The sequence below is a fragment of the Abramis brama genome (assembly GCF_963993115.1).
Source record: "Abramis brama genome assembly, chromosome: 23".
Classification (NCBI taxonomy): domain Eukaryota; kingdom Metazoa; phylum Chordata; class Actinopteri; order Cypriniformes; family Leuciscidae; genus Abramis; species Abramis brama.
The window spans coordinates 10252219-10377807 of NC_139985.1; the positions used below are offsets into that span (position 1 = coordinate 10252219).

The following is a 125589-nucleotide window of genomic DNA, read 5'->3' on the forward strand; positions in this document are numbered from 1 at the left end:
ACAAGCAAATATTTCATGAGTAATTTAATATCTGGAACATGAACACTTCCCCCCTATCATGGGTTGCGGGAGGACAGACAGCCAGCGATCTGGGAGAGAGAGTCAGGCGGAGGGAACACGACGGAGACTGAGAGGAGGGGACAAGAACTGTGTGCATGAACGTTTCTAAGGGCCAGTTAAGGGTTGAGAATACCCGCCATACTATGCTACCCTCCTGCTCTGGGTCATTGCCTGGACTCAATCTGTCTTGGCCTAATGCGCCTTGAACGGCGTGCCTGCTTACGGTGGGGCCAACGGCAGACTCACGCAACCTATCAGCGGGAGTTTTGCCTTGTCATCCTGCAGGGTCCTCCCTCTGTAACTTCAGAGACCGATGATGTGTAATGAGTAGCCATTAAAATAAAACCACGGATCTAGTATCTTGCCCTTTGGATTCACGGACTCATTGTCTACTCTACCTTGAATGTACGGCTGAATCGAATGAATTGCACGGTAAACATGGCATGCTATCGTCCATGGGTAAACTAGAGACAGCTAAATATTGTCTAAGGGTATATTTTTGTTGAAGCTGGGTCACTAAAGTGACAAGCAGCTCCACAACAGCCACAGGGTGTGTCTTAATCAGCTTCCTAGTTCAGTAATGATTACACTTCATAAGACAACCATATTGTAGGGCTGTCCTATAGAAAAGTCCTCCCAAAAAAAGGAAATGTACGTAATTGGAATCTTATTTTTCTGTCTTTAATTGACTTTCATCCCTTACATGCATAAAAGGGAAAAAATTAAGTTTATTTTTTTTTTTTTGTTAAAAAAAGGTATAGGGTAAACATCTCATGTGCTTAAAAAAAAGAAAAAAAAAAAAAGAAAAAAAAAGGCATTTAGACATTAAATATAATTGTAAAAAATTAACTACAGAACAACAGAAATAAGTTTACAAGAGTTCAGCTCAGTATAAGTTTTACTTATTTAAAGAAATTTAAAGTTTAAAAGTGTATGTAAATACCTTTACAATTTTGCCTAAATTCTATGAAAAATTATAATATATAAATGCTTTTTATTCATTACAGAAAATGTTAAGTATATTAAAATGTTTTCACAAAAAGAAGAAGAAGAAATGTTTCTTGAGCAGCAAATCAGCATATTAGAATGATTTCTGAAGGATCATGTGACACTGAAGACTGGAGTATTGATGTTTATAATTCAGCTTTGCCATCACTAAATGACATTTAAAATATATTAAAATAGAAAACTACTTTAATATGTTGTGGTATTACGGTTTTATTATATTAATCAAATAAATGCAACATTGGAGAGCATTTGAGACATCTTAAAAATAACTTACCGAACTTTTGAACGGTAGTGTCTTGCTTAAAAGTGCATTTCTCATAACTCAGTTACACAATGACTGAAATCAACCTAAATATATAAGGTTACACCGACAAACAATACTGACAACTGCAGGTTCCCACTATTCACATTGTACTTTATAATTGTGTCACAGGTAATTGAGTCAAGTTTAGTGAATCAAGGCCATTGCTAATGTCCAAATTCATGTACAATACATACCGATTCACATCATCATGAACTAGGGAGCAGAATGACACAACAACAACAGTTTCCCCAAGCATAATGCATCAGTATATCATTAGGAGGAAACCAAGGACAACATGCAAATTAGCAACACTTGCTGAAGGTCAACCACAGGAGTGATCTAAATTCAAAGCATGTCTACACATCACTACATTATCTGTAATTATTCTCAGTGCGGCCAGTGAATACATGACTTTGAGGATGGCATTATTTATCGTTCTCCTTGTCTAATTTTCAAATTGGAGTCAAGAGTTCTCAAACGGGCAAAAATCCCTTGTGATGGTGTTAAATAAGTGAATTATTGATTCACACAAACCTTTCTTCTATTTTTTAATCTATCTGTCTATCTATCTATCTATCTAGGTGAAGCTAGTTCAAGATATGCGTGTAAGGGCAACTCTGACATGCAAAATCTGTTATGGAAGCTTATGAATATTTGAGAAATTCCTGGGAAAACACTGGCACCATAACTCTGTGAAATGATGTTAGTGCTTGTAAGCACACAGAGCATGTATTAAGGGAGACTTAAAACTATAAGGCATCGCACAGCAAGAACATGAATTATGTGGGGATAAGTGCCATTTTTAACATATAATAGCTTTTGATGACCAGTTTTAGCACCTAATACATAAAACACCTCTAAAACCAATGTCCAAAGACAAAATTATATAGCCTATATGAATATAGCTGTGAATGCACATATGATATATAAGAATGTGAATAAAACTGACTGTTATACAGAATAATATATAGCTGTGAATATCTTGTCACAACTATATATATATATATATATATATATATATATATATATATATATATATATAAAATGTATTTCTAGACACTTGTGCTAGATTGATTGAAAAGTGCTATACAAATACAAACGCATAAAATTGTACTTCTATTGTACTAATAAGAAGTCATATTATATAGCACTGTATCTAAATTTGGTATAACACAAATAGGAAGATACTGGATTTTTTTTTTAGTTGAAGTGGAGGCTAAAATGATATAGTCAACATCCTAATTTATGGCATAGTAAGGATCTGAAACCAACATTCAAAACCCCTGCTACAAAAATCACACAAAATAATATATTTCTAAATACATATCTTCTGCTGAAGCCATTTTTAACAAGGTATGTGAACCTTGTCTTAACATTGTTGTTCAGTCTGTTGCCTCTATTGCCCAGCGGACAAATGCACAGGTCATCAGATAACAGCATAACAGCACAACATTTCTCTTGGACGCGCAATTGGTCAATGCCCCGCTCCTGGAAGCAGCTGTTGCCCTTTTTATTCTGAGCACTGATCAAAGCCCATCCTTAAACCTCAGCCTTAATCATTAATAGTTCCTGCCAAACTAATCACAGGTCAGAACAAATGGGACACACCCACAACTAGTTGCTCTTTGAGGTGGTGGTGAGTGTTTTGCATGTCTACAGATAATAATAATAAACCAATTAATATTAAAATATTGTTATTACTACTAATAGTAGTATTTTTTTATTTATTCCTGGACAACGATACAATATGAAACTACTAAATAAAGAATATATTGGATAAAAAAAAAAAAAAATACCGGTACATTACAAAATATACAAAAATGCTTTGTGGGGGGTTTTAACAGGGGTCCTTCATTAAAAACAAAAAAACAACAAAAAAAAAGTTATAACTACGATAGTAAGAGCTGGCATTTCAAAGAGTTTTATAAATAAGAAACAGAGATGAACCAGTTCACCCCGACCATGTTTTGAATCACACTCACTTAGTTTTGAAAAGCTCTCAGAACAGCCTGCTGTAATTTCCTTTTGAATCTGTATTGAAATTCTTAATGTCTATTATTTTCTGTCTAGTTCGATTAGGTATGCTGGCCATTCCTAAAAAAAAAAAAGGCTTCGCCATATGGGTTTAATCAACATGTGTGCTTGAACGTGTGCATTGATGCAAATGTCCTTGGAAAAAAAAAGATGAGTGCAAGAGTGCACAAGTGCATTAGGGAATATCCACACGCTTCCTCGACAATGTGCATGCTTGCACGCCTGTACGTGAGTGCATGTATGTAAACTAATGTTTGCTCTAGGCTGCAATGTTCTCTGCGAAAGAGGAGGCTGCTCTGATGATGCCCTCCCGCTGGCCCAATGCCAGACTGGATAACGGGCGCGAATCAGAGGTGACTGACTGGTGAGAGCTGGCCTTATGAACTCTGGGATATTAGTTAGCCCCTGTTGATTCTCTTACCCCCTCTAGCTGCTCTGCCCAGTTACACTGTGTGAAAAGAGCAAGCAGAGAGCGCTGCCACGCCAGTGGTGCGGCCCACATTACGTAAAATAAAACAGCTTTTCCATGCCACTGACTCTTCATTTCATGCGAGTGTCATTTTAAACATTTTGTCAAAGGTACTATTCATTCCTTAGGTGTCATTTGTTTTTTTCCAAGTCAGAAAAGAAGTTGTGCACTTTGGGCTTAAGATTTGTGTGTTCAAGAAGTCATTCCTACTGTGCAATACATTTTTATGACTCAAATATGTATCATACACAATTTAAAAATGGAGTTACATTATTTACATTATATAATTAGTTTTATCACAATTATGTGAATTTTAAAAAAAAATATACTACTTAAAATAATCTCCAACCAGGTATTTCAAACAAATATCCTAAAATTACATGCATAGCTCTGATAATTGTGACTGTCATATATTTCAAAATTAAATATATGTTTCATTGCATAAATAATCAGGTTATAATTAAATACATTAAGTGCCAAAGCTTTCCTGGAAGACTTTTCATAAAAAAACAATTCCTTAAATTAATAAGCACTAATTAATATTTTAAAAAGTAAAACAGTAAATTAAAGTTTTTAATGATGATGATGTTGATTATGATTATAGCATTAGCAATGTCTCATGCAAAAGAGTAAATTATACAAAAACATTAAAATATTATATTGTTAATGTGCTAATGCCTGAGACACTGTAAATGCTAGTAGTTTTATTACTTTACATTTTATATAATCGTAATAGTAACACTTTACAATAAGGCCTTATTTGTTAACATTAGTTAATGCATTATAAATACATTTCACAGCATGTATTAACCTTTTTTTAATGTTACTTAATTTTAATATTCATGTTAGTTCACAGTGCATTAACTAATGTTAACATAAAACTTTTGATTTTAAAAGTGTATAAGATTAATAAATGCCGTAGAAATATTGTTCATTGTTAGTTAATGTTAATGTAGTTAACCAATGGTAACAAATGAAACCTTATTGTAAAGTGTAACCAATAATTATTATTATTATTTGTATCATTATTGTTGTTGATTATGTTAAAAATAAATTACCAGAATTAAAAATGTCTTTAGCAAATTTAAATTTAAAAGAAAACCAATAAAAAAATGCCAATGTAATGTCAGTAGTTTAATTACTTTATAATAATAGTAATTATAATAACAATCTCTACCTAAACACCATCATATTCATTCTCACATGATTGCTGTAAATGAGAATAATGCTCACGACATTCCCAAAGTGTAAATTGTCAGTAATAGTCTTGCTTTGTTTCAGTGCGCTACACAGTGTATGAAAGGGCTTGATACACTCTGGGTCAAATCAGTAAATGAATCTGCACAACCATCAGCAGCGAAATAGGCATGAAGCCTGAAGAGGCACTCACAACAGATGGAATTTCCACCCCTCTGCATGCCATACAAATAGTATGATGGACGTTACACAAAAACAGACACACAGGGCTCTCACACACACGCACACACATTAAGAGGAGGCTTGGTGGCCGTCATCTCTGACCTAGACGTATCGGGTCATGCTGTTTTGTGGGTTCCAACAGGGCACGTCGTGTCAAAATGCCACACTCTTGACGGAGGGCTGAAAACGGGTTGGAGGTTGAGGCGACCGGATGAAAACAAGAGGCGCATGCAATCAGCGTGAGGAACACTCAAAAGCAAAGGTGGTCTGTTCTGTTTGCCCCAAGAACGAAAAGCGAGAGGCAGAGGCCCTCTCGTTATTTTAGAATCTGTGGCAGCAGACACTGCGGGCGACAAACACGGCATTCACAATAACCTACTGAGGCATGAGGCGGGAGGCCAACGTGGGTGAAAACATTGTGCACTATTGAAAGACAAGTGGCAATGGTGTTTTGAGTGTTTTTTTCTGCTTCAGTAGTTCTAAAAAGATTACGCTGAATGTTTAGGCATTCTCACACAACACTAAAACACTCACACGAAACTACACGTCTCAATGATTAAACAATTCTGAAGTGATGCAATACACATAGTTTCACAAAATGTAAATGTTTTATTCACTCACCTTAGCTCTACGGTTACATCTTGATTATAAATATTTGATTAGTGACGGAAAATTTAGATGACAGCTGTGGCCAAGCCCTGGTGCATAAATGCCAAATAAAACATTTGGAACATGACTGTAAGGAAATGCAAAGCAGCCAGCTCTGTTTTCATCCAAAAGACAAGTTCTTCTGGACTCAAGGGGAAAATGTCAGGCATGCATTTGTTGACTGGAGAAGTGACATTGGTGAAAAACCACAAGGCGCTCGTTTGAGAAGAGGCTGACTCTGCATGCATTCTCTGGTGGATAGGTCACCCTCAGGGATGTTCAAACGGCACATCGACCCAGACTGCTCTCCAAAAACGCTTGAAAATAAATACTGTGAGACATTCTGCTATAACCCAAATGGCTGGGAATCTTTACAGACAGAATGCTTATTACTTGAAATGACAAAACACATTTATTTTTGTTCAACTCATTGTGATTATGTGCTCTGCATTCCATAACATACTTCCCTCAGATAAATTGATGTTCATTTCATACTTCATATACTGATACGGTACAATATATTCTGTTTAGATTCTATTCATCATGATATCGTGAGAATCTTGAAATATTTTGCATAGCTTTTGTAATTATAATATGGCATCATTGAGTCACATGTTTTTATTGCAACAAAATGGTTTTGGCCAATTGCCTAAATCAAACATGCTATGTTGGATTAATGTCTAGACTTTCCCTGATCAATTAAAAGCAGCTGTATATAAGGAGATGAAAGCAAATAAATAAGGAAAACATGAAGTCATCGGTCAATCTTTTCTGCTTTGTTGTCACCCTAAAAAAAACTAGATTTATGAAACATGCATGATACCTTTGTCTCCTTTCTATTTCCTCCCAGCTCTGTGGAGTGCTGTTCTTTTAGGGTTCCAATAGGCTTGTCTTGGCCTCCTTTCTTTAAGCCTGTTTTGGAGAAAAGCCGGTTTAAACACTCATTGCAAATATTCTCACATTCATTGAACTTTTAGACGTCTAATAATCTTTGCCTAAGACCAGGGGTGTCCAATCCTGTTCCTGGAAGGCCACTGTCCTGCAAAGTTTAACTACACACCTGAACCAGCTAATGAAGATCTTACTAGGCATACTAGAGACTTCCAGGCAAGTGTGTTGATGCAAGTTGGAGCTGAACTCTGCAGGACAGTGGCCCTCCAGAACCGAGTTTGGACACCCCTGGCCTAGACTCATATTTTTAAATAACCTTGACATGAGGTTTTTTGCTTGCAATTTTATGTGGCATTCATATTATTCTGTTTCTTTGCCCACCTTAAGTAGGGATACTCCCAAACACAAGTTAATTTTCTCAAGTTAAAAGATCATACGGAACCACAATTTCACACAGGTGAAGTCCAATTAAGTAAAGCAATTTTGTGAAGATTTAAAAAGGTGGGTTACATTAGAGGTAATTTGGGTGTGTCAAATCAAGTTCAAAAGAGCTATGATGAGAACTATAATTTGGTGTAATATTGAAGGGTGATACAGAATGTTCCCTCTAAGGGGCACCACATAACCAGCTTTTCCATGGCATTTAGATCCTACTTTGTATTACAATGTATATTTTGAACGCCATCTGCTGGTGGTACATCACATCGTTTTGCAAAAAGCCACACACGTACAGCTACTTAGATAATATATGCCCTAGACCAGTGGTTTTCATTCTGTTTCTGGTTTCAGATAAATGCTCGATCTTGTTTATCCCTGTAACGTTATCTCAATATATTCTCCTTGGTAACTTGAATATAGCTTAAGTTAACAATTATTTCTATAGTCTGCCCTTGATTCATTTGTAAGGAATGTAACTATGATATCTGACCATTGAAATGTTATCTTGTATGTTATCTTAAACGCTATCTTGGAACGCAGTAAGTGCACCTGTTCAAATGGAAATATATAATTTTTACATTTATTTCGAGTTTACTACGACAAAATGCCTGTTTTTAAGAGAGAGGTCACAGGAATTGTGCGACAGGTAGGACTTATTTTAGGCGCCAACAGATTACAGTCTAAAACTCGGAAAGCGTTTCACACTGTATTTGTTTGGTTGAACATTTGACATAATAAGACTGGCTAACTGAACTTGAAGTGCCTCTATTATGGTGTTTTTAATATTAACTTACCTGTCGTGCAGTGTAGCTGTCTGTGAATGTAACGTTAATCGGTAAAGTCGAAACTGCACGATAAATAAAGTTATTGAGATAACGTTAGTTCACCCAAAAATGTAAATTCTGACATTACTCACCCTCGTGACCGTTCCAAACCCATTTCGGAAAAAATATGACGATTTTTTTATGAAATCTGAGAGCTTTCGTTCCCTCCATTGACAGCTATGCAACTTAAACTTTGACGCTTCGAAAAGTTCATAATGAGATCAAATCAAATCAAGTATATTTGTATAGCGCTTTTCACAATACAGATTGTATCAAAGCAGCTTCACAGTATTAAATTAAAATAAAATAATACAACAAGGTTTGTTTCTAGTGGAATTTATTGATTGATAGAATAAAATTAAATATCCCCAAAATATCCACAACTGAGCAAGCCAAAGGCAACAGTGGCAAGGAACCGAAAAAACTCCATCAAGTGACCTAATGGTGTCCTAAAACTCCATCAGGTGACCTAATGGAGAAAAAAAAAACCTTGGGAGAACCCAGGCTCAGTCGGGGGCCAGATCTCCTCTGGCATTTATGAACTAGAGGCCGGATTGTAGTTTGAACTGTAAGATTAACAATATTATATGAATGCCTTGCCGAAAAGATGCGTCTTTAATCTAGTTTTAAACTGGGAGAGCGAGTCCGAGCAACGAACAGTATCAGGAAGACTATTTCAGAGTTTCGGAGCCAAATGTGAAAATGCTCTCCCTCCTTTGGTTGATCTGGATATCCTAGGTATGACCAAAAGCCTCGAATTTATTGATCTTAAAGAGCGCGATGGATTATAGGGCGATAGAAGATCCGTTAAATAGACTGGAGCTAAGCCGTTTAGGGCTTTGTAAGTCAGTAGCAATACCTTATAATTAATACGGAACTTTATAGGTAGCCAATGCAGTGATGATAAAATCGGTGTTATATGATCATATTTTCTTGATCTAAGAACTCTAGCAGCTGCATTTTGGACTAACTGTAGCTTGTTTATTGAGGATGCAGGACAACCAGCTAATAAAGCATTACAGTAATCTAGTCTCGAGGTCATGAATGCATGTACTAACTTTTCTGCATCAGAAACTGATAGCATATTACGTAGCTTAGCAATGTTTCTAAGGTGGAAAAAGGCTGTTTTTGTAACATACGAAATATGATTTTCAAAAGACAGGTTACAATCGAGTATAACACCCAGGTCTTTTACTGTAGAGGATAAAGTAACAGGACATCCAACGATGTCAAAGTTGTATTGTGAGAGGTTCTGTGGGCGGTTTTTTGAACCGATAAGTATTACCTCTGTCTTGTCTGGATTTAATAAAAGAAAATTACGCGTCATCCAATCTTTTATATCTTTAACACACTCTGTCAATTTGGATAATTTAGCGTTTTCATCCGGCCGTGATGAAATATATATTTGAGTGTCATCAGCATAACAATGGAAACTAATTCCATGTTTCCTTATAATAAGTGGCATCATATATATTGAGAATAATAGAGGGCCTAACACAGATCCCTGCGGCACTCCACAGTTTACTGGAGTTATGATCGATTTTTCTCCATTTAAATAGACAAAATGGTAGCGGTCAGATAAGTATGATCTGAACCAACTTAATGCTTGTCCTTGAACACCAGTATAATTTTGTAGTCGATCTAAGAGTATTGTGTGATCTATAGTATCGAACGCAGCACTTAGATCAAGTAAAACTAGTATTGAGATACAGCCTTGGTCAGAAGCTAAAAGTAAATCATTTGTGATTTTAACGAGCGCAGTTTCTGTGCTATGATGCGGTCTGAATCCTGACTGAAACTTTTCATAGATGTCATTTTCTTGCAAGAAAGAGCCCAGTTGAGTGGACACAACTTTTTCTAGTATTTTAGACATAAATGGAAGATTTGAAATGGGTCTATAATTTGCTAGATTATTATGATCTAATTGTGGTTTCTTAATGAGAGGTTTTATAACTGCCAGTTTAAATGTTCTTGGAACATGACCTAAAGATAAAGATGAGTTAATAATATTGAGGAGAGGCTCTTCCACTACAGGTAACACTTCTTTCAGTAGTTTAGTTGGTATAGGATCTAATAAACATGTTGTTGTTTTAGATGAAGTGATAAGTTTATTTAACTCTTTTTGTTCTATAGTTGTAAAGCACTGTAATTGTTCTTGCGGGGTGATAATTGAGGCTGAATTATAAGGCGCGATTGAGGATTGAACGTTTACAATTGTGGTTCTGATGTTTTCTATTTTCTCAGTGAAGAAGTTAATGAAATCATTACTACTAAACTGTAACGGGATATTTTGTTCTGGTGACGTCTGTTTATTTGTTAGTCTAGCCACGGTGTTAAATAAAAACCTAGGATTGTTTTGGTTATTTTCTATTAGTTTGCGGAGGTGCTCAGCCCTGGCCGCTTTTAGGGCCTTTTTATAACGTGACATACTGTCTTTCCACGCGATTCTAAAGACCTCTAAATTAGTTTGTTTCCATTTACGCTCTAAATTACGGGTTTCTCTCTTTAGAACATGCGTAGTATTATTGTACCATGGTGCTTTAATTTTCTCTCTGACCTTTTTTAATTTAATGGGTGCAACAACATCCAATGTTCTAGAGAGAATGGTGCTCATAGTGCTAGTTAGTTCTTCTAGTTCATCTGTTTGTTTGGGTTCAGGCAGCAGCTGAGACAGATTAGATAAGCAATTTGAGAAATTATCTATGGTGGATGGAAGGATTGTTCTGCCTGGTCGATAACGCGGCGCAGCATGACATATTACAGCAGTACGTAATATGCAAGTTACCAAGTAATGGTCAGTGACATCATCACTTTGTGGAATGATATCTATATCGGTTGGATCGGTTCCATATGATATAATTAAATCGAGTGTGTGATTAAGACGATGAGTTGGTCCGATGACGTTTTGCTTGACCCCAAAGGAATTTAATAAATCTATAAACGCAGCCCCTAACGCATCATTTGAATTATCTACGTGTATGTTAAAATCTCCAACAATTAATGCTTTATCTACATTGACCAATAGATCTGAGAGAAAATCTGCAAACTCTTTTAGGAAATCAGCGTAAGGCCCAGGCGGTCTATATACGGTAGCCAAGGCTAGAGATAATATGGATTTTTTTCTAACATCTAAGAGCGTAACATTTAGTACAAGTACTTCAAACGAAATAAACTTATAACCCGTTTTCTGAGTAACATTGAGAATATCTCTATAGATTGTTGCAACACCGCCGCCACGACCAATCAGACGGGGTTCATGCTTATAGGAGTATCCAGATGGAGTAGACTCATTTAGACCGAAATAATCATTTGGTTTAAGCCAGGTTTCAGTAAGGCAAAGTACATCGAAGCTATTATCTGTGACTATTTCATTTACAATAACTGCCTTAGGTGTGAGTGATCTAATGTTTAGAAGACCTAGCTTTAAAAATTGTTTTTGTTTACTAATAGCAACATTTTCTGTTTTAATAACAATTAGATTTTTCCTAGATCCTGCAGTAGAATTATTATTTGATCTCACTAAACGAGGAATAGACACAGTTTCTATGCAATGTTCTACACTAGTATTTATATCATTTAAATTGGTGCAGGAGAGACTATGATTTGGACTTTTGGTTACTAGTCATTTAATGGTATTTAACATTTTGGAGATGTTATCCTACAGAAGATCCACTCCGAATCTGCTTGGGTGTAAGCCATCGGCACGGAAAAGCCTAGGACGCTCCCAAAACAGATTCCAATTATTTAAAAAGAGCAGTTTCTGCTCATTGCACCATGACATTAACCATTCATTTAGCGCGAATAGTCTACTAAACTTTTCATGTCCTAGTCGGTACGTGGGAAGCGGTCCTGACACTATGATCGTTGTTTCAGGCGATGTGCTGCGTACCGTATCGATCAGATTCCTGAAGTCTTTCTTCAGAACCTCCGTCTGGCGCAGGTTCTTCACTCCCGCGTGCAAGACCACAGTTCCGACGCGCTCGTCATCGTTCAGAATCTCGGGAACGCGAGCAGCAATTTCAGAAACACGAGCACCAGGAAAGCAGTGACTGTGCACCTTACTTTTACCTAACGTAGCGTGTACGTGCCGAACGATGGAATCGCCGATGATCACAGCATCGCGTTCGGTTTCGCGAAGAGGGGAGAAGCGGTTTTGTGTGGATAACTCGAAAACCGGGAGGGGCGGAGAGAGTCTTCTTGGTCTAGACCTGACTCGCGTCTTCCGCTGCGGAACCATCCAGGCTTCGTGGTGGCGTGTTGGAGCCGGAGTGATGGCTGATCGCGACCTCGGCGCTCGGGACCGATGCTGAGTAACGCACGGAGTAGACGAGGTCGGAGTCAGCGGGTTAGTAACGTTAATCACTGATTTGTGTGCATCGGCGCGTGATGTTTCAAGAGCTAACCGCCGGTCTATCAGCTCGGCCTGTCTCACTAAAAGGTCGTGGATCTGTTTCTCAACAGCTTCCAGCTCATACTGCAACGCGTGCAGCTCAAATGATCTTCACCTGCACCAAGAGGTAGACTACTTACATCTGATATATTCGCCATGTTTGTTTGCAAGTGAGTGTGGAGAAGACGCGTTCAGCCGTGATCCACGGACGTAACCTATAAGAGTATCCGGCGTTGGATCATTAGGGACTTTAAGCAACAGCCTCTGGTGGAACGGCAACGGCATTCTGGCGTTGTATTGCGCATGCGCGAATTTAACTGCTACTTTGCGACGTTCTACTGTAACGTCTGCTACGGGAGAACAGCTGATTTGCCGGAGTCGCTACAACGTGAGATTAAATCTAGTTTTTTAGACTTATTTACATCATACAATAGTAAAAACTCCTCTACTGACAAAAGATTGTCATTTAATGCCAAAAGCAATCCTCAAATGACATTTTTTTTGTATCTCAATAAATGAATTAATGCCGCCTCGCGCTGTCCTGTGTACGGTTGCTTAGTGATTTTTACGTTCTTGGCTACGGCGGTGTGACAGCATACTTCCGGTCGCCGTAGCCGTTCCATTCGCAGCTGTTGCTTAAAGTCCCTAATAGGCTTGAGACGCGTCTGCTCAACAGTCCGCGTTGTAACTATGAGGTTTGAGCAGTAGTGCTTCTCAGTGAGGAAAAGTAGAAAATGTTCGTTGTAAGTGAGTTTAAAGGGAAAAATCAAGAATTATAAATCGAATCGATAGAGCTCCAAAGACAACAACGCGTTCAGACGCGACGCATGCGCATTCGAATCGAGATCAAACTAATCTTTTATGAATTGAGCGTTTTAGTCCAAAATTTCTGAAGAGACTCGATCACTTTATGTTGAACAGCTGAATTTAGGCTTTTATTCACATATAAACATTGATTAGCGAACATAAATAGAAGCTCAACTGAACTGTTTGACGCGCGAGAACAAACCTCTCGCGGTGCGAAACTCAAACGTGATGCGTAACACAAGAATGAACCTCATTTGTTCTTGCACGTCAAATTAACTTGGGCTTCCTTTTAACACAACTGATGTGTAAGTTGATGAATGTTTATATGTGAATAAAAGCCTAAATTTAATCTGTTCATATAAAGCCATATCTATGATATAAAACGATCGAGTCTCTTCGGAAAGTTTTGGACTAAACCGTCTATTCAATATGGATTAGTTTTGTGATCTCTTTATGAAATTTTGAGGCGTCAAAAGTGTCAGTTACGTAGCTGTCAATGGAGGAACAGAAATCTCTCAGATTTAATCAAAAAGATCTTCATTTGTGTTCCGAAGATGAACGGAAGTCATGGATTTGGAATGACATGAGGGTGAGTAGCCTAAATAATGAAAGAATTTTCATTTTTGTGTGAACAATCCCCTCATTGTCTCCCAAAAGAAAGAATAGACTTTGAATCGCCTAAACGAGTTGCTAGAAATTCCAGACTCACTTCCATGACCAGCATAGGTAAAACATAGCATAATGCCCACCTATGGTCTTCATTGGCTGCCCGTTAACCTTCTTGACCCATACTTAAAGGGATAGTTCACCCAAAAATGAAAATTCTATCATTGTTTAGGCTACTCACCCTCAAGTTGTTCCAAACCTGTATGAGTTTCTTTGTTCTGCTGAACACAAAGGAAGATATTTGGAAGAATGTTTGTAACCAAACAGATCTCGGTCCCCATTGACTACCATAGTATATTTTTTTCCTACTATGGAAGTCAATGGGGACCGAGATCTGTTGATTACAAACATTCTTCCAAATATCTTCCTTTGTGTTCAGCAGAACAAAGAAACTCATACAGGTTTGGAACAACTTGAGGGTAAGTAAATGATGACAGAATTTTCATTTTTGGGTGAACTATCCCTTTAAACACTGAATTTGGTTTGTGTTGTGTACATGCCGATAAGACGCTGTTTTCTGCTCTGTAAAAGCAAATTCTCTTTATAAACACTTCCAAAGGATATGGATATGTGGTTAAAATTACCACAGATAGACAACAGCTGTACAAACTTTTGACGTTTGCTTTTCAAATCTCTGTGAGGTCTAAATGGGATTAAAACGAGTATCCATTAAGATGGGACAGTACCCACATTATTTGGACCAACTTGCTTCTTAGAATCGCATAAATATGATTAATTATTGATGTATACATTTTTGTGTGTGTGTTTTATATTGTGTAGGTCTCCAGCTAACAGCTAATCATCTGTGGGCACACTATTATTACCTAAAATGGTGTCCATTTATGCAGATTGTCTGTTGTTCTTATTACTTTGAGTAATGAAAAAGGATGGAGCAAGATTTGTTTTACAAACTTTTAATGTTACATCAGTCATTCATGTAAGTGCTCGGCTAACATATACGCTGTTATTGATACAGTAATGATACAGTTCCCACATGTGCACCACAATAAATTAGAAATAAACAGCTTTTGTGAGGAAGTAGCTTCATTTAATTAATCGACTGCCTGTTTGCTAATCTTCAACATGTTTTATACTAGACAATACTTTGGGAACTAGGCCTATATGTTTAAAATATATATATTTTTTAAGATAAGGCAGCGTGGGGAATGTCACGACAGGTTGAACTTGGACTCATTTACAGCATTACCACCAGCAAATGTAGTAGGCTAGTATTTAATAATAGGCGTTGTGTAATATTTAGTAATATTGTATATCGTCTAAAGAAAATAAACAATATCAATGTTTTCTTTCTTTGGCTTTCAGGTTTTACCAATTATAATAAGACTTGAATGGCTATGACTGTCAGTGTAATGAACCCGTAGCTGGAGGTGGATTAGAATCCATGTTGCAGAGGTTCTTTGTTGTAATCTGTTAGCTTTGTAATCAAAGTCCAGGCAAGGTTCAAAACATAGCAAGACAGGCAGAGAGCAAACAAAATTCAAACAATAGACAAAAAGGGTCAAAACAATAGCAACAGACAATGGCAAGAGAAATCGGTTGGTAAGGCACATAAACTGGCAATACTTCGCAATGTGTTCAGTGAAGCACATGGCTTATAAATCTACACAGGAAGTGCCACTAAAACTCAGGTGACGGCTCCCTCTGGTGGAGGAATGAATGTTCAGTGTTCATGGGCTGAGGTGATGCTGATATAATGCAATGAATTAAGTGAATAAAGAGAAAATTAATAATTTAATTATAGATAGTGTGTTATAAAGAACTTAATATACTTAATATTCAACAATATTATTGATCTGCCTGCAATGACTCCATTATATGAGAACTGAACTGAGCTGGACAATGACATCACTGTTTTCTCCAGAGCTACTATATGTATAAATGAACTAAATGAATAACTTTTTACCAACAAAAATGAACCATCACTGAACTTACTTAAGCTGGACTATGACGCTATTTTTCTGCGTCTGCTGTACAGCAGAAACAAGTAAAAAGCGCTATATAAATAAAGGTTACTTGACTTGACATGTTGTTTAATGAAAAAAATGTATAAAATAATGATGTGTTCTCTCTATGGCTTCTAGGTTTCAACAAATGAATAAGACTTGAATTGTAACGATTTAATACTGTATGCCTAATAATGATAACCCTATTTAATGAATAAAGGTTTTAATAAATAAATGTATTCTTTCTATGGCTTCCAGATTTCAACAATCAAACTACAATTAGATTTTTAGTGACTACTATCACTGCTATGTATGCCCAATAAAGCTGTTTAATGAACAGATTCAAATCTAATCTTAATGTGGTTTTATGAGCACTGTAGTGACCAGTAATCTGCTGCTAACAGAGCAATTCACGCTCTTTTTACCACTTAGTAAAGCAAATTCCACAAACATTGCAGTCCTACTGTATGTTTACTAGCGATATAACACCAAATATAGAACATTATTCACAAGACGAATGCGCTAATCTACAAGAAACTGTAACGTAAACTGTTACTGACTGTCATAATACTCTGAACGCTGGCCACTGACGTCACTGCCATTATATGATAGGATGAGGTGCCTTACTTGATCCAAGTTAGCCGTTACGCTTTTTCCAATGGTAAGAGATACAGACCCTCTCATCTCCCTATAATAAGACAATCTCTGACTGAATCTTCGGACGAGTTGTTTTAGGATCATTGAAAAATGAGGTGATGTTCAATGTATATTATGAGAAAATGACTTTTCAGGGGCCTGTTTCAGAAAGGAGGTTAAGTGAAAACTCTGAGTATGTTAACCCTGAAATGAGGGAAACTCTGGGTTTTCTGTTTCAGAATGGGAGGTATGTTAAACCTGAGAAAGCAGAGTAAGTCAAGCCCGTTTCTGAAAGAGAGGTAACTTATACTCAGAGTCAGTTATCATGGTAACTTACTCTGTGAACCTAACCTGGTCGGGAGCAGGTTTTCTTCGGTAAACCCAGATTTTCTTTCGGTCTCCTCCCCTTTTTTAAAGAGGAAGCGGTGTTTAAACACCTCATTCATTCTTTCAGTATATTTTTATTAATAAAATTAATCTTTTATTAATAAATAAAATATTGCTATTTTTACTGCAGTTTTTGCTGTGGCAGCAGAAACTCTTTATCCCCATCGTCCTGTGAAGATGAGCATTTGGTCAAGTACACTTTATAACACTATTTGTCATAATTTCTGGTGTATTGAGTAGGCTACTTACAACTGCCTGGGGTTCTGTTGGGACAGGAGGCTCCAAAAGACAGATATTACCATCAGAATCTGTTGGGACTTTTAAAGTAAAATAAATGGAAATATCAAAATAGCCTATATAAAAAATAACATATATGTAAACCTCTTACATTGGCCCTTGGATCTTCGGGAGTGACTGGCTCTGATGAAGTCCCTCCAGGAATTCCCTCAGCCAAAAATACTGCTGCACTGCTAGACACTGGATGCTATTTAGTAATTTAATATGTCAAATGTTTGTAAAGTCAGGTAGCCTATACACCCATTATATGCTCAAGCCTTACTTGATTGAATTATGTTTTTATATTTAATTTTCAGCTGCTGCCATGTTCTTTTAATAACTGCAGGATTGCCCCTACATGAAAATTAAAATTAGGTTGAATAACATACTGTTCTTCCAGTTTCACCTCTGATATTATAACAGTTGGGTAAGTTACTCTAAAATAGTTAATTACTAACTGACATCTTCAACAGTGTAATTAGATTAATGTAATAATGACTATCTTTAGAAAGTATTGGTCTACTTATTAATAAATCCCATATCAACCTCAACCACTTGAACAATACAAGGAGAGACAAGAAACTGCACTTTTAATGCTTTCAAAATAAACAATATACAATTGCATGAATTATTCTTGAATTGAACAAAGTGTGTAGAGGGAGAAGGTTACATTAAAAATATACCTTTTAAAAATGTATGTTAAATATACAGAATTGTTCTATAGTCTAATGCAATTACATCAGATTTTACTTTAAATTACAGAAGAATTAAGAGTAATCCCTTTAATTAAATTACAGTATTAATGTTCTAATACTGTAAAATTACAGTATGTTCGTACTGGTGAGAAATATGAAGACCTCTTTTTGTCTGGCGCTGTTGCCATGGTGACTCATAATATCTGCGCTCCATTGATAATGGCTTTTTATAGTTGTGGTGCACGCGCTTAACTCAGAGTAGGTCAACTCAGAGTTGATTGAACCTCCTTTCTGAAACAGGCCCCAGAACGCCCACTGGTATACACACACTTAACTCAGAGTAGGTCAACTCAGAGTTGATTGAACCTCCTTTCTGAAACAGGCCCCAGAACGCCCACTGGTATACACACACACACACACACACACACACACACACACACAAACACAGAGGCCGGTATCTTTGTGGGGACTCTCCATAGTCATAATGATTTACTGTACAAACTGTATGTTCTATCCCCCTACACTAACCCTACCCCTAAACCCATCACAGAAAACGTTCTGCATTTTTACATTCTCAAAAAAACATAATTTAGTATGTTTATTAATCCATTTTCCTTGTGGGTGGTCCCCATAATGTGAGCTCAGGTTTTACTATCCTTGTGGGGACATTTGGTCCTCACAATGTAGGTTAAAGAAGTAGGCTACACACACACACATTTAAAAGGCCTATGTGCAATAAAAAGTGTAGCCTACTGCATTCAACAGTTTATTTCATTCGCATATTTTATGTTTATTTCATTTGTGATATGCAGAATTGTCTGCCATTTATGCCAAACCATATTTTTAAAAAAATCTGCTAGAAAAGACTTTTGATGCCTGTTGAAATCTGTCAGTTCACTTTCATGACTTTATTACAGGCTAATCAGTTCACAGTATGCTAAGCTAGCAGGCTTTTGGTGAAACTGTTGGTGGGCTTGCTAGCCAACTTAAAAAAAGTCATTTTTTCCCAAATCATTTGTATAGCGCTTTTAACAATCTATGTAATTTCAACGCAGCTTTACAGAAAATCATGCATTAATGTTTTAAGCCTTAAAGCTTCCAGTGAGTAAGCAAAGGTGTCACAGTTTTGTTTTTGGGTTTGTTCATGTCATGTGATCCCTTGTAAGTTATGTGATCCTGCCATGTGTTCCCTTGTCTGATGTCATGTTGTCATTGGTTCATTGTTTCATTGTTCACAGGTGTCCCTTGTCTAGTCATTAGTCTTTTGTGTATTTAAGCCCTCATGTTTGTCATGTGTCTTTGTCAAGTGTTTCCTGTAAACCACTGTTGTGAGTCATGTTCATGTTCATGTTCATGTTCATGTTCATGTTCATGTTCATGTTCATGTTCATGTTCATGTTCATGTTCATGTTCATGTTCATGTTCATGTTCATGTTCCGCCATGTTTTTGTTTCATATTTGGTTTTGTTTATAATAAACTGCACTTGGGTTCTCATTTGCACTTGCCTCCAGTGGCTCTGTTACAGAAGGGTGACTGATGGCAAAGAAAAAAAAGAAAAAGAAAAACTCAATAAGATGTCAAGGACGTAGTGGAGAGGGAAAAAAAGCTATTGTAAGGGAACCATTTTGATAAAAATCAGTCATTGAAAGGGCTGTAGGTGGCCAGTGGGTGTGCTGTCTGAGGCTAATATAGCCCATCATTTTTGTATAAATTTGAGGCTGTAAATTGTGCATCAGTGACATGACAACTTTATGCAACCCTTATAGCCTATACTAAAAAAAATTTCAACATTCACTTGCAGGGACGTGCACAGACATTTTGAGGGGCAGGGGCTCAAGTGAAATAAAGGGCACTTCTCATAATTATTTTATTTTTATTTTTTTTAAAACAAAAAAGTATATATATTAACGCAACTCTGACTTCCTTTTTAAAAAAATAATTAAAAAAGTTAATTAATTTTATCTTCCTCAAACTCACGCAATTGTTTCATTTTCAAAAGATGTCTACAAAATAATCAGTTCACACAGAAACCATGGTCTCATAGTATTCACTAGGTTTATAGAGCAGCAAAGGAAACCATTCCACAATGTGCATGTTTTGAAAACATTTTCTATGCTACTAGTTTCAAGTATATATTTAGAATAACCTAAATAACTGCATCAAGCAGAGGGGCGTGTTTTACTAATAATTTGTTTATTTTTGCACAAGGCACTACATCATTTTAATTATTTTGGTGTTATCAGAATACATAACACTTTAAAATCAACACAAATATTCACTCTAAACTATTTTGTTACAGATAGCAAAATCTGCTAATTTATTAATTACTCATAAATAAAAAGTTAATTTATAAATATTGCTATTTTTAATGTTTAATGTTAACTTATTTCTACTCAGTTTTATTTATTAATGTACCAGATGCAGTTACTCAGATTTACTACATTTTTTAGAGTGTATCCTCCATCTGTTTGCATCTGTAGATTTCTTCTAAATTCACCAATTTAGATTTCTAAATTTCAGGGGAAAGGACTCTTGATGTAAGTCATTAACTGACGTTCTGTATGCAAATTAGGCGTCAACTAGTTAAAATGTGCACATTTGCATCTAATTGACAGGGCAAAATAGGATAAACAAAATAACTAATGTAACTAAAATAACCTGGTGGTGATATGCTTATTTTATTACTAACTTATTTTATTACATGGCTTGGTTGAATTACAATGTAGAATGCGGTTATTTCTTGATAACAGACCGCTGTGCGGAGTATAACAGACCGTTGCCATGAAAAACAGCGTTGCTATGGACTCACAGGATTCTAACCGTAGAGACGGAGCGTACTATTTTCTTTAGCGGTACAAGCAATACAATCGGGTTTAAATCAATAAACTCCCTTTTAATTTAATATTTTGTGTCAAATTAATTATTTATTTGGTAGGTAGCCGTGTAATAAGAGGGATAATGGGAGAGAGAGGGAGCGCTTCAGAACTCCTGACCTGATATTTGGATATACTATTCTTCAATAAATATATTTGTTTGACAGGGAAGCTGTGCGCAAACAGGAATATATATTATTAAAAAAAAAATTATAAAAAAAAAAAAAACACCCCAGAAAAAGGGCACTTTCTCTCCAGGAATAAAAAGGGCAGGTGCTCAAGCCCCCTTTGATGTCTATGTGTGCACGTGCCTGTTCACTTGAGATAACCTGATTATTCTGGCCAACTGCATCATGTGTGAACACCTTTATGTATTTCACCCCATTAAGATTCATTGCACATCCAGAGAGTATTCATTTTATGCCTTTATATTTCACAGGAGGTTTAAATATTGCATTTTTGTTCTCATTTAAGAAGGTCCTTTTGTTCAGTTTCTTTTCTTTTTTCCTCATTGCTGCTCTAATTCTGACACCACCCTGTTGCCTCTTTAATTCCAGCCTTTTCATCTCTTGAGCTTTTTAGAATCCAGAATCCAAAGAGACTGCATCTCCTAATTACTTATTAATGAAACAACATGATCTGGTTTGAAAAGTTCTTCTCTCACATATAGACATGTAAAAAATAAAAAACCTAAAGAAAAAAAAAATAACTGCCACAACCATACATGATTGTGTCATCTGCTTTTAACAAAACCAGACCATTTGTCCAGCTTATCTTTTAGTTAAATACAAATGGCTATAGCAGGCTGCAAATTATGCATTTGCATATCATAGATTACATCTATATCAATACTTTGGAACAAAGAGCCCAGCTGACCATCTTTGTGTAATTGTGTTCAAATATTGATTGCCATTTTCACACGAGCATGCAGAATTCATTATAATTTGTTTTCGTCTCTGTCCAGCAGTAAAATGAGCCGGGAGAGGAAAATAAAGCCCAGAGTGAATGGCAGACGGTCAAATCATTTACTAGGACTATATTTTCAGGAATGCTTCTCTGGCAAGACGATTAAATCAATGAGGACAATGATAGGAATGCATAAACCCATCCACGTGACTTGGGCATGTTGTCATGATGAGGGATACAGGAGAACTATGTGGCACCCCTTGGATAATGTGCAAGGTTAGTGTCTTGGTAGCTTTTGCAATACCACAGTGTAGAAATTAATTTCCCATCTTGTATCTCACATTGCTTTTGAATCAATTTATGCATCAGAGCCTCTGTTTAAGCGATCTTTCTGTCTATAACAGCCGGTCAGAGGTGGACAGTAACAAAGTACATTTACTTGAGTACTATACTTAAGTACACTTTTTGAGTATCTGTACTTTACTTGAGTATTATTTTTTCTGGAAACTTTTTACTTTAAATTCACTACATTTGAAAGACAAATGTCATACTTTTTACTCCACTACATTTCTGTCAAGGTCCTTGTCCTTTTTCTTGTTGTTACTATTTTCTGTTTGCTAATTTAAAAAAGCATTTCCTTTCATTCAGTCTGCTCAAACTGAGAAGAAGAACATTAGACAGTCAACAGAAGATTACATTAATTCTCCAGATTGTGTGTACATGTTAGGCTGCTGCATTTTATATAAATCAAGGGTTTCATATCTCTAGCTGCAGAGAGCTTTTTGCTCACTTGCCAAAGGAAACATACTTGGTAAAGTGGTTTCAGACTGAATGAGTTTGAGTTTTGTGCTGTCACCTGCTTTCAGCTTTGCCGTAACCAGTCAAATTGCACACATGGGTCTGAATCATAGGTCTGAATAATATTAGTTCATCTCCAGATGTAGAACCCTTGTGGGCTATAATGAGCATGACTCACTATGACCACAAACAGGTACATTAATCAAAACTTGACTGTGGATGTCTATACACACATCAGATCTTGTACTGTCTCAAAGATTGCCACCCATATGGGTTCTGAAACATTCACTGCTGAATAGTTGAACATGTTACCCTCTGTAAAAAATTATATGATCAAAAAGTTATGACTACCTATGTTTTTACATTGCTTTAACTCATCAAAATAAGTTAAGCAATTTTCAACTTTTTTTTCTAAGTTATACAAGATTCAACTCATTTTTAAGTCAATTTAATGTAACTGAAGTCGAAATTACTTAAACATCCAAGTTGATTGTACTTGAAAAAATTTAGGGCAGCAACTTTTTTTTTTTTATCCCACAATAGTTTCATTTTGCTTTCCTTTATCAAAGTATACTGCACAGAAACATTTTCTTTTGTGTTCTGCAGAAGGAAGAAAGTAGGTTTGAAACGACATGGTGAGTAAATGATGACAGAACTGTTCCTTTCATGAACAGTATAACCAATTGTAATTCTTCATGTTTCAATCACAAATCACATCTTGAAGGTTTTGCGGTTGTGAGGCTCAATGTATCTATTTCTCCAACAACTATGGTGAATCCCTTTAAGAAAAAAAAATATATATATATATATTTTTTTTATTACAACTGAAATCTCTATCTAATGGAAACCAAAGTCAAGTGAATGAATTATTCAACATTTTTGAGAACCTTTAATGTTGTTAATATAGTGTGATTGCCTTAGATACGAATAGATTGTATATTGGTTTGATATTTTGTCATGCAATGCATTTAATACACTTTTAATTTGGCTTAAATGTCCAAATACTAATTAAGCAACATTGCCTGCTAGGCCATCTATAGTGACATGGTTTGCTGTGTAAAACTACAGCTCAATATTTGTGCTGCCTGTTCTCCAATGTTGGCAGATGTTGTAGATGGCAGATAATCCAGAATCTTGGGTCTGGTGCAAGCTGGATTTATTCATGACCATGATACCAACATCTGTCGTGACTTCACAGTAAGCTTGCTGAACACGAGAGAGCGTTGAGTGTGAATACTCCTTCATCATCAAAGAATAAGAGAGTTCCTAAACCTCAATTAGGGGTAAGTTCATGTTCAAATAAATGTGTTTATTGCATTTTGGTTTATGCAGCTACAATAGAAGAAAATGTAAGGACGTCAGTTGTGCTATACAGAATTATGCTAATGCAATGGACATAACTACCATTTTCAATAGCAGTTCCTTTTCAGAGTGGAAAAAAAATGACAGATGTTGATGCTGAGTGTGACCAAAATATTTTCTTTATAAAATAAGGGCAGATCATGCTTATTTTAACGTGTATTCAGAGATTTTTACATGTAATAGTGAATATAGCTTTAAAGTATTTTTTTGCTTACGCTTTACTTATTTCTCAGTTTAAAATTGTAAATGACAGAACAAAACGTGATACAGATAGAAGTGGACCAGATAGACATAACTGAAGCCAGTAGGAAAAAGCAAATCATATTTAATCTCACTAATACCCTGGGTTTATGTAAAATGCTTGCTACCTGGATGAATTTTGCTTTGAAAATGGTTTATTTGCATTCACTTTAGCATATCTTCATCTCTTCTACAAAGTACGTTATAAAGTATAAAGCATACTTCATCTGGCACACTATGTATTTTTTATATAAAGTACGTTATATTGGTGGGGGGTGGGGTTGTATTCATATTTCACATGCGTAGGCTTTCACTTTCACTAGTGCTCAATTGATCAATCACAGTGAGATTTGAAGCATGCCTTTCTCCAGGTGCAAACACTATATTGCAGATGATCTTTTACTTGCCAAAATGAGCAGTTCAACAGAGCATACTGCATACTTTATATCCCACAATGCAATGCACTTAACATTTCTAAACCATTGTGGTAATAAAGTAATAATATCAACCAATTTTTAACCTCTTCCTTGACTTATTTAATAAATCCAAGAAATATATTTTAATGCAAAATTGGGATTAAAAATGTAAAATAACCAATGCTAATTCGAAGATGATACGTGGAAGACACCTTTTAAATAAAACACAACAGAGCATATGAGCGGAGTGGAGCGGTGAGAATCTCAGCTCATCGCTCACGGAACTTTTCACCCCTCCGCTCCCCCGCTCAAAGCTACATCAGGCCGCTCCGCTCATTTTCGCTCAGCGCTCAACGCAGTTTGCTTCGCGCTCCACTCAAATCGCCCCCCGCTCACTCCAAAAAAGGAAAAAAAATCTACATGTATATCACTTGTAGCGGTCCCCAACCTTTTTTGCGCCACGGACCGGTTTAATATCAGACAATATTTTCACGCAATATTTTTATTTATTAAATCCAGACAATTGGTTGATGAAACATTGATTAAAATTAAGATACAATTAATACAAAACGAAATTAAATTTAAAGACAGGCTTTGTGCTTTCTGTTTGAGGTCTCAGTGAAAGTTTTAAAGCAGTCTTTTAGTGTCGATTTCAGAGCGCTCACGTCCGTAACGGAGAACTGTCCCGTCCATAACATTGTTTTTTGTGTGAAATAAATTTCTAAAGGCTAGGCCTATATATGTTTTTTCTTCTTCATGGCGCATTTTTTGACTGATGCGACTTATAGCCTACTCCGGAGTGACTACACTTGTATGACTTCTCAATTGAGAACTCCATAATTGAGCCGAGTTTTGCCTGAAAATAGTCTACTGTTTATTACTGTGCAAGACAAATGGATTCAGGGTCAGGCTTGACTGAACATGCTTCAGACTCGTGGTGTGAGCGGAGCGAAATTGGAGCGGGAAATGCGACGCTCCGTCCTTTTGAAATTGGCGCTCTGCGCTCTGTCCAAGATCCGCCCGCTCGCTCCCGCTCCACTCCGCTCACATACTCTGAAACACATACACACACACACACACACACAAACACATACTGTATATATACTTATGCTACAGGAACCAGTTTTTGTATTTAAGCAATCAAGAAAAACGTCTTACGTATTTAACCCTCGTTCCCTGAAGGAGGGAATGGAGACGTAGTCGGCATGTCGACTTATTGGGATCACGCTTAGGGAGCCTGTCATCTTCAAGTATTGATAAAACGAACCAATGCACATTGCCGTGCGAGATTTGCATCTCGCGCTCCGCCCCATAAAACAATTGTGGTATTGCGGTCAGAGCCTCGGTATAAACAATGAAGTGGATGCACGCACCACTTGTTTTTCGCTGAGGAGCCGAGTGGAGCCTGGAGTCAGCGGTGGTCCAGCAATAGTGGCGATGGGACTACGTCTCCCTCAGGGAACAAGGGTTACATTATGTAACTGAGACATTCCCTTTCAGTCGCTCACGTTCAATGTAGTCGACGTGTCGACTGATTGGGATCCCTGTTAAAACGCCACTAGTGCTGCCACCTTCCAGTGCCTAGACAAAAGCCTTCTGATCCCCCCGCGGAGATGGGACAGGGCTTAAGCCAGGGAAGTCACTGCTGTTCCACTGGATAACACTGGGAAAGTGTGCCCTTTCGTTGGAAAGGAATACGCTGCGGAAGCCACATCCTGCTCGTAGGTAGGTAACATGTGGAGGATACACATATGAACTGGCCGTTACTGGGCAGTACAACATATGGAATGTCACTGAGGTGGCTCCATCCTATAACAAGTGAGACTCACTGGACAGTGACGACACAGGCTCACCGCAGGGAGCCGTACCGTGGAAGAATACACATATGGGATCGCCGTAGGGATCACAACATATGGATCCAACCTAACACAGGTTCCACCAGTGCATATGAGTGTTAGACCTGGCATCGGACGTACCACCACGTCCATTGCCGAAGGGTGTGGAGGAACTCAACAGGGTTCGGCTAAAGAGGAACTCTACTAGAGAAAGAATAGCGCACGGATCCGGTCCATAGGAGGGGAATGGTGCAGCAAGCCGACACTTCAAACCGGGCTTACAGTGTAGACTGGCTTCTATGCGAAGAGAGCAACCAGCTCGACACGTAGGCTATAGAATCTAGCGAACGTGTTAGGTGTCGCCCAGCCCGCAGCTCTACAAACATCTGTCAGGGTGGCACCCTGTGCCAACGCCCAGGAAGCAGCTACACTCCAAGTGGAGTGAGCTCGCAACCCAGGAGGGCAAGGTGCACCTTGGGATTCATACGCCAAGATGATGGCATCCACTATCCAGTGGGCCAACCTCTGCTTGGAGACAGCTTTTCCCTTCTGCTGGCCTCCGTAACAGATGAAGAGCTGGTCTGAGGCCCTGAGGCTTTGCGTTCTGTCCACATATAACCGCAAGGAGCGGACGGGACAGAGAAAAGCCAAGGCTGGGTCTGCCTCCTCCGGGGCATGATTCGTCGACCGAAAATGCGTGCAGGTCCCCTACCCTCTTGATGGAGGCCAAAGCAAGCAGGAGAACTGTTTTTAAAGACAGGACTTTTAACTCAGCTGCCTGCAGTGGCTCAAAGGGAGGTCTCTGCAGTGCGGTCAGCACCAGAGATAAGTCCTAAGAGGCTATAAAGGGGGCACAAGGCGGATTCAGTCTCCTCGCTCCCCTCAGGAACCTGACGATCAGATCGTACTTTCCCACGGATCTCCCATCCACTGCATCGTGATGTGCAGCAATAGAGGCAACATACACTTTGAGGGTGGAGGGAGACAGCCCTCGCTCCAACCCATCCTGCAGGAAAGAAAGTACGGAGCCGATCGAACACCTTCGTGGGTCTTCTCTGTGAGAAGAGCACCACTTAATGAACAGGTTCCACTTCAGGGCGCAAGCATGCCTCATAGAGGGTACTCTCGCAGAAGTGATGGTGTCTACGACTGATTGTCCCGTCAAGGGACCAGACATAGATTTTCCAGAGGTCTGGACGCGGGTGCCATACGATGCCCCGCCCCTGAGAGAGTCCAGGATGAAGCGGATGAGCATCTTCGTGGATGAAGGCGAGCATCCAGCATCTCCACAAAATCTGCTTCAGCGTGCTGTTAGCCCAAACACGTGATGCAACTGTTGTGACCGTCAGAGGGGGACAGGGAACGACAGCATCCAGAAATGCACAAGTGGAATGACATCTTGAAAAAGACACAGCACCCGTTTTGCTCTCAGGAAATGAAAACTCTCACCAGTTCCGGAGCACACAGGGGAATGATCGCTGCAACATTGACAGGGATGGTGCAGCCTGTACCAGTGAAGCACTCACTTTCTTCGCCCTCAACCGGGCGTCAGACAAACAAACACAAAAAGGAATTGTTAGAACAGCAGCTCAGAAGGCTTGCGACCACCGCTGCACTCGCGCTGTAGAACCACCAGCACCGGGAGAGACTTCCAGAAGAAGCACCGACACACTCGCTCGTTGAATGAATCAACACTCTTCAGAGACACCGTCATGAAGACCGATAGGCTCCGAAGCGAAAGACAAGTGCTGCGTGCATCCGCTTCCGTGTTTATACCACGGTTTATAACATTGCATCTCGCTCACCAATGTGCATTGGCTTGTTTTATCAATACTCGAAGATGACAGGCTCCATAAGCGTGATCCCAATCAGTCGACATATCGACTACGTCGACTACGGGAACTGTTTATAATGATCTTAAATTTAGACCTCGTCACCTTGTGACAACCATGTTATAGTAGCTTTGTTTCATATTGAATTCACAGTAATTGACAGAAATTTCCATGCGTCGTGAGCCATACAGACAGATAATGAGCTCTTAGGGACTAAAATAGCACTGGTCCATTTACTATGCTGCAATTCATGAAATCGTGTCATAATTTCAGTGTCACTTGCATTGGGTTTTAATTGGAAATGGACATGCGATGAAGCAAATCATTTTTTAATTGCTGTGTGTCTATTTAATTGCTGTGTGAATATTACCTTTACCACTAAATGTTAAGTAATACTTCAGTGCATGTTGTGTTGCGTGATTCAGCTTGTGAACAATAGTGATTCACTGAAAAATGTCCTTTTTATGTGCTAGACCAAATTATATCCTCTCAGGACAATGACTCAACTGCAGAACAACAGGTTTTGTTCAGATATCACCCTGAATTTATATGAATGTGAGAAAAGAACAGGTCTTTGGTGGGCATGTTGAGCCCTCTGGACCCTGTGTGTGAGACGTATTCTGAATTTTAAAAGCAGACGTTCACATATAACTCTTAAGAGGTGAAGGCTCATAAAATATGTGCTATTACTCCCTGACTTCAATAGGCTGAGTATATAGTCTAGTCTACTATCGGTCAGAGCCCAAAGCAATGTCCCCTATCCTTGAGGGCTAAAATGAATATCTGACTGTTTGGGTTCAAAAAGGGTCACATACAGACAAGATGATATTCTGTGTCTTTCTTGTGCTGAGTTAAATACAGCAGAAGATCTGTTAGAGAATCATTTATTTACAGGTGGCAGCTGCGGATAATTGAAAGAATTGTGAAAAAATGGCAAGCTTTCAGCTGAATAACACCTAGACAAGAGTGAGTAGCACATGCAAACTATTGGAAAGTGCAGAATGTAAATGTGTCTTACCCATCCTTTGTGGACACTAAACTAAACATAATTATTTATTTTATTTATTTTATTTTTTGAGAAATTGCCCATTTGACAAAGGTAGAAATGTTTTTTTGTTGTTGTTGTTGTTGTTTGTTTTTTGTAAATATCAGTTCTATATTCACATTTCAGTTTGACTACATGATATTTTACAAACTTTGTTTGTTGGTTGATTGTTATTTATTTACATGTACTTTGCCTACATGTTTCTATAGGTTAGTTAAACACATGACTTTGATTTGCCTGATAAAAGTTTTTATAATATCAATGTTTATTTTTCACTTTATGCCCCCCCAAAAATATTGAAATGATTTTTAATTTTTAATTAACAATATGCTCATCATAGAAGAGATGTATTCATGTCATTGTATGCAACTGTGTTTTTATGTATTTTCGAATAAATTAATAGATAGGACAATAAAATTAGCATCAAATCATTGGTCTATACAGAAAACCTCCTGCTTTTTCTCCCACCCTAATCTGAAATGAGATCTATGCCTCTTTTTGCAAGTAATTTGACCGAACCAGTTAATTGTCTTGTATTTTACGCTTTGGTAGAGTAAAAATGGGAGAGACGGGGAGCAAGGTGGTCCTGAGGGAGACATCTGTGGATGGAGTCTTGCCCCAGGTAATTTCCATAAAGACTTCAGTTTCACAGCCCAAGCATATTTTACACTGCAGAGAAATTGTGCATGGCCGAATACAAACACAAATCATTCTCTAAAAAGTAAACAGCAAAGACTAAACAATTAGATTATGGCTTCTCTTGTTGAGTGACAAGCTATGTACTAATCCTTTGATGCATCAATGTTGAGTTCATGACCATCTGTGCTTATATTTTCATGTGAATATGCGTATGAGGCTCACAGTGTGTTTCACTGTCATCCCATTAGCAATCCCTTTTGACTCAAACTCATTAGATGTGATGCTGCAGTGGTTAGATCAAGTTGCATAGTCTCTCTCATTATTCCTCAGAATATGAATGTTCATGCTTTACATTATTACATGATGTGCCAGAACTAATTTTTTTTTAGCCTTAACTGGAATACTGAGAGATTTACATGGTAAACATCATGGGACCAGCCTCTTTATACTGTCTACTGCATTTTTTTCAGCACATTTAAGCACATTGTTCAGGTGCTGTTTTCTCTGTAATTTCACTAATTAAAGAATGAGGTCCTAATCCTATGAGGTTTTATTTATTTTTATTTATTTTATGATAATAAACAAATCTCATTTTATTTATTGAGAAATTGCCCAATGGAAAGTTTAAAAAAAAAAAAAAACTATTGTAACTTTGGATAAAATAATTGTATTTATTCATTTATTTATTTTTTTATTATTATTATTTTTATTTTATTTTTATTTTTTATAAGAGACATTTCTCATAGGATTTTTTTTTTTTTTTTTTTTATGAAAGCGTTTAATCTATTTAATTTTTTTTTTTTTTAATCTAATTTTATTGTTTAGAGAAATTGCCCATTTGGCAAAGGTAGTATTTTTTTTTTTGTAAATGTCAGTGCTATACTCAAACTCCAGTAATCTCACATCTGAGGATTTATTAGTGATGATGGTTTATTTCATTCTGCTGGCAAACCCTGCTGCTCCTGTTAATCCCAATGTTTAGCTCCAGGTCAGATGGTCCAATCACGGACTGCTGTTAGAGTCACATGTCAGGGTCTTTAGATGAGTGGAGTACAGTAGTGTAGATTTAGCACCTGCTAATGGCCTGATAAGATTGGTGTTAGAGAATATCTGCCAAAAGATGAGTCTAGTGAGAGTCTACATGAGTCTGCCAAAAAATCTATGAGTCTAGTGCTATGTACATTATATGTGACCAAAATTTTGTACATTCAAAAAACAGTACATACGTATATCCTTGTGTCCCTTATATAACATATCATGCGGCCCCCTTGGGCATGTCTTCTTGTCGACATTCACTTTATTGGATTAAATGCTCTTGCAAGATGAGGTCTGACATCTCTTGTCATCTGTAGTCTTGAGACATGGAAAAATTCTCTTTAGATTTGAAGTTTGATTCTCCCTACGTAGGAAGTCTGGTAGTTTGGAGCAGGGAACATCACACAAGCACTGAAAGCGGGAAACAGCAGCCAAGTGAACTGATCTGCTGGGATTAAGATAAAGAACCGCCCTGGTCTGATGGGGTTTAGAGGGGTAAATCTTGGGATTATGATGTCAGGTCAGGCGCTGTGGTGGAAGAGGAAATTTAATTGTCAAAGGGAATCAGACGGCCAGGATTATGCCACAGTCAGTGTGGAGATGGCAGGAGTCAGGTCTGTGTTTACCCAGTGCTACCTCAGTTGTAATTGCCATGGAATGGGGTTTTCCCCTTTAGAAGAGACGGAATTCCATACAAAATCTTCACACTTTCGGATTGGGACGAGTAGTTGAAACAGAACTGTATATATAGGCACAAAAGAACAAATGGAGCTTTACGTGTGGTGAGTGTTCTTATATTGTTTATTCTTGTTGTAAAGAGCATTTGTCAGCAACTACTTTCATGTTTTACATCATAATTTGTTCTCCTTGGCTAAGTCTCCCAATTTTATTATGATTGTTCGGATTTTTTTTTATCTTGCAGTCATAAATTATAATATTTTGATTGACTCACAGCATGAAGAATGGAGCCGCCTCAGAGGCACACTTTGCTTTATTTTCTCATTTATTGTGGAATTTTGATTGATACATGTTTCAAAGCTTTGTGAAGCATTTTAAAATGACTGTTTTCTATTTGAATATATTTAAAATATAATTCATTACTATGATGGCAAAGCTGAATTTTCAGCAGCCATTACTTCAGTCTTCAGAGTCACGTTATTATTGGTGCTCAATTATTAATAATGGGGGGGTTTGCTGCTAAATATTTTTGTGGAAACTGATTCATTTTTTCCGGGTTCTTTGATGAATGGAAAGTTCAAAAGAACCGCATTTATTTTATTTTTGTTTTCTTAAATTTTTAAAGCCAGACCCAGCAATTGCCATTGACGGTTTAACCAAAACCAGCAAAATGAAGGTGAAATGGACTCAACTGGGCCTGGTCTTTTTCTTGCTGCTGTCCATCATCATGACTGCTTGCTTCATTTGGCAGTACCAGCTGCCCAAGTTAGTGGCAGGTGAGTGAGTTGTCCACAGGTCATGTGCAATACTTCTTCTGTATGAAAGCCTTGAGTCACACTTTTAAACTTTTAAAATGCAAAGAAATCTCTTTCACATTTTTTATAAATACTTACTTCTAAATATTGACCATATTCTACATCCCTTAATGCTACCCATTACCTAAACTTAACAACTACCTTAATAAGCAGTAATTAGGAGTTTATAGAGTCAAAAGTTGTAGTTAATAGTAAGTTAATAGTTTGAACTGGACCCTAATCTAAAGTGTGACCACAATATGTCTGGTTTAGTGTCAGATATGTTGTCTTAGAGGTTACTCGAGGTGTGATTAGAAGGTCCTATTATAAGCTGTCTCTGTGAGTGGAGATTGATTTAGAACTCTAAAGATGGAAGACTGTCTTTTTTTCAGGTGAAGGTGCAGTAGAGCTGCATATTTAAAGCAGTTTTGTGCTTCTTAATCTACAGACCATGCACTGTCCATTAATGAGGCGGATTCAGTAAACCACACCCCAGTTTAACCAGGCTATGACCCGAATATGAAATAATGATTGGCCAAACATTCACGCATTTAAGGGTTAAGTTCACTCACTCACATTTCTTTAACCCATATGATGGCTTGAATTTTATCCTCAAAAAATGTAATTTGCAATTTATTTCACGTGTGTTTAAATGGTCAACCCAGTTTATTTACATCATGCATAATCAAATCCTGTATATAAATAATTTCAAACCACTTAAACATATATTTAGCACAGAACAATAACAAAATATGTTAATGCCATTAATTGTCTCTGTTAGCGTTCATTCTGTTTTGGAAATTAAAGTGGGGCTTATTATTCGTAAGTGTGTTCAAAAATAATCAGTAAAGGTTTTAATTCACTGTTCGGGCACATGATTATAATCTGTTTTGATTCTGTTTAATCGGGAAATGAATGTGCCATGTTCAAAAAATGAAAAGTTTTCCTTTGCCCTGTTCATTTTACATGTTCCCTGTTTCATGTGTCTAGTTTTGTCGTCCCTTTATAGTCCAATTGCTTCATTGGTTCTGAAAATACAACATAAAACTCCAAACAAACAGAGAACATGTAGTTCACTTTCTCTCGTTTTATATATATGTATTCTGTGTGCTTATTCTTAAGATGGAAATGCCGGGGAAAGATCCAAATCTATGAGAATGTGCCCTCGGTTCCCGGAGCCCACACTTCTGGAACACCCCATCCCCAGTTTGAAGGAGGCGCTTGAGAAAGTAAGCATGTGAAGATCGAACACTAAACACTTCACTGCTCAAAAATCATATCTTAATCATTATTTTTGTCCTTTTGTGCGATGATTTTATTATTCTAAAAGTCAGTCATTTGCAGTTTATTTCACATGTGTTTGAAATGGTCAACCCAGTTTATTTACTGTACATCAAGCATAATCCAATCTTGTATATCAAACTATATTAAGGCAAGGCAAGTTTATTTATATAGCACATTTCATACACAATGGCAATTCAAAGTGCTTTACATAGAAGAAATTAAAATAATAAAAAGAAATTAAAATAATTAAAACCGTTTAGAAAAATAAAATAAAATACAGTACAGTACAAGCACAAAACAATAACAAAATGTATTTTTATTTTATTGAATGATTTTGTCCTTTGCATTAAGACACATGCCTGGTCTACTTTCTTTTTATTCCAAAATCAAGTCCACTTATATTTATTAGAAGATTGAATCGCAAAAATAGTGACTGTTCCGCACAGGCTTCCAGAAGACGTTCCCCGTCTGCCATTGGTCAGTCAAACAGAAAGTCCCACTCCAGTCTCACATCATTGGTTGAGCTGAATCCGTTGTGTCCAGCTGGTCAGCATGATAACAGAGCATTGTTTTAATATCCACAGTGATATTTCAGGGAAATCAACGTATGAATGTCTTACTTGTACTTGTCACCACCATGAGGATATGTACCATTCAAAAGTTTGAGGTCATGAAGATTGTTTTTGAAAGAAATTAATACTTTTATGCAGCAAGGGTGCATTTAATTGATCAAATGTAACAGTAAAGCTATTTATAATGTTACAAAATATTACTATTTCAAACAAACTGTGTTCTTCTGAACTTTCAATTCATTAAAGAATCTTTAAAAAATGCATCAGTTTTCAGAATGATATTAAGAAGCACAACTGTTTTTAACATTGATAATAATAAGAAATGTTTCTTGAGCACCAACTCGGCATATTAGAATGATTTCTGAAGGATCATGTGACACTGACTACTGGAGTAATGATGTTGAAAATACAGCTTTAACATCACAGGAATCAATTACATTTGAGAAAATATTAAAAAAAGAAAACAGTTATTTTAAATTAGAATAATATTTTACAATATTACTATGCATTTTGATCAAATAAATGCAGCCTTGGTGAGCATAAGATATTTTTTTGAACAGTTGTGTATTCCAACAGATCATTGCTACCGTATAAATTAATTTAATAATGTATTGTCATTCGTCTAGGTTGACGCACTGCTGCGCAATAACATCAACCCCGTCAGTCTGCCCTCACTGTCAGCTATTGTTACTTACAATGACACAGTGCTGTGGACGGGGAACTTCGGCAAGAGAAATGGTAGTGATCCTAACTCTGCACCACCAAATGAATACACCATTTACAGGTACATCATATGTCATTATATAATATATTTTATAAAATATATGAGTTAAATATTTTAAAAATACATGTTCATATTTATTTTATACATTGTTTGGACTTGCATTCAAAATACTTGCTTATACTGGATGACAGGAGATATGATCAACTTTCCTCTGCATAGCACACAGATCGCCCTCATATGAAGGAGTCTGGCATGGAGAGGGGTGACATTATCACCAAATGCCAACTAAGTGTCTGTGTGCTCAAATCCCACTCTCAAGGGTCCTTCAGTCAGACCCATATAGTTGCAATTATTCAAGCATCATCACATAAGAGCTATGTTATTATTTTTCATTGATGAAGCACACATTTCCACATTGAGGCCAACTGTGTGCCTAGATTGATTTAATCAGTCCAAATCCACTTCTAATTTTGCTAATTTCTAATTCTAATTTGCTCACTTCTAATTTGTGATTGGAGCTGTCATTTCAAGCAATACAGCTTAATTGTGTTGCATTTTCAATGTGGACAAAATCAAGCTTGTTTATGTTGAAAGCCATGAACTTAATGTTTTTGTAAAAACAATAACAATATAACAACTATATAACAATAATACATATACTATATTATAATACATATAATAATACATAATTATACTACATATACAATATACTATATAATAATACATATACTATACTAAAAAAGTACAGACTTGCATAGGTATAAAGCAGTAAAAATATAAATATAAGACAAAGAAAAAATAATTTTCAAATTTTCTATCATTACTACAAGTACATCAAAACACAAAATCAATTAATTTGTGTATGTGTGTGTGTGTGTATATATATATGTACTTGTACACTATGTATGTCTGTACTTTTTTCTGAACGCTCCTTTCACCAAGATAAATTCCTCGTATGCAAACATAATTGCCATTAAAGCACATTCTGATTCTGATTATGAAACAGAACCAAATGAATGCCAGCACTATACTTTTTCCTTTTTTCAGAATAAAGCAAGGAATGTAAAATTTAAAAGGAATGAATTCTTTGTGCTCAGTTATCTAAATACATCCATTATAAATGATTCATGGGTTATTTATGATCTGCATGCCTATTTCCAGAATTATGTTTTTGTTTCAAACTTACTGAGGACTGGGTGTGTTTTGCTAATTAATATCATTCTATTGTGCGTTATATATTCAAAAGGATCTTACATACTCTATGGATCATAATAATAGACCTTTTGTTTCTATCTAAACTATAGACCACCAAGTCCACATTTAGGCAGTTTATGAACAAAGGCAAAGGCAAATATCTATATTTGCTGTCACATCATTTCTTTTTTTGTTTATAAAACCTATCCATGGACTAATAATGCTGTGCTGTTTAGGCCAGATTATTTCTAAAGGTTCTGAGGGTTGGCAGTTGCATGATATGGTCTTGAATACAGATTCAGATCTTGAAAATATATAGGCATTTCCTCTATTTCTTTAAGAAGTAGTCATTTCTACGTCCTGTTAATGCTACTAAGCTGTTTCTCTCCAGTTCTAGCTGTGTAAATATCATCTTGTACATAACTCAGCTACTCTTTTCAAAGCTCAAACTCTTGTAATGGATTGTAGACTGGTTTTATGACGTTTTTCAGTGTCAAGGGTGTTCACAAATGCTATATAATCCATCTTTGAGTTGCGAAGTGTTTTGGTCTGTTTTACTCGCATGGATGAGAATATAGGATTTATGAGGGCATAGTTCAAAAGGCTGAAATTGAGCTCATAAAATACTCAAGGTCAGTCTCAGTGTCGTTCTGACGCACTCTGGGTTGGCCAGTCAATCAGCGGCACACAATGCAAACAACTAAACAAGTCAGGAGTGTAAAGTGCCAGCAAGCCATAATATGACCGCAAAATCATTTGGAATTATGACATTTTTATTGAAATATACACAAAAAAATAAAACCTCAGTATGTCAGAACAGTATGTTACTTGACTGATGGCTAGAAATACAGTCAAGGGTTTTTTTTTTAATGCCATGCTTCGATGTTCAAAGTAGCATTATACTTCACTTGATGTCTGACCATTTGATTGTATTTTCATGATTAATAATTAAATTTCATTGCTGAAATTCCAGCACCAATGCAAAGGCTGATGTTATTTTCTCATAGCTTGACTATTTCCATAAATAATAAAAATCTTATTTTGAGCACATTTGAATAAAGAATCTGCTGTGTTATCGCCCCTTCTGTAGGATTGCCAGTGTATCCAAGATCTTTCCCACCCTGATGCTGTATCGATTGTGGGAAGATGGCAAGGTGGGCTCCCTGGATGACCCCCTGGAGAAGTATGTGGACAACTTCACCATTAAAAACCCCCTGGGCAAAAGCAGAGATTCTGAGCTGAAATACGTCACTGACGGGCTGATCTTCCTTGACAGTGGTGAGGTTCAAATCAGATCGTCCTCGGTAACATTAAGGAGAATGGCCAGCCAGCTTTCTGGTGAGTTTCCAGCTTCCAGTTTTGTGCCAAGAAGCAATTCCATGGTTGCACAATCACTGAGATGTGAAAAAAAACACAAGTGTCTGTTTATGGCATTTTAATACCTGTAGCAGCAGGTCAAAATTAATGTTTCTTTGAACTCAGCGTTGGGCCCGCTGTTTGGCCTTAATTGCTGGAGGTGAACATGGACAATTTAGTGGAACAAACTCAAGAGCTCAGAATTGAAAACAAAACTCATCTTTTCCATTTTCACAGCAATCTACCTGTCTACCAATCTACTTGATGTGTGTGATTACTGTTCTCACTATAAATACACAGGCTGGTAAAGATGAAAAGCTGATATTAATTTCAAATCTTTTCAGTATATTTAAATATGACACACAAATACACAACAGAAATAAATGCAGGCAATTAAAAAGGTAATATCAGACATTTTAATGATCAACTAAAAAGGTCAACTAAACATTTTTTTGGGCCAAAGATTTTGTTTTACTAAGATTTTGTTTTACTTTTTACAAAAAAAAAAAAAACTTTTTCCCCCAGTATGTGTTTGGTATACTTCATTTTTGACGTGAACACTTTTGTTAATCCTGGGACAATATTCACATCCAAAAACATAGTCTGACTCCTATGCCTAAATTTAACCCTACCCATAACTTATCCCTAAAATCAAAGGGAAACGATAGGTGTTGTTGTAAGACTAAACTCTAAACATTAAAAAAACATTAACTCTTAACCAATCCCTCAAATCTGATTGGTTGATTGGAAGATTGTTCCAGGATTAACAAGGATGTTGATCCGTAAAGAACATGTTCTACTTCACCAGCTGAACATATAACCTTTCTATGTATACTCAAATTGATAGTGTGCATGAACTCAAGCGATCGACACATGCGCACTAGAAAGTTTCAATTTTATCCAGTGGCTGCACTGTTTCTCTCCAAAAGTTGACTGATAAATATATGTCACGTAAAAAACGAAGATGAAAATGGAAGAGGCCAGCTGATCCTGTGCCTTAAAGACTCAAATGTAAAGCCTTCTTCGCCCCCTTCCTCGCAAGCTGCTGCTTTTGAGTCTAATACAGGTTTTTTTTGCAGGTCTACCCCGAAGACTCCGTGGAACTAACTTGCTGTGGAAAGGGAAGACAAAGGCTGCAATCAACCTCTTGCAAGATGATGTGCTCGTCGCAGATCCAGGGACAAAGTAAGTTCCGCCACATTAATCTGTCTTATTTATGTAACCGTATTTGTTCCTATCAGCTACTTTTAACACACCTCATTTTGTGTACCTCTCAATAGCTTTTGTGTGTGTGTGTGAGAGTGTGTGGAAAGGTTATGGACCATGATAATAACTTTTCTGTTGTCTCCTAATAACTTGCCTTTGAAGTAAAAATAACATAAAAGACATCACATAGTTACTCTTCTCTTCTGTTTTCTCTGTTAGATGTCACTACAGCAATTTGGCCTTCTCTTTGCTCGCCCATGTCCTGTCTGAGAGAGTTGTGGGTATCAATTACCAGCGATGGGTCACAGATAACATTCTGGGCAGGTTGGGAATGGAGGACACAGGGTTTGACATCAACCCTGCTATCCAAAGTCAAATGGCTGTCGGTGTGTACACCAGTGGCCAAATGGCGCCTCTTTATGACTTGGGGTGGTACCGCCCCTCAGGCCAGATGTATTCGACAGCTGCTGATATGGCTAAGTTATCCATGATGTTGCTGGGAGCCTATCACCGCAAGCTATTGGAGCCTGACACCTTAAAAATTATGCTAACCCCTCTGTTCCGCTGCGACAAAGACTACTTTGCCAATCGCACCGGAACGCCGTGGGAAGTGAATGAACAGATGGGATATGAGGTGCTACGCAAGGATGGTGATCTGGACGGCTATTCTGCTACATTCTCTCTGGTTCCTCGGCTCAAGCTAGGCTTGGTGGTGCTAATGGCGGGCACACGACCGCAGAACCAGGATGTAGTGTCAAAGGCATACTCTTATATAATTCCCGCCATGCAAAGGGCCTTTAGGGAGGCCAAGCGGTTTCTTATTCCTCCCCCCAATCCTGCTCCCTATGTGGGCTTTTACACTTACGGCAACATCACGTTTTACGAGATTAAAGCGGGGCCAGATGGTGTCTTGATCATGCAGCAGTTTGGACCTCAAATTGAGGATCTCATCCCTGAGCGGTACCGGACCATAAAATTGAATTACTTAGTGGACCGAGTCTTTAGAGTTGTGTTCGAGAAAGAATATCCCTGTGTACTGCTTGTCAACACCGCATCTGTGTCCCTCGAAGCCCAAGATGGACAGCTTTTTAACTTTTATGTCTTTGACAAGAAGGGTGTGTCTCCTGGATTTGACGCTCCAGGGCTCAACACATACAATGTAATTCGAATATCTCGCAGACCCACGTTCTCCAACTAAGGATGAAATGGTTTCCGAAAAACTGTGATCTGAGACATTGGGGCTTTATATATGAGCGATTGGGTCAAATTACCACTGTCATTGTTTTTCCTGTATAGCTTGTTTAACCTATGAGGAAATTTCAGTATAACCTATTTTTGCACATGCGTTCATGTCCTTGTATATAAAGATGTCCTTATATTTTCATGTTCTTCCTTATTATATAACTTGTAATTTTACAGTTCCTGTCAAAAGTTTGTAATCATTACAATTTATGTTTTTGAAATACGTTTAATCGAGGTTGTATTTATTTAATCAAAAATACAGTCAAAGCAGTAATATTGTAAAATATGAATACAAATTTAAAGAACTGTTTACTATGTGAATCTATTTTAAAATGTAATTTATTCCTGTGATGGCAAAGCTGAGTTTTTGAAACTCATTTCAAGACCTTGACAGGTACTGTATATAAAAACCCTTTGTACAGTTAACTTTGTACATAAATTATTAATGCTATTTTCTGGATCTAACATTATGAATCATTTTCAAGCAAAATAACATTATACAAACAATGAGCTCTTATTGAGACTTAACTAAATTGGTCTCACTAAATCAGTCACATCTTAATTTTCTATGCCATTGCAACTAAATATGCAGAAATAAATTCAGTTTTGAATGCTTAAATAGTCTTTTATGCAAAATAAGCCTTGTCCCATTCTATGAATGAATATTAATGTATAGACTATTTAATCATCAAAAGGTCAGCATAACAATCATTTTAATTGTGAATTATAGACTGTGGTAAAACCAAAATTCATAAGATCATTATAAATTCTTAAAAATGCTCTAACTATTAGACTTTGTACTTGTGACTGCACTTTGAAATTGTTTCTGATTAACATAACAATGCTATACACATTATATTAACTTTATGAGAGATAAGAATGGAATTATGAGAATGCAAATGAGTTTGTGTCCATAATTTGTTTAGGCTTAGTTTGTACAGTGGCAATTGAATACAATTTATTTACAAAAAATAAAACAATATTCAATATTCAGTGGAATACATAACGCTTAACATACCAAAATAAATCTATATGCAATTGGAACTTAATTCTGTGGCAGGGGAAAACAGACGATTTGGAAAGACATGCCCTCTGAAAACTAAATTTATAACAGAACACATTCAAAACATTTTTTTTATAGAGTGTGCAAAAATAATGTACTCGCAAATTTTTTTTGTCATATGAAGTTGGTTTTAATCTCTCTCTCTCTCTCTCTCTTCTATAAATTCTATAAATGTTCTATAAATTACAGATATCAAAGTCTCCCCCCGAGACAGCTATACCCATTCATCTCTCATTTATGTCACAGCAGGATGGAACTGCTAGATTAAACTGTCAACAGGCAATGTCACTAAAATGGAAAAATAAACAAATAATGAGCAATATTTCTTTTAAAAGTAAAGCCACAGTTCTCCAATGTAATCAAGTAACAATCAAACAATACAATTAATTCTAGTGAAGCACTTTTGGCACAAACATTTCTAAACCACCAATAAAACTCCATAATTGCAACATTTAAGCCAGAACCCCTGCACACAGCATTCTGACAAGCCCCTGCAGTTAACTGAAACATAAAAGACATACTTTTCCCTAATTGTCTGTAAAGATTAATGTTCCATGCAGCTCTTATTGTTCTATTTTCAATATTTTTTCGATGACTCCCTTCTGGCTCAAGTATTATACTTCATCTTCTCTCTAGTGCAGGAAATGGATCCCGGGAACAATGTGCATGTTTCCTTCTGTTCATGTCCCCATGACAAATGTCAAAAAGAACAGCTCGTTCCCAAATGGAAACTGCCCAATACAAATTGATATTTTATACAACCATTAATACAGTTTTTTTAAGATGTGCAGGACAGACGTCAATCCGCAGACAGACAGACAGACAGATAATGAAACAATGACCTTGTTGTCTCTAACGTTCACAATCCGGAATCACACAGACCAAAACAAAAACAGACATTCCAACACAGAACGCACATTTTAAAGTAGAATAACTGGCTGTAGCATTTTTCTTCTTCTGAGAAACAATCTGTATGTGAGCTTAGCATGTTTCCTAAATCTCTACAAACATATTATATAGGCTATTTTTGTGCTTTAGTACTGTCAAAATAATTATATAGGCCTTCAAAAGAGTAAACACAACTACAAGCAAAGTATACTAGGAATGCTTAATTACTTTTATCTTGATTAAAATATTGAGTACAAGTAGGATTATTTCAGGTTGATTGGGACACTTCATTGAGTTGACTGGGAAAAAGTGTCCCTAAATCAAGCTGAATGTATCCTATAGGTCAAATTTACTTAGACTTTTCTGTCAGTACAAATCAAATATACTTTTAAGTATATTTATGAGAAGTACATAAAGTATATTTCTGAGAAGTAGACTGAAATGATACTTTCTTATTTTTAGTTTAAAAGAAGTATAGGCTACTATTAGCACACTTGAACAAACTTCTTTTTTGTAAGGGAAGTCCATACCAATCCAAATATGGACTTATCAATACAATATCAATCCAAACCTGTTATGTGTCTATTCACATGTGGTTTTAAGGTATTGCCTTTTATTCACTGTATTGTATTGACACGTTTCGTATCATATTCTTTTCCTCTTCTTGAGAGGTAAGATGAAATCACAGATCATGTTTTCTCACATGAAAGCACTCATTCTCCTGTTCCCACCTGATGATGATAATGACAAAAGGAAGTGGGCTGCCCACGCTCCTGTTCTTGGAGATCAGTGGGTGGGTCTTTGGGGATGACATAGAAAGGTATGGAAGAGCTTGTCGACAGGCGACTGCACACCAGCGCTTGAAACCGTTCTCGGAAACGACTGGAGAGCAGGTTGTAGATGATGGGGTTAACAGCAGAGCTGAGGTAGAAGAGCACTCCCGAGATTATGTGCACATATTCGAATATGTTATGCATGTGGTCCGTCCAACTTGTGATGAAGCTCCACAACAGTCGGTCGATGTGAAACGGAGCCCAGCAGATGGCAAACACTAGAACCACCACGACTATAGGAAGAGAGAGAGAAGAAAGCATGTAAATCAATGTTCCAATCAACTATGAAAGTGAGCCCTCACTCTACTTAATTGTCATTGGTCAGTCGCAGTCAGATATTTATTTTGGCCAGAAACATACTTTACGCAAATATGCAGGCCCAGCTTTTTAGTTTCTAGCAACCTAAGATGGACTTTGCACTCTGCTGTGTTCCAGAATAGGTATGTTTACACAGAATTACAATTACACAGTTAATCAGAATTAATCCAATCCGATTTCAGAAAAATCGGATTTCTGAAAATTCACTAAACGTTGCAATCCGATTCACATATTAGTTTACATGTGCATTACATTATTCCAAATAAAAAAAACAGCGCATTCGTAGTAGTCTACCCAGTCACCACGTTCAGAACTGTGGAAAGCCACCACAATGATACCGTGGGCTACCGCATTTATTTAATAAATATTCAAAGGGCTCTGTACGATCCCAGCTGAGCAATAGGGTCTTATCTAGCGAAACGATCGGCCATTTTCTAAATAAAAGAAAAATGTATATACTTTTTAACCACAATTGTTCATCTTGTGCTGGTCTGCGACGTGCCAGGGATTACGGAATCACGTTGGAAAGGTCACGCTGGACGTAGGGGGAAGCATAGATATCCATATAAAGGCTAGATGTCTTAAGGCGGAGTCACTTCCGGCATCATCGGTGACCATCTTACCACAGGGAAGCTGTGAATTAAGGTGAGTGATCAGCACGCACACAAATCCTCTTATCTCGCTGAAATCTTGACGGATTTACAAACGGTTTGGTTTCTTACAAACGTTATTAAAGTGGCTATAATTATTTCATATGGAAGTCCATTGTTATAATTATTCATATGTATGCAGTATCATAACTACATCTCTGACGTTTATAACAAACCAAACCGTTTGAAAATCGGTGGAAAATTTAGCAAGTTATGGTTATTTAAAAGTACATGCACCATGTTACGAGTGAGCGAGCACCCTGTGGTAAGATGGCCGCCGTGTGCGGACGTCGACCTCCATTGGCCAGCAGCACGCACGAGACATCTAGCCTTTATTATATGATATCTATGGGCGGAAGTACCTCCCCATTGTTTACAAAGCGAACGTGCCAAGACTAATACAAAAGCCCTTTAACAAAAAAGGTAAAACAATGATGTCGGACGATTTTGAAGTTGGAGGAGTTTTTCGCCCTACCCTACCTTTTTGAACCGGAGTACACAGATAAAGACCTTAGGCAGATGGAGGAGACCGCTACGTCTAGCGTGACCTTTCCAACGTGATTACGTAATGCCTGGCGCTTCGCAGACCAGCACAAGATGAACAATTTTGGTTAAAAACTATATACATTTTTATTTTATTTAGAAAATGACCGATCATTTCACTAGATAAGACCCTATTGCTTAGCTGGGATCGTGCAGAGCCCTTTGAAGCACTTCAAAGCCCTTTGAAACTGCATTGATTTGGACTTCAACAATTTGGTTACCGTTGAAGTCCATTGTGTGGAGAAAAATCCTGAAATGTTTTCCTCAAAAAACTTAATTTATTTTCCACTGAAGAAAGAACATCTTGGATGGCATTGGGGTGAGTAAATTATCAGGAGATTTTCATTTTGAGGTGAACTAATCCTTTAAAGCTTATTTGAGTCTATAAGTGAATAGCTTTAATGGTGAGTAATTTGTGCCATTACAGTGTGTAATTGTATAGAGACATGCTCTATAAATGCAAATAAAAGTGTCAAGGTCCCTTTCATTATGTAGGTTCAGTCATTATATGACAAGTGGCAGACTCTCAGGGAACAGCATCCTCGCCATTAAAGGAGAACTCCGGTCAATTTTAACATTGAGCTAATTTTTTTGTACATTTGGAGTGCTGTCAGTACAGAGAACAACGACAAAAATCGGTGTTGCCTACACCGTGTTATCCTCTTTTTAAAATTTGCACCCTGTTGACTTCAATGGGGCAAGTTTTAAACCTGCTTTTAGCCTCTCAACATCCTTGATGTGTCATTACAAGTGCACAGGTCATGTGAGTGATTCCTTAGAGTGAACGCGGGTGAATCTGACTGCAGTAGATGTGAAAGATATGAATAAAAATGATGTTTATTCAGCCAGCGCACATACCTGTATTTACATTTAAAAACTTTAAATTTACGTTTAAAACTTGCCCCACTGAAGTCAACAGGGTGCAAATTTTAAAAAGAGGATAACACGGTGTAGGCAACACCGATTTTTGTCGTTGTTCTCTGTACTGACAGCACTCCAAATGTAAAAAAAATAGCTCAATGTTAAAACTGACCGGAGTTCTCCTTTAAGGAAAGGCATTCAGAAGATGTCAAACACTGTGGGGAGGGGGGGAGGGAGGGAGGGAGGGGACGGGAGTGGTTTAAATTGTTTGTCTAAAGATTTTACCACTCCAAAAATGAAAACCATCCAGATGGATGCTCAGCAGGCTTTTACAGTGGGATTTGAATTGGAATTAGGGATGCAACTCATTTGGATTTGCCATAATAATGTGCAAAAGTAAGATTGTTTGAAATGACAAAGTACTTGCATAATCTTAAATATAAATGTTGCAGCCATTACATTGAGTGGCCTTTATTATTAAAAGAAAGTTTTATGCATAATTACATGAACATACTTTTGAAATTAAAATCATGTCATGTGCACTGAAGACTTTAATCTCTCTTTAAATCTTTATCTATTTATTTAGTCTAAAGCACCATTTTGATTGTGAAATAATGGTGGAGTTATATAATTTTACATATATTGTGCCAGGGTTGCTAAAAATAAAATGATTACATTTTGTTTTACTTGAGATAAAGCTAAAACAAAATGCTGAAGTAGGCCTACAACTAAAACTAAAACTGAAATGAATATAAATTAAACCTAAATAACATAACTACTAAAATGAATTAAAATAAAAACTAATAATAATATGAAAATATAATAATAAAATATCTTTAAAATATTAATAAAAACTATATATGAAGAGTTCAGATGCAAAAGTGTGCCATCTGAAATTTTCTTCTAGAATGATCATTTTTATAAAGCTTGTATATTTAAGTTAAGAAATTTCACTTAAATGACAATTAATTTTCATTGCCATTTAAATGAAATTACTGAACTTAAATATACGAGCTTGATAAAAATGATCATTCTAGAAGAAAATTTCAGATGGCACTTAGAGGCTTTTGCATCTGAACTCTTCATATAAATAATACTAAAAGAACACTGCTTTGTACAGTTTTGTAATTTATTTTTATTGTAAATATCAGGCCATCACTCACAGTGCATCTTGATGACCTGCCTCCTCCGTCTACTGTCCAGATGGATTTTCCAGCTGTCGTTGCTGTGGTTGCCCAGCTTGTCCTTCCTCTGCTTTTGTCCCCTGCCCAGTTTCAGACCAATCATCAGATACAGCACACTAATCATCATCATGGGGACAACGTAAAAGAGCACAGTGGTGACCTGGATCACCAAATTATACACCCATTTGGGCTTGAGCAGGTTGCAGGTAGCTGACTCCAGAACCCTCTCTGGCAGGTACAGGTACTGCAGGCCGTGAAGTGAGGTGTTTGGGATGGCACAGAGCAGGGACAGAGCCCAGACGCTGGCGATGACCCTTTGAGCGTGCTTGTTGGTTATGAAGCAGCGGGTTTTGAGCGGGTGAATCACAGCTATGTAGCGCTCCACGCTCAGCACTGTAACGTTGAGCACGGAAGCAAAACAAACCATCTCAAATAAGAAGACCTTAAAGCAGCACATGCTTTCGCTGAAGGGGAAAGGGTAGTTCTGCCACAGCTCGTAGATTTCCAGCGGCATCCCGAAGAGCAGCACCAGCAGGTCCGAGATGGCCAGGCTAAAGAGATAAAGGTTGCTGGGTGTCCGCATCTTCCTGTCTTTAGTGATCACAGTGCAAGTGAGCAGGTTTCCCAAGACCCCTGTGATGAAGATGAGGATGTACGTAAAGGTTACGGGGAAGAAGAAAGGAGATCGTCTAGGGCCCAGGAAACTAAACAGAACTTCATCTACGGTATGAAGGTGACAGCCCCCAGTCTCATCCCCGGTAAAGTTGAATGTAGTGCTGTTGCAGAACACATGAGCCTGGTCTGATCCATTCATAGAGTTGCAAAGGCAGATCAGATCCATCACAGGAATGCAAGGATGAAATGATTAAATGAGGTTAAAGAGCCCTTCTTGAAGTCAGCGTAAACTCAGATTGCACCTTCAGCATGATGGAGACCTGTGGAGAACAGATTTGCACAATATAAATGCAGACTAGACAATATAAAGGTTGAGGTACAGTACATTAGCAAGCAAGCTGTATGTTTTACAAAAATACTATCTGCATTTTTTTCTTTAATTATTGTTATTTCCTCAATTCCGAACTGATTCGAATAAGCCTGAACAATTAAACACAGCATGGATTTTCCTGCCACAAAATCACCTGGCATTGCCATTTATTTTGGATGCTGTTAGATCCAAAATTATTGATTCGGTTTCATGAGACCAGAGTATGGATTACCAGAAGTCTATATTTTGATAATATGGGCCTTGGAAAAGACTAAATGAGTTTCTTGTGCTTTGGCTGCAATAGGTAGTTCCTGTGTGGAAAATAACAATGCATTTCTCTTCTCTGCATTATGTCTGTGTGAGATGAGACAGTCACTCATCTCACAGCTTTTGTCAGCTATCAGACACTTGCTTGGCATTTCTCCTTCTCAGCAAACAATCACGAAATTAAAGCTTAACGTGGGGGCTGGTTGTTTAAGGGAGCTTGTCACCTGCTTTATTTTTACACTTGAAACATTACTTTGGTGACCCTCTTTACCATTGCCCTGTTTTGCGCATAGAAATAAGTCTTCTGACAAGTCTCTCCCAATTGGTTTCACACCTCTGTTAAAACATAAATGTAAAAAATTAAACGAAAGATAAATCATCTTGCACCTTTAATGTAAAAATTACAACCTATGCAATGCAACTGAAAACTAAAGTGACACATGTCAGAGAGAAAAAAAAATATATATATATATAAATATATATATATATATATATATATATATATAAAAAACTTGGAATAACTAACTGCATCAGTGTACACACTAAGTAATACTTAGTTTAAGCATCTTTTGATTTTATTACAGCATTGCATCTGTTTTGATAGGAGTCTATTATCTAAGCACATCTTGACTTGGGAATATATTCCCACTCTTCTTTGCAAAAACATTCCAGGGTATCACCTGTGCACGACCTTCTTCCGGTCCCCTCACAGATTTTCAATGGGATTCAGATCTGGGCTCTGGCTAGGCCATTCAAAAATATTCATCTTTCTTTGCTGAAGACATTCTTTTCTTGATTTAGATGTCTGTTTTGGATCATTGTAATACTGAAAGGTGAAAGTTCTCTTAATTTTCAGCAGACACAAGAAGGTTCTGTTCCAAATTCGACTGGTACTTGGAGCTATCCATGATTCCCTCTACCTTCACTAAAGCCACCACCAAATTACCAACACCACCATTATAGACATGGGTGCACATAACCTTTTTGGTCTGGTTCTAAAGGGAGCACCTGGAGATGCTGCTTTTACGTGACACACTTATCCTACAAGCTGTTGTCATCACTTTCCTCCTGACTGCTCTCCTCACTTTCTTCTTTTCTCTTGAACATGGAAGATGATGATGATGTGAAGTGTTTTTTATTAACATTATTACACACAACAGCAGGAATAGTAGGCTGCTGTCACTTTAAGTCTGAGTGCATCAATCAATCAATCAATCAATCAATCATAACCGAGAGAATACTCGCCAAGACGGGTATTTTGACATTATTTTGTGTGTATGTGTCCGTTCAAGTGCAAGTAAACGAAAAAGAGGAATCAATTCGGTGTTCAAGCGCTGTCTGAAGTGCACAATCTGAAGCACACTATGAAGTCCCAATTTTCACCTCTTCTTCTGCATTTAAAATTGTTTGAATGTGTAAATTGTCAAGACAAAACATGTCCAAATGATAAACTTTCACTCTATGATGGTTCAACTTTGCAGTTAATCCGCGAATCACGTGTGCCGAACCGTGGTGCCCACTAGAGAATACTAAAAAAATTGTCTGAACCTGAGAGTAAGGACATCTTATCAGTATGTTTTGGGAAAGTTTCCTGATCAGAGCCAGTGCTTAACCAACTCCAAACTCAAAGAAGCTGTGTATCTGTGGTGTGTGTGTCAATATCATTTGTTGCAGTTTGACTTTCATGAAGTGAAAAACTGGCACCCAAGGAGAGATAAAACGACCATCTTTCAGACAAACTGTAGCCTAGAAACGCTTATACGTGACATTGATGGGTCACTTCGTGCCTAACCAAGGATGCCTGTTGTCATCTGGATAATCCATGGAGATATGCTTCAAACTATATGTCTATATGTGGAGATTTTCTAAGTTATTCATGTCTTAATCAATCAGAATCATTCAACCTGATGTAATGACGTTAGTGGCCTTGAGTGTGTACACAGAGAGGGCTACGAATTCCTTGCTGAGTGTTGAAGCTGACTTCTGCTGAAGAATAATAGTTTTTTACTGAAGAATAGTTGATAACTATTCTTCAGTAAAAAAATTCTCAAGTGATTGCATCTCGCTGGTCTTCATTCATCATATCTGGTCCACGGGTCTTCACTGTAAATTCCCCAAAAGTATTGTGAAACTGATTTCAGACATGACATAGCGGGTAATGATCTACAGCAAAATTGAGCGAGCTTTGGTGATGATAACTAATTAGGCTACTACAATAGTAATTTATCGTTAGAAATTACATCAGAAGTGGAAAACGTTGGTCAAAAACATACATCTACACAAACTGACCACCAACCGCATCTTTCAGATGCCATCTTAATATTTTTTGCTCAACTGTCACAGAATGGAAAGCGTAGGATTGTGGGATATCAAAGGCAGCGAAGGATACATCTATACTGCCTTCAAAAATCAATCGGATGAAGGTAACAGGACACATGAAGTGAAGCTAACATTGGATTTGGACGGACCTTAATCATGCCTTCCTGCTTTGGAATGCATCCTCCGAAGGCAGCATTTTTAAGATTTCGGACACAGCCCTGAACACAGCCACTTACCTAGTTGTTACACAGCCACTTACACATTTTTTCTCTTAAAATGTGTCACTTTGGTTTTCAGTGGCATTGCAGATATTATATATTTTTTTACATTAAAGACGCAAAAAAATAGATATATCTTTGTTTAATTTTTTACATCACAAAGCTTTTTTAACAGGGCTGTGTAGACTTTTTATATCCATTGTGTGTGTATATTTTCCCTCCCCCACTAAAAACAATCAATGCCATCTCATCTCAGCAACTGATTTGTAGAACATAGGTATCAGCTATTTGATTACCAGTAAAACCAGCTGTCGTCAGAAAGGTAACAATAGCCTAATATAGCCTACAGTATAGGCTACACTAACTCTAACCTTCTGGCATTGTTGATATTAGCCCATAATTATTGATTAATGATCATCATAATCCATCTGAACGGTTTTAAAGGTGTCCCTCTTTATCTGGCCGGCTTCCTGGTATTTAAGCGGTAATCAGTCATAACAATTATTTTTACCCGCTCTAACTGATGTCCCACTTTTGCTGAACTCACTTAAAATGTAAATCCATGGAAACGCAAATCCTATTATGTGTAGCTACTACACAGGGACTGCGAATACATTCTTACAGCCCTTTCATTTATTCGAGACAGCCGATGTCTCAGAATACCAGTAGGTGATTAAACTTTTTTTTATCAATCCACACTCCCTTTGAATTAATCACGACGCGTAAAAATATAGCAACATGAAATTAAAAACTACTGTATGTATGGACGTAATAATAATACCAGCAATGTGGGGTTCAGTGTGGCTATGCATGCAAAAATATTTAAAACATTAATTACATTACTTAATAGCAACAGCTTTAAGAAAATTAAAACATTTATATAAAATATTTTATGAATGAATTGTAGTCTATGCATGCATATTTCGTCTGTACTACAGCTGACTGAATTTTACATTAAAAAGGTAGGCTACTTTATATAAATGTTACTTCAAGAAATACTTCATTTAAACCTTCAGTGTTTTCAAGTGAAGAATGGAGAAAGACACGCACCTTTCCAGCATCCTCAATGCACGTGCATCGCATCCAGACTGGTCTTAAACTTAATGATGGAAATCCCTGGTATCGCAAAAATGTTAAAACAATCACTGTAAACAATCACTTTTTTTGTAAATTCGTGCAGCTTTAACAGGTGCCCTTTACAGCCGTTATGTGCCTGTGCCTGTACCTAGACTGAGTAGCTCTGATGATAGATCTTTGCGGTGAGGACGCAACCAAACATCCTATCAGATGATCGGGCTGCTGGCTGCCGGGCTTTCATCCTTCTCAGTGTTTTTTTTTTTTTTTTTCTGTCAGGGGTTTTATCGGCAAATCAAACAGATTTTGCCTTTGATTTTTTTATGCACGACTCGTTTTAAAGTGGATTCAATGGACCAGGAGGGAAGTGCAACTGACGATGATGAATACTGCATGGATAGGCACGCGCGCGCATCCGGTTGCGTCTACAATATCAACTCAATATTTCAAATGTTGGCTTCAATTGCAACAGTAGGAGATTGCTGTAACATTTTGTTGAAATGTCTGTAACTAAGTTTTCTTACGTCATGTGTCTTGAACGTTTATAATATTCCCATATCTGTGTTCTATGTCGTTTAGAAGTTATCTCTAAACTGTGTAAATTAATGTTAAGGACAAAGAGTGCTGTTGTTGCAGCCGAAACCCTAGTGGGTTGTAACGGTGATAGAATGTGTGTGTGTGTGTGTGTGTGTGTGTGTGTGTGTGTCCACAACATGGCAATAGGCCTACCATACATCCTTGACCTTGTGGAGACAATTTTTCTCCCAGTTAATAAATCATACGAAATGGATGGGCTCCAAACAGGATGGGCTATGCAGTATTCAATCAACTCACACCTTTAGGTCAAACTAATTCAGAACCTTCCTTGCTCGAATTCATTTCAGCTGCATTCAAGCAGACATGCTCTTTTTGAGTTCTTTAAATTACAGATCTGTATTTTTATATATGGTGTACGAAAAAATAAGTTTATTCAAGTGTGCTAGGCCTACTTCTTTCAAACTAAAATACTTTCATTCTACTTTTTATGAAGGCTGGGCCTATTTCTGAGAAGTTATTAAAGTAATTAAAGTATTTTTAGTTTAGCACTATAAACTTATTTTTCTTAACTTAAAATTCCACTTAAATAGCCTACTTACTACTGTTAGAAAAGTCTAAGTAGCCTATATTTGGCCTAAATTTGTACTCAATCTTTCGATCGAGATATACTTAAAAGTATAATTAAGTATACTTAGCTTGTTGTGTTGATTACACATATTACACATCTTCTAGTACAGAATCTCCGGATCAAAACACAGGAGAAGAAGAAGTTGAAACAAGTGATAGAAGATTGCTCACTCAAATGTAAAATAACGTGATCATCAAACATTAAGCGTGTAAATCAAAACTGCTTAATGTTACCAAATGAAATGAAGCGTAACCCATGAAGAGAAAACGACTGTTAAGCTTTGGGGGTGTTGGACTCAATCTACTCCATCTGTGTTTTGATCATCGTTCTGAATCTGATCAAGGCGTAGTCTTTGACGAAAATGTGATTTTTCTCAACTTTTTTGTTTAAAATGTTGCCTTTCTTTATGAAACTTACCGACATTCAAGTGTTGTTTTTAAAATTAGTTAAAGTACAGTTAAAGGTATTTTTCAAGTACAAAAAAATAACATTTGAACATTGTAGTATACTACGATGACGCATTGCTGCCACATAACGTTACATATTATTTTTTCCACTCAATTATGTCGTAATAACGAGATCTTATGTCGTTAAAACGAGATCTTTTTCTCGTAATAACGAGATGCTATGTCGTTACAACGACATATTTTCTTGGCCTTATAAGGACATGTGTAGTCATGTACAAAATGCCTTTATCCACATAAAATTGATAGCCTATCATGTCTTTATCATACATCTACGTTCAAAAAGCTGAAGAAATAGCAGCCCCCAATGGACATTAATGTTAAAAGATCAAATTCTGTACACACCTTATTAATAGCAGATGAGCCCAGAATGCGAACATTGCGTTTAATTGCACATTAGGCTAAGCGTTTTCCTCCCATAGGAAACCCTTATAATAAAGAAAAAGCTTAATGTGGCTTAATAGGCTACTTCAGTGATAAAGATCAAATGCTGTACACACCTTATTAATAAACCATACTATCCTATAGAAAAGCAGATGAGCCCAGAATATGAACGCAATGCATTTAATTACACGTTAAGCGTTTTCCTCCCATAGAAGCCCTTTATTATAAAGAAAATAAAGGTGGCTCTTAACGTGTCTTTCTATGGGAGGATGGCATTGCGGTGCACAGCAAATCCTTTAAATGGTATTCAGTGCAAAACAAAAATGAAAAATATAAGTAGCCAATAAAATAAACAAAGTATTGTGGAACTAATTAGCCCACAAACAATATTTATTTTAAAGCTTAAACGAATTTATTTAAAGAAAAACTCCAGCGTTGGGCGTTTATCTGTGTTTCAGCCGCCTTTTTCAAACTGGCGCAATAAAATGCAACAGAATTTGATTTGTTAAACATGAAGAGGACTTATCCATCTGGCATGGCCGCTCACTCTAACATTAACCTAGATAAATGTTCGCTATTATTAAGTGCATAATCCAAGTGTTTGTGTGGAGTGTGGAGCGCGCACTACATGACATGGATGGAGGCGCCGGTGCCATCACTCACATTTTCCTATCAACAGTGGAAACAACTTAAAATACTCCATCATTTCTGGTCATAGAGAAAAGAATAATATATCAGTCACAACTACTTTTATTTGTGTAAACTCACAACAACAAGAAAATGTTATGCTTTTGTAAAATAAAAGAAAATGAACAGGGCGCGCTTTCATGATCTCCGTGAATTGGAGCGCGTCTCAAAAATGAACTGAAAAACAGTGTATAGACTTAAAATATGCTTATTCCATTCTGTGTGTGGATGGAGCTTAAACAGCATCAATTTGATAAATATTAGCCTAGAACCTCAGTGTGTCAGAAATATGGGGGGAACAGAATCTGACGGCAAAAAAACAGCTCTCTGAATCCGTTCCCCCACTCCCATTATGAGAGGTGTTGATGTAAAGGCTTAAAAAATGCTGATTTTATTTTTGTGTGAGGATGGAGCTTAACTTAACATCAGTTTAGAGAATATATTTTTTTGCCTTTTATTATGATAGGACAGTATAGTATCAAGAAAGTTTGAAGAACCGGGACTTGAACTCGGATCGCAATAAGATGAAAAGCAACAGGCATAAGAGCAGAGTATACTGACCACTAGGCTATTGAGGTTGCTAACTAGCAGCATTGGGATAAATATTAGAACCTCATTGTGTAAGAAACATAGGGGGAACAGAATCCGACGGCAAATAGTTCAGCTGTCGAAATCCGTTCCCCCACCCCAATGATGAGAGATGTTGATGTATCGGCTTAAAATATGCTTATTCCATTCTGTGTGTGGATGGAGCTTAAACAGCATCAATTTGATAAATATTAGAACCTCAGTGTGTCAGAAATATGGGGGGAACAGAATCCGACGGCAAAAAAACAGCTGTCGGAATCCATTCCCGCACTCCCATTATGAGAGTTGTTGATGTAATGGCTTACAAAATGCTGATTTTATTTTTGTGTGAGGATGGAGCTTCACTTGCATCAGTTTAGAGAATATATTTTTTTGTCTTTTATTATGATAGGACAGTATAGTATCAAGAAAGTTTGATGAACCGGGACTTGAACTCGGGTCGTAATAAGCTGATAAACAATGAATGCCAGTGCAGAGTGTACTGACCACTAGGCTAATGGGTCTTGTAATTAAATGCAATGTGATAACTATTAGAACCTCAGTGTGTAAGAAACATAGGGGGAACAGAATCCGACAGCAAATAGTTCAGCTGTCGAAATCCGTTCCCCCACCCCAATGATGAGAGATGTTGATGTATCAGCTTAAAATAAGCTTATTCCATTCTGTGTGTGGGTGGAGCTTAAACAGCATCAATTTCATAAATATTAGCCTAGAACCTCAGTGTGTCAGAAATATGGGGGGAACAGAATCTGACGGCAAAAAAAACAGCTGTCTGAATCCGTTCCCCCACTCCCATTATGAGAGGTGTTGATGTAAAGGCTTAAAAAATGCTGATTTTATTTTTGTGTGAGGATGGAGCTTAACTTGCATCAGTTTAGAGAATATATTTTTTTGCCTTTTATTATGATAGGACAGTATAGTATCAAGAAAGTTTGAAGAACCGGGACTTGAACTCGGATCGCAATAAGATGAAAAGCAACAGGCGACATAGCATAGTATACTGACCACTAGGCTAATGAGTTTAGTAACTAGCAGCAATGTGATAAATATTAGAACCTCATTGTGTAAGAAACATAGGGGGAACAGAATCCGACGGCAAATAGTTCAGCTGTCGAAATCCGTTCCCCCACCCCAATGATGAGAGATGTTGATGTATCGGCTTAAAATATGCTTATTCCATTCTGTGTGTGGATGGAGCTTAAACAGCATCAATTTGATAAATATTAGACCCTCAGTGTGTCAGAAATATGGGGGGAACAGAATCCGACGGCAAAAAAATCAGCTGTCGGAATCCGTTCCCCCACTCCCATTATGAGAGTTGTTGATATAATGGCTTACAAAATGCTGATTTTATTTTTGTGTGAGGATGGAGCTTAACTTGCATCAGTTTAGAGAATATACTTTTTTGTCTTTTATTATGATAGGACAGTATAGTATCAAGAAAGCTTGACGAACCGGGACTTGAACTCGGGTCGTAATAAGATGATAAACAATGAATGCCAATGCTGAGTGTAGTGACCACTAGTCTAACGGGTGTTGTAATTAAAAGCAATGTGATAACTATTAGAACATCAGTGTGTAAGAAACATAGGGGGAACAGAATCCGACGGCAAATAGTTCAGCTGTCGAAATCCGTTCCCCCACCCCAATGATGAGAGATGTTGATGTATCGGCTTAAAATAAGCTTATTCCATTCTGTGTGTGGATGGAGCTTAAACAGCATCAATTTGATAAATATTAGAACCTCAGTGTGTCAGAAATATGGGGGGAACAGAATCCGACGGCAAAAAAAACAGCTGTCTGAATCCGTTCCCCCACTCCCATTATGAGAGGTGTTGATGTAAAGGCCTAAAAAATGCTTATTTTATTTTTGTGTGAGGATGGAGCTTAACTTGCATCAGTTTAGAGAATATATTTTTTTGCCTTTTATTATGATAGGACAGTATAGTATCAAGAAAGTTTGACGAACCGGGACTTGAACTCGGATCGCAATAAGATGAAAAGCAACAAATGTCACAGCTGAGTATACTGACCACTAGGCTATTGTATTTAGTAACTAACAGCAATGTGATAACTATTAGAACCTCATTATGTAAGAAACATAGGGGGAACAGAATCCGACGGCAAATAGTTCAGCTGTCGAAATCCGTTCCCCCACCCCAATGATGAGAGATGTTGATGTATCGGCTTAAAATAAGCTTATTCCATTCTGTGTGTGGATGGAGCTTAAACAGCATCAATTTGATAAATATTAGAACCTCAGTGTGTCAGAAATATGGGGGGAACAGAATCTGACGGCAAAAAAAAACAGCTGTCTGAATCCGTTTCCCCACTCCCATTATGAGAGGTGTAGATGTAAAGGCTTAAAAAATGCTGATTTTATTTTTGTGTGAGGATGGAGCTTAACTTGCATCAGTTTAGAGAATATATTTTTTTGCCTTTTATTATGATAGGACAGTATAGTATCAAGAAAATTTGACGAACCGGGACTTGAACTCGGATCGCAATAAGATGAAAAGCAACAAATGTCAGAGCAGAGTATACTGACCACTAGACTATTGGATTAATAACTAACAGCAATGTGATAACTATTAGAACCTCATTGTGTAAGAAACATAGGGGGAACAGAATCCGACGGCAAATAGTTCAGCTGTCGAAATCCGTTCCCCCACCCCAATGATGAGAGATGTTGATGTATCGGCTTAAAATATGCTTATTCCATTCTGTGTGTGGATGGAGCTTAAACAGCATCAATTTGATAAATATTAGAACCTCAGTGTGTCAGAAACAGCTGTCGGAATCCGTTCCCCCACTCCCATTATGAGAGTTGTTGATATAATGGCTTACAAAATGCTGATTTTATTTTTGTGTGAGGATGGAGCTTAACTTGCATCAGTTTAGAGAATATACTTTTTTGTCTTTTATTATGATAGGACAGTATAGTATCAAGAAAGCTTGACGAACCGGGACTTGAACTCGGGTCATAATAAGATGAAAAGAAATGAATGCCAATGCTGAGTGTACTGACCACTAGTCTAATGGGTGTTGTAATCAAAAGCAATGTGATAACTATTAGAACATCAGTGTGTAAGAAACATAGGGGGAACAGAATCCGACGGCAAATAGTTCAGCTGTCGAAATCCGTTCCCCCACCCCAATGATGAGAGATGTTGATGTATCGGCTTAAAATATGCTTATTCCATTCTGTGTGTGGATGGAGCTTAAACAGCATCAATTTGATAAATATTAGAACCTCAGTGTGTCAGAAATATGGGGGAAACAGAATCCGACGGCAAAAAAAACAGCTGTCGGAATCCGTTCCCCCACTCCCATTATGAGAGTTGTTGATATAATGGCTTACAAAATGCTGATTTTATTTTTGTGTGAGGATGGAGGTTAACTTGCATCAGTTTAGAGAATATACTTTTTTGTCTTTTATTATGATAGGACAGTATAGTATCAAGAAAGCTTGACGAACCGGGACTTGAACTCGGGTCATAATAAGATGAAAAGCAATGAATGCCAATGCTGAGTGTACTGACCACTAGTCTAATGGGTGTTGTAATCAAAAGCAATGTGATAACTATTAGAACATCAGTGTGTAAGAAACATAGGGGGAACAGAATCCGAAGGCAAATAGTTCAGCTGTCGAAATCCGTTCCCCCACCCCAATGATGAGAGATGTTGATGTATCGGCTTAATATAAGCTTATTCCAGTCTGTGTGTGGATGGAGCTTAAACAGCATCAATTTGATAAATATTAGAACCTCATTGTGTCAGAAATATGGGGGGAACAGAATCCGACGGCAAAAAAAACAGCTGTCGGAATCAGTTCCCCCACTCCCATTATGAGAGTTGTTGATGTAATGGCTTACAAAATGCTGATTTTATTTTTGTGTGAGGATGGAGCTTAACTTGCATCAGTTTAGAGAATATACTTTTTTGTCTTTTATTATGCTAGGACAGTATAGTATCAAGAAAGTTTGACGAACCGGGACTTGAACTCGGATCGCAATAAGATAAAAAGCAACAAATGTCAGAGCAGAGTATACTGACCACTAGGCTATTGGATTTGTAACTAACAGCAATGTGATAACTATTAGAACCTCATTGTGTAAGAAACATAGGGGGAACAGAATCCGACGGCAAATAGTTCAGCTGTCGAAATCCGTTCCCCCACCCCAATGATGAGAGATGTTGATGTATCGGCTTAAAATATGCTTATTCCATTCTGTGTGTGGATGGAGCTTAAACAGCATCAATTTGATAAATATTAGAACCTCAGTGTGTCAGAAATATGGGGGGAACAGAATCCGACGGCAAAAAAAACAGCTGTCGGAATCCGTTCCCCCACTCCCATTATGAGAGTTGTTGATGTAATGGCTTACAAAATGCTGATTTTATTTTTGTGTGAGGATGGAGCTTAACTTGCGTCAGTTTAGAGAATATACTTTTTTGTCTTTTATTAAGACAGGACAGTATAGTATCAAGAAAGTTTGACGAACCGGGACTTGAACTCGGGTCGTAATAAGCTGAAAAACAATGAATGCCAGTGATGAGTGTACTGACCACTAGGCTAATGGGTCTTGTAATTAAATAAATTGTGATAACTATTAGAACCTCAGTGTGTAAGCAACATAGGGGGAACAGAATCCGACGGCAAATAGTTCAGCTGTCGAAATACGTTCCCCCACCCCAATCAAGTAAATCAAATCAAGTATATTTGTATAGCGCTTTTCACAATACAGATTGTATCAAAGCAGCTTCACAGTATTAAAATAAAATAATACAACAAAGTTTGTTTCTAGTGGAATTTATTGATTGATAGAATAAAATTAAATATCCCCAAAATATCCCCAATGATGAGAGCTTAACTTGCGTCAGTTTAGAGAATATACTTTTTTGTCTTTTATTATGACAGGACAGTATAGTATCAAGAAAGTTTGACGAACCGGGACTTGAACTCGGGTCGTAATAAGCTGAAAAACAATGAATGCCAGTGCTGAGTGTACTGACCACTAGGCTAATAGGTCTTATAATTAAATAAATTGTGATAACTATTAGAACCTCAGTGTGTAAGCAACATAGGGGGAACAGAATCCGACGGCAAATAGTTCAGCTGTCGAAATCCGTTCCCCCACCCCAATGATGAGAGATGTTGATGTATCGGCTTAAAATATGCTTATTACATTCTGTGTGTGGATGGAGCTTAAACAGCATCAATTTGATAAATATTAGAACCTCAGTGTGTCAGAAATATGGGGGAAACAGAATCCGACGGCAAAAAAAACAGCTGTCGGAATCCGTTCCCCCACTCCCATTATGAGAGTTGTTGATATAATGGCTTACAAAATGCTGATTTTATTTTTGTGTGAGGATGGAGCTTAACTTGCATCAGTTTAGAGAATATACTTTTTTGTCTTTTATTATGATAGGACAGTATAGTATCAAGAAAGCTTGACGAACCGGGACTTGAATTCGGGTCGTAATAAGCTGAAAAACAATGAATGCCGGTGCTGAGTGTACTGACCACTAGGCTAATGGGTCTTGTAATTAAATGCAATGTGATAACTATTAGAACCTCAGTGTGTAAGAAACATAGGGGGAACAGAATCCGACGGCAAATAGTTCAGCTGTCGAAATCCGTTCCCCCACCCCAATCATGAGAGATGTTGATGTATCGGCTTAAAATAAGCTTATCCCATTCTGTGTGTGGATGGAGCTTAAACAGCATCAATTTGATCAATATTAGCCTAGAACCTCAGTGTGTCAGAAATATGGGGGGAACAGAATCCAAGAAAAAAAAAAAACAGCTGTCTGAATCCGTTCCCCCACTCCCATTATGAGAGTTGTTGATGTAATGGCTTACAAAATGTTGATTTTATTTTTGTGTGAGGATGGAGCTTCACTTGCATCAGTTTAGAGAATATATATTTTTTGTCTTTTATTATGATAGGACAGTATAGTATCAAGAAAGTTTGACGAACCAGGACTTGAACTTTGGTCGTAATAAGCTGAACAACAATGAATGCCAGTGTAGAGTGTACTGACCACTAGGCTAATGAGTCTAGTAACTAGAAGCAATGTGATAACTATTGGAACCTCATTGTGTAAGAAACATAGGGGGAACAGAATCTGACAGCAAATAGTTCAGCTGTCGAAATCCGTTCCCCCACCCCAATGATGAGAGATGTTGATGTATTGGCTTAAAATATGCTTATTCCATTCTGTGTGTGGATGGAGCTTAAACAGCATCAATTTGATAAATATTAGAACCTCAGTGTGTCAGAAATATGGGGGAAACAGAATCCGACGGCAAAAAAAAACAGCTGTCGGAATCCGTTCCCCCACTCCCATTATGAGAGTTGTTGATATAATGGCTTACAAAATGCTGATTTTATTTTTGTGCGAGGATGGAGCTTAACTTGCATCAGTTTAGAGAATATACTTTTTTGTCTTTTATTATGATAGGACAGTATAGTATCAAGAAAGCTTGACGAACCGGGACTTGAATTCGGGTCGTAATAAGCTGAAAAACAATGAATACCAGTGTAGAGTGTACTGACCACTAGGCTAATGAGTCTAGTAACTAGAAGCAATGTGATAACTATTGGAACCTCATTGTGTAAGAAACATAGGGGGAACAGAATCTGACAGCAAATAGTTCAGCTGTCGAAATCCGTTCCCCCACCCCAATGATGAGAGATGTTGATGTATTGGCTTAAAATATGCTTATTCCATTCTGTGTGTGGATGGAGCTTAAACAGCATCAATTTGATAAATATTAGAACCTCAGTGTGTCAGAAATATGGGGGGAACAGAATCCAAGGAAAAAAAAAAACAGCTGTCGGAATCCGTTCCCCCACTCCCATTATGAGAGTTGTTGATATAATGGCTTACAAAATGCTGATTTTATTTTTGTGTGAGGATGGAGCTTAACTTGCATCAGTTTAGAGAATATACTTTTTTGTCTTTTATTATGATAGGACAGTATAGTATCAAGAAAGCTTGACGAACCGGGACTTGAACTCGGGTCGTAATAAGATGAAAAACAGTGAATACCAATGCTGAGTGTACTGACCACTAGTCTAATGGGTGTTGTAATTAAAAGCAATGTGATAACTATTAGAACATCAGTGTGTAAGAAACATAGGGGGAACAGAATCTGACAGCAAATAGTTCAGCTGTCGAAATCCGTTCCCCCACCCCAATGATGAGAGATGTTGATGTATTGGCTTAAAATATGCTTATTCCATTCTGTGTGTGGATGGAGCTTAAACAGCATCAATTTGATAAATATTAGAACCTCAGTGTGTCAGAAATATGGGGGGAACAGAATCCAAGGGAAAAAAAAAACAGCTGTCGGAATCCGTTCCCCCACTCCCATTATGAGAGTTGTTGATATAATGGCTTACAAAATGCTGATTTTATTTTTGTGTGAGGATGGAGCTTAACTTGCATCAGTTTAGAGAATATACTTTTTTGTCTTTTATTATGATAGGACAGTATAGTATCAAGAAAGCTTGACGAACCGGGACTTGAACTCGGGTCGTAATAAGATGAAAAACAGTGAATACCAATGCTGAGTGTACTGACCACTAGTCTAATGGGTGTTGTAATTAAAAGCAATGTGATAACTATTAGAACATCAGTGTGTAAGAAACATAGGGGGAACAGAATCCGACGGCAAATAGTTCAGCTGTCGAAATCCGTTCCCCCACCCCAATCATGAGAGATGTTGATGTATCGGCTTAAAATATGCTTATTCCATTCTGTGTGTGGATGGAGCTTAAACAGCATCAATTTGATAAATATTAGAACCTCAGTGTGTCAGAAATATGGGGGGAACAGAATCTGACGGCAAAAAAAACAGCTGTCGGAATCCGTTCCCCCACTCCCATTATGAGAGTTGTTGATGTAATGCCTTACAAAATGCTGATTTTATTTTTGTGTGAGGATGGAGCTTAACTTGCGTCAGTTTAGAGAATATACTTTTTTGTCTTTTATTATGACAGGACAGTATAGTATCAAGAAAGTTTGACGAACCGGGACTTGAACTCGGGTCGTAATAAGCTGAAAAACAATGAATGCCAGTGCTGAGTGTACTGACCACTAGGCTAATAGGTCTTGTAATTAAATAAATTGTGATAACTATTAGAACCTCAGTGTGTAAGCAACATAGGGGGAACAGAATCCGACGGCAAATAGTTCAGCTGTCGAAATACGTTCCCCCACCCCAATGATGAGAGATGTTGATGTATCGGCTTAAAATATGCTTATTCCATTCTGTGTGTGGATGGAGCTTAAACAGCATCAATTTGATAAATATTAGAACCTCAGTGTGTCAGAAATATGGGGGGAACAGAATCTGACGGCAAAAAAAAACAGCTGTCTGAATCCGTTTCCCCACTCCCATTATGAGAGGTGTAGATGTAAAGGCTTAAAAAATGCTGATTTTATTTTTGTGTGAGGATGGAGCTTAACTTGCATCAATTTAGAGAATATATTTTTTTGCCTTTTATTATGATAGGACAGTATAGTATCAAGAAAGTTTGACGAACCGGGACTTGAACTCGGATCGCAATAAGATGAAAAGCAACAAATGTCACAGCTGAGTATACTGACCACTAGGCTATTGGATTTAGTAACTAACAGCAATGTGATAACTATTAGAACCTCATTATGTAAGAAACATAGGGGGAACAGAATCCGACGGCAAATAGTTCAGCTGTCGAAATCCGTTCCCCCACCCCAATGATGAGAGATGTTGATGTATCGGCTTAAAATAAGCTTTTTCCATTCTGTGTGTGGATGGAGCTTAAACAGCATCAATTTGATAAATATTAGAACCTCAGTGTGTCAGAAATATGGGGGGAACAGAATCCGACGGCAAAAAAACAGCTGTCGGAATCAGTTCCCCCACTCCCATTATGAGAGTTGTTGATGTAATGGCTTACAAAATGCTGATTTTATTTTTGTGTGAGGATGGAGCTTAACTTGCATCAGTTTAGAGAATATACTTTTTTGTCTTTTATTATGCTAGGACAGTATAGTATCAAGAAAGTTTGACGAACCGGGACTTGAACTCGGATCGCAATAAGATAAAAAGCAACAAATGTCAGAGCAGAGTATACTGACCACTAGACTATTGGATTAATAACTAACAGCAATGTGATAACTATTAGAACCTCATTGTGTAAGAAACATAGGGGGAACAGAATCCGACGGCAAATAGTTCAGCTGTCGAAATCCGTTCCCCCACCCCAATGATGAGAGATGTTGATGTATCGGCTTAAAATAAGCTTATTCCATTCTGTGTGTGGATGGAGCTTAAACAGCATCAATCTGATAAATATTAGAACCTCAGTGTGTCAGAAATATGGGGGGAACAGAATCCGAAGGCCAAAAAAACAGCTGTTGGAATCCGTTCCCCCACTCCCATTATGAGAGTTGTTGATGTAATGGCTTACAAAATGCTGATTTTATTTTTGTGTGAGGATGGAGCTTCACTTGCATCAGTTTAGAGAATATATTTTTTTGTCTTTTATTATGATAGGACAGTATAGTATCAAGAAAGTTTGACGAACCGGGACTTGATCTCGGGTCGTAATAAGCTGAATAACAATGAACGCCAGTGCAGAGTGTACTAACCACTAGGGTAATGGGACTTGTAATTAGATGGAATGTGATAACTATTAGAACCTCATTGTGTAAGAAACATAGGGGGAACAGAATCCGACGGCAAATAGTTCAGCTGTCGAAATCCGTTCCCCCACCCCAATGATGAGAGATGTTGATGTATCGGCTTAAAATATGCTTATTCCATTCTGTGTGTGGATGGAGCTTAAACAGCATCAATTTGATAAATATTAGAACCTCAGTGTGTCAGAAATATGAGGGAAACAGAATCCGACGGCAAAAAAAACAGCTGTCGGAATCCGTTCCCCCACTCCCATTATGAGAGTTGTTGATATAATGGCTTACAAAATGCTGATTTTATTTTTGTGTGAGGATGGAGCTTAACTTGCGTCAGTTTAGAGAATATACTTTTTTGTCTTTTATTATGACAGGACAGTATAGTATCAAGAAAGTTTGACGAAACGGGACTTGAACTCGGGTCGTAATAAGCTGAAAAACAATGAATGCCAGTGCTGAGTGTACTGACCACTAGGCTAATAGGTCTTGTAATTAAACAAATTGTGATAACTATTAGAACCTCAGTGTGTAAGCAACATAGGGGGAACAGAATCCGACGGCAAATAGTTCAGCTGTCGAAATCCGTTCCCCCACCCCAATGATGAGAGATGTTGATGTATCGGCTTAAAATATGCTTATTCCATTCTGTGTGTGGATGGAGCTTAAACAGCATCAATTTGATAAATATTAGAACCTCAGTGTGTCAGAAATATGGGGGAAACAGAATCCGACGGCAAAAAAAACAGCTGTCGGAATCCGTTCCCCCACTCCCATTATGAGAGTTGTTGATATAATGGCTTACAAAATGCTGATTTTATTTTTGTGTGAGGATGGAGCTTAACTTGCATCAGTTTAGAGAATATACTTTTTTGTCTTTTATTATGATAGGACAGTATAGTATCAAGAAAGCTTGACGAACCGGGACTTGAACTCGGGTCATAATAAGATGAAAAGAAATGAATGCCAATGCTGAGTGTACTGACCACTAGCCTAATGGGTGTTGTAATCAAAAGCAATGTGATAACTATTAGAACATCAGTGTGTAAGAAACATAGGGGGAACAGAATCCGACGGCAAATAGTTCAGCTGTCGAAATCCGTTCCCCCACCCCAATGATGAGAGATGTTGATGTATCGGCTTAAAATATGCTTATTCCATTCTGTGTGTGGATGGAGCTTAAACAGCATCAATTTGATAAATATTAGAACCTCAGTGTGTCAGAAATATGGGGGGAACAGAATCTGACGGCAAAAAAAAACAGCTGTCTGAATCCGTTTCCCCACTCCCATTATGAGAGGTGTAGATGTAAAGGCTTAAAAAATGCTGATTTTATTTTTGTGTGAGGATGGAGCTTAACTTGCATCAGTTTAGAGAATATATTTTTTTGCCTTTTATTATGATAGGACAGTATAGTATCAAGAAAGTTTGACGAACCGGGACTTGAACTCGGATCGCAATAAGATGAAAAGCAACAAATGTCACAGCTGAGTATACTGACCACTAGGCTATTGGATTTAGTAACTAACAGCAATGTGATAACTATTAGAACCTCATTATGTAAGAAACATAGGGGGAACAGAATCCGACGGCAAATAGTTCAGCTGTCGAAATCCGTTCCCCCACCCCAATGATGAGAGATGTTGATGTATCGGCTTAAAATAAGCTTATTCCAGTATGTGTGTGGATGGAGCTTAAACAGCATCAATTTGATAAATATTAGAACCTCAGTGTGTCAGAAATATGGGGGGAACAGAATGATGAGAGATGTTGATGTATCGGCTTAAAATATGCTTATTCCATTCTGTGTGTGGATGGAGCTTAAACAGCATCAATTTGATAAATATTAGAACCTCAGTGTGTCAGAAATATGGGGGGAACAGAATCCGACGGCAAAAAAAACAGCTGTCGGAATCCGTTCCCCCACTCCCATTATGAGAGTTGTTGATGTAATGGCTTACAAAATGCTGATTTTATTTTTGTGTGAGGATGGAGCTTAACTTGCGTCAGTTTAGAGAATATACTTTTTTGTCTTTTATTAAGACAGGACAGTATAGTATCAAGAAAGTTTGACGAACCGGGACTTGAACTCGGGTCGTAATAAGCTGAAAAACAATGAATGCCAGTGCTGAGTGTAATGACCACTAGGCTGATGGGTCTTGTAATTAAATAAATTGTGATAACTATTAGAACCTCAGTGTGTAAGCAACATAGGGGGAACAGAATCCGACGGCAAATAGTTCAGCTGTCGAAATACGTTCCCCCACCCCAATGATGAGAGATGTTGATGTATCGGCTTAAAATATGCTTATTCCATTCTGTGTGTGGATGGAGCTTAAACAGCATCAATTTGATAAATATTAGAACCTCAGTGTGTCAGAAATATGGGGGGAACAGAATCTGACGGCAAAAAAAACAGCTGTCTGAATCCGTTTCCCCACTCCCATTATGAGAGGTGTAGATGTAAAGGCTTAAAAAATGCTGATTTTATTTTTGTGTGAGGATGGAGCTTAACTTGCATCAGTTTAGAGAATATATTTTTTTGCCTTTTATTATGATAGGACAGTATAGTATCAAGAAAGTTTGACGAACCGGGACTTGAACTCGGATCGCAATAAGATGAAAAACAACAAATGTCACAGCTGAGTATACTGACCACTAGGCTATTGGATTTAGTAACTACCAGCAATGTGATAACTATTAGAACCTCATTATGTAAGAAACATAGGGGGAACAGAATCCGACGGCAAATAGTTCAGCTGTCGAAATCCGTTCCCCCACCCCAATGATGAGAGATGTTGTTGTATCGGCTTAAAATATGCTTATTCCATTCTGTGTGTGGATGGAGCTTAAACAGCATCAATTTGATAAATATTAGAACCTCAGTGTGTCAGAAATATGGGGGGAACAGAATCCGACGGCAAAAAAACCAGCTGTCTGAATCCGTTTCCCCACTCCCATTATGAGAGGTGTAGATGTAAAGGCTTAAAAAATGCTGATTTTATTTTTGTGTGAGGATGGAGCTTAACTTGCATCAGTTTAGAGAATATATTTTTTTGCCTTTTATTATGATAGGACAGTATAGTATCAAGAAAGTTTGACGAACCGGGACTTGAACTCGGATCGCAATAAGATGAAAAGCAACAAATGTCACAGCTGAGTATACTGACCACTAGGCTATTGCATTTAGTAACTAACAGCAATGTGATAACTATTAGAACCTCAGTGTGTAAGAAACATAGGGGGAACAGAATCCGACGGCAAATAGATCAGCTGTCGAAATCCGTTCCCCCACCCCAATGATGAGAGATGTTGTTGTATCGGCTTAAAATAAGCTTATTCCAGTCTGTGTGTGGATGGAGCTTAAACAGCATCAATTTGATAAATATTAGAACCTCAGTGTGTCAGAAATATGGGGGGAACAGAATGATGAGAGATGTTGATGTATCGGCTTAAAATATGCTTATTCCACTCTGTGGGTGGATGGAGCTTAAACAGCATCAATTCGATAAATATTAGAACCTCAGTGTGTCAGAAATATGGGGGGAACAGAATCCGACGGCAAAAAAAACAGCTGTCGGAATCCGTTCCCCCACTCCCATTATGAGAGTTGTTGATGTAATGGCTTACAAAATGCTGATTTTATTTTTGTGTGAGAATGGAGCTTAACTTGCGTCAGTTTAGAGAATATACTTTTTTGTCTTTTATTAAGACAGGACAGTATAGTATCAAGAAAGTTTGACGAACCGGGACTTGAACTCGGGTCGTAATAAGCTGAAAAACAATGAATGTCAGTGCTGAGTGTACTGACCACTAGGCTAATGGGTCTTGTAATTTAATAAATTGTGATAACTATTAGAACCTCAGAGTGTAAGCAACATAGGGGGAACAGAATCCGACGGCAAATAGTTCAGCTGTCGAAATACGTTCCCCCACCCCAATGATGAGAGATGTTGATGTATCGGCTTAAAATATGCTTATTCCATTCTGTGTGTGGATGGAGCTTAAACAGCATCAATTTGATAAATATTAGAACCTCAGTGTGTCAGAAATATGGGGGGAACAGAATCTGACGGCAAAAAAAAACAGCTGTCTGAATCCGTTTCCCCACTCCCATTATGAGAGGTGTAGATGTAAAGGCTTAAAAAATGCTGATTTTATTTTTGTGTGAGGATGGAGCTTAACTTGCATCAGTTTAGAGAATATACTTTTTTGTCTTTTATTATGACAGGACAGTATAGTATCAAGAAAGTTTGACGAACCGGGACTTGAACTCGGGTCGTAATAAGATAAAAAGCAACGAATGTCAGAGCAGAGTATACTGACCACTAGGCTATTGGATTAGTAACTAACGGCAATGTGATAACTATTAGAACCTCATTGTGTAAGAAACATAGGGGGAACAGAATCCGACGGCAAATAGTTCAGCTGTCGAAATCCGTTCCCCCACCCCAATGATGAGAGATGTTGATGTATCGGCTTAAAATATGCTTATTCCATTCTGTGTGTGGATGGAGCTTAAACAGCATCAATTTGATAAATATTAGAACCTCAGTGTGTCAGATATATGGGGGGAACAGAATCCGACGGCAAAAAAAACAGCTGTCGGAATCCGTTCCCCCACTCCCATTATGAGAGTTGTTGATGTAATGGCTTACAAAATGCTGATTTTATTTTTGTGTGAGGATGGAGCTTAACTTGCGTCAGTTTAGAGAATATACTTTTTTGTCTTTTATTATGACAGGACAGTATAGTATCAAGAAAGTTTGACGAACCGGGACTTGAACTCGGGTCGTAATAAGCTGAAAAATAATGAATGCCAGTGCTGAGTGTACTGACCACTAGGCTAATGGGTCTTGTAATTAAATAAATTGTGATAACTATTAGAACCTCAGTGTGTAAGCAACATAGGGGGAACAGAATCCGACGGCAAATAGTTCAGCTGTCGAAATACGTTCCCCACCCCAATGATGAGAGATGTTGATGTATCGGCTTAAAATATGCTTATTCCATTCTGTGTGTGGATGGAGCTTAAACAGCATCAATTTGATAAATATTAGAACCTCAGTGTGTCAGAAATATGGGGGGAACAGAATCTGACGGCAAAAAAAACAGCTGTCTGAATCCGTTTCCCCACTCCCATTATGAGAGGTGTAGATGTAAAGGCTTAAAAAATGCTGATTTTATTTTTGTGTGAGGATGGAGCTTAACTTGCATCAGTTTAGAGAATATATTTTTTTGCCTTTTATTATGATAGGACAGTATAGTATCAAGAAAGTTTGACGAACCGGGACTTGAACTCGGATCGCAATAAGATGAAAAACAACAAACGTCACAGCTGAGTATACTGACCACTAGGCTATTGGATTTAGTAACTACCAGCAATGTGATAACTATTAGAACCTCATTATGTAAGAAACATAGGGGGAACAGAATCCGACGGCAAATAGTTCAGCTGTCGAAATCCGTTCCCCCACCCCAATGATGAGAGATGTTGTTGTATCGGCTTAAAATATGCTTATTCCATTCTGTGTGTGGATGGAGCTTAAACAGCATCAATTTGATAAATATTAGAACCTCAGTGTGTCAGAAATATGGGGGGAACAGAATCCGACGGCAAAAAAAACAGCTGTCGGAATCCGTTCCCCCACTCCCATTATGAGAGTTGTTGATGTAATGGCTTACAAAATGCTGATTTTATTTTTGTGTGAGGATGGAGCTTAACTTGCGTCAGTTTAGAGAATATACTTTTTTGTCTTTTATTATGACAGGACAGTATAGTATCAAGAAAGTTTGACGAACCGGTACTTGAACTCGGGTCGTAATAAGCTGAAAAACAATGAATGCCAGTGCTGAGTGTACTGACCACTAGGCTAATGGGTCTTGTAATTAAATAAATTGTGATAACTATTAGAACCTCAGTGTGTAAGAAACATAGGGGGAACAGAATCCGACGGCAAATAGTTCAGCTGTCGAAATACGTTCCCCCACCCCAATGATGAGAGATGTTGATGTATCGGCTTAAAATATGCTTATTCCATTCTGTGTGTGGATGGAGCTTAAACAGCATCAATTTGATAAATATTAGAACCTCAGTGTGTCAGAAATATGGGGGGAACAGAATCTGACGGCAAAAAAAAACAGCTGTCTGAATCCGTTTCCCCACTCCCATTATGAGAGGTGTAGATGTAAAGGCTTAAAAAATGCTGATTTTATTTTTGTGTGAGGATGGAGCTTAACTTGCATCAGTTTAGAGAATATATTTTTTTGCCTTTTATTATGATAGGACAGTATAGTATCAAGAAAGTTTGACGAACCGGGACTTGAACTCGGATCGCAATAAGATGAAAAGCAACAAATGTCACAGCTGAGTATACTGACCACTAGGCTATTGCATTTAGTAACTAACAGCAATGTGATAACTATTAGAACCTCAGTGTGTAAGAAACATAGGGGGAACAGAATCCGACGGCAAATAGTTCAGCTGTCGAAATCCGTTCCCCCACCCCAATGATGAGAGATGTTGTTGTATCGGCTTAAAATAAGCTTATTCCATTCTGTGTGTGGATGGAGCTTAAACAGCATCAATTTGATAAATATTAGAACCTCAGTGTGTCAGAAATATGGGGGGAACAGAATCTGACGGCAAAAAAAACAGCTGTCTGAATCCGTTCCCCCACTCCCATTATGAGAGTTGTTGATGTAATGGCTTACAAAATGCTGATTTTATTTTTGTGTGAGGATGGAGCTTAACTTGCATCAGTTTAGAGAATATATTTTTTTGTCTTTTATTATGATAGGACAGTATAGTATCAAGAAAGTTTGACGAACCGGGACTTGAACTCGGGTCGTAATAAGCTGAAAAACAATGAATGACAGTGCAGAGTGTACTGACCACTAGGCTAATGGATCTTGTAATTAGAAGCAATGTCTTAACTATTAGAACCTCATTGTGTAAGAAACATAGGGGGAACAGAATCCGACGGCAAATAGTTCAGCTGTCGAAATCCGTTCCCCCACCCCAATGATGAGAGATGTTGATGTATCGGCTTAAAATATGCTTATTCCATTCTGTGTGTGGATGGAGCTTCAACAGCATCAATTTGATAAATATTAGAACCTCAGTGTGTCAGAAATATGGGGGGAACAGAATCCGACGGCAAAAAAAACAGCTGTCGGAATCCGTTCCCCCACTCCCATTATGAGAGTTGTTGATGTAATGGCTTACAAAATGCTGATTTTATTTTTGTGTGAGGATGGAGCTTAACTTGCATCAGTTTAGAGAATATACTTTTTTGTCTTTTATTATGATAGGACAGTATAGTATCAAGAAAGTTTGACGAACCGGGACTTGAACTCGGGTCGCAATAAGCTGAAAAGCAATGAATGTCAATGCAGAGTGTACTGAACACTAGGCTATATGCACCTGGATTTGAACATAAAAGTGTGATTAGTCCTAATTGCTTGAATGACTACTAGTCTAGAAAAATCTTTAGTCTATGGCAACTCTAATCAATAGCCTACATTTAATATTTGACATTATTTAATTAGTAATTAGTATCCAGCTCTTTACATTAAATTAGTTGAGTTAGCATAATTAGTTAATGAACTAATAAAATAATAAAATAAAGTTTAAAATAAATTACTAACCATATATTTCTATATAGCATTGCTTATTCCACCACACAACAGACTGTTTATAAGGTGACAATCCGTTATACATGTGAAGATTGTAGGCTGCATCTTGAAGATTTTTGTATTGTATTGTATCTTCTGTTATAAAGACGAAGATTGACATTTCGTTAATTAAACAAAATATGAACACAATGTTGTAAAAAATAAACAACTTAGGCTATGTTCTGTTAGATGTGTTTTGACTACTTTTTGTTTAATTGTATCTCTAGGTAATGAAGATATAGCCTATTAACAAAGATAAATCTTATATTATATAATATATTATATGAAAAAAAAAACGTATAGGCCTATATAAAATATATTTTAAAAAAAGGGCCTCATTGATTCATTTTGCCTGATTGGGGGCTGCTACTATTTGCTTAAGCTTTTTGAATGTAGAAGTGTGATAAAGGCTTGATAGACTATACATTTTTTGTGGATAAAGGCATATTTTGTACATGACTACACATGTCCTTATAAGGCCAAGAAAATATGTCGTTTTACGACATAATGTCATGATTCTCGTAGAAGCAGAGACGGTAGTCGGATCTAAATGCAGCAGTAGACTTTAATTGACTCAGAACAGGATAGACTCAGAACAGGATAGACTCAGAACAGGATAGACTCAGAACAGGATAGACTCAGAACAGGATAGACTCAGAACAGGATAGACTCAGAACAGGATAGACTCAGAACAGGATAGACTCAGAACAGGATAGACTCAGAACAGGATAGACTCAGAACAGGATAGACTCAGAACAGGATAGACTCAGAACAGGATAGACTCAGAACAGGATAGACTCAGAACAGGATAGACTCAGAACAGGATAGACTCAGAACAGGATAGACTCAGAACAGGATAGACTCAGAACAGGATAGACTCAGAACAGGATAGACTCAGAACAGGATAGACTCAGAACAGGATAGACTCAGAACAGGATAGACTCAGAACAGGATAAACTCAGAACAGGATAAACTCAGAACAGGCAACAGGTACATGCACACGAAACCTACATACAATAACTGACCAGGAACAAGGGAGCACACAGGGTTTAAATACACAGAGGGGATCAGGGAACGAGACACAGCTGGGGCAAATGAGAACAACGAGAGGGACCATACAAACTAGCAAAACAACACACCTGAAACAAGGAAACTAATGATTAAGCAAGCTAGGGATAATTGAACACAATAAGCACCAGCAAAGTCAAGGAGACTGAATGAAATAAAACAAAGTCCAAACACAAACAGAAACATAACAAACAAAACCTGGTCGTCACATAATTCCCCCCTTCCAGAAGGCGTGACCTCACGCCGTTCAAGACCAAGACGACAACCTGGGAGGGGCGGGCGGGCGTCCTGAAGTCCCAGACAGAGTAGCTAGAGACCATGGATTCCAGGACGACATCGGAGCGAGTGGCCACGGCGGGGCAGGTCGTGCGGGTGGCCACGGCGGGGCAGGTCGTGCGGGTGGCCACGGCGGGGCAGGTCGTGCGGGTGGCCACGGCGGGACACCCTTGGACGGGGACCAGAGCAAAGCAGACTCAAACGGAAGCCCTGTCGGCGCAAACTCAGACGGGAACCAGAGTGAAGCAGACTCAGACGGGGGCCAAGGCGTATGAAGCACAGAACTGGATGGAACCAGCAGCATAGAAAGTTTAGGCGACACAGGAAATTTAGGCGACACAGGAAGCTCAGACGTGTAAAGCCGTGCAAGGGTCCATGTAGGCGCCGACTCCATGGCCCTCTCAGGGTGCCTACTGCCCCCCCCCCAAAAAATACTTGGGGAAATCCACGGAAGAAACCTCCAGGCTGTAAGCGGGCTCAAGAAAAGCCTCCCGGAGCTGAAGAGGCGCAGGCAAGGCGAGGCGCAGAGGCGGGGCCGGCAGGGCGAGAAACCGGAGAACGCCCTCCGGAACCAATTGAGCCGAGCGAGTCCTCCTCTTCCTCCTCCTACGTCGGCGAAGGCGCGCCGCCGGGAATGGTGGCTCAGACAACCGGGCAGGGCTGGACTCAGACAACCGGGCAGGGCTGGACTCAGACAACCGGGCAGGGCTGGACTCAGACAACCGGGCAGGGCTGGACTCAGACAACCGGGCAGGGCTGGACTCAGACAACCGGGCAGGGCTGGACTCAGACAACCGGGCAGGGCTGGACTCAGACAACCGGGCAGGGCTGGACTCAGACAACCGGGCAGGGCTGGACTCAGACAACCGGGCAGGGCTGGACTCAGACAACCGGGCAGGGCTGGACTCAGACAACCGGGCAGGGCTGGACTCAGACAACCGGGCAGGGCTGGACTCAGACAACCGGGCAGGGCTGGACTCAGACAACCGGGCAGGGCTGGACTCAGACAACCGGGCAGGGCTGGACTCAGACAACCGGGCAGGGCTGGACTCAGACAACCGGGCAGGGCTGGACTCAGACAACCGGGCAGGGCTGGACTCAGACAACCGGGCAGGGCTGGACTCAGACAACCGGGCAGGGCTGGACTCAGACAACCGGGCAGGGCTGGACTCAGACAACCGGGCAGGGCTGGACTCAGACAACCGGGCAGGGCTGGACTCAGACAACCGGGCAGGGCTGGACTCAGACAACCGGGCAGGGCTGGACTCAGACAACCGGGCAGGGCTGGACTCAGACAACCGGGCAGGGCTGGACTCAGACAACCGGGCAGGGCTGGACTCAGACAACCGGGCAGGGCTGGACTCAGACAACCGGGCAGGGCTGGACTCAGACAACCGGGCAGGGCTGGACTCAGACAACCGGGCAGGGCTGGACTCAGACAACCGGGCAGGGCTGGACTCAGACAACCGGGCAGGGCTGGACTCAGACAACCGGGCAGGGCTGGACTCAGACAACCGGGCAGGGCTGGACTCAGACAACCGGGCAGGGCTGGACTCAGACAACCGGGCAGGGCTGGACTCAGACAACCGGGCAGGGCTGGACTCAGACAACCGGGCAGGGCTGGACTCAGACAACCGGGCAGGGCTGGACTCAGACAACCGGGCAGGGCTGGACTCAGACAACCGGGCAGGGCTGGACTCAGACAACCGGGCAGGGCTGGACTCAGACAACCGGGCAGGGCTGGACTCAGACAACCGGGCAGGGCTGGACTCAGACAACCGGGCAGGGCTGGACTCAGACAACCGGGCAGGGCTGGACTCAGACAACCGGGCAGGGCTGGACTCAGACAACCGGGCAGGGCTGGACTCAGACAACCGGGCAGGGCTGGACTCAGACAACCGGGCAGGGCTGGACTCAGACAACCGGGCAGGGCTGGACTCAGACAACCGGGCAGGGCTGGACTCAGACAACCGGGCAGGGCTGGACTCAGACAACCGGGCAGGGCTGGACTCAGACAACCGGGCAGGGCTGGACTCAGACAACCGGGCAGGGCTGGACTCAGACAACCGGGCAGGGCTGGACTCAGACAACCGGGCAGGGCTGGACTCAGACAACCGGGCAGGGCTGGACTCAGACAACCGGGCAGGGCTGGACTCAGACAACCGGGCAGGGCTGGACTCAGACAACCGGGCAGGGCTGGACTCAGACAACCGGGCAGGGCTGGACTCAGACAACCGGGCAGGGCTGGACTCAGACAACCGGGCAGGGCTGGACTCAGACAACCGGGCAGGGCTGGACTCAGACAACCGGGCAGGGCTGGACTCAGACAACCGGGCAGGGCTGGACTCAGACAACCGGGCAGGGCTGGACTCAGACAACCGGGCAGGGCTGGACTCAGACAACCGGGCAGGGCTGGACTCAGACAACCGGGCAGGGCTGGACTCAGACAACCGGGCAGGGCTGGACTCAGACAACCGGGCAGGGCTGGACTCAGACAACCGGGCAGGGCTGGACTCAGACAACCGGGCAGGGCTGGACTCAGACAACCGGGCAGGGCTGGACTCAGACAACCGGGCAGGGCTGGACTCAGACAACCGGGCAGGGCTGGACTCAGACAACCGGGCAGGGCTGGACTCAGACAACCGGGCAGGGCTGGACTCAGACAACCGGGCAGGGCTGGACTCAGACAACCGGGCAGGGCTGGACTCAGACAACCGGGCAGGGCTGGACTCAGACAACCGGGCAGGGCTGGACTCAGACAACCGGGCAGGGCTGGACTCAGACAACCGGGCAGGGCTGGACTCAGACAACCGGGCAGGGCTGGACTCAGACAACCGGGCAGGGCTGGACTCAGACAACCGGGCAGTGCAGACGCGATGAGCAGAATCAGCGGGACCCTCTTGAAGCACTGGCTCAACAGAACTCACGTGAAGAGCTAACTCGGCGGAGCACGTGGGAAGCACTAGTTCAATGAAGCCCACGTGAAGCACTTGTACCTCCTCCGCTAAGCCAACTGTAAACGACGAACCGCTCATGGAAAGAGCCCACTCGATATACTGAATCAGAGTCCCGTTAGGCTCAGGCATCGACGAGTAGAGGGGCTCGGACAATCCTCCACGGAAAAACAGCATCAAACAGACCTCATCTAAAGGAGTCTGATAAGCCAGTTCCAGAAAGTCTGTCACGTAGTCCTCAATGGATTGATTCCCCTGACGGAGACACATGATCTCTGCTACAGGATGCATAACGGGGTCCTAGGAACTACCTGCTAGATCCGTTGTAGTGGTCAGTTATTCTGTCATGATTCTCGTAGAAGCAGAGACGGTAGTCGGATCTAAATGCAGCAGTAGACTTTAATTGACTCAGAACAGGATAGACTCAGAACAGGATAGACTCAGAACAGGATAGACTCAGAACAGGATAGACTCAGAACAGGATAGGATAGACTCAGAACAGGATAGGATAGACTCAGAACAGGATAGGATAGACTCAGAACAGGCAACAGGTACATGCACACGAAACCTACATACAATAACTGACCAGGAACAAGGGAGCACACAGGGTTTAAATACACAGAGGGGATCAGGGAACGAGACACAGCTGGGGCAAATGAGAACAACGAGAGGGACCATACAAACTAGCAAAACAACACACCTGAAACAAGGAAACTAATGATTAAGCAAGCTAGGGATAATTGAACACAATAAGCACCAGCAAAGTCAAGGAGACTGAATGAAATAAAACAAAGTCCAAACACAAACAGAAACATAACAAACAAAACCTGGTCGTCACACATAACATCTCATTATTACGAGAAAAATATGTTGTTTTAACGACATAAGATCTCGTTATTACGACATAATTGAGGGGAAAAAATAATATATATGTGGCAGCAATGCGTCACCGTAGTATACTTCAAGTGCAAAAAATAATATATACTAAACTATAAGTATAATGTTATGTTCTCTTGAAAACTTACTAGTATACTTGCAGTATAAACTACTAAATTAGTAGTTTACTGAGAGTACATTTCAGTGTGTACTTTCATAAACTAAAAAATGTACTAGCTACTTGTATTAGAATAGTAAACTACTAGTATACTTATAAGTTCACTTGTAGTACAGATGCATTACAAATGAGAAATCTAGTTGTGTACTTAAACTACTCTTACACTTATAATACACTTAAATGTATACTTTTATATACTAAAAGTGGGCCAATTTAGTCCAAAGCAGTATTGAAATAGTACACTTACAAGTTTACTATAAGTACACATTGATATTAGTATACTTACTAAGTATACTTAAAAATATACTTGACCATTACTTAAGTATACTTCATAAAATTAACTTGAAGTATACTTATTTTTCAAAGGGTAGGCATTAGCATACTGTGGTAATGATGAAGGCCATTGTGCCACGTTTAATTCACATGTATACCTTTAAAAGGCTTTTTGAAGCACTAGGGCAGTAAAGAGTTCTGCCCATATTTGCTCAGCCCTACATGTTGATAAAAAAGATGCATGAAGCTAGAATAAAATGTTTAGTTTTTTTTAAGAGTTAAAGTGCTGTTAAAGGTATATTTTCAGTATACAAAATGAATACCTAAATTAAAGTGCAAAAATAAATAGTAAAATATAAATATGATGTTAAGTTCATCTTAAAACAAGTATATACATGCAGTATAAAACTACTAAACGAGTAGTTTACTGAGAGTATAGCCTACTTCAAAGTGTACTTTCATAAACTACAATTTGTGCTTTACTATTTGATTAGTAAACTATTAGTGTACCAATAAATTCACTTGTAGTATAGTTGCAGTAGGTCTATGAATGAACAACTTAGTTGTAAACTAGTTACTTAAAGTGCAAGTGGGCCAATTTAGTCCCAAGCATTTAAACAGTACACTTTGTATACTTCTAGTACATTGAAATTAGTATACTTACTACATAAATTTACTTTAGTATACTTAATAAAATTAGTCTTTTTTGTAAGAGTAGTTTATGGGTGAGTGTATTTAAATGTATTATTGATACTGTATCTTTAGACCATACTTAAGAATGTGCATGTGCACAATGGCAGTAAAGTATATAATAGAGGTGTGCAAGATTAAAGGATATCTTCAGAAAGCCCTTTATGATCAGAAGTCAGTAGAAACTATCTATGTGATGTTTATCTCTTTGAACTGGAGGAATAGTGTGCTCTAGATTTGGTTGACAACACTGTTTTGTATTCAATGTATACAGCAAAACATTAGACACACACTTGTGTTGCTCTGCTCAATGAAAACCACACAGTTCAGATATGTTGAGTTCTTTGGACTATTAGGAGGTTGGTAGTTCATGTAACAAAAATAATATTCATTACTTTCATATATACAGTAATGCAGCAACAGAACCAACACTAAAATTCAGAGGGCTTGTCAAAAGCCATTTAGATGCGGTAATTCAAAGATCAATTATTGAGAATCTACCAAAAGAAGTCAGAGTATGTCTAAGCAAAGAGTGAAATGCAACGAGCACTGAGAAAAAGAGATTGAATTTTATGTCCATATGCATGTTAATTTGTTTATCATTGCTTGCTTTTCTATGCATGGAAAGGCACATAGCCTTCACTAACATGTATCTGTCAAGTCAAATTTATTTGATAGATTAGCTTATCCACCAAATGAACTGGAGCAATCTCAGCATCAATATTGGATCATCACAACTAAATTCTAAATTGACCGTCATTAAAATGTTATAATGGAAATAGCATGTGCAGAAAACATGTCAGATTTTTTTCCCCTATTCAAAGCAGGATTTAACCCTATAGAACATAAGGTTACATAAAATCAGTTTAGATAAGATAGCACTTTATTGATTCAAGGGGAACCCATGAACAGCATGGTACAATGATACAGATTACAACCATTTCAGTGCCCACCGATACATTTAATAACACACTTAAATGACACGCTATCTCCTTTGATCAGCATCCTTAAGACAAAGTTATTGTTTAGCAGATAGTCTTGTCAAAATTGTATTTTTATTTTATGTCACAAGGGCAAAACCTGTAACCTTTTGGAGGGGCACAACTCTCTATTGTGAACGTTTCCAGGACAACCAAAGTAACACACAATACACAACAAAATCATAAAAGAGAACCATTCAGAAGGCTTAGCAGAATCTATTCTGCACAGATGAGTGGTCTGACATTGCTGTGATAAAGTGATTTCTTTTGTCAAACTCGCTGGCATCTTTAAAGATTTTTATTTATATATTTATTTTTTAGCATAAAAAAAAAAAAAACTTGCTTTATTATAAAAAGTGAAAAAAGTGGGGGGAGTAAATAAAGGTGACTAATGTCTGTTTACAATTATAATTTTACCTGTATAATATCTTAAAACTTTCGTTAAGACAAAAAATGACAATGCACAACACAATCAGCCTTTTTTTTTATATATAATATATTCATTAATACCAAAGTGCCAGTGCTATGAGTGACCAATCAATCAGGTATGAATAGTTTTTTTTTATCTTAAAAAAGTTGTTTTTATAGTTTCCTTAAAACTATGTAACGTTTTTATATAAAGAACCATAATTAGAGTGCAAAAACAGAGTAGCATCTACAACCTTGGCTTGGATTTTCAGAGGTGGCAATAACTCTGAGATTTGAAAGGATTTAAAAGCGACTCATAGATGCCCTTTTTCTTCAGCCCAGGTTCATTAGAAAAACGTACCTGTGGCAACATTTTTGCAAAACGCAAAATACGTTGCACCGTGCATGTTTCGCGACAACTTCCTTAAGACCCTGGTCCCTGCGGTCGAAACACACCGATAACCACCCTAAAGTACTTCCTGGGGAAAGTTCCTGCTGCAGAAACGCGGCTTAAGTAGCGCAATTAGTTTTTTAGAGAGTAACACAATATTATAATAGTAGCAATCATAATGTCTAAGGTTAACAACTTGTAATGTAAACCATTATGTCATTTATTTAAAAATATCCAGTAAGTCAAAACGACAGCACATAGTACAGCAACAGTACATCGATGCCGTAAACCATGTGCATCCACGCAGAAGAGTGGAGCTAATGCAAATGCACAACCAAAACAGTGTTCTTTCGCAAGACGCATAGTTTTATTTTTTAATCGCTAGAGGGCCAAAAGTTACATGGCACATCAATACCCCTTCGTCCTGGTGTAATCACTGTAATATATATACTCTAATGACTTATTGCTTTAAAATATATTGCCTAGGTAAACAAGCAGGGTTCCTCAAATCCGGTCCTATAGGGCCACTCCCCTGCAGAGTTTATTACCAGCTCTACTCAAACCCACCTGAAAAAAGCCAATCAAGGTTCAGACTTCTAGAAAATTGCAGATAGGTGAGTTTGATCAGGGTCTGAACTAAACTCTGCAGGACAGTGGCCCTCCACAGACAGATTTGAGGAACTCTCAAAACAAGATCATATGAGTCACAAATTTCTTCATTCTTTCCCCTAGACATTTTTACAGCACGTATGTGACCTGACAACTACTAACCAACTGTAACACTGCAGTGCTGTTGTTATTCATATCCCGGTAAAAGCTTCCCTAGTAACACTTGCCTTTTGTGAGTGCATTTTCACCATGGCATGCTGTTAAAGGCTTCAGTCGTTGGAAGGAATTCATCCATGGGTAAGCTCTGTGTTCATTTATCGACTCTTGCACTGTTGTCATAGCAGAGATCAGTCCCAAATCCAAAACCTTGAGTCAGTCTTCAGTTAACTAACCCATTTGCATACATGTTAAATAATTTATCATGACTCAGGCTGGCCTTCTGTTTCGGGCACAACATGTCCAATGAGGCAGTCACAATGAATCCCCTGTTCATTAAGTTTCTAATGAATCTATCAGCAGGGCCAGAGATGGATTTGATGATGGTGCAAGGCAGGGATCCAAAAGTCTGAGACCACACTGAAAGTCTGAATGTTTAAACCTGGGAATGAACAGTAAGTTTAAACGATCAAATTGAAAGAAAGCTTAAGAGGAACCTAAGCAATCTAATGAAATCTAAACATCATGATCATCAGGTATTTGAGTAGCTTGACTGCTATCATTACACCAAATGGGCAACATACTAAAAAAATATCACATTTTCACTCGAATTATGCTGATAACTTATAAAGATAAATAAATTAAAGCAAATTAATGAAATTAAATTAAATACATTTTCACTAATGGTCTCAAACTTAAACCCAAAAATGAAAATTAGTCCATGATTTAGTCACCCTCAAGTCATCCTAGTTGTATGACATTCTTCTTTCAGACGAATAAAATCAGAGTTATATTAAAAAATGTCCTGGCTCTTCTAAGATTTATAATGGGGGTGGTTTCTGTTTTGAAGTCCATAAAAGTGCATCTATCCATCATAAAAATGCTCCACACTGCTCTGGGCATTTACATTGCATTTTTAAATTTACATTACATTCATTGCATTTACATTAATAACGGCCTTCTGAAGCAAAGCGATGCATTTGTGTAAGAAAAATATCCATATTTAAAACTTTATAAATATAAAGTAAAATATCTAGCTTCCGGCCAAACATACGGATTCCACTTAAGTCTAAAGCGCAACTTATGCGAGTAATGTCTGTGACGTAGGCTACTGCTGATATTTACACTACACCATGACGCACTCCGCTACTTCCGACGTCAAGTTGCGTAAGTTGCGCTTCAGAGGTTTACAGGTACAAATCTGTTTTGGGGCTTCCACTGTTAATCATAATTTGGGATATGTATGTGACCACCAGCTTTAATACTGTAACCCCACTCACAAGTGATTGTCTCTTTTACGGCTTCAGTTTGACAACACAGCGAGGACATTATGAAAGATAAGAAAAAGTCTCCCACATTTATAGACTCAGCAATTCATCAACTAGACAGTCTAGAAAGACCATGCGACATTGGCATATAACATCATTTAGATCACTTTTAAATCTCATGACGTACATCTGTGCTTGTAAAACTGTGTTTTTCCACAGATGGGCCGTGAGAGAAGAACATTTCACACCGATGTGTTTGAAAAGTTTTAACAGTTCAGCATGAACATGAACTGATCTGCAGTCATGACTGACATAAAATATGGGTATATTTTTTTTATACTGTTGTATTAGTCATTTTCCTTAAATATTTTATAGATGCATAAATCTTGACGTTTATCTGATAAACCAAAATCACATCTTTTGGGTAGGTTTTTAGACTTTTCTATGCAAAATTAATTAGCATTGCAATTATGCTCCACATGGGCATGATTACAGCATTAGAGATGTGGCTCTAATATTAGTCATGAAAACATGCCAGTTTGTGGCTTGATTTTTTTTTTTTTTTTTTTAAGCTTTATTAGCATATTTCATTGGTGTTTTCTTCTTCAGCTAAAAGAAAACAATGCAATTACACAGTCACTGATATTGATGTGACTGATATATTATCTCTCACGTTTCGAATTACTATGTTAATAAAAAAAAAAAATTCCAGTCATAAAGTAATACAGAATTGCTTAGTGTTTGATGTTGTTTATGGCTTATTACAGACTGTCTATTTGGAAAAAAAAAGGTGTGGGGGGGAAGCTGTCAACAAGTTTAGCTGCCAAATCAGTGTTACACATTAATATAATGTCGATGATAAACCACATCCTCTTACATTCAAATTACTTTGTTAGCATGAAAGCTTTGAATGTTTCTATTTATTTATGTTAAATTAATCCCATTGCAAGTTTTGTGTAACAAATAGTAAGCTAAAGTAAAATGCAAATAGTAAACTAATATATATATATACAGTATATATCTTCCTTGATTTCCTTAGCTGTTCCGCTTCGATTTCTAGGCAACACTGACTCCCTTATGATTCAGACTCATGCATTAATTGAAGTTCCATGTTTCCTTTTCAGGTGCAAAGATCAAGAGGACAAGAGCTAAATTAATGGTCCATGATGTGAGTCACCATCCTGGGCACGTTGTCACCGCTTCATGTCATTCTGATAGGTGAAAGATTTCACAAGCTCTGTGACTGTGTAGTGTATGTCTAATTATCTGTGAGTAGAATTTTTTTTTTACAAAAGGTAAAAAGACACCATGGCCTATTTGACTTTTTACTTCTCTCAACAATCTTAATTGATCTCATTAATATGACTTTAGCCAATTTGCATTTAATCATTCACTAAATGTGAATTATCTTGTTAAATCAATTATTGTCAGGTCAACTAAAGATTTCTTTTAAATGGTTGTTCTCCCAAAAATTAAAATGATGTCATTATTAACTTGTACCATGTCGTTCCAAACCCATAAGACTTTCGTTCATATTCGGAAAACAAATGGAGATATTTTTAATGAAATCCGAGAGCTTCCAGTCCCTGCATTGGGAACAACGCAACTTATACATTCAAGAACGGTAGGAAAGACATCGTAAATCATAATTTATTTATTTTATTTTCGCGAAAACAAAGCACTCGTGTCACTTCATAAAATTGAGGTTAAACCACTGGAGTCACATGGATTTTTTGTTACTCTAGTGGATTATGATCACATGGAGAAACCACTAGAGTCACATGGATTACTTTAATGATGTATTTCCTACCGTTTTGGACCTTGAATCGGATTTCATCAAAAATATCTTCATTTGTGTTCCGAAGATGAATGAAATTCTTGAGGGTTTGGAACGACATGAGGATCAGTAACTACTAATTAAAATGACAGAATTTTCATTTGTGGGTAAACTAACCCATTAATGTAGGTGACAATATAAAATGTATAAAATGTAATTCCTTTTTGGCAGAGTAACAGACATTCATTATAATTTCAAGTGTTTTCAAGTTTTACAATCTTGATTATAGCCTATTACCTACAATTGGCTCCATTATCTATTGTAACCATATTGTGACTATAAAGTTCAGGGGTAAAGTTCTTGGTTAATTGTACCTCTTTACTGTGCTTAATGTATACTTAATTCATCGTTATATTGGAAGTTGTACTACTGAAATTTAATTAATATTATATTGAAATATAAAAAATACTTTGTAGTCTTTACAATTTAATTTACACATCTAAATACAAAGTACATATTATTTTATTGAACATTTCATCAAATATCAATCTAACTTTTCTAGAATCTAGAACTAATCCAGAAATCAGTCTCCTAGTCATTTTAACTAAACTTGTTTTCTTTAAATATCCAGTCATATATTTTTCCTTTGGCTACACATATATTTCATTTCACATAAATATTTACATATTTGTATTATATTACAAGTTAAATGTAATTTCTTTATGCACCCCCAATATAAAGATATTCTATTCTGACTTTTATTTGTGTTGTTTTCAGAGGTGGAATTTGTTCCCAAGCTGTTGATTTACAGTACGTGATGTTTATGTGAGCTGTCGTTTACTTCCCCCATGTAAAGACCATTTGGCACATTTGGCACAGGATCCGCTCCATACAACTGGCCTGAAGTCAAGCATTATGAAGACATGTGAGACAGGTTTAATCATAGAAATTTATAGGGACAGATTTTTGGCCCTCATTTGGACTTCTGTTCCCCAAGGGGTATCTCATTTGATCATTAAAATGAGATTAGAAATTAACTTCAATGAAAAATGAATGTAAATACTCTTCAATGAAAAATGAATGTAAATACTCTTCATGCTCTTCCCTTTCATCTCTGTATCATCTTTTATATGGACCATATGCAATTTGTTTAATAATAGTCCGTGTTAAAATGTTCACAATTTGAATAAATGATGTATAAAAAAAGAGAAACACACAATATGCTACTTTTCCCATGACAGCAGGGGCATAGGAAAGGAAATAACACAAAAACGAATTATGTTCTCCTTATATTGTGTCTTGTAAAACCTAATTTTGAGTCCATTATATTTGATTGGGTTACCAATTAAGTGCTCTCATGAATGTAGGCTTTCATAAACCAATAATGCAGGTTCAAGTTATCACGAAATTCAAACAATACATGGCATTTTGAAGCTCTTAAATGTGACATAACAGATTGCTGTAGCACTTCAGGTCAAGTAGGCTTTTTCCCCTTTAATACAAGTTATAGCATGAAAAAACATGCATGAACACCAAAAGTATGTTGAAAGGTACAGTACAACTTAACTAAATATACCATATATCATGTAATCGCTCAATCAATGTTTCAACTGCGGAAAGACGTCAATAAAAGAGTTTGTGAACAATGTCACTTAACTTTTCATTTACCTCAGGAAAGTTATCCAGTGTTCACAGTTCGTTAGTTAGCTATATAAAAAAAGCTTATTTACTGTTAATTATGTATGTTTGAATAGATTTGCCATGAAGACAAGTGTGTATGAAAACTAGCTTATGTGCAATTAATTTGGGTATACAGTAATTATTATATCTGAAAATAAATAGCATTTGAATATAATAGCTCTGTTGTTAATTTTAACCTCTAATATTATAGAAATGTACCAAATGAGAGGGTTCCATGTATAGTTTACAGCATTATTTGGAAGAGGTTTTTTTTTTCGTAAGAAAATCGAACTGTCGGTATTGGTGCATCTCTATAAATAAGACAATTAATTAATCATGGAGATTTTTATTTTATTTGTATTCAAAATCATTTTAAATTGAACATCAAAAATGTTGGGGTAGACTTTATAAATGTATAAACTCTATAAACTGTTTCTCAAGGGCCAGGTTTCACAGACATGGCTTAGATTAAGCCTGGATTAGGCCTTAGATCAATTAGGACAGTTAAGTAGCTTTTATAAACGTGCCTTAGGAAAAAACATTACTGATGTGAATCTTGAGACAAAACAATGGCACTGACAAGTTGCTTTCAGTTAAAACATGCATTTTAGTCTGGGACTGGGCTTAAGCCTTGTCTGTGAAACCAGACATAAGTCTTATAAGTCCACTGTATTTGTATATTTGTGCAAAGAGACTTGCAATGTAGAGCACATTTATGTTTTCCCACTGTCCTGATTTCTTACTCGCTGCTCTCGGATGCAAAGGTCAAAGCAGTTATGGGACCATTAAATCATAAAGCAGTTTTAAAACAGAACGCATCTTTACATGGAAGAGAATATTCACAATATTAAATAAACACAATAAATAATGATCGTTATGTCTGACCCCTCAAAATCAATAGCAAACTGAAGCATGGGAAGCTTCCACTGTACAAACACGAGCTTTGAATTTTGCCTCTTCATGCCTCAAGTCAAGTCCATATGTGCCTGATTGGCGTGAGATACGTGCGTTGTGTTAGAAGCATGTTGGAGTGTCTGCTGTCACGTTAATGTTGTCTGCAATGACAATCATCACGTATAATGACAACGGAAGAGGCTTGGTTGATAAGCAGTTGCAATGTTGAAATGAAATTGCATCATCATGTGTGGGCGCCTTCACAGTCTCAGACTGGAGCCTTTCGACCATTTATACCACCATTTTAAAAAACAGATTGTGCAACATTTGTCTAAACATGTCGTGTAGTTGAACCGGAAGTTCTTGTTCATAATTAATTTGAGAGTGTGTCAGAACATACATCATGCTGTCATAATAAACCTTAGAAGAAGAAGCTTTCTGATTAATGATTGAAGGGTTTATCAAGACTAGACAGACATCAGTCTGTACATCCATTTAAATGTCCATTGTGTCAGCATAGTTAACTGAACAAAGTATCTTTATTCTTGTACATATACATAAAATGACAATTACTAACTCTTTCCCCACCATTGACAACGTTTTCCGTGATTTATGACAATGCTTCCACGTCATTGATGAATTGAAGCGAAGAAGAAAATCTGCTTTAATCAAATCTGAATTTGATCTTGGCAAAATATTTGACAAGTGTTTTTTTGTTGTTGTTTTTTTAGAAATTTTCCCACATTCAACTGTTGATAAAAAAAGAAAGAATGAGGCTATATTTTTAGAGGCTCTGTTCTTTCTTTAGATATATTGACTGTTTAAATATTCATACAACAAAATATGCTGGGGGTCATGAAAGTTTTCTGAATATAATCAAAAATGCTGACGCTGACTGGGAACTTTTTTGGTAAATGCTGGCGTGGAAAGAGTTAATAGTAGTTTAACTTGAACTTTTGTTCTTCCCTCTCCTGCCCTGAGAGCATATTGATTTTATTACATAATTGTGATTTGTGATAACTGTATTAATTACTCTTTTTAGTTCAAACATTATCCAGGGGACATGCGGCAAGAATATGCTTGTTCAAAAACCAGATCTGCTTTGTTGTACAGTACCAGTCGATAACAACTGGTTTTGTTGGTAAAATTTAATTTATTCCTATGATGGCAAAGCTGAATTTTCAGCTCCAGTCTTTAGTGTCACATGATCCTTCTGAAACCATTCTAATATGATGATTTGCTGCTCAAGAATCATTTCTTATCAATGTTGAAACAGTTGCTGCTTATATTTGTGTGTGTGTGGAAACCGGGATATATTTTAAGGATTCTTTGACAAAGATCAAAATAATTTTATTTGAATTTTTTTTTTTTCATAGCAATATAAAAGTATTTACAGTCAATTTGGAACAATTTAATGCTTTACTGAATAAAAATACTCCTTTCTTTTCAATAAACAAAACTTTTGAACGGTATATATATGTTGTAAAAAATTGGTTGATTTTAAATGCTCAAACAACAGAATCGTAATTTAACAGCCTAACACATAGAACAAAAACTGGGCCAAATACCGTATTTCTTTTATATCTTAGGCATGTGACAATTGACAGATAAATTTGCATTTAGAGTGATGATTTTATAGTTAGTTACATATTTTTTCTTGCTGTCCATTACCCATTCAGAACATTTTTAAATCATGACCCCTTCAAAGCAATGTTATGATCTTCTTTATATTTGATTCATATAGATCACTCACTTTTGGCACAGAGAAAGTCTGTTTTCACTTTTGAAACTTCCTTAGAGGAAGACAAGCAGCCATGGTGGTTACACAATGAAATATGAAATCATTATATTAATATTTGAAAAAGGGTACTCAGTTACTGAAAATGTAGTCATAGGAACAATCGAAGAATGGCCTACAAACAAAAAGAAAGGTGTAGCTTTGTTTTGATATTTGCTTGCATTGGTATTTTTATTGGAATTAACACAAAGAAACTATTGTGTGTGTATTGTGTGGTTATTAATTAACCCAAACTAGAGAATGAACAGGCCACTAGGCAAAGCTAACTAGAAGATCCATAAAAGTGCATGTCACAACTACAGATGAGGTCACGTACCATTTATGAATTCTGTTTTACGACATTGTAAAATTTATCCTCTTTATTCATTAACAGCAAAGAAACAGTGACAGGTTCTGATAGGTTGCTGGTCCGGGACCATTCCCTTTATAAGAGGAGACGGAAGGAGGAGAAAGTCAGAGATTGCTGGGACAACAACTGAAAAACATACTAAACTAAATCATTCCCGTGAAAGAACCCGTCAGCATGAAGACCGTCCTGTGCGTCGCTTTCCTCGTCGTGGCTCTTTGCCTGGTCTGTGAGGCTGTACAAGTCCAGGTAAGCTCAAGCTTTAATAGCTATCATTCATTACTGCTTCTCTATTATTTAAAACTTACTAGTCACAATTATCCTCTATACTTATTTCCATATGATTTATAGACAGTTTGCATCTGACCTCATTTTGTAACGTGTTTAATATGACTTTATTGAACTCTCCATTGAGCCATATGAGTCATTTGAGCCATTTATAAAGAATCATTCATACAAATGTCATTAAGTTTAACTCCAGCTGTCAGTCTTGACGCACTAAACTCATCAGTTTTTTTTTCTACAATGCAGGAAGGCGATTTTTCCTTTTCATTGGACTCGGTGAAAGTTCTCCAGCAGTTGGCCGATCAACCACGGACACAAAATCCCCGGTTGGCCAAGACGAGCTACTTTTCTGTATGTTCCAATCCAACCCTGCCACAGGAGTTTGTGCCCCTGTGCATGCAGAAAGGAGCAACAATGTCCCTTGCTAGGCTAGGTAGGAGTCTTGGTTTACTTTTTAATTTGTGCACAATAAAGAGTCAATAAATAACATTGACTAACTTGAGTTATTGTTTTGTCTGTTTCAGCATCTATGTCTGTGGACGTCTGTGAAATATGTGCTTTTGCGGCTTGTACTGGCTGCTAATTCTTCCCATTATCCCCACGCTTGATCATTCACTTAATAAAAAGCACATATTTTCAAACAATGTTCTCATAGTTAGTTGACTACACGAACGTTGCGAATGTCGCCTAAATGGCAAAACTGAAAATGACAGCACAACGTTTATGAACTGTTACTTAAACTTCCTTCCCCTCTTTTCTTTCCAAAATTTTGTTTTGTTACAGCACATATTTCATTTATTTAATAAAGAAGTTATTTTTTCTATTTCTCAGTTTTGCTGGGTTTGATACTCCTTTGTGTGTTAATGCCTCAGTGTTCAATAAAATATATTGAAAATCTGTTCTCTTTGCATCGTGTGTTTTATTTCTATTGTTGAAAGAATATGATTGACGTTACAAAACTGTTTTTTGATATTTACTGCTGAATATCTGTTCTCTGTAACACTTTAGAATAATGGTCCATCATTAATGAGTAACTATGCTAGAAGTGATGCAGGACAAGTGAGTAGTACTACATTAAATGGATAGTTCACCCCAAAATTTTAATTCTGTCATAATTTACTCACCCTCATGTTGTTCCAAACCTGTATGATTTTCTTTCTTCTGCTGAACACGAAAGAAGATATTTTGAAGAATGTCGGTAACCAAACAGTTGATGGGGCCCACATTGACATCCTTTTTTTTTTTTCCTACTATGGAAGTCAATGGGGTCCATCAACTGGTTACCCATATTCTTCAAAATGTCTCCTTTTGTGTTCAGCAGAAGAAAGAAATTCATTCAGGTTTGGAACAACTTGTGGGTGAGTAAATGATGACATCATTTTCATTTTTGGGTGAACTATCCCTTTAACACTTCAGCTACTACTAACTGAGACATGAACAATTGTCTTTTTTACCCTGAAAATGGTCATAAAATGTATCACTAATTACTCAAATGTTTGCTAGGCACTCTTCAAAAACTACTTCATTCACTACTTTCTTCATTATTTTTTTTTGTGCCTTTTTGCCACTTTTGGGGCCCTTAACATGCTCAAAAACTCTTGAAACTTTGCACACAGGTTTAGTGTAACTAAAGGCACCAGGGTGGCGGTGCCACCGGCTTGGGCCCCGCAATATATATATATCTTTTTCACTTTAAAATAATTGACCAGATACCTAGTATAGTTTTTGAAGAGTAACACTTGAGTAATTACCAGTGATGCATTTTAAAACCATGTTCAGAGTACCATTATTTTAAAGTTTTGCCCTGTTCTCTTTGTATCATGTGTATTTGTATTGTAGAAATAATATGATTGACATTCTAAAAATGTTATTTGATATTTTTTGTACAGCCAAATCTAGGCAATTAGTTCACTTTAACCCTCTGAGGTCTGAGCTGTTTTCTGGGCCCTGGAGGTGTTCTGACATGCTCTGACATTTCTGGTTATTTCTGTTACTTGTGACATTTCCATGGCTAAAGTCTAATTACACTGTATTCAGCACAAACTCTGCTACAATAATATATCAACAGCATGTATGTAAAAGTTTGTAGTTTTGAGATAATGACATTTATGTGTGGTTTGTGAAAATACAAAAAAAAATTCTCACTGAAATAAGGCTATGAAACCCATACTGATTATTTCTTCACAAGACTTTTGAAAATTGTATCACGTAGCCTAGAATATTTGCTCTAAAACTATGTGAAAATCACCCTGATTGCTCATTCAGATAAGACAATATATTGATTTAAAAATTTTACGACGTGTTTTGTGTGAAAAAGCCTTATGCGAGAGCTCATTAATATGTAAGCTTTTCTCACCTGAGAAAGACAAAGACCCTCCCCTAATGGCCCTATTAGGAGCTATCAGGCCCTGCCATTCTGGGCAACCTTGCACAATACTGTAAATGAGGAGATTTAAAAAAAGAATGGCTTTAAAATTGTTTGGATTTATTTACAACACAACATAGTCCAAAGATACACACAGCAAATGCCAAAAAAGCACTTATTGAAAACAATGATCCAAAGACAGAGACCTTTGTGCCATTCCTAAAAACATTGTACATACCTTTCATTTCCAAGGTGTTTGATTTTCACTTTACCATGTTCATGTTCACTGAAGTCCTCAGTGGCATCTGGGCCCTGAAAAAAAAAAAGTGAACATACTGACATCAAGAGAAAGGCCTGCACGATTTTGGGAATAAATTTTAGATTTTTCTGGTTAAAATTACTTTTTAATAATGGATAAAAATATTCAAAATGCTTCATTCAAGAGGTGCTCAGGATGTCTGAGTGAATTCGTCCTCAACCATTTCATGCCAAGTGCATCTAACTTTTTGATTGACTAGAAGGGAGCTCGCAGACTTCCTCATGTTTATATTCTGTATCCTGTCAATTTGAAAGCAACATATGCCATGAGTTCTTAATGAGGTTTGGTGGGCCGTTGGCTCATAAAAGATACATTGAATGTTGAGTGACAGGAACATTAAGAGTGTATTTACTGATAGATGTCTACTTCACTGCTCATTTAAATATTATATTTTTTCATTAATTTCTTGAAATGAAATCTTTCAGGCATGAATCTCTGCCTGTGTGCAGAACAGTATGTGTGAATAGTGAAAAACATTTCTGCCGAGTGCATCAGAACACCCTCACATTTAACCAGGCTCATTAAAAAAACATAGCTGTGGCAACATTTGTGCAAAACGCAAGATATGTCATACACGTTTCGTGACAGTTTCAAAGTGAAATGTCCTGGGAGTGGCGCTAAAACCGTGTTTTTTTTTGTTTTTTTTCGGAACAGATTAATGTGAGTATGCATGGCCATATTAGGCCTATACGTACAAAAAGTTTGTACGTATCACTGCAGTTCTGAATTGGAATGTCCGGTGAGTGGCGCTAAATTACTCCTCCATCATGTTTTAAAATAACGTATATTTAAAGGTGCATTGCGCAACATTTCATGTTAAAAATACCTGTTTTTCTAACCCATACATGCTTAAACAATTGCCTGATGGGCTAAATGAGCCCTTCTCTGATCACTGCGATTGCCTCTATAATCCTGTACAGTAAAATAAATAAGAGGGATTCGGGACGGAATTTGAGACTGGGCGTGACGTCATGCGCGTTCATGCTCACCTGGTAATGTCTGGCAAGTTTGTGTATTCGCCGCGACGCCGCCATTCTCCGTATCAGCGAAGACAACTCGAGCGACAAAACTTTAGTCAACTTTCGACAAAAGTAAAAGATGGATTCAAAGAGACCGGCCTGTAGTTCATTCCAAACCCCAACGCAAACTCCACGTAAGACAAAGAAAAGAAAACTTTAGTCTAGTGCCACAGGCACCGGAATAAGACGAGAGTCAACATCGGGAAGGCTTTCAACAAATGGAGAGATCTCCGGTCTGCACACACTAGGAAGCGCCCGCGCCCTCAGATCACTTGGACGTGGCTGTGTACAAAAGGTAAAAACGATATAAATACTGTTCGTTGGAATCTCCGGTCTGCTCTAGGGCTCAAACGGGATCCTCAGTTGGCTTTTCTCTTGATAAAACGGTAAGATATAGCCCAGTCTCTAATGTCTGATACGGCAAATCTATGACAACAAAAATGATGTAATAATCTATGAATATTACCTTGAGACATTTGAGTGTACTTTGTTGACCAGCTGTGTATGGTATGATTATTATTTTGAGCTTTTACAAAGTAATAACTTATATTGTTCATGAACGTGTTTCCATAATAATACAATCGTAAGTGGATACAGTAAACACATAAAACAGTTCAACATGGAAACAAAAACCGAAGTTTTCTACTACCCCCGTTTTCCCCTCACACATAAGTGTGTAATTTACTCAAATGCCTTTCCTTTCACATATTTAAAATGACTTGCAGATTTATAACTTTATTACCTCTGAAGACATTATGAGTATGACTGTAAACAAAAGATTTGTGCGGCTGATGCTCCTTTATGAACAGCTCGTGCTCGTTCAAGCGTGCGTGTGCGTGTGGTCCATGAGCGTGCACACCTCTGGTTGCAGTTTCGCTTGTCGCCAGAGGGGGCATAGTTCTGCAAAAAGTCAGAGACTTGCGCAATGCACCTTTAAACCCTAAACCTAACCGATAGTGTTAACAAAAGCAAATGTGACATAAAAACGCAATCGGAACCATAGCATTTTAGCTCTTTTATCGTGACTTGTTTTTCAGTCAAGTAGCCTACAGTAGGCTACCAGCTGAGCTACGCAAACTCCAAAATATATTTGTTTACAAATCATGCACTATATGGTAAAATTGTTTTGAGGTCATAACATAATTGTGCAAAGTGCCGTGTGAAAACAAGTCTTTATTAATCCATAATATGCCCCTGTAATCATAATTGTGTGTGAACATTTATGTTAAAAAATGTTGCCACAGGTACGTTTTTCCAATGAGCCTGTGTTGCATAATATACACATTCTTGATCATTAGGCCACATAAGAACTCAAACCTGTTTGCTGCATAGCACTTTCTGCAAAAGCAGCCACCTTGATTTGATACCCTGTGCTTTGAGTAGAAATTGATTAGGTACAATGTTCTTTCTGCTTTCGGTTCTGTGTTTGCTCGTAAGCTCAGGAAAGAAGAAGCAAGCCGACTGCTGATGGAACTATAATTTGCCTATTTTGAAAGCGTCAGTGAAATGGTGAACAAACAGAATGGAGAGTTCCATTTCTTTCACTTTGAAGGTTTTGGTCATTAGAGAGGATTTCTCTTCATGTCCAACCACAACCAGCCCGAAAAATATAGGGGTGTGCGTGTGTGTGTTCGCAATACTCTTTGCTTTGTCAACAACACTCCCATTTGATGATAGTGATTGTAGGATGGTTTGTTTGCATCATTGAGAATCCAAGCCATTACAGGTGCAGACTAGTGGTTCCCAAAAGAGCATTTGAACAAAAAGTTCTAAATTAGAACTAAAATATAGTCATATTCTGTTGTGTTTGGAGCAATCGCTGTCTTGGGGTTTTCTAATCGAATGCCGTCTTGTCTGCAAGGCTAACAATGAGGAGTGGCAATATGCACTGATGCAATTTTTTCCAATCTCTCTGTTTTATTGCAGAGCTACTATAGTCCAGTGGATTGACGCAAACACAATATCCTGCTGTGTCACTGTCCAGTTTTGTCAGGATTAAACTGATGCATTATCCATGCATTATTATCACAAACAGGCTCACTTCTCAAACATACTGACAACAAACACATTATGATTAAAATAAACTATTTATGCATAGGCTCACAGATGCTTTTTTTTAATTGCAGAACTTATTTATACATACATACAAGATCAGGGAAATTAAGCATAGTTGTATCTCTTACGGTGAACAATCATAATGACAAAAACAGGAAATAAATATCATGGATTTGCGTACATCAAAATATGGAATTATATACAGAAAAAAGAAAAGTACAATAATATGGTTAAATCATAACTTTGAATAACTTGTCATAATGCATAAAAGAAAATTCACTTTTTTTTGTTATTTAAGTATTCAGCAAGAAAAACAACAGCTTTGGGTTTTTATTATAAAAGATAACCTCTGAGGACGAAGGTGTGGGTCACATTTGTAGAGCTAAAAACATAAGAACTTAAGTCAACCCAAAATGTATTGGTTATACGACAATTTCTTCAACAAAAAGGAAGCTGTTTCTTCAACAAAACCACAAAAAAAATATTTAGAAAATATTTAGAAATGGATAGATTTTATGAAGGAATTTTCTTCAATTTACATTTGTTACAAAGAAACCCCAATATAATTTACCCCTTGTCACAATAAGAATAATTATTTTTATAATTATTACAATATTTAATATTATTAAAAACGTTATAATATTTTGTTTTATATAAATTGTGTTTTATTGGTGTTTAACGTAAATGTCATCATTGTTTTTGTGCCAAATACTCTGATTGCAAATAAAATGCATTTAAATACCACCAAAGTGAGCTATTTTAGTAGTTTGTGTATAAGTGTAGCTCTTTGCTTTTTCAATAGAGCTTAACTATAGGCCTTATGCGCCAGAGAAACGAGGGCGCCGCCATCTTTAGAATATTGTCTTTGAACTTCCGTTTTTGCGGTCGCTCTGTATATTTCTATGGCATTGCTGTCCAGGAGTAATTAGCTTTTGAAGTGGATTTATTTAATATAAAGTTAACAAAAGTTAACGAAAGTTATCATGAGGATTGTAATGTTTAAACCAGATGTCTTAACAAATGTCAGTAGACCGAGAAGATTTTAAAACGAGCCGTTCATTCATAAATACGCAAGATCGCTGTGAAAATAAAACCAGTCAAAAGACAACGAGCGCAGCGCTGAAAAGGGGCGGGGCTACATAAGGTCTATAGTTGAACTATTTTATGTTATGAGAAGCATGTACCTTGAGAAGCTACAGGTTAGCGTCCCCAACTCTGTCTATCGCTGATTCAGCCATTTATCCGTAGCACTACTAATGTATCAACCCCTGACAGCCCTACAGTTTATAGGGAGATGGCCTTGTGTACAATCTAATTCCTAAATCCCAGTTTGCAAGCTAGCCAGCTGACATCTACATCCTGTATGTGCTCATAACAGATGGATTTATGAGATTAACTAGCACTATTCATCACTTCATGACAGGGCTGCATATGATTTAGCCATAGAGAAAACACGCACATCCTCTTTTGTTATTGAAGAGGAGCTCAAAATGTAAACGACAGGCTGTATGCAACCACCAGAGAGGTTACATAGTAACCTATAAACCTCTTTATATAGCTTGACTCAATGTAATTCTGAATTCCCTCAATGCAATCCCTCTGTGAAGAGCCACACTTCTGAGACTGAGAAAATGAGAGTGCTGATCATTTTCCTCTTCCTGACCATAAGCTAATCTCACAATGTGTGCAGGTTACGGTGGGTCAAAATTGGTCCATTCACACAAACCACTGTCACTTTGTGAGGCTGGATCGAATTGACAGTTTGTTTGAGAAAAATATTACTAGCTTCACTGTCAAGCCAGTGTGATTGTGGCACTGCAATCTCAAAGCGTTTCTGTATTTGATAAATGTGAGTGTCTTGTAGGAGTGGATATTTAATATATTGGAAATCTGAAAATCTGGGTTTTCCTTCTATGTAACAGATAACATAGGGCACCTTTCATAATTATGACAAAATACTGACAGAATATACTGTCACAGTTCGTTTTCATTAGTCACAGGTTTTCCTTTGTTTAGTTTTCCCGCCACTCCTTTGTTACCATGGTCACCATCATTATTGAGTAGCAGCTGTGTTTCATTTGTGTTTGCTGTATAAGTTGGTCCCTCACATCCATTCTCTGTCTGATCACCGTTATGTTAAGTGTGTGTGGATCAACCTGTTTGCCTGTCTTATAGATTGTAATTAAAACTTTGTAAATTAAATGATCGTCTTCTTTGTCTGCCTTTCTGAAACCCACGTGACAACTACTTTTTTATAACCATTTATTCTCATATGTATCTGACAAAAAAACGTTTTTGATTTTTTTGTCAGGACACGTGTTACAATTTAATAAGAGATTATAATTTGCACAAAGAACATTTATTTTTTAGACTACAATGATTGGAATTAGTATTCCTCTTGGAAAAATATATATATATGTATATTTACATTTCAGCACATATTTTTCCTTCTTGAGTGTATTTGTAATCCCCATTATTCTCAATGGTTATGCTGATTACTGTAACACTGACATCTTTTAAATACTAGCAATCCTTTTAAATCTTTCAAATAGATTTATGATGATTTAAATGAAAAAAAAAAGGTTTAATATTTTATTGACAGATAGCTACAAATAAATACTCTCATAATGAGAATAACTGAGAATGTTGAGAATTTAAAAGTATGTCAGAGAATATTATGGGACTTGGTAATAAGAACTTTAAGCAAAACATTTATTTCTTTGTTTTGGTTTTTCGGGGTAAATATGATGCAGATACGGCCTTGACAGGTTTGTTATTGTTAATTCATTATTTAATTAAACTTTCATGAATATACCTTTTCGAGGTAAAAGTATTGCACATTGACTTTTCAGTCAGACTAAGACAAGATTATTATTATTATTAGTCGCCTGATTTCAGTGTTCAAAATTGAAAGATTTCTCTGTATATCAATTGAACATGACATTGATGAGAAATTATTTGATGTTCCTCTTTTCAGCTATTTATGAATGGCTGAATCCTGAATGTGATTCAGTGTATAATTCCCGCTTCAGACTTTCAACATCAATCAATGTAAATGGTGGCTAATGTTAGCTCTTCACTCTCAGTACATCCCTTCAAAAGAGAGCCAGGCTATCTGCAAGGTAAATAATCTTAGGAGGTCTGCATCCAAATGTCTGTCAGTTTAAGTGTGTAGTAAAAAAGTCCTTTTTTATGACTAGTTTATGACAGACCCATGTGGGAAAAATACTTTGCAGTGAGGGACAATAATTCACATCTTGACTTCTTATTGAATTTCTGTCTTATTGGGACAGTGGGTACAGATTCTCCCTGGAGGCAGTAAAGACCCTGAAAAAGCTTATGGAGTTTGACACGAGTGCTAACCCGCGACAGACCTACGGCGATGCAGCGTCCCTATGTGCCGACCCTGACCTGCCAGGAGAGTTCAGAGCTGTGCGAAAAAGATGATGCTGACGAAGTCTTCCAACGTCTGGGTTGGTGTGCTGTAAAAATCACAGATACACATATTGACGTATGAGATGCTGTCTTTTAATATAATTATACAATAATAATACATACCGTTCAAAAGTTGTGATGGTAAGTGTGACAGTAAAGACGTACAATGTTACAAAAATCTAATTTTAAATAAATGCTGTTCTTTTGGACGTTCTATGTTATATCCTAAAAAATGTATCACAGAAAAAATATAAAGCAGCACAACTATTTTTTTAACATTGATGATAAGACCAAATCAGCATATTAGAATGATTTCTGAAGGATCATGTGACACTGAAGACTGTGTAATGATGCTAAAAATTCAGCTTTGATATCACAGAAATAAACTACAGTTATACTCTTTATTTCAATAGTCCAATTTAGACATTCTACTAAGTAACCTTGCAACTACATGTCAACCATCTGTCATTAGAGTATTAGTATACTGTTAGTAGACTGTTAGGTGTTGGGTTCAGGTTAGTAGGATAGGTTGACATGTAGTTTCAAAGTTACGGTAACACTTTAGTTTAATGTCCAATTCTCACTATTAACTAGTTGCTTATTAGCATGCATATTACTAGGATATTGGCTGTTTATTAGTAATTGTGAAGCACATATTATGAAGCATCTACCAGCAGAGTGTAACTGGCCCAAGCAAAACCATGACTTCCTGTTTTTTCTCATATTATGTTAGATTTTGTATCGAGCACCAAAAAGAGAGCAAAGGAAGTGTGTTTCTCTGTTCACTGCAACAGTTAACATGTGATTTGTCATGACGCACAGAAATCTTTTGAGCGAACACATTTGTGCTTTCATCTTTTCCCCTCATGGAGCGGTATCAATGGGCAGCCTGATTTCCCTGTCAGTCTCCCAGGCACGCATTACCTTTCCCCAGCAGTGGCAGACGGCAGAGGTGAGGAATAATCACCTTAACTGTGATTCTGCAGCCGCCATTATAGCTCTGGCAGAGGCCTGATCAAAAGAGCTGACGGCCGAGAATATTTCTCTAGTGTTGGTGCATCACACGCTTCCTCATATTTTTCTGAAAACCGCAATACATTGTTGATGAATAGAAAGTTCAAAAGAACATTAGGCCTATTCACTGTAAAAAAATAAAAAAATATTAAAAAAATTATATATATATATATATATATATATATATATATATAAATGTTATACAAGATTCAACTCATTTATTTCATTCAAATCAGTCGGTTTAGTCATTTAAGTTGAAATTACTTAAACATCCAAGTTGATTGTATATTTAAAAATTGAAGGCAGCAACTTTTTTACAGTGTTTATTTGAAATAGAACATTTAGTAGCATTCTAAATGTCTTCACTTTCACTTTTGATCAGTTTAATGCGTCTTTGCTTTATAAAAGTATAAGTTTCTTTAAAAAAGAAAAAAAAGAACTTAATGACCCCAGTCATTTGAATATTATAGATTAAAAGTAAGTGATGTCAACATGAACTCAAATATTTTTCATCAAAGAGGATCTTAATCAAATGATCTGAGCTGGTGTGTGAATCACGCTGGCTCGTCACCCTTATTTGGCAGCAAATTGTCTCTTTTGTGTGCATTTTTGTTTTCTAATGAATATAAGGCGAAAACAAGTGTCAAGTCGATACTTAATGAAATATAACTCCAGTAAGTGTCATAAGCTTTGACAGAGTAACCTCTGAGCAGTACAATTGTACTTTAGGGAGGCATAGAGATCTTGTTGCATGCATAATTGTCTCTTTGTAAACAAGGCTTCTCTCTGTAATGGGCCATATCTTTTATTGCCATCTTAAAGGCTAGACTGTTTTATTGGCTGAATGTGAGAGCACTCCAGAAGTTTCCAGAGTGGATAAGTCGCATTATTATCAGCAAACATAACACAGGGTCATTAGACAGAGGAGGCTGACCTTTATAACGCTCTGTCAACAGTGAAAATCATCAGTCCTATAGACCCTGTGAGATCTGTGCCAACACAGCCTGCACCGGCTGTTTCTGAGCGCACACACTCCCAGCATCCTGCACATGGAGCACACAAGATCATGTGTCATCAAACATGCATACACTCAACAGGGTAAAACACGTTACTAATTATAATTTACAGAGCAAAGAGAAAAATATGTATTTAAGTGTGTTTCATTGAATGTTTGGGTCACATGGTAGCCTTCAAATGTTTTTTAAAAAGAAACAAAATTTGGTTTTGAATGAAGATATACTGCCCCCTAGTGAATAAAAACTATTACTATTACATACATATACATTAGACCTGTGCACAATCCTGTTCCTGGAGTATGGTGGCGCATTGCTGCTACATATTATTTTTTCCACTCAGTTGTCGTAATAACGAGATGTTATGTAGGCTACTGGAGATCTACCTTCAAGTTCAGCTCCAACTCTAATCAAACACAATGGGGACAACTGAACCAGCTAATTAAAATCTTCAGGTGCACACAAAGTTAACTGAGTAGGTATTTATTTTAAATAAGTAGGCAGGCAGTATGTTTAGTAGTTGTTGTATAAATGTGTGTTGTACGAATGCAATCCTGGCAAACTACATTCGCCATGTTGTATCATGTGACCTTCCAGCGTCAGTTACGTCGTTTTACTGCCATTCACAAATCGCATACTCTCAGGTAGCCTAGCCTACTTATTTTGAATAAGTGTATTACTTCGCGACCGCTAAAAAAGAAGTACATTCTATATATTAATTATTATTCATTATTAATTCTTTATTCCAGACTCCAGTGCTTCCATAACCAGGAGGAATACCTTGTATCACTTAATGTAGGATAATTTAAGACCATTATGATTGTATTTCTTGAATCACAAAATCGACACATGAAGTTATACATAATTCCTCAACAGCATGCAACGTAGGGAAAATCATACAAACATTTGGCTTGCACTTGACCACCTTGGGAGTTTAAGCAAAATTCTTAATGCATCATTAAATGCCACTTGAAACTTTTTCATTTTAGCTTTACTATATCTACACCATAGATGTGCCGTAAAAATTATGTACAGTAAGCTCTAAAAAGGGCAATTTTAACATTTACAAGCCAGCATATTTGCCCATTTACAGCACTGGCGCTGCACATCATCATCATCATCATCGTCATCATAATTTAGATCTTTTCTAATAATGTGACCCAAGTATTTTATTTTATTTACCATATTTAACACTTGATCACTTAAATAAAAAAGAGGGAAAGTTTTGCTTAAGGTACTCTTTAGTTTTAACAATCATAATCACACTCTTTTTAGTATTAAATTTAATATCATACTGCATACCATAGTTTGAACATATACGAAGCAACTGTTGTAATCCAGCACTATAAGGGGACAGAATAGATCATCAGCATACATCAGATGGTTAATAAGACTATCACCTATTAAACATCCGGTCTTACAGTTATTTAAGTCAATAGAAAGATCATCCTTATACAAATTAAAAAGAAGCACCCTCATGTTGTTCCAAACCTGTATGATTTTCTTTCTTCTGCTGAACACAAAAGAAGATATTTTGAAGAATGTCGGTAACCAAACAGTTGATGGGCCCATTTCAATTTTGGGTGAACTATATCTTTACTACTACTACTACTACTTCTAATAATTCTAATAATTATTATTACTATTATTATTCAAATCTAGACAAAATGCATTTACCCATCTCTTCCACTAGAGGACAGCACTGTCCCAAGTAACGTTTTGGTCTTTCATTGACGTCCAGCACTGTTGAAACAGGTGTTCCATAGAGTACATTTTGAGTACATTTCCTTCAGGCAAGCAGTTTTATTCGATTATAGCAACTAAATGTCTTAAGCTGTAGGTTATGAACACATAAGCGCCTACGTGGCAGGACAGAGTTGCCTCAGCTCTTTTGGGAAACTCCATGTATTTTTGTATAGGCTACTTGAGAAACAGATGTACTATAGGCTTATTTGTTTTCACATCTCATGATTTCAGTGTTTATTGAAACACATTTGCATAAACAACCTGCGCCACACAATTCATAACGCACTAATAAGAAACGTAGGCTATGCTCAAAAAGACATTAGGCTACACTTGTGAAGAAAGAACACGTGTTTGCTCGAAGCTTCCAAAAATGCTGAATGTATTGACCACGAGTTGATAACTCATCAGTCTGTGCGGTTTACAGCTCACATCAGATCTACGAGAATCAAACGGCAACGGTTCCTGTCCAAAAGCATCAGACAATCCCACACAGAATACTAACAGCTAATGTGCTGTTTCGGGAGGGAGTTATGTAAGGATATCAAAGTGATGTTTGCGTAGGGAGCAGAGAACAGCATATTTATACTTTATTGTAATTTATTTTTTTGATGTGGTTTCCATATTCAGCAAATGTCTCCCTCTATGATAATAAAGGAGAGTCTGTGGAATACTTGTCCATAACCAAAGTTGTTTTTTCAGGATTTGTAAACTAAAAAATGCTCTAAATTTCTCAAGAAATGACATTTAACACATTGAATTAAATGTGAAATTTTGAAGTAAAAATAAAGAAATATAATTTTCTTGTATGTGAAACAATTTTCTGTTTTATTTACAACTTCCGAAATGATTTGATGTCCAGCTAAAATTATATATATATATATTTATATATATTTTAAGAACATTTTGCTAACATTCCCATTAAGTTATGAAAACTTTGTTACTGAATGTTAGGCTACCTTACGTTCAAGACATGTTTTTTTTGTGCGTTTTTTTTAAAGAAAAATTCGTAGTTTCTTAGTAACATTCCACTTTATCATTTTGGAAACATTATGGGAATGTTACTTTTGAATGTTCTATATTATTGAAACAAGAAAAAAAAATAATAATAATTAAGCTAGATGAACTAAAATAATAATAATAATAAAACGTTACTGAATTTTGAGAACTTTATTAAAGATCAGACAACTTTGAACAAACATTCTGGAAGAACGTTTGTTCATAACTTTGAGAGAACCTTGCCAGAACGTTCTGAGAATGTTCACTGTTAGCTGGGTGTTTTGTTCAATAACTTCATGAGAAGTTACTTAAGGACACCGCTTTTCTCAAACATGTTTATTATGCCCAAATACACAATGATGTTGTAAACCAACCTCATTTTGTCAACCTCAGTGGGTGGCATTTTCAGAAAAGGGTCTTTTGAACTGTAACTTAGCTTGACCTGCTGTGATCTTGGCTCCTTGCAATGATCTAACTCAGAACAATATACGCATACAAACAAGCAGAGCAAGTGAACTTTTAACAGCAGAATAATATGTTAAAGAAAACTAAACAAAAACCTGGGACAAAAGTCAGCGGGTTGGCTGCATGTGATAACATGCAGTTCCAGAATCCCAAGAAATCTCATTCTCATGCTCGTCCTGATCCACACACTTCTGTTTGTTATTTTGACAATGGTGACATCTGAGTAGGGAAAATGTCCTGGGTATTCCTGAAATTTTGACAGATGGAGTCTTGTTTAGGCTCTGTTCTTTCTGTTGCTGTTACTCTGTTACTTTCATCTGCCTTTGCTGCGTTGAATTTACTAAGGCCTTTATATTGAACTTCTTGAAGAGGTGTTATTTTACTGCAGTTTGGCAGATTGATGTAGCCTATTCATACCCTCCCACACAACTAGCCTTTCAGTGACTCGGTTGGAAAACTGACTCCTCAGTTATTTTTTGAGATGAGATAAGTAACAGTGTTTGAAAAATGTGCATGTGTTTTGTTAATATTATTTCTTGTTTGTGTTGTGCAATTTGCGTGTTATGTTAGGACTTCTGCTTTGCTGTCTTGTAATCGGGGGTCTTGAAGCCGTGGTTTGCACACTAGCATAAACGAAGTTTGTAACGTTAGATTTTACGGTCACTGAATAAACACAAGCAAATTTTAGTTGAAATATGGGCTTTAATTAAACGACAATGCTGGTATTTTTAATTATGTGAGTCAGCTATAACTGTGAGATAAGCTGAATATAGCATCTGGTATGCTCATATGTTATAACATTACTTTGTGCTTGGCAAACCAGGTTGGAAGAGCAGTCATGTAACTGTCTGTATCTAAGATAAACTGCGCGTGCGCAACTAAATCCAACCAGCATCGTCATAAAATCAATTTTTTTCCGGAGCCTGGGTTCTGTTGAAAAGCTTTCAATGCTCTCTTTGTCTTCAGAAAAGGCAGCAAATTATCAGTAGTATTAAAATTAAGTTAAACATTTTGTTTGTCTCAAATTACATGTGGCTGCCTGGCAGACTATATGGACTAAAATAATAATAGATTTTTAATTTGGTATTTGTGTAATTGGTAATACATTTGGTAATGTTTACGTTTTTTATTCCCTAGCCTAGCCCTCTGCCACAGCTGCTGATATCCAGAGAGAGAGAGACCTATCCAGCACACCTTGCTTAATTGTGCAAGGTATATTCTTCCCTTATTTTATAGAGTAGTTCACTTTTAAATGAAAATTACCCCATGATTTACTCACCTTTTATTATCATATTGTGTTAATGCATTTCAGGAGAGACACTAATCGCAACAAGTGTTCATAGAAGGAACAGTTGTGATGGGGCCCAAAACAGTCTTTTGAATGGAGTGGCTGAAACCTTCGCTGCTTACTATGTGTTCAACATGCAGTATCCTAAAGACGCCTCAGGGACTTTATACAAAGGTATGTTTAAACTGTTTACACACTAATAAAGAAAATGAGGTAACACTTTACGGTAAGGGTACATTAATTATCATGAATTCATGTATAAATGCATGCATGAATTACACATTCATTCATGCATTAATATCTCATGAATCATCAGGAAATTTGTCAATCCACATAGAAGTTTTTGTTAACATTAGAATATTTTATGTGAATTTTAACTGTTTCCAGTCAGGATTTCTTTTTCAAATGGTTAAAATGTGCATTAAAAAGTTGGATGGAGACCCAGCTATTGCTGTTAAGTGTCTGTTCTATAGTAGAGTTGGTTTTCCCCTGCAGGACATAATTTGTGTAAACAGAAGAGACTGACGGACAACAGTTTAACATTACAACTTTCATTAATTCATTAAATTAAATTGTATGGTTAAAGTTGTTAATGTTAAATAAATACATCAGTCATTTTATTTTATGAGCAAGTAGGTTACTTATGTTTTTTATACAGTATTTGTCATTATTTAACAGATATGAAAACTTTAACTTTTTTCCTCTCTCTCGGTTTTCAGAGCTTTTTGTGGAATCCACTCCCAGACGGGCAGTAAAGCCGAGAAGAGACACAGGCTCAACGCACCTGTTTGCACCCTCCTAGAAAACTGGACTTTGAGTTGATGGGATAGTAACATGAACAACTTCCCCTATGCAGTTCAAGTCTGGCTGGACACCTTTGTTAGTTAGCTTATAGGCTACTGTGAATATTCACGTTTGAGTGATGACGTTTCATTTAGCCTACATTGCAGAACAAAACATTAGTCTTTTACAGCAATGTTATCCACTGCTATTCAGTTTATTTTCATAAATCCAAAAGGCGTTATTTTAAAAACCCACGAGAAATTCGGAGGGAACCATGATGACTCGAAAACACTAAACTTGCAGGGTTTTTTTGCCCTACGGAATCGCTCTACCCATTGTGGCGCTAGGTAGCCCCGCCCACAGTGAAATCCCATTGGTCCAAAATCTTGTTCCACACAGACTCTTTCAACGGCTCTGGCTCCACATAGCAGTACATCATAGATCAATGTGTCTGATTGGCTGTGACTGAAACATGTCATTGAGTTTGGCGTTCTGGGTTTCCCGATAACATTGTCTCTTAGCGCGCTACGAAGACTCTTAAGGTATAACTTAACTGAAGGTATACCATTTCTAGGTGTGTTTCCCGAACTATACCTTAGGAAGCCGCTTAAGATATACCTTCTTACGTGCGACGTTACCCGGTGCTGTCCGTGGCGATGGTGCTGAATTGGCTGATATCGATGGCTCGGAGAATCAATTATTCTCTCTTGCAGGGGCTGTTTATGTGAGAAAGCGGTGTTCTTTATAAAAAAAGTACTTCAGAAATAGTTGAAATTGCATTTACTAGGACTCATGGGATATTATTAAAAATAATCCAAACTATAATAGCCTATAATAGCATTGCCTACATATTTTTAAATTGTATCATATATTGCTGCCATAATAACCATTTACATTTTTTATGTGCTTTCTTCTCTTTCCCATTTTTGTTCGCTGAGGTGGAGCTGCGATGAAATATTGTTCTTGTAAATACTTCAGTAATAAAAGTGTAGGTCTCGGACGGTGCTCTGCAGTGATCAAAAAGGATTTAAACAGTGAATTTTGAATCTCTTCTTGAAAACGCAGAGAGGTGGATTCAGACGGCAATTAAATTACCGTACGACCTGTTTGTCAAAAAACAGGAGGTACTAATTTGGCCAGGGATTTTTACGTGGGTTGGGTGAGAAGCCCATGATACGAGCCCATGATAAACAATATTAGCGTCCGAATAGGACTTAACTGACAGTAGCCTATGCTTTCACTGGCCTTTAAAAGCGCTCTTTAATTAAAATAAATGTATACAATTTTATTATATATAATAATATAATTAAAATTCTGACAACAATCAGTGTAATGACAATTTTATTCTTTGCATGAAAACACTCGAATTAGCCTAACTGAACACTGTCTGGGTGTATTAAAACTTTTGAATTATATTCGTATAGACCTGCAACAGTGATAAGGTAAAGCTAAGAGTGGTCCAGACCAACCTTCCGAACGTATGACTTACAGAAGGTATACTTAACTAAGAACGTTTCGGGAAACACGTAGGCTATTAACAATAAGGTAGCCTACAGCTTAAGGTGTAACTTCAGAACGACGTAGCGTTAAGAAGGTTTCGGGAAACAGCCCTGAACGGATGCAGATTAAAGGTTTACCCAAAAACGAAAATTCTGTCATAATTTACTGGGCGAAAATCTGAGCGATTTCTGTCCCTCCATTGACAGCCACACAACTATCACTTTGACACTCCAAAAAGTTCATAAAGACATAATGCAGTTTAGTCCAAAATTCCTGAGGAGACCCAATCGCTTTTCATATGACGGTGAGTAGCCTAAATTATGACATAATTTTAATTTTTAGGTGAACTTAATATCTTTTCAAACTGGAGTCCGCTGTTATGATAGAGGAAAAACTAAAAACTAAAAATGTGTTTCTTAAGGCTGTCAAATTTAAATTAAGATATTAATTAAATAGGCTATGCCTAAACCAATATGTTTCTATCAGTTGATGGCTATTACAGTTTTGTTCTGATTTCTAAAAACTGGTTGAAAATCATGAAATTAATCTCAATCTCAGTTAATCTAAAGCTAAATCAGTTTATTATTATTACTATTATTATTATTATTAATAATAATAAATACAATTATATCTTTCTTTCTATCTGTGTTCAATATAGCCTTGGATGAACACAGCAGTATATAGGCCCCACAGTATGTTGTGTTGAATTTATCTGTTGTGTTGCGTGGCAATGTATAGCATAAACTGTTATTAGCTATTGCTGAACTGAACGGACCCTTATTTTCTACCAGGCCTGCTCTTTGTTAATATAAAACAGGGCAAATTGGCAAGATTCTATTCATGTATTTGCTGAAGAACATAGTGTAAACAGTTATTTGAACAAGTTACAGAGTTTGTCCTCCAAAACATTACAGTCTACATACATAAACAGAAGACCATGAGGGGACTGTTAATATTTTACTATTTTGACTTTTGACTGTTCTTGTGAAAGACTGCCCATGTGTAACGTCTTTCATTTATGTTAAATGCACATCATGGACACACACACCTAAACAAAACAAGACTGGGACACTCAAACTCAAGACACACATCTCTTACTTGTTACTATATTTCTAAATATGTCAAATATGTTGAGGTTTGAACTCTGAGTAATATGACTGGATTCCCAGGACATCATGGATGTTATTGCCTGATCGTGTGTGTATAAATAGGACCCATCTTCCTTAATATAGTATGTTATGGTATTACACTGGCTCTTGTCTGCTTGATCATTCTCCCAAGATATCTCTCTCTCTGCTGCTGCTGCTGCCACACATCACAGGGGTTGAGGCGCCTGTATCTTCAACTGATGACTGATAGCATCGAAGCTTAAGATTAGATTTAGAAAAATTAATCGAACAGGGACCAATTTCATTCTTGCCAGATGCTAAAAGGCTACACGGCACAGAGGAGCTTCTCACATTGTGCCATCCCATTTCCTATGTGGATACAGGAACACCTCACCCAGTCTAAACCATAGTTTTGTTTGACTGACTGTCGGAAGACTGACGGGAACCTGAGACACTCTGAATACCATCCAGTATCAATATAAGGAGGGGACATTGTTTGTAAGGAAGGAAAGTGTTTCCCTCTCAAGCTATACAATTTATCTTGGAATCGTCTGAGTTTGAGCTTTTGGAAAAAACGCTAAATATATCAATTCCACCCAGAGTCCCTGGCAGTATGCTGCCGGTGGTTGTGTAGCCCTCTGGAGTTCCACTAATAATCCCATTTCATGGGCAGATGGAAGAGTATGGTAGTGGAGAGGGGATTAGAGACTGTTAATTATCGCCTGATTAACTGAGGGACTGTTTGAAGGCGCAAGCCAAAGCCAGGCATATACAGTAGTCACTGAGAGAGAATGTCCTTGGATTGTCTGAGGCAACTGCTGAAAGACATTTTGAGCACAAGCAAGGTGTTCAAGGATTTCATTGAAAAAGTGTTTGGTCTGATGATGAGAATGGAGGTGGAGGTTGTAAGTGGCTCTGAATCATCACCCATCAATTCAATTTGGTCCTCAAACAAACTGACCTCTCAGTATAGTTAGCTCTCATTGTTCCATCTAAGCACACAATTCATACTGTTAAAGGGATAGTACAACAATTTTTTTTTAAATTCTGTCATCATTTACTTACCCACTTGTTCCAAACCTGTATGACTTTCTTATTTCTCCTGTGGAACACAAATGAAGATTGTAATGAAAGTCCACTGAAGGCGAGCAGAGTTGAACCCATGTGCAGTAGCTATTCATTAAATCCCAACAGATACAAAGTAAACTAAGACTTGGCTTGACTTGATACATGAACTGGACTTGAGCATGAACATGAAACAATCACCATTAGCGGCCACAGGAAACACTAGACAAGAGACAATGAAAACATGAGGGCTATATATATGAAAGCTGCATCCGAAATCACATACTCTAAGTATAGGTACTACATTTGAATTTTAACTTTGCAACGTTAAAAAAGTATGTTCTATATAGGATGAATGTGTGTAGAATTAATGTAATCCAGACGTACTACATCTGCCATGTTGTCATTAGGCTACCATGTGACCTACCAGTAGTGATGGCAATTTCAAAACACTGCTTCATGAAGCTTCAAACCTTTACGAATCTTTTGTTCCAAATCAGTGGTTCGGAGCGTGTATCAAACTGCCAGAGTCACGTGATTTCAGTAAACGAGGCTTAATTACGTCATAACTGTTTTGAAACGTTTCGAAACACTTCGAAATTTCAATGGTTCACTGCTAGGAGTGATGATCTCTGTCAACCCATGAATCATGAGGAGGCACTCAGAACCAATGAACAGATCAACATGAAACTGTGGGTTTTACCTGATCTCTGATCAGTTTTATACATTTGTAGACATTTTAATTAGATATTAGTATAATTAAAATGAATAATGGTAGTTAATAGTCTATTATTGGCCTGTTTAGCTGAGCCATTCATAGAACAAACAAAACAAACCCTGGCAATTGAGTAATTAACATGACACTTGATAATCTTATTTGAAAGATTTTACTTTGAATAAAAATATTGTTTTTTAAAACGTGTTTTTATGCATGTTTGGCCCGGGTTTTTGGTTGCATTTATTTACACTGTTCTGACCACTAGGGGTCACCGTGGAGACTGGTCTTGGATTGTTTCGAAGCCTCGACACAAGACGGCACATTTGCTTAAACTTTTTCAGTGTTCCACGAAGCCTCGATCTGCCCAACACTACCTACCAGCGTCAGTTGTGTCCCTCCACCTCCATTCATACGGTAAATCCTCTCCTGTGGCCTCACGGGATAGTAAAGTGTCCATCGAATGCACACTTCAAAATCCAGGGACTTTCGGACATAGAACTCTGTTGGCATACTGTTTTTCACATACTACAGTACAGGTCAAAAGTTTGGAAACATTACGATTTTTTTTTTTATATATATATATATTTGAAAGAAGTCTCTAATGCTTATCAAGGCTGCGTTTATTTGATCAAAAATACAGAAAAAAACAGTAATATTGTGAAATATTATTACAACTTAAAATAATAGTTTTCTATTTGAATATACTTTAAAAAATAATTTATTCCTGTGATGCAAAGCTGAATTTTCAGCATCATTACTCCAGTCTCCATCCAGTCTATCACATGATCCTTTAGAAATCATTCTAATATTCTGATTTATTATGAGTGTTGGAAACAGTTCTGCTGCCTAATATATTTGATGAATAAAAGGTTAAAAAGAACTGCATTTATTCAAAATAAAAAAATATTTTCTAATAATATACATCTTCTTTACTATCACTTTTTATCAATTTAACACATCCTTGCTGAATAAAAGTATTGATTTATACGGTGGCCGAGAGAGCTCAACGCGCTGCAACTGAAGAAAACACATGCAAATAGAAAAACACCTGCAAATTAAGAAAACATCTTCATCAGTTTCACAACACATGTGTGCTCCAAATACTCACAACACAACCAAATACAGAAACGCGCTGCAAAAGTTCACAACACAAACAAATACAGAAACGCGCTGCAAATAGAACAGAACACAACGGAAATGTTTCCGGGGAACCCAATAAGCTGTCTACTTTTATTATTATTTAATTTTTTTGCAAAACATACAGAGATGACACGTTTATGACATACAACTTTGTATACAATATACAAAATGTATTTACAATATGTTCAATGTCATAAGAATACTAAAAAGAACAATGAGCTGAAGACTAAAATAAATAAATAAATAAAAAAAGATAGAGAAAAAGAACATGAGGGAAAGACATTAATCTAACTATATCAGTTACATTGTACACATTTTGTCATGTTATGTTAAAATAAGTTTCATAAGAAATGTTAGAATGCAGCTATAGGGTCCAAATATGAGACGGCAAGTTTTAAAGTTGAGACACTCACACACAGATATGACGCATATTTTAAAAACTTTGTTGTATAAAATGTATATTTATTTGCAACAGTTATGTTAACAGCAATAATACTATATTTCTTGTAAGAACAGCTATTCAGCTGATGGACACGCGCTGCGTTGTCATGGGAACATCCCAGGTGAAAATAATAAGGAAATTACGTTGTCTTTCGTTGCTCCCTTCATCAACATAATGGCACAGAAGTGCCCCGCTCCCTCCAAAGCAGAGCCCGTCTACGGAGAGCCTTGGCACTTCCTATTAGCCCCATTGTATAGATCTTGGTTGCAGTTCCATTAGAATTCCACTGGAGGTGATCGCGGGCGAGTGCAGACTGAATGGGAGTCTATGGGGCTAGGCGGCTAAATGTGTCTCTTTCACCCGATTGCCGTTGACAAAACTCAGATTTTATTGTAGGTTTTGCAAGTTCAACATGGGTTATAGGTCGAAAGTTGAATGAACGAGTACTTATGTCCTTTCGATTTCTTACAGGTTGAGTTGTTGTTGCCCATAACACGCTAGCATTCTGCTAATTAACGCTGATTGGTCAGTGAAGGACTCCTTACGACCAGAGATACCGCTTGATGGCATCGTGGTATCCGAAGCGGGACCAGAAACAAACAAAACAAAAACTCTTCTAGCACGTGTGTTTACCTGTGTCAGCTGTGTTGTCGATGCCTCGAGAGAAAAGAAAGTGCAGAGCGCGAAAGCACCAAAGTGACTGAAGGATTGCCGTAAAGCAGCATCTCTGGTCGTACGATGTGTATGACGTCATTGACATTTTAAAAGACTTTTTAAAGCAAATAAGTGACTCTAAAAAATCTAACACCCAGCAATGTGTAATTTCTTTGCATCTCCTTTCAAATACAACATTCAAATTACTAGACAAAAAATTATATCCTGAGAAAAGTGGATTTTGATGGGTATTTCGCCATAGACCTCCATTCATTCTGCACTCGCCTGCGAGCGCCCCCGCATGGACAGAGACGTGTTACTGCAGCCAGTCCAGAAACCGGAAGTAAGCAGAGAGTGCCAATTCTCTTCCTATTAGACATTCTCTGTCCAAAGTGCCCAATAGGGGTTGTCGCTACTCGATCCGTACCGGAAACACGATCTGTACTAAAGGAGACGCGTTCTCGCACATGCGCAGTACAGATCGTGTTACCGGTACGGATCGAGTAGCGACAGTTGCCGATACTGCGCATGTGCGAGAACGCGTCTCCTTCCTGTCTGATGTCGAAACCATTTACGGCAGTTGTTGTTCGACACTACACGATCCGTAACTGACTTTTATTACTTTTAAAAATCTCTCCCTTCATCCATCCATCTATCTCTCCCTCCATCCATCCATCTATCCATCTATCTCTCCCTCCATCCATCTATCTCTCCCTTCATCCATCCATCTATCTCTCCCTTCATCCATCCATCTATCTCTCCCTTCATCCATCCATCTATCTCTCCCTCCATCCATCCATCTATCTCTCCCTCCATCCATCCATCTCTCTCCCTCCATTCATCTATCTCTCCCTCCATCCATCTATCCCTACATCTATATCCATCCCTCCCTCCCTCCTTCTATATCCATCCATCCCTCCCTCCCTCTCTCCTCCCTCCATCTCACGCACACACACATGCTCTCGCTCGCTCTCACACACACCCTCCCTCAATCCATCACATGCTCTCACTGGCACGCACGCACGCACGCTCTTACACTCTCACACACGCTCTCTCTCACACGCTTTTACACTCTCACACACTGGTGGACTTTAACACCCTAAAGACAGGCTCAAGGTTTCCCTGAAGGAGTTGGGATGCTTCCTTTGTCCAAAATGCAAATCTTTGTCCATGCCTTTGTAAAATATGTACATGTAGGAACTCTATTTGTATAAAACCTTTTTAGTGTCACTTTTCTAACAGTGGCAAGATACTGAAATTTTATCTGTAGAATCTGTCTTACCCTTCTAGGCAAAACCTCTCCATCAGCTTAATGCAACACCACTGGCGAATCAATGGCACCTCCTCCTAAAAACACACAAAAATAAAAAATAAATATTTGATACATATGAGTTTGATGGGATACTTGTGTGAAAATCCAGCTTACCTCTGTGAATATTAATGGACAGGAAGTACAGGTACTGAGAGCATACTGTGAAATACAAATAACACTGTAAGACTTTGATTTTATTATATAACAGCTCTGACAAATGAATTATTCTTACCATCAGCATGTAAACAGCACAGGAATTCTCTGAACACTGTTGAAGAGAAACCTGTAAAAGGGAAAGTCCATCCAAAGTCATTTTAAAAACAACTGCTAGCTTGTTTAAACATTTATACATGCATACTTAAATTAGCTTTACACAATTACATCCTTTAAAACATACCCCAAGGTCTCTTCCTGTTTTTTCAGTCCAGGATCCTGGGTCAATGGAGCTTGCAATGTGCCTGACATTCCAAAGAAAACACAAAATACATAATATGTAATTAAATTATCAGTTATGTATGCTGATAACGAGGCTTTTAAATTAACTTGAAGCCTGATAACGAAGATCTTATGTGAACTTGAAGCCTGAGAACGAGGCTTTTATGTGAACGAAGCCTGAGAACGAGGCTTTTATGTGAACGAAGCCTGAGAACGAGGCTTTTATGTGAACAAAGCCTGAGAACGAGGCTCCCTTTGGAAATTGTAACCAAAAGTATGGACTGTCTAGTGGAGTACTGATCACATAGGAAGCTTCCCATTTACTATCAAATGTGTATTAAATGAAAAACTCCACCCTTAACATTAAATATTAAATAAATAATAAATTCATCAATTCAGTTTTCCCGTCGACATCTAACTGTAGATATAATAAATATAAGTAAACGTGTTAAGACCTGCTTTGCAGTGTTGATACCGTACACCACAGCAGGAAGGTGGAGGTCCCAGTTATTGTGGTTGTCATTAACATACTTTCTGAGAGCACACTTGATGTTCTGATTGGTTCTTTCATCCTGTACATATCAATGCATTTATAAAGTTAATGAATAACAAGCCCAGGCTCATATGGACCATTTGGAGCTGGTTAAAGGGATAGTTCACCCAAAAATGAAAATTCTGTCAGTAATTACTCACCCTCATGTTGTTCCAACCGCGTAAGACCTTCGTTCATCTTCGGAACACAAATTAAGATATTTTTGATTAAATCTGAGAGCTGATCACTCCTCCGTAGGCTGCTAGGTGGCCCAAACTTGCTGGCCCAGAAAAGTTATTAAAGAGATCGTTAATATAGTCCAAGTGACTACAGTGGCTCAATCTTAAGTATATCAAGCGACGAGAATACTTTTTGTGCGCAAAAACAAACAAAAATAACGACTTTATTCCACTATTCATTTCCTTCTCTCTGGACCTCTAGTTGGTTCACGTAGTGTTTTTGCGCAGCACGTCTGTGTTACACGTCACCACGTAGGCTCACTATTGGCCGACGCTGGTCATGTGTGTGATGCGTGATGACGTATAACACAGACGCGCAGCGCAAAAACACTACGAGGCCAATAGTGGTCTAATGGTCTAGTCTGAGTCTAACATCATAACCAACATGGTCAGGCTGGTTGTTTCCATGTTCTAATGCTGCAGCAGCTTCCCGCAAAAGCTCACTAACAGATTTCGCCATATCTCGTCGTCTCGATTACAATATAATCATATTTAAATAATTTCGTTTCACACATTCAACTCATGCACACGGGACGTCGACGACTTCGCTTTACAGAAGGCGTGCCTCTAGCGCCGTTACTAGAATAAGCCACACCCACTCATTAACATAGAATTTGCATGCAGGTTGTCTTTGAAAATGAAAACGAAAATGAAAACTGTGAAATAAAAGAGGAATTAAAATGAAAACGAAAATTTACATTTGTATTTGAATTGTGTCACTATTATTGCGTGAGCGTTACTAAAGAGCATTGTAAAAACTGCATTTGTACTTTCTTTTTCACGTTTGGCTTTTCATTTTAATATTGGCAGTCTTGCCTCGAGACTGCAGTGAAAATGAAATGTGAAATCACCAATTGCATTTTATTTTTCAATTTGACAGGGATAATGCTGTGAAAATGAAATCATTTAATTTCATTCTCAATTTTGTCACATATTTTGCATACTGTTTTCTGTAATGAAATCGTTAATCTGGTTTTAATTTTCATTTTAATCATTTAATTTATTTATTTAAATTTGGCAGAAAATGCCCTCCATATATTTGGAGCACACATGTGTTGTGAAACTGATGAAGATGTTTTCTTAATTTGCGGGTGTTTTTTCTATTTGCATGCATTTTCTTCAGTTGCAGCGCTTTGAGCTCTCTCGGCCACCGTAGGATTTATTTCAAAAAAAGAAAGAAAAAAATTACTGACCAGTAGTGTATATTGTTGTTACAAAAGATTTCTATTTTTAAAACATTTGCTTCTTTTTTTTTTTTATTCTTTTTTTTTTAAACTTTTTATTCATCAAAGTATCCTAAAAAAGTATCACAGGTTATGAAAAAAATATTAAGCAGCAGAACTGTTTCCAACTTTGATAATGAATCATCATATTAGAATACCCAAGAAGAAACCCAAAACAGACGTGACAAAGATATTTTGGGGAAATAAATCTTAGTGATTTGTTGTTGTTGTTGAAAATCACTGGGGTCAGATGTTGTTTGAGCCCCAATTTTTCCTCAAAATATCTTCTGTTGAAACCCATGCTAATAGAAAAAAAAGTGCTTCTGGCCACAGTTCTGCAAAATGATAGTGTCTTACTTCAAAGGGAAATTTCCAGTAAGTGCTAAAAATGTGTTTGGTTTTCTGGCAACGATTTATTGTGCTGATTGTTGTACGTAGCCTATCGCGGCAGTTCAGAAATGAAATGCTAGTAAGTGGCGCTAAAAGGTTAAATTGATAATGGTAACAAAAGCAAACATGAGATGAGATGTTTTGAATTCATAACATAGTATTGTGCAAGGAAACGTGCAAAAATAATTATTTATGCCTCTGCAATCATAATTTGAAAAGAAATAAAAGTTGTTGCCATTGAATTGCCTCTAATGATCACTTCAACTGGAAACTGCAGTGAATTCCAGGGATAGGTAAAATTTCTGAGTAAAAATGTAGAGGCACGTTTTTCCAAAGAGCCTATAAGTTGTTCGTTCGCGTTCCAAAGGAGAAAGACATTTTTGGGTGCACTGTTCCTTTAAATAATAGTGCTATTGTTGTAACTGTACAGCTCATAATTTGAATTAATTCATGTGAATGCATTAACGTTGCACTGGAATTTCATAAAATAAAGCTACCATGACTGAACAGTAACAAGAAGAGTAGCCTGCTGCTCTTGGATAAAGATACTATAATGAAGTCTGGCCTAATGTCCTCTTTAATTTGCTACATTATCCTGTGTAGTCACTCAATGGGCATCATTCAGGTTCACCGACCAGGTTAATTGGATGTTAACAGAATTACGCAATGCATTTGAAACAAAGACAGCCAACATGAATCCGAGAGGCTGTTTGTTATGCATTCTGCGATGTGATTTACTGTCAGCTAATGAAAAACGGCGTTTACATCGGGTGTCATCATTGTTGGAAGAATGTTGTGACAGAGATGATGCAAACACAGACTCCACAACAGGCACTTTGAGAGATTTTGGTCTGATTTTATGTGTCAGCCTTCAGAATGAGTATTTTATCATAAAGCAGAAATGTCTCATCCGCTCTACCAAATCATGTCAACGTCCTTGCGTACAAAGAGCATTGATCCACCCCACCCGTCGGGATTCACTTATCAGGAAAATGCAACCTTAATAATATTTTATGCTGTAGATAAATGTAATTAAATAAGAAGATAATATTTCAAACGTCATGTCTTCCTGCACCCAAATGGTTTTAAACACATTGAGCTTGTACTTCAGCATTGAATTCTTGGCTTTGGTACATGGCATGTATTGTCACAATCTGACCATGGTTCTTTGTTAATGACTTAATTGCGTAGGACTAGTAGTCATTGTAAAACATGTCTTGGATGCCATTATGGCCCCACTTTGGAATGTAATCCCATAGCCCCCAGCTTCTTTTGGTATAAACTGGTAAGGAGAAAAAGACTTGGCACTGTTTCATTTAGCATTTGGGGGGATGGTAGTAGCTTCAGTCTCAGTGGCGTGAGTGCTTGACAACTGTTATGAATGCAGAGTAGATTTAGACTTCATCCTGACTTCTGACTATTGCAATGAGACATGACACTTTACATGAGTATGTGGCAACTGCTATTATATTGAGTGGGCTTTTTAAAGCGCTAAGTTGGAAACTTGGAAACTCAATCATTTTTATTATTTATTTATTCACAAGGTTAGAAACCAAACCACACATCCAATGAAGCATTGCAAATTATGCAAATTATATCAAATAAAAAAAAGACTTATTTTAAGTATAAAAACAATATACATCAATGATGATTATTTTATATATTTACGCCAATAGGTGCCAGCAAGTGACTGTTTTTATGAGTGAATCGTTAATCATTCATTCAACGATTCGTTCAAATAACTGATTTGTTATTCAATATTCATTCAAGAACGCCACGATTATATGCTTGGATCCTTGTTTGCAGAGCAAAAATAGACAAAGTAACTTGTGTCGTATATATAACAACTTGTTTACTAAACTGCTCAACTGAGCTCTGTTGCAAATTGCCACATTTTTCATTGCCATTGTAACCAAATCTCATGACAAACTTAGGTGTTAAATATCTTTTATGGATGAAGTTACACATATTATGGGCATATCACCTACTATAGACAGAGTAAATAAGTAAAAGGCTGTGAAATGCTGAACTTTTGTCATGATAAGCTCACTCTGTCAAAAATATTAATGTTTAACAGTCTTTGGATAACAGATTTCCTTTGAAAGGTCTCAAAGTCCCTTACTTTATTATGTACGTTTCTATACATAAATGGGCCTTACATTGTTATAGAGTCAATAATTAAATATTATGGTCACCACAAACAACACAATGACATCTAAACCAAAAGATTTCACTCTGGCATATTTTGTGTTTAGTTTTTATTTCCCAGAATGGGCTGTTCATGATTAATCCCGTCTACTGCATGTAATGTTTGTAAAAGCATTAAACTGATGCCCTTTGTAAGTTCCGGAGCTGTACTGTTACTGGAGAACTGTGGGAGAGACTAATGAACACTTTTTATATACCATGCTCTGTTTTTGAACATTTGTTTTCTATCACGCAGGGCACGGTACACGCTGTGCGTCTGGTGGTCCTTTTACTGCAAACCCTGATTTCGAAGTTTCTTTCACTGTCTTTTTATCTCTCCCTTACAAGTCAACATGTAACCTGTTTTGACTATTGACATTTTTTCATCCTTGATGAACGTAAAGTTATTGAACAGTCTCAGCCAAAACAAATCATGACACTTAACCCTTTATTGGACACACTCAGAATAAAATTACCTGAAATATATATTTGAATAAAAATAGGTGAGAGATATAGCTTACTGCATAATAGTGCAAAACTGATCAATGTATTTTCATTTAATTGTAATTAATAAGTATGTAAAAGTATTAGTATTTAGTATGTCTTGTATTTAATGGAATAATCCAGTATTTTTTATATATATATATAAATTATGAACTCTTGTACATCATTATTATTTAAAAAATTTATGTCAAAATCCAAATCAAGTCTCGCCCAACATTTTTTCCTCGTTTGAGAAGCCACTTTACTCAGATGTTCGCCACAATAGGGAGGAAATTACTATTGCATCTTCTGCTTTAGGCCAACTTTAAAACATGGTAACCCTAGGTTGTTAAAAATAAATTGCCATATAGAGTCTATAGTGACTTTTACCTGGAATAAAACTGTAGTAATTTGCTATAGCTACCAATACAATTGGTCAGGTTGAGTTACAGTATATATTGAATGTTGATGATATTGTTCTCTTTACTCTTAGTTATGATTTTAGGAAAGAAACGAGTGTCCACATTGACAGCCATCACTCAAAAAAAGAATTTTTGCCTCTTGTAAAATTCAGTTAATTAAATTAAGCAAAAGTAACACGATTGTTTAATATTTTGTCACAACTTAATTTAATTGTGTTCAATCAACCTAATATATTTAAAACTGAAGTTTACTTAATTTGTGTGAAAACTACATGAATCATTTTTGTTGACAACTAACTGGGTGTAAGGTCCGGGTAGGAAGAAGACAAGCCAAGCGAAGTACAAAAATAACAAAGGTTTATTAATAGGAGATAACTCAAAACAAACATGAAACAGTGTGCTGGTGCACAAACAATAACCGACTAAGACATGAGTGAGGAGGGGAACTAAATACAGACACAGATGAATACAAGACAGGTGATGCAGATGATGATAACGATGAACAGGTGGGTAATTGAGGGAGTGAGTTCAGGTGTGGAGACAAGGAGGATTCTGGGAACTGTAGTGAACAGGACGATGACAGACGGTGAATGTGACACTGGGCAGTGGATCTGTAGTTCCCAGCATGCTTTGCAAGGGACTGCATTAGGAGGGTAAATTTAGGGATTAAAGTGTTATTTTATGTGTTTTTCTGTAAATGGAAAGATGTTGTTAATGTTAGTGTTTAATATTCAGTTATGTTAGAAATTTGGAGGACTTTCTGTAATGTTTTTTAATTTTGTGGTTACCATTATGCAGAAGAGTGGCGACTGTGTTTAGTTTAGGGCTGTGGACAAACAGTATACACTATATATGCATTAAACCTCACTTGCAGACTTGCATAAGTAATATTCAATATTACTATGTAAAAAGAGGTTTTAATTAAATTGAAAACTAGTGAGTATCATTGGAAATAACTGTAGAGTCAAATTAGCTAAAATTATAATGTTGGTGATTTTAGGCCGGGCAAAGATGAATTGTAGTTAACCTGACAAAACTTTATCTAGCAGGAATGACTTTAAGTTCATACAACAAGATTACAACAAATCATTTCCAACAAATTAGAATTTGTTGGAAAAGTGTACTTCATTTTCGTGGAAAAGTTTTCCTTAATTTAATCAAGTTCGTTCAACAGCTTATTTTTTTAAGTGATGGTGAACGTTCACAACACAAACAAGAATATATCCTCTATCCTAAGAAAAGTAAATGAACTTCCAAGTAGTTACATGCAGTTCACAAATATTTGGCTGTCTCATTTGTGACCCTGGAAAACCAGTCACATGGGTCAATTTCATTTAGATTTATATATCAGCTGAAAGATGAATAAATAAGCTTTCCATTGATGTATGGTTTGTTATAGGACTGAATATTTGGCTGAGATACAACTATTTGAAATCTGGAATCTGAGGGTGCAAAAAAAAATCGAAACATTGAGAAAATCGCCTTTATGTCGTCAATTTATGTCTGCGATTTTGCTGCATCCACTCACAAAAATAAATGTTTTATATATTTACGGTAGGAACTTTACAAAACTTTACATACAATGTATTGTTGGCTATTGCCACAAATATACCTGTGTGACTTGTGACAGTTTTTGTGATCCAGGGTCACATTTCTTATTTATTACAAACCAGTTTTCCAGAAGAAGTTTAGGTCATTGCAGAAAGGCGAATTCCTGAAAGAATTATTATACACTAATGTCAGTGAACAAGCTTTAATAATTGTAAAGACGATCTAGCATGATATCTGAGCCTTTGGCATTGAATATCATCCATTCTCGCTCACATCATTTTAAATTTATACACACAGAATAACAAGTTCCAGGGTGATTTTAGCCTCAGTCTTTAAATTAATTGAGAAGGGGAACAGTTCTGCTTGGCCTCCCCCACATATTGCTTTGGTTTGTTCTTCATAGGAGCTCAGCATAATGAGAATAATGAGAAGAAATAGCCATAAATGAGTCCACAGATGAAAAGACATAAAATGAATTCAACCGAACACTTTAGCCCATTCTGAAAGCATTTTTGAGAAGATTATTAATGCTATTAAAAGGCTTTAGTTTGTCAAATTATATAGTGTTACAATACAAAAGTGTACTGTCATTTTCCAATGCAGATGGAGGTTTTATATTTTATTTAAAACAAATATTTTCAACCCTGCATTTTTAAACGTAAGCACAATTATGCAACCACTAAATCTTTCTATTTACAAGCACAGTTTGCGTTCAGTTGAATTAACACCTAACAGTTTATTTGTAGAGAAACGTGTCTATAAAGTGAGATCTTTTGCCATTACAGACTGGATTTCCCGGCATGATTTCAAGACACTATTCTGTTTTCTGTTCCTCCTAAATCCATCATCCCCAAACCCTGATCCTTCATGGTCTTTTTATGCTTTTGCACCAAAAGCCACAAGCTTGTAATGGTCATGACTTTTGAAAGATGGGCGAGTAAATCCTTCATTCACACTCTTAGAAAAAAAGGTTCAATAGTGTCCGTGTCCTTTTTGTGCCAAAAAGGTTCTATAAAAGGAGAAAACTTTTTATTATTATATTATTATTATTTATGAACTGTTAAATTCATCAAATTTAATCAAAATAAAAATTGAATCAAAACAAAATGAACTAAATCCATAAAACGATCCCATGGGAATCGCCTGACGGTGACAGAATCCTATATAGAACCTTTTCTTCAAAGAGTGCACACTGGTTTTATTTTTATTTTACTCAACGTGTAATACATCTTGTGTTTCCTCAGACAGAGTCAGGGTCAAACAATGAATGTTTACTGAACATTCATTGTCCTGTGTTGGTAGAACTTGTGCTGTAGTTTTAACAATCACACAATGCATTGGAAAATTACAGTACAGCTGGCATTGGTGTATTGGTGTTTATGCCACAAGTTAATGTTTGCACATTTTTCTATGGTTTTCAGCTTGTGAATTATGAAAGCACAAACACAGGAAAACATGAGGTTTCTGAATGAAAATATTTACCCATCTCATTCTTAACCCCTCTGTTTTAACCCTTTAATAGGCATTGGCATCACACTTTGAGCCATGATATTACGTTATGTTCGTTATACAGTATATATATATATATATATATATATATATATATATATATATATATATATATATATATATATATAATCGGTAACACTTTACAATTAGGTTCACTAGTTAACATTAGTTAATGTATTAACTAACATGAACCAACTATGAGCAATACATTTGTTGCAGTAGGCTATTTATTAATATTTGTTAATGTTAGTTAATAAAATACAGCTGTTCATTGTTTGTTCATGTTAGTTCACAGTGCATTAATTAACGTTAACAAATACAACCTTTTATTTTAATAATGTATTTGTAAATGTTGAAATTAATATTAACCAAGATTAAATGCTGAAGAAGTATTGTTCTCAGTGTATGGACCAGTGTATTGGGTGAGGACAGAGATGACAGAAAATGACAAAAAGATTATATAACATAAAAAGCTTATAAGTTATAGGAAACTCTCATAACCAATGTGTACAGTACTAATGCTTTGTCAACACACTTAAAAGCCCTCTTTTTTAATAAATACTTCATGGATCCGTCACCACTCCTCGTACAAGGATATCATAAAGCAATCCAAAATAGATCAAAACAGATGATATGTTAGCAGAAGTTTCTCTGACGTATGAACACAAAATTACTGTGTTTGGTTTGCTAAACCACAATAAAGCCCACATTTAATCAAATATCTAGTTTGATCTGAAATATTAGATGCATTGTTCGAGATACATTGTCACTTTATGACTGCTTCTACATTCTGAAGGCTTGTGTAAGAGGTCAGGGAGAGAGCAATAGGGGTTAGAAGGATATGGGTTTTGCAAAAGGGAGCATTACTGTCTTGTTGCAGCCTCAGCACTCCTTTTATGAGGGCAGCCGGCTGTCAGCTTGGCCCTGCTCTCTGGATTTGATCTGAGAGAGCAAGAGTCCATCCCAAGCCCCTTCCCCCGAAATTATTCAGCCCAGTTTCGCACGTCTTATGCCAGACCTCTCTAAAAGACAGATCATGAGATCAGCTCTGCAGAGGACGCAGTCTTTCACAGGATCCTTTCTGGGGATGAGGTTAGTTTGGAGAGAAAGCGAGAGGCAGATAAAGTCGCAAAGGTGCCATGTGCTAGCGAGTTGTCAGACAGTGCCCTCATTCCCAGCTCTCACAGATAAAGACTTCCTCTGATGGATTCACTATGTCAATCACAGCCGCTCCAAAAGAGGCTTTGAAGATACGATCAAATTCTCTTCAGGGTCATCTGTAACTGGCACTTTCCTGCGAATATGGTATTCCGCGTTTTTAGTTTTTTTTTTGTTTCAATCAATAATCAAAATCGATAATCAAAATCCAATATGTTTCAATAATATTATAGGATCAATTTTTATTTTACATAAAATGAACCTAGCATAAAAATTGACTTTGCATTTGTCTATGCAAACGTTGACTGCATTGGTCAAGCGGTAACACTTTACTTGAAGGGGTATGCATAAGACTGACATGACACCGTCATAATCATGACATGACACATGTCATGAATATGAAGGAGGTTTTATGCATGTTTATGACAACTGCCATTAAGTGTCATTCGCTCAATTATGACATGTTTAATGCAAATATGACATTGTGTGAGATGTCTTTGTTATGACAACTTGACATTACTAAGACAACACAACCTGTCATAAATATGTCATAAACATGACATAGCAGATTAATTATCAAACTTAAAAAAACACTTAGCTTTATGGGTTAACATTTCATTAAACGGTCATGTGGTTGGTTTTGACATTGGATGTCATGAAGCCATTATAACATTTTAATGACAAATTAAATTTGTACCACTGTAGTTGAGGTCAAGAAATACATTCATGACACAGTTATAATGGCCTCATGACAGCCAATGTCAAAACCAACCACCTGACAGTTTAATGAAATGTTAACCCATCAAACTAAGTGTTTTTTTAAGTTTGATAATTAATCAGCTATGTCATGTTTATGACATATTTATGACAATTTATGTTGTCTTGGTAATGTCAAGTTGTCATAACAAAGACATCTCAAACAATGTCATATTTGCATTAAAAATGTCATAATTGAGCGAATGACACTTAATGACAGTTGTAATAAACATGCATAAGACCTCCTTCATATTTATGACATCTGCCATACTTATGCACACCCCTTCAAGTAAAGTGTTACCCAGGGGGGATAGAAATTCAAACCTCCTATAAAATTATTAGATAATTATTAGAAATAGAAATGTCAACATAATAATATTTAGTAAATAGTGCTGTCAAATCGATTACTCATGATTAATCGCATCTTACATTTATTGTATTTACTTTACAATAAAGTTATATATATATATATATATATATATATATATATATATATATATAGCCTATATATAATATTATACAGTATATTTACTAACTTTTATGTTAGATGTGATTAATCAATTTTACAGCACTATTACTAATATTTTGTATTGTTTAGCATTTAATATTCTAATAATAATAATATTTTAGTTGAATATATTATGTCAGGGTTATGTTTGTTTGTGATCTGTTTCCCTGTTTTGTTCATGTCTGAGTTTCACATGTTCCTTTGTTCAGTTTCCCGCCTTTGTTTAGTTTCCATGGTTACGTCATTATTAGTTCATTGGTTTCAGCTGTGTGTCATTTACTAGCTCGGTTCAGTTTGTTATTTAAGCCTCACCCTTGCCTTCACTCTTTGTCCAGTATGTTATGTTGAGATGTGTTTGCACTGCCAGTTTGCTTGCTTTTTGAGTAAGAATTAAACTTATTAGTGTTTTGTGAGAACCTGAGTCTTCTGTCTTCAGCTTCCTTGCTTGCATCGTATTATTAATTAATATGAATAAATATGAAATATTTATAGATTAAATAAATTATATATAATACATTACTATACATATTTAATATATACAGTGAGGAAAATAAGCATTTGAACACCCTGCTATTTTGCAAGTTCTCCCACTTGGAAATCATGGAGGGGTCTGAAATTGTCATTGTAGGTGCATGTCCACTGTGAGAGACATAATCTAAAAAAAAAAATCCAGAAATCACAATATATGATTTTTTAACTATTTATTTGTATGATACAGCTGCAAATAAGTATTTGGACACCTGTCTATCAGCTAGAATTCTGACCCTCAAAGACCTGTTAGTCTGCCTTTAAAATGTCCACCTCCACTCCATTTATTATCCTAAATTAGATGCACCTGTTTGAGGTCGTTAGCTGCATAAAGACACCTGTCCACCCCATACAATCAGTAAGAATCCAACTACTAACATGGCCAAGACCAAAGAGCTGTCCAAAGACACTAGAGACAAAATTGTACACCTCCACAAGGCTGGAAAGGGCTACGGGGAAATTGCCAAGCAGCTTGGTGAAAAAAGGTCCACTGTTGGAGCAATCATTAGAAAAT

At 37.4% G+C, this 125589-nt stretch overlaps 3 protein-coding genes and 2 long non-coding RNA genes across 11 annotated transcripts; 3 read left to right on the plus strand and 2 right to left on the minus strand.

Moving 5' to 3' along the window:
• Positions 1 to 23680: 23680 nt before the first annotated feature.
• On the plus strand, positions 23681 to 40567 carry lactbl1b (lactamase, beta-like 1b). Of its 7 annotated transcripts, none has more exons than XM_084100274.1 (9): positions 23689 to 23777; positions 29777 to 29846; positions 32202 to 32352; positions 33493 to 33599; positions 34853 to 35010; positions 37235 to 37327; positions 37421 to 37482; positions 38580 to 38685; positions 38926 to 40567. In XM_084100274.1, the coding sequence occupies exons 2-9, from the start codon at positions 29784 to 29786 to the stop codon at positions 39902 to 39904; spliced, it is 1719 nt and encodes a 572-aa protein (XP_083956400.1). In that variant the 5' UTR covers positions 23689 to 23777; positions 29777 to 29783; the 3' UTR covers positions 39905 to 40567. The 7 variants fall into 7 exon arrangements, with proteins under 7 accessions (XP_083956398.1, XP_083956400.1, XP_083956404.1 ...); XM_084100273.1 differs by adding an exon at positions 29074 to 29145 and having other exon boundaries at positions 23758 to 23777; positions 37235 to 37482; XM_084100272.1 differs by having other exon boundaries at positions 23681 to 23777; positions 37235 to 37482.
• Positions 40568 to 42513: 1946 nt separating this feature from the next.
• Positions 42514 to 95756, minus strand: nmur3 (neuromedin U receptor 3). Its single transcript, XM_084100283.1, has 4 exons — positions 95659 to 95756; positions 91320 to 91375; positions 46268 to 47223; positions 42514 to 42965 (listed from the first exon to the last, which is right to left on the minus strand). Exons 3-4 carry the CDS (start codon positions 47127 to 47129, stop codon positions 42613 to 42615), a joined length of 1215 nt encoding a protein of 404 aa, XP_083956409.1. The 5' UTR covers positions 47130 to 47223; positions 91320 to 91375; positions 95659 to 95756; the 3' UTR covers positions 42514 to 42612.
• LOC311074389 (guanylin-like) lies at positions 88526 to 89446 on the plus strand. Its single transcript, XM_084100955.1, has 3 exons — positions 88526 to 88680; positions 88963 to 89149; positions 89241 to 89446. Exons 1-3 carry the CDS (start codon positions 88609 to 88611, stop codon positions 89297 to 89299), a joined length of 318 nt encoding a protein of 105 aa, XP_083957081.1. The 5' UTR covers positions 88526 to 88608; the 3' UTR covers positions 89300 to 89446.
• An 8522-nt stretch (positions 95757 to 104278) lies between the features above and the next one.
• Positions 104279 to 105252, plus strand: LOC311074744. The gene is made up of 3 exons (XR_014604355.1): positions 104279 to 104355; positions 104456 to 104605; positions 105151 to 105252. It is a non-coding gene; the product is annotated as an uncharacterized lncRNA (long non-coding RNA).
• Positions 105253 to 112865: 7613 nt separating this feature from the next.
• LOC311074553 lies at positions 112866 to 113666 on the minus strand. The gene is made up of 3 exons (XR_014604320.1): positions 113552 to 113666; positions 113387 to 113437; positions 112866 to 113313 (listed from the first exon to the last, which is right to left on the minus strand). It is a non-coding gene; the product is annotated as an uncharacterized lncRNA (long non-coding RNA).
• Positions 113667 to 125589: the final 11923 nt, after the last annotated feature.

What these genes read in the sequence shown, in the direction of transcription:
- lactbl1b (XM_084100272.1), top strand. Translation starts at nt 29,784, where the DNA reads ATGGGAGAGACGGGGAGCAAGGTGGTCCTGAGGGAGACATCTGTGGAT. An exon ending in GCTGCCCAAGTTAGTGGCAG is followed by an intron (nt 32,353 to 33,492) that starts GTGAGTGAGTTG and finishes CTTATTCTTAAG; the next exon opens with ATGGAAATGCCGGGGAAAGA. An exon ending in TGAAGGAGGCGCTTGAGAAA is followed by an intron (nt 33,600 to 34,852) that starts GTAAGCATGTGA and finishes TCATTCGTCTAG; the next exon opens with GTTGACGCACTGCTGCGCAA.
- nmur3 (XM_084100283.1), bottom strand. Translation starts at nt 47,129, where the DNA reads ATGGATCTGATCTGCCTTTGCAACTCTATGAATGGATCAGACCAGGCT. An exon ending in GCAGGTCATCAAGATGCACT is followed by an intron (nt 42,966 to 46,267) that starts GTGAGTGATGGC and finishes CTCTTCCTATAG; the next exon opens with TCGTGGTGGTTCTAGTGTTT.
- LOC311074389 (XM_084100955.1), top strand. Translation starts at nt 88,609, where the DNA reads ATGAAGACCGTCCTGTGCGTCGCTTTCCTCGTCGTGGCTCTTTGCCTG. An exon ending in GTGAGGCTGTACAAGTCCAG is followed by an intron (nt 88,681 to 88,962) that starts GTAAGCTCAAGC and finishes TCTACAATGCAG; the next exon opens with GAAGGCGATTTTTCCTTTTC. An exon ending in AATGTCCCTTGCTAGGCTAG is followed by an intron (nt 89,150 to 89,240) that starts GTAGGAGTCTTG and finishes TGTCTGTTTCAG; the next exon opens with CATCTATGTCTGTGGACGTC.